The 144,179-nt window shown below is 42.8% G+C and overlaps 1 protein-coding gene across 4 annotated transcripts; it reads right to left on the bottom strand.

Moving 5' to 3' along the window:
* Window positions 1-11,301: 11,301 nt before the first annotated feature.
* On the bottom strand, window positions 11,302-96,610 carry LRIG3 (leucine rich repeats and immunoglobulin like domains 3). 4 transcript variants are annotated; one of them, XM_053258600.1, is made up of 19 exons: window positions 96,103-96,610; window positions 82,611-82,682; window positions 82,084-82,158; window positions 46,344-46,478; window positions 43,465-43,608; window positions 37,814-37,957; window positions 37,433-37,576; window positions 36,862-37,005; window positions 33,138-33,218; window positions 31,605-31,676; window positions 31,257-31,328; window positions 30,489-30,652; window positions 22,115-22,435; window positions 20,673-20,954; window positions 20,079-20,531; window positions 19,711-19,827; window positions 14,551-14,691; window positions 14,153-14,431; window positions 11,302-12,760 (listed from the first exon to the last, which is right to left on the bottom strand). In XM_053258600.1, exons 1-19 carry the CDS (start codon window positions 96,540-96,542, stop codon window positions 12,513-12,515), a joined length of 3,528 nt encoding a protein of 1,175 aa, XP_053114575.1. In that variant the 5' UTR covers window positions 96,543-96,610; the 3' UTR covers window positions 11,302-12,512. The 4 variants fall into 4 exon arrangements, with proteins under 4 accessions (XP_053114575.1, XP_053114574.1, XP_053114576.1 ...); XM_053258599.1 differs by having other exon boundaries at window positions 11,304-12,760; window positions 19,711-19,875; window positions 96,103-96,606; XM_053258601.1 differs by lacking the exon at window positions 96,103-96,610 and adding an exon at window positions 95,131-95,311 and having other exon boundaries at window positions 11,304-12,760; window positions 19,711-19,875.
* Window positions 96,611-144,179: the final 47,569 nt, after the last annotated feature.

Genomic DNA, 144,179 nt, shown 5'->3' on the forward strand with positions numbered 1-144,179 from the left:
CATTGTTCACTTAACTCAACATGTTACAATTTAGTACAGCAGGTGTGCCATTTGCAGAAGGAAATGTTTTGTGAGTAAAATGTTTGCCAGTCACTATTCATTATGGATGTTTTATATATCTCCGAGTGACAGGCTTGATTTATATGAGTTTTCAAGCAAAGTAACATAATTATTCCACCAAGCCTTACTAAATAAATGCTTACATAATAACAAAAAGTAAATTAGATTTGACAACAGCCCATTCTCTTTGTGTTCCTATATCAAAAAAGATATAAAATTTACATTGCACCTTTTGGGCAAGTTTATAAACAGTTTATCCTAGGACAAAACAAAAGTTTTACTTTATCATATGCCTAAGTTTATAAAGAAATAGAGCATCTCTGAAACAGCACCGTCTTGCTTTGCTTCTGCATTTAGATCCATCAGTCATAAATACCCATACCGCAAGGAATTATGGGCTTATTGACCCAGTGGATACAGTCAGATTTTCCATTCCATCTCCGCCACAGGATGGGTTCACATGATTGCCGCCAAATCCATAAGAGCTCTCAGTGGGCATGTTCTCCACTCTCTTGGATCCAAGGTTTGAAGCTGGATGGAGAAAGTTGGTACAATCTTGGGCAGACAGATCAAGAACCACTAGTTGATGGGTTTATATGGCACATCCACCAAAAGTGCATGTTCACCGACAGCCTTTGGTACCAGTTTCTGGACTTGGCAGCAATCATGTGAAGCCACCTATAGACTTATTGTGGTGCTCTCAGTAGTTCATTGCTTTTCAGTCTCAGTTCTTTATATGTAAAATGGTAATAATATAATAGACCTACTTTACAGGAATCTTGTGACAGTAAACACAATAAAAAATCCTTCAAATCCCTAATGCTATATGAATGACAAGTGACAGAATATTGCATAATATTTTGTGAACATGATTGTTGCAATACATTAATTGTGTATTGAATATTATATGATTTGGTATGGTATTGCATTTTATAAAAATGCTCTGGTAGGGCTTTTATCGCCTCAGACCTAATTATCAGTTCAATGTGATGTGCAACCCTACTGTCTTATTTGCTGCTGCACGCTTTCAGCTGGCTCTGTTTGTTTTTCTCTTATTTTTATTATTGACTTTGAATATTTATAGGAACATAGGAAGCTGCCATATACTGAGTCAGGCTATTGGTCCATCTAGCTCAGTATTGTCTACACAGACTGGCAGCAGCTTCTCCAAGGTTGGAGGCAGCCCTATCTTGGAGATGCCAGGGAGGGAACTTTGAACCATCTGCATGCAAGCACGCAGGTGCTCTTTCCAGAGTGGCCCCATCCCCTGAAGGAAATATCTTAAAGTGTTCATGCATGTAGTCTGCCATTAATAAGCAACCAGGACAGGCCCTGCTTAGCAAAGGGTACATCATGCTTGCTACCATAAGACCAGCTCTCCTCCCAATAGTAAGTTGCCTCAAAAAAGCTGATGAGGCAGGATATAAACATAAAATGAGGAAACATGAGCATAATGTTGATGGGGTGGTGGGGTAGATGGGGAGAAATGATGAGTTTGGATATTTTGAAAGTCCATGGGACTGATATGGACCATACAGTCCTGTCCATGGAATTAGAAAGGGAAAGCACCAAGAGTGCACCCATTGTGATGTCCTCTGCAGATATCCTGAAGCCACTCTGGCATGTCCATTCATCACATGGGAGGGACAACTGACCCTCTACTGTTGTGTTGGGGTTCAGGGATGTGAAGCAATAAGTGAGAATACATGTGGCCCTACCTGTGGGAGATGTGGATGCTCCCTTGTGCGTTGGCCACTATGGGCATGGCCCCCTGGGCAGTGCAGTCAGCAGCCATGGGGCCAAACAGGGATGGAGGTGAGAAGCAGAGAACAGAAGGGAAGCTGTGACTGCCATGGGAGGAGGTGCTTTCATGGGCCAGGAGCTCCTCCCCTCACCATGTCAGGCTCTTTTTACGGTATGCCAGACCCCATTTAGGAAGGGAAAGGCTGATTAACAAGACATTGGAAGCAGAGGGCTGGGATTCACTCTGGAACCACAGCCCTGACAAGTGCAGAGACAAGGCTGCAAGAGACCGATGTAAGTGACCAAAACTCTAAACTCTGAGGCCCAACATGGAGGGGTTGGCAATTGGCTCCAAATACAGTCATCTCTCACCAACTGCTAGGGTTCTGTTCTGGCAGAACCTTGCCAAAAAAACAAAAAAAACCCTAAAAAATCACAAAAAAAATCTTGCAATATCACCAAGAGTCACCAAGAAGAATGAATGAGCAATTGAACCTCTGGAAATGTTTTGAACCCTCCAAAATCACTCAAGGGCATTTTAAATTGGCATGGGACAGCAAGGTCTTCAAGGTCACCAAGAAGAATGAGTAGATCGAACCTCTGAACCCCCCCCCCCCATTGTTGAATACCCCACCCCATCACTAAAAAAAATGGCCAACCGTGGATGCAGTTGGGTTGGGTTGCAGTTGGCAAGACCTGTCACAGTTTCCTATTCGCATATTCTCAAAACCGTGGTTGGCAAGGGATGCCTGTACATATTTAAACAAAGATTTGGAGCATGTGTGGAATGGTTACTTGGATAAACAACCCTCTCCACATGATAAAGGGATGTACCAAGAGAACACTGTGATATCTGTGCAGGACGTCATGGCAGGCATGCTCTTGGTGCATCCATTTGCTAATCACATAAGAGGGGGAATATTGTTGCAACAGGCCCAAGCAAAATTTGTTTCCAAGTATTCTTAAGAAAGCCAAGTTATTATGAGCCTAGAGGGAGGAAGTGAAGCTGAGGCACTTTATTGTTTTTATTGGCCAACAAACTGCACAGTGTCTAAAAGGCATTTCCCAATGTGTCATCCACATGGAGCACCTCCTGGCTGCACTAACAGTGGCAACGTACTGGTGATTCCCACACAAGCAGTGGGCCTGAATCCTGCCTAGGTGTGAAACTCACTGCACAGTATCTAATGCTCCCGTTTTCTTATTTATCAACTGCTTCCACCTAAAACACTTCCTTTCAATATCAATCTGCCCTTCCTGCAATCTGCCCTTCCGGGTTATTTCTCATGTGTGTAGTGTTTCCACAGGGTATATCTGAAACCCCTTGGTATATAGGTCCCAGGATGAAAATACAAATATGATAATGTTAACTACTTTATCAGGATTTCTAAAAAAATGGTTGAATAAAGCCATGGAACTAGCCCTGCAGCAAGAGTTCTATACACACATATTTTATTTATGACTTCTTTTCCACCTACGCTGACATGCTGGGAATTTACAACTGTACCAAAAGCATTACAAGTAGTAACCTCAGAAATTCCACATTTTACCAGGTTGCATTATTATGGAGTATTTGTCATGCAGCCAATGCTGTGTCAGTTTTGTAACTGATTTACTGCAGCTTCTGTAAAAATCATGGGGGAAGGGATATGAACATATCCCTGCTTTGGATCCTACTGTTTGAGAGGATTATACTGCTACATATCATTTATGCACAGTCAGAACAAGAAAAAGCAGCACCACACTTACACATTCATAGAAGCTACAAAAAAGCATAACATTTCTAAAAAGAGGAGCTCCTCTTTCAGATATATTTTCCTTTAGTAGCATAAAAGAATTGTTTCTTGGTTGAGGGGTGGGTTGGTAGGTGGTTGAGAGGCAGAAAGCCTACTGAGAGAAATCTCCAAAGCATTCGGTGTGCAGCAGTGATATAGGAAGGTGCTAAAAGGCATCATCTCATACTGTGCAGGAGAAGGCAATGGTAAACCACTCCTGTATTCTACCAAGAAAAGAACATGGCTCTGTGGTCGCCAGGAATTGACAGGGACTCGATGGCACAACCTTTCCTTTCCAAAAACGAACAAGTCCCTCTTTATAATGTGTCATTGGTGATGTTGAGAGAGCACTCTGTTGGTCATTTTGGAACTCTTGGTGGCTTTTGATATTATCAACCATAGTATCCTTCTGGAACATCTGAGGGGGTTGGGAGTGGGAGGCACTGCTTTGTGGTGGTTCCTCTCCTACCTCTCAGGCAGGTTCTGAATGGTGTCTCTTAGAGACTGCTTTTCTTCAAAATCTGAACTTTTCTATGGTGTCCCTCAGGGCTACATATTGTCTCAGATGTTGTTTAACGTCTACATGAAACCGCAGGGAGAGATCATCAGGAGATTTGGTGCAGGGTGTTATCAGCATGCTGATGACACCCAAATCTATTTTTCCATGTCAACATAACCTCCCTAAATGCTTGGAAGCAGTGGTGGGATGAATGAGGGACAACAAACTGAAACGTTTTGGAAGTGCACCTAGGGAGCCAATTACTAAAGGAATTATTTTGGTCTTCTTCTGCCACAGCCTTTAAATTTCAATTTGTAGATCTTTATATTTTGTTATTTTTTTCTATTTCTTTTTCTTCTATTCTGATATCCCCTGGTATTGCTATGTCGATTATTTTAACTTGTTTTTCTTTCTTCTCAACTACAGTTATATCTGGTGTGTTGTATAACTACAGTTATATCTGGCAGATGTTTGTCTGCGAAAGTCTCATAATATTTTTGAATCTTCATTTTCTACAACTTTTTCAATTTTATGGTCCTACCAATCTTTGGCTACAGGTAGCTTGTATTTTTTGCAGATGTTCCAATATATCATCCCAGCTACCTTGTCATGCCTTTGTAGTCAGTCTGTGTGATCTTTTTACAACAGCTGATTAGATGGTCCACTGTTTCATCTGCTTCTTTACAAAGGCGACACTTGCTGTTAGTTACTGATTTTTCAACTTTTGCTCTTATTGCATTTGTTCTTAGTGCCTGTTCTTGTGTAGCCAATATTAAACCCTCTGTTTCTTTCTTCAAGTTGCCATTCATAAGCTATTGCCAGGTCTTGGTGATGTCTGATTTTCCAGTTATATTGTGCAAATATTGACCATGCAGTGGCTTATTTTTCCATTTTTCTGCTCGGTTCTTGACTTGTTCTTTCTTGTAAGCCTGCTTTCTTTCATTGGTGTTTAATAGTTTCTTGTTATTGACCATTTTAAATGCATCTTCTTTACTGTCCTTGATATATTCTTCAAGGCCTCTTTTCTCTTCTTTTACTGTTTGATGGACTTGCAGCATTCCTCTTCCACCTGAGCTGCAAGGGAGGTATAGCCGATCTACATCACTGTGGGAGTGCAGAGCATGATTGATGGTCATGATTTTCCTGGTCTTACGATCTAGCATCTCTAGCTCTGCCTGGGTCCAGTCTATTATTCCTGCAGTTTATACCTGATAATAGGTATAGCCCAGGTGTTTATGGCTTGTATGGTGTTCCCGCCATTGAGTTTGGACCTGAGGATTTTTCTAACTCTCCTGATGTATTCACTTCCAAATTTTCTTTTAACTTCAGTGTGTGTGATGTTATCAGCCTGGAGAATGCCCAAGTATTTGTAATGTTCTTTCTCTTCCAGGTTCTTGATGTTGCTTCCATTGGGAAGCAACTTTATTTCCATTATCATCATCATCATTAAAAAGATAACCGCCTTGGGGTTATCTTTTTAACGAAAGGCGGTATATAAATGCAAAAATAAAATAAAATAAATAAAATAAATCATCATCTTCATCATCATCATTCCATTATCATTATCATTATTATTGACAGCTTTAAAATAAACCCATTTATTCCCCTCAGAAAGCTTGGGAGGCCAAACCTTTTGCTTCTGCTGACTTTAGACACCAATTCAAACTAATAAGCAGTTTGTGAAGATAATGTTCTGGTAAACAGGTAGTTGTTCAGAGCAGCATTATAATTGAGTATTGTACAATCTGTACTGCTTTCATTGGTCTCTAATAATTAATTGGCAGATAATCTTCAACTTATTAAGAGAATTCATCTGCAAATAATATTGAATGAGTTCAAGATTACAAGCACTTTTGAAAATAAGATAGCACAATGCATCTTGTGTAACTGAATTATGTTTGTCTCCTGTGTAGCCAGGAGGCATTCTAGATACAATAGTTGCAGACTAATTTCCTACCTTGCTACACTGTGTGAGCATCAAGTTACAAGCATTCTAATTTCTGCATCATAAGGAAAAACACTGAGACTGAATCCAGATAAGACGGAGGTACTTATCGTGTGGGGTTGAAATTTGGAAGATGTGTTTGATCTGCCTGTTCTGGATGGGGTCAAACTTCCCCAGAAAAAACAGATACACAGTCTGGGGGTGCTTCTGGATCCAAGTCTCTCCCTGGTGAGGCCTTGGCCAGAAGTGTCTTCCCTTCTATCAACTTCAGCCGATACGTCAGCTGCATCCATTTCTTGAGATAAACGACCTCAGACAGTGGTACATATGCTGGTAACCTCCAGAATGGATTACTGCAATGTGCTCTATGTGGGGCTGCCCTTGTATGTAGTCCAGAAACTACAGTTGGTCCAGAATGTGGCAGCCAGGTTGGTCTCTGGGTCATATCGGAGAAACCATGTTACTCCCGTATTGAAGGTGCTACACCAGCTGCCGAAAGGTTTCCGTTCAAAATACAAGGTGCTAGTTGTAAAGTCCTAAACGGCTTGGGCCCTGGGTATATAAGAGAATGTCTTCTTCATCATGAACACCACCACCCATTGAGATCATCAGGAAAGGGCCGGCTGCAGTTGTCACTGGCTCGTCTGGTGGCTACTCGGGAAGGGGCCTTCTCTGCTGCTGCCCAGAAGATTTGCAATGTGCTCCCTGCTGAAACAAGAGCCTCCTCATCTTTGACAACTTTTCAAAAATCTTTAAAGACGCATCTGTTCACCCAGGATTTTAATTAAATACTAGCCGACCCCACACAGAGCATCTGTGCATCAATACACTCCCTCACAACCTCCATCCCCAGTCTCTCCTGCCCGTCCCTCCAATGTCCTGCCCCAGTCTCTCCTGGCCTCCACTGCCGCACCTCCTGCCATCCCCCTGCCACGCCTTCTCTTCAGCCTGCAGGTGGCCTCCTACCGCCTCCCTCCCCACCATTTCGGGTGGCTACCGCCGCCCCTCCTCAGCCCGCCGCCTGGCTTCCTCCCTCCTAGCCATTTTTGGGCAGCCGCCGCAGCTCCTCCTCAGCTTCCTTTTTCCCCACCATTTCCCAGCAGCCGCCGCAGTTCCTCAGCTCTTCGGCTTTGGGGCCAGTGGTTCTCCCTTCCCCAGCACCTTCTCGGCCACCCGGCCACTGCCTCCTCCTCCTCCTCCTCACTGTGGCCGGGCCCATTGCCACCACCGCCTCCATTGCCCCGCAGCCAGGCCCAGCCTCCCCTCCAAAGTCTTCCCACCCAATGCCAGAATTCTCGCAGCATGTCGTGGAAGTTCCACCGCCAAATTCATAAGGACATGCTGGCTAAGAGAAATAAGTATATAGATTGTTTTAATAGTTTTAACATAGTTTTAAAATATTGTTTTAAATTTTTTTAATGGTTTAATGTTTTAACTTTTTCTGTTATTTATATTGTTTTAACTTTTCTGTTGTCATTTATTTTGCTTTGTTGTGAACCACCCAGAGACGTACGTTTTGGGCTGTATTAAAAATATGTTAGATAGATAGATAGATAGATAGATAGATAGATAGATAGATAGATAGAGTTCATGGTTCTCAAACTTTGCATTGCCACTTCAAGAAAAAAAGAAGCCTGGACCCCACCCAAGTGTGAGAAACAAATGCTGTGATGATGTTATCAGGCTCATTGCCATCATTGAATGCATGGTGGTTGGGGCATATCATCAGGAATGGGACAGGCAATGTACACATCCCTTTCCCCATGTCCAGTGAACAGGAGTAACATATAAAAGGGGCTCAATTAACCTTGAGAAGCAGAATTTCAGCTTCTCAGATGCTAAACCAACCACCCAGAAACTTAAGTTTTGTGCAGTATAAAAATGTCAAATAAATAAATAAATAAACCAACAAACCCACACTCTAACAGCACCTCATTATGTAAAGTTAAACATACCTTTTTTCCATATAGTGCACTTAAATCTAAGATATGTTTTTCAGAATGTAATTTTCATTTACACATCAATGAAATTTTATTCAGAATGTAATTTTAATCAAAATTATTTTTTGAGAAAAATTGTAGTATGCTATTTTAGAAATTTTAGGCCACAACTTTCAATAAAGTAGGGGGACAGCAGGGATTAGTAGCTAAACCCTTCAGTGATTCATGTTAAATACTGTTTCTCATGTATTGCCGACTGCAACACCTTCAAACAATTTCCTATGTTCATTTTCAAGTGACTTTGAACACTGATCCTGCAACATTTTAGTTTGCTTTTCTTCCTTGTATTTGCAAAGCCATATTTGATATAGATACCTAGGTTAGAACACTACAGACAATTCAGAGGCCACAATGATTTAGTGAGCAAATCCAATTTAGGATTCCTTGCATTATTGACTAAGAGCTTTATGTCTAACCCAGGAAAAATTAATTTATTTCAAAACACTGTTAATTATCCCCAAATGCCGATATCAATGTCTGTCACCACATAACCACATCTGGCAACAATGAAGACAAATTAACAATAAGACTCGGAAAACCTAGCAATTTGATAAACAAAAGCATGAAAAATCCATTCTGTACGGTGAGACCACCAGTGACTGAAGATGGATTAACTTCCTGTCTCCAATACTAGTGCCGAAATTAAAGAGGGAAATTACAGTGCAATCTGGATACCAGATTCCTGTCGGGGGGTGGGGTAGGGAAAGAGACCCAGGTTTGACTTCAGTAGACAGGGAAAACCTTTTGCTCCAGACTTATCCTCTGATAGATGCTGCCTGTAAAGTTTTTCCCCAACAGCTGCTTTCAATTTAGCTTAAAAGTCTGACAACTATATAAATTTGCCCCTTCAAAGTGTATGAATGTTGAAAAAAAAAGAGTCCTGTAATATTAACCCTCAGGGAGTCACATGGGTTACAGCACATTGCTGACATGAGGATTCACAGCTTTCAAGAACCCTGGACAACTGTACCATTGAAAGCAGATGGGACTGTTTTAATTTCACTTTAATTGCCCTGCAGTACAAAGCTTTGATTTCATTAACCAAATAAAGAAAACCCTAACTTTGATTTGAAATGATTATGTTTGAGGGTTCTCAGATTACACCTGTTGTAGAGCACTTGCAATGAATTGTTCTACTTGACTAAGGAAAATACATCTGTAAGAGCTGAGTCACACATTTAGCAAAGATATGTGGCACTGTTCTCCCGGGACTGTCCATTTCAGAATGAACATAGGGGATTGCTTGCCTGAATGTGCTTCTACACATATCTTGTGTGCCGCTGGAAAGGCTTCTAGCATAGTTTTCTTCCTAACATATTTAGTTTGCTTGTGCAGAAAAGGTCGGGAATGCTTTCAATTAAGTCATCTGCCTTGTGCTGTGCATATGCAGAAGAGGCACAGCAAGTTTCACATGACTTGCCGAATATCTGAATCAACCTTAGTAATTCAGCTACAAGTGGCATATCCAAGATAAAATTGGCCCTGGGCCTAGAATTCAGTCTTGGAAATCTCAGGTTCTTATCGTTTTGTTTTGTTTAAAATTTCTCACCCTTAACACTGGGAAGATTGACTACAGAACTTCCAAGACTCTCTCAGATGTTGGCAGAAGGTATGCATGCAATATTTCCTTTAAAGCTATTTGCCCTCCACCCCCGCTAGATCAAATATATCCAATCTACTTGGTTTGCATAATTTATGCAGGACACAGAACTCCATTTTTCTTGACGTGGAATTTTGATTTATGTAAAAGTTATTGCACTGGGTTGTAAGGAAATGGCAAATTCATTACCAATCAACCAGCTTTAGCGTTAGCTCTAATAATCAATGCTTCTGACATGTAAGGTCTAGACCAGATTAATCTTAAACACTACTGTGTGTCAGCTAGTTAGATCTCCACTGCTTTACTATGCTGAAAGCTAATATGCAACCTTTGGATGGGAGAAAGGCCATTGGTGCTATTCCATTACCATCTGAAAGACTGTATTATGCAACAGAAAGTCTAAGAAACAGCACCGAAGTAGATTAAAACAGGAAATGCATGGAGTACCATTGTAGAAGTTATAACAAACTGCATTTAGAAAGGGAATAGTACAGTGGACCTATGGCTTCTTTCATTCTAGTTGAGGGGGAGGAGAAACATATAGTAACATTAAAGTCACACTCTTCCCACCTTATCGTTTGACCGCTGTATTATAAACAAGAACAAAGGACCAATTGCATACTGATGATCTGCCACATCCAATGATATAGGGCTGGTTCACACTGCCAATTTCTATTGACTGAATGAATTTGAATTGTCACATGCAGTTGTTCTTGGACACATGTGTACATAAAGCAATGCAAGGATGAACAGGCAGTATATGGCCACATAGTAACAATTTCAGCAAGCGCAGCAGCAGTCCTTCCAGCGTCATAATCGCAGGACTAGCTTTTGGATGTACAGCACTGTATTTGTTCACAGCCAGATCACATGCTTTTTAAAAGCATGAGTGTGTATCCAGAACGGTGGAAAAAAATGACACCAAGAACCAGCCCTTAGTACCTTTATGTGCCAGAAGAAACATAACCATGATTTTTCTAACTAAACAACTTGAGAATGGCATACTAAGAGACTCTTTCTTTGCTTATTATGGTGTTTAAGAAATAGCCAAAGGGACAGTATTGCCCTATCAGGTGAGAAAGATCGTATCAAGAAGCATTCTCTGCAATTTCTTTGCAGTCATAAAACCTTCTCCCTTTGGAGCTCTGCTCACACCCTAGCCTGGCGATGAGTGTTGTGAAATATCCTTATTGGTATAAACTTCTTAAGGCACTGTAGATTAGTTCCAGATTTACTGAGATTTTAACTCCTGTTTATCATTTGTGCAAATTTCAAATCTTTGAGAGACTGCTATATTGCTATTTGCTATACCATGGCAAACCATTGGTCTATCTATCCCAGTATGGTTTAGTCCCACTTGTAGCAACTTTTGAGGGACTCAGGTAGGGGCCTTATCCAGCCCTATCCAAGACCCTTTAATTGGATGCTAGGGATTAACAAGGACTTTCTACACACAAAGCATGTTCTCTGCCACTGAGCTACAGCCCCTTCTCAAAATGAGCCTTTGTGAATGGCTGGGACCGGAATTCAAAAATTAAACGAACACCTAGCTCAGTGGTTTTTAACATGTCCACCAGACGTTGCTGAACTACAACTCCCAGCATCCCCAGCCTCGATGTAATGTATTGTGGCTGGGGATGCTGGCAGTTTTAGTTCAGCAACATCTGGCAAATGCCCAAGTGAAGAACCACTGAGCTAGAGGAATGTCTAAGAAAATGTTATGCCTATGTACATTTGTTCAGCTGTGCAGCCAATTATTCAAATGAGGCATGATCTCAAGACTCATACATACAGATAAACGCTACATATGACTGTAGTATTCTTATATTTAATAAGTCCTTGTATATACAAAGCTCTGCTTTCAATTTGGACTTGCTGGATTGCAGCCACTACAAGTATGTGCTGGCAGGATTGCAAAGTGTTGTGACTAAGAAATCCTGGCTAACGTCCTCTGCAAAAAAACCTCAACTGGTGAGAGAGGCTCCAATGCTGCTGCACAGCAAAGCATGTTAGTGCTTGGGCAGTGGTGGGCACAACTGGAAATAATGAGAATAGCATCACTGCTGCAATTGCACAGTGCTTAGTAGGCATGGGGCAGCCAGCCCCTGCAATAGTGCTGATGAGCCTTGGAGAGTCATGAAGCCGCATGGGCATCCCTTGTGCCTTTTGGAGTTTCTCTGTGGATAATGTGAGGCCCTGTCTCTAACTTGGCCCTGGAGAACCATAATCAACACTGGTAAGATTGTGTAATAAAAAGTAATAGATAATGATATCAACAATGAGGAGTTGACCTGTACGTGTTCTTGAGCACATATTTGATAATCTGCTGCAAACAAATGGGTAGAATAGGAAAAAAAAACCCTACACAATCAGTTTTTTTCCATTTCTCTGAACATGAACCCAGCTGCATTCTTGATTTATTACAGTGCTTTAAAAGCACAAGGCAGCCCAATTTATTGAAAAGTGTGATGTGCAAAGACAATCATGTTGCCTGCTTGTAACATGGAATGTCCATTTCAAAAACACACTAGAAACAATAATGTACATGTGTGGATATTAGAACACAAACACCCATGTCAATAAAATGAAGTCTATCTTAATAATGCATAGTTATTCACACCATTGCTTTACAAAAAGGTATCATTTGGTTAAAAAAACAACCCTAAAAATAATTAGACATTAAAACTATAAGGAATGTATAATCTGCATAAAATTGTATAATGTTTTGGCAATAAAACTGTGTCCATATAAAATGTATTTCTTTTATTGAGTCATATCTCCATTTAAAAAAAAAAAACCACCAGTATTTTTTTCCTTTTATTTTTTAAATAAAATGTCCACGTTGAGGTAGTATATTCTTTGGTTCATAAATCAGCTGAACTAAAAGCAGCTATGTATCCAAGTCAGAAAAGTGAAAAGTAGGAGTCCTAAAACTTTCAATGGCCTGTCTGTAAATACAGGTGCTATTGTCCCCTTCAGGAAATGTCCTGCACGTTCTATTATCCGCCTCAGACTCTGAATCAAAGTCAAATGATTCACAAGGATAACTTTGGGAAGCTTTTGGCTGCCAGACTGATGGCTGTCTGCCGCTTGTGAAGGAATCAAGCTGGTGTCTCCATATAGGTTTTCCAAATGTTCCTGGGGGAAGAGGAGGAGGAAGAGAGAGAGAGAGAGAGCGAGAGAGAGAAACATATATTTAATTAACTGTTCTATATATTAAGAAGTTGTTTTGGTAAGAACTAATGTACCTACTTTCCTTTCACTATAATCTGAACTGATAATTACCATCCTCATGAGTTAGCTTACTTAAGCCTTAAACGTTCACACATCCGTCATCTTGAACTGGGTAGATGACATCACCACAAACTACGCTCTTGAGTCATGTGTCACCCACTACAACCATACAAAATTTGGTTCAAATCAGTTAGCCAGTCCACAGGTTAGCCCACTTGTGCCTCAACTGTTCACGTGAGGTGGATGACATTGAACTGAGGTGGATCACATCATTACAAACTATGCCACTGAGGTGTCCCTCTGTATGCCAAATTGGTTCATATTGGTCCGGGCATTGTGAAGTTAAGGGGAAGGGGGAACACATATATTGACACATGAACGTGTGTGTGTGTGTGTGTGTGTGTGTGTCTGCGCGCACACACACACTGCTGGGTGATCTCATAAGCTTTCCTTAAGTAAAAGTAAAATTATGAGTGATCTCATAAGCTTTCCTTAAGTAAAATAGGCTAAAAATTGGGAGAAAAAAAGATACATCTATAAAAAACAAAACCAACAACATATTCTCCAGTGTTATTTGCCTTTGTAGCTTCAACTTTTGATATCATTACTGCTGAAGTGTGATAATCTTGACATTAAAAGCATGTTTAAAATAGTAAACTGCCTCAGTCCAACTAGGGACTATACACATATGGAAACATGAATCTGTATACATCTCTAGGTGAATGGAGAACTTTATATGTAAATAGGTGTTTCCCAACCCTGATATTGCAATCAAGGCTGTGCATAAGTAGCCAAATAAAAAAAACCTGCTGTTCAGGAAAGGATTGCTGGATTCAGTCTGTTTTCCTGAAAAATGGTTGATAAGTGGGATTCCAGCTTCTCTTGAGCTCTGTTTACATATACATGCACACAGATATTTGTACACATGTGCATGTTTTGTGTGAATGACTGTACATTCATTAATTTTAAAAGAGGCCCCTTAATATGCAGGGTAAAACAGGATATGTACTGCTATTATGAGTATATGCTCACATGAGTATAGCTGCTCATTTTTCTTTACCTCCTTTCCTCCATAGCTTAAATCTAAGTTTTAGTTAGATTAGCAGATAATTTCTGCTATACCATGAATGAACAAGTCAGAACTTTTGATAACAGTTCTGTTTACTTCAGCCAAAGGATGAAAGGAATGCTATGTCTGCACAACACAGTTTATACCTATGTTTCAATAGAACCAAATCAACAATGTATTCATTCACAGGCATCATCTGCAGAATTTAGTCAATAGTTAAAACCTACCCATAAAAGTGCTACTTGTATTAACAGAGCACAGTTCCTGATTCCTTTTATAATCACACGGGTCCAAGTCTAGATGCAAGCTTTTTCTTCTTCCTCTTTCTTCACTTTGAGTGCAATTGGAGGGAAGCAATTTACTACTTGGCATGTGCATTGCAGAAATGCTGATATATTGGTCAAAAGGATCCTCAGATGGGTGGGGATGTGGGTAACATTCCTTTTTCTTTACGCAGTTGGAATCGTAAAGGTCCACGCAAGCTGTTCTTTGTTCTGAGCTGCAGCCTTAAACAAACAAAACAAAACAAAACTTGATTGGATTACTACAATTACTCTCAAAAGTTTGTTTTTTTTTTTTTAAATTGAATAGGTAGTTTTGAATCTATATATAAAATATTGATTACCTGGGTATACTTCAAACATATCTGGGTTACATATATTCCCTTTCAAATATATACTTCCTGAAGTTCCCAGATAATGGCATAAAAATGGATCCGTTACAGCTTCCAGGTCATTTTCACTACAAGTATCTATATGACAAATTCCTTTAAAACAGAGATGGCACACATCAACGAATGGTCTTGTTTTATTCTTGGCTTGTTTCTTATATATGAAGATTTATAAAAAATCTCTATGTGTAGATGAGTCTTTTGAGAAATTCAAAGGAGCAGCTATTTTGATTAAATCAGTATTAGATACTATACTATTAGTATGGATTCTGCTCTTTTTTTATTTTGCTGTTTTTGTTATTAAAACATTACCCATACAATGTATGAATTAGACATAAAACCAAAATCATTCCTCATCCCTGACCCCCATAACCCTAAAACATACTCCTGGTCTCACTTTCTAACAGCATTTCGGGCTTTGTTTTGGGTTATTTGCTTTTTGGTTTTTTATCACCAATTTTATTACTCACACATGCCAACCACAATGGGGAAACTATGAGTCAAAAACAGAACAAAGGAAGAAAGGAGGAGGAGAGGAGAGCAGACTATATGCAACTGCCAGATTTCTTCAGACCACAGGACATACATTTTGTCATTGTCTAAACATCTCAAGGAACTCCCCCTCACTCCCATATTCCCTAATATTATTTATTATTTATTTATTTATTGCATTTTTATACCGCCCCTCCCAATTTGGCCTAGGGCGGTTTACAAACAAAACAAAAACAGTCAAAATCAGTCAACAACAAAAACAAAAATCCTAAAATACCATAAAACAATCGGTTTTTAAAAAAAATTAAGACCCAGTACATTAAAAACCCCTTACAACAATTTAAAAACCCTGGAAGGCCAGGCCAAACAGTCTTAAGGGCTCTCTTGAAGGTCAATAAAGAGTTCAAATTTGCAGGGAGTGCATTCCACAGCCCAGGATCAGCTACAGAGAAGGCCCGCCTCTGAGTCGCCAACAGACGTACCAGTGGTAACTGGAGACGGACCTCCTCAGATGACCTTAATGTGCAGTGGGGATCATGCAGAAGGCGGCACTCTCTGAGGTAACCTGGATCTAAGCTATTTAGGGCTTTAAATAGTGATGAGTCCGAGCCATTCTAAAGGCCTCCGAACTGTCCGCACTGGACCGGACCTGGCCGGTTCGGGTGGAGGGGGTAGCTTTAAGGGCGGGGAGGGTTTACTTACCCCTCCTGCCGCTTTGCCCCCTCCAGCGCCCATATTGCTTGTAAGAATTGGGGCAGCAGGAGACCTCCCCGCCGCCCCTTCCTCCTCCTCCTCAATGCCGCCCGCCTCCAGGACGGGGTGGGCGTGCGCTCGGCTTCCCTTTGAAAATATCCAGAAGATGCTGAGGGACTCACGGTTTAATAATGCTGCCAATGTATTAAGCTGGAACAGAAGCCGGCACAGCACCGAGCCGGCCTCCGCTCCGGCGGCTCCCCCATCCTGAGCAGCAGCCACTGAAAAAAGCTCCGTCAGTGAGGACATGCCGACGCGCCGCGGCAACCCTCACTTCCGGCTTCCATGCGACTCCCCGCCCCCGCATACAGAGTGGCTTGCCACGGAGCTTTTTTCAGTGGCTGCTGCTCAGGATGGGGGAGCCGCCGGAGCGGAGGCCGGCTCGGTGCTGTGCCGGCTTCTGTTCCAGCTTAATACATTGGCAGCATTATTAAACCGTGAGTCCCTCAGCATCTTCTGGATCTTTTCAAAGGGAAGCCGAGCGCGCACCCACCCCATCCTGGAGGCGGGTGGCATTGAGGAGGAGGAGGAAGGGGCGGCGGGGAGGTCTCCTGCTGCCCCAATTCTTACAAGCAATACGGGCGCTGGAGGGGGCAAAGCAGCGGGAGGGGTAAGTAAACCCTCCCCGCCCTTAAAGGGAGACCCCCCTTCGGTGCCGGTCCGGACTGCTCCGGACCATGCACATCCCTAGCTTTAAAGGTAATAACCAGCACTGTGTATTTTGCCCGGAAACATATCAGCAGCCAGTGTAACTGTTTCAAGACAGGCATAATATGGTCTCTCCGAGTTGCCCTAGAGACCAATCTGGCTCCTGCATTTTGAACTAACTGAAGTTTCCAAACAACGTACAAAGGCAGCCCCATGTAGAACGCATTGCAGTAGTCGAGCCGGGAGGTTACCAGCTGGTGCACCACTGTTTTGAGGTTGTCCTCTTCAAGGAATGGACGCAGCTGTCGAATCAGCTGAAGCTGATAGAAGGCACTCCTGGCCATGGCCTCCACCTGAGATACCAGAGTGAGGCCTGGTTCCAGTAGTACTCCCAAGCTGCATACCTGCTCCTTTTGGGGGAGTGTAACCCCATCCAGCACAGGGAGAACTAACTCATCCCTCAGATTCTGAGCCCCTACAATGAGCACCTCCGTCTTGCTTGGATTCAGCTTCAATTTGTTATCCCTCATTGAGTCCATTACTGCCTGTAGACAAGCATTTAGGGAATGAACACCATTGCCTGATGATGCAGATGAAAAAGAAGTAGATTTGGGTGTCATCAGCATACTGAGGACACCCAGCACCAAAACTCCTGATGACCTCACCCAGCAGTTTCATGTAGGTATTAAAAAACATTGGTGACAGAATGGAGCCCTGGGGGACTCCATATAACATCTCCCATTTTGAGGATCAACTGTCACCAAGCTCCACCATCTGGAATCTACCCAAGAGATAGGAGCGGAACCACTGCAAAGCAGTGCTTCCTAACCCAGAAGGATACCATGGTCGATGGTATCGAACGCCGCCAAGAGATCCAAGAGAATCAACAGAGTCACACTCCCTCTGTTGATTCCCCGGTAAAGGTCATCCATAAGGCCAACCAAGGCCGACTCAACCCCATAGCCTGTTCTAAAGCCAGTTTGAAATGGGTCTAGATAACCAGTTTCCTCCAAAACCGCCTGGAGTTGGTCAGCCACCACCCTCTCAATCACCTTGCCCAACCAAGGGAGATTGGAGAGTGGCCTATAACTATCCATCGCTGAGGGATCCAAGGAAGGCTTCTTAAGAAGAGGTCTAACTACTGTCTCCTTCAAACATGGAGGTACCCTACCCTCCCTCAGTGATGCATTTATGATATTAACTAGGCCCCCTCTAACAACAATCTCCCTGCTAGATCGAAGCAGCCAAGTCGGGCAAGGGTCCAGAGAACAAGTGGTTGGCCGCACTGCCCCAAGCAGTGCTCAGGGTATCCCGATTTGTGATATGTGATTTTTAATTCAGCTGCCTCATCAATCAGGCCGAGTGTCCACTGCTCATGTTTGGAGGACTCAGATTTTCAACACAGCACCAACAAATGCTTTGCTGTCAATGATGCCTGAAGGAATCAAAGTTGTTTCCAACAGGTATTTCCCACTCCAGTGCAATGCATGCAAGAACAGCAGTATGGGACTAAAAGAGTAGGAAGTACTGAGAACCAAAATGATGTTTGTCAATACATTCCTTTAGAAGAGAAGTATTATAGTGCACTCCACAGAAGGTCCTCTGCTGACTCTGTACACCTCTAGCATCTACCATCATCAGTAATTCCTCTCAATGGTCTTAAAAATATATATATATTATTAGCTGGAAGTGCAGTGCAGGGAAGAGATCTCAACTGAAAGTGCAGCTTTCCACTGGAAACATAAGACCACATTCTCCAGAACAGCAAGTGTGTCCTTTCGCATTTAGTATGTATGTCCTCTAACAACTGGCCTAAAGATTTTTTTCAGTTTCAGTGGCTCCCATCCTTTTAGTTGTTGACACTGCCCATCCTGCTTCAGACACTGGCTATAGTTCAAAAAGCCTCTTTAGGTGCAACTCAATTGTGTAGAACTCTGAATGCAGTGGGACATCTCAGCATTCTGTAAAAACTCAAGTTTCAAACACCCCAAGTTTCAGTAGCAGCTTGTCAAAGCTATGTGGGAAATTGCTAAGAGCCTTTTCCCCCCCTCCTTGCACCCCACTCTTTAAATGGGGTTTGTTCCATGACTATCTAGACCATGATCTGTGAGTGAGAACCAAATATTCTTTTCTTTTGGCAGCAAATGTTTGGGCCCAATATTGCCTGGAACCAGTCATGTTTGTGGAGAGGAAACCATAATGTTTCCTCTCCACATGAGCACATTTATTTTGTACGCACACAAGATCTCCACTCACTGGTGAGACCTAGAGCATGGGCAGGCCAAAAGGATTCTGCTAGCTTTTTCTAAGAGATTCAGATGATTAAAAAAAAAATCTGTGGGAAAGGATATTTATCCTACAAAATGAATTATAGAGAACAGTGAAGACAGACTTAGCTTAAAAAAAAAAAAAAAGGAGACTTAAGAGGACACCAACCCATAACAGAAATCTCTCTTAGTTGTTGAGGAAAAGAGGGAACAGAACTTCTCTGTTAGCAGCAGGGGCCTCAGCTGGCTTTCTTGCCCAAGGCACTTGTAAGTTATCTGCAGACTATTACTGTCACTGACCTGTGGCTGAAAAACTGAATCTAGCTAGAAAATGTACATAAAAGAAAATGCATCTCTAAGGCATTTCCTGGAAGCGCTACTCATCTGAACACAAAATATGGAAGTGCATCTGTTTGAGGAATATCTGAGAATAGGTTGTTCTAAAATGAAAAACATTCAGACATCCCAATACTCCCCAGGACTGCAGTTAAGGACATTAGGGATATGCATATGTGGCTCGGGCAGCTGCCGGTGGGGCGTGGAGTTATTCCGTTAAAAAACAGGTAAGGAGCTTCTGACCTGCTAGTTTGCACTCTTGTCTCTTTTCCACTGGCAGCAGCCACTCTCCAAAAGGCCGTGTCTAGCTGTGGCGCTGTTCCCTGCAGCCTCTGTGCAGTGAAGGCTGCAGGGAACAGTGCCACAGCCGTATGTGCAGCTTTTTGGAGGGTAGCTGCTCCAGTGGAAAAGCAGCAGGGCAGGGACGAGCAGGCAAGGAGCAATTTTAAGGAACCGCTCCCCACCCCATGGAACCATTTCAAATGCTAGTGCCCCAGCTAGTTTGGTGCTTCCCAGAGGCACCGCCAAACTGGCTTGTGCACATCCCTAGTGGTTGCATACCAGGCATTCATTCATTCATTCATTTAATACAATCCACTTTGAATGTTTAAAGGCTTACCATTGCTATCTCTTTGTTGCAAGAAATATCCTCCCACAGATGATGACGACGACACAAAATGATGTTGGCTTCCATTCTCTGATGACCCATATCCATCTTGTCTTTCAGCTAGAGTCCCTTGGGATGACAGATAACTTGGAATGTCAGCAGGCAGGTTTGTCTCATCTGTGATTAAGCAAAAGCACGCATAAGGCTATCACTGTGCAGTATCTTTAAGCTAGCAAGTGACACAGCGCTGATTCTGAAATGTTATGCACTCTTCTGAATTTGAGTCAAGAGACACACATATTTCTGGAAGAAAACTGCTGTAGGGTAACCACAAACATACTGGAGTGGGCTCTGCCAGTGCCAAGTTTCAGTTTACACACCTGTGTTTGTGATGCTGCAATCTTCATTTCTTCTTCTTGTGTGGTATATGATGACCACCCACACAAGGGAAGTGCCCACCACACAGCATACCACAGCTATGATCACAACGCCCACTGTGGCCCATCCATCCTCATCCAAAGATGGAGCAGCATTCGGAGGAGAATCACAAGTAGGTGTGGGAATTACATTAAGGCGAATGTTGCCTCTCTCCGTTCCAAGAGTATTGGACATTTCACATGTGTACTTTCCAGCATCCTCAAAGTCTGTGTCCACAATGATAAGCAACTGATTTGCAGCAGCAAAGAAATGCCTCTCTGTCACCGCTAAAGTGCTGTCATCTTTGGTCCAGTTAAGTCGAGGTGGAGGGCTACCACCAGCGATACACTGCAAGACTGCAGTTTCACCTTTTGTCACAGTTCGGTCCAACAAAGGCCTCAAAAACGAGGGTGTTTCTGAAGAGCAAGCAAAATATTATTAGCTCTACAAAGGCAGAAAGCGTCCACAGATTTAATAATCTGAATCTGTTAAAAAATTAATTTAATCATCTGACCCACCAACACCCATATTCATTACATAGTTACATTTAAGCTCACCTAATACTGTTAGCGTTGCATTAGCTGAAATACTCCCAGCAGTATTTTGAGCTGTGCAGCTGTAAACGCCAGTGTCTTCAATTTCGACATCCACAATAAAGAACACATCATCCTCAGGCATCACATGCATGCGTCTCTTGCGTGCTGCAGGGAAATCAGTGCCACCATCTTTCTGCCATGCAATCTGGGGCACAGGGTGACCTACAGCAGCACATTCTAGTCGAGCTGTTGCTCCTGCACGAATGGTAAGGTCCATGGGCATTTTGGTAAATGAAGGAAGCACTGCATAAAATACAAGAAATATCAAAAATCAAAATCAAAATCCCTGGTGGCTAGGGAGAGTTAGGTGGAAGGCAGGAACCTTCCACCACCACCACCACCACCACCCTTCCCCCTCCCCCACATGAGCAGACTGTTGCTAGAGCTCCACCACAGCGTGCACCCACACAACCAGTGCGGCAGAGCTGAATACATAGGAGATCTGGAGGAAGAAGTCCTCCAGTACCCCACAATGCATTGCACAGGAAACCAAGAGGCTTCCGGTCACAATGCTGCAGCTCCTGGCTTCCTGGATGCTCTTTAAGTGGCATTCTGTGATTCTTAGGGAGCTGGGCTGCAGAACACAGGCCTGATCACACACACGAATGGAGCTTGTATAGTTAGATGGGGTTTTGGCCCTTTAATCTTAGTTAATGAGTAGACTAGCTCTTGAGCAGTGGTGTGAAAGCAGGTTCCGAGGCTCTACAAGAGCATCACACACAGGTTTTCCTGCTCCTGCCCTGCTGCAGCTGGTCATGAGAACGACCTTTGTAGATGCTGCCACTTTAATGTGTTTTTGCTAAGAGCCAATGTATGGCATTGTATTTTGTTTTATTGCTTTTTTACCCCCATTTTTATATAAATAGTTCTTGAATAGCAATTGAGCAACTATAACATAAATTTATGGAAATAACTGAACTAAATAATGTATAAAAATTTCTGATGTACTAACATTGGGGAAACACTTTTAATGGGTTCATTTGGGAAAAGACTGTATATGTTCAGTCTTTGCTCTGTGGTTGATACTTAGCTTTACTCTATGTTTCTAAAAACTTTCTTAAATGAAAGCTTTGTTTATTTCACACTTGTTCATTTCACACAGAACACAATTTTTCATAAGTGTGATCCCTATTTTTCTATTTCAATCCACAGTCTTCTGTATTTTAAAGCTCTTCAACCTTTAAGGCTATAGCTTACATCTAAAATTATACCTGTGTAAATCTAACTCACTTCTATGCATATGACTTTTGCACTTGTGAAATAAAAAAGTGTTCCCCAGTTTAGCCATATGGTCAAAAATTAGCCAATAGTACCTAAACACCTATTATCCAATATCCTAGTGAAGCTTTTGGATGAAATTTTGTATCACATATTTTTGTTTAGCAAAATACCAGGGCACTTACTGTTCACTGTAAGTTTAGCTTTGACAGAGTAGGAAGAGCCAAAGTGATTTGAAATAACACACTGGTATTTCCCTTCATTGCTGAATTCAACATTGCGTAGCCTAAGAATCGTGGTGTATTCCATCACTTCACCGCCTTGTGCCCTGAGATGTGCATAATTCTCCATTTCGGCATCAGGCAACAATTCATTGTCCTTCTTCCACGCAAAAGTCATTGGGGAATCACTGCTGCTAGCAGCTGAACATATAAAACTCAAATTAGAGCCTTTGATTGCTGATTGGGTTTCAGGTTGGACTGTTATCTGTGGCTTTGGAAAATCATCTGTAAATGTGTGGGAGAGCAAAACATGAATTGCAAAAATAAGGTCACGTTATTTCTTTTTAAAGAAGAAAGATGATAGCGAGAGATCAGACTTGTAAGCCTTTTATTATATCTTTGACAGACTAACAATCATATGGGTAAAAATATATTTGCAAGTAGCGTACTTTGGGGGACTCTTTAAACAAACAGTGTCTGTTGTGGTAAAACCATGCATAGACTGCACTTTTTAGATGGTAGGTAGACAATTCAAGGACATGCTTATCCTAGAGAAACAAAACCAAAAAACAAAACACCACAACCCAGCACATAGTAAAACTAGCACAACAGGGAGAAGGGTTATGTATTTGTTTCCTGCCGCCTTTCCATTTTAAAACCTTCAAGATGGCTTACAATTAACAAAGCTATTAACAATAGAATCTAAGTAACTTTCTTTTTAAAAAAAATCAACTATCATATCGAATTTAAAAAGAAACAGCAGCAGCAAAGAGAAGCCAAACATCATTTACATAATACTGGAGAAAATAAAACAGTCTGGAGCCTAAAAGAGTCAGTGCCAAAAAATGGACGGACCACCATCTGGTTAAGGTTGGACTTGCAACCGCTTTCCACTTTCGCAGGGGCGAGGGGCCTATTAGAATGGTCCGCCTGAAGAGGTTACTGGATCCGGTAGGATTCCAAGAAGCCTTGCAGGGATTTAATGTTGGCTCTGCTGGTGATCCTGTTGATGCCCTGGTTGAGAACTGGAACAACTTGCTCACCAGAGCAGTAGACACAATTGCTCCTAAGCGTCCCCTCCGACCTGCTTCAAAATTGGCCCCTTGGTATACGGAAGCTCTACGGGGACTGAAGTGGCAAGGGAGCGACTGGAGCGCAAGTGGAGAAAAACTCGACTCGAATCCAACAGATTACGACATGGAGCACATTTAAAGATCTATGCTCAGGCAATATGTGTGGCAACGAGGCGGTTCTTTTCTGCCCGTATTGCCTCTGCGAGTTCACATCCAGTGGAGTTGTTCAGGGTTGTGAGGGGACTAGTATCTGCTCCCTTTCCCTTGAACCAGAATTTGGAGGCATCAGTTACCCACTGTGGTGTGTTTAATGAATTTTTCGCAGACAAAATCTCTCGGATTCGGGCCGACCTAGATGGAGACTCCACAATTAATTTGATGTCTGAACTGGAGGTGTCCGACAACTCCTCTTATACGATTCGACTGGATCAATTTCAGTTTGTGACTCCTGATGATGTGGACAAGCTGCTTGGAGCGGTGAGGCCTACCACTTGTCCTCTTGACCCTTGTCCAACATGGCTTGTTCTATCTAGCAGGGAGGCTGTTGTAGGCGGCCTGGTAGAAATCATAAATGCTTTTCTGAGGGAGGGCAGGATGCCTCCTTGTCTTAAGGAGGCAATTATTAGACCTCTTCTAAAGAAGCCTGCGTTAGATCCCACAAAGTTGAGCAATTATAGGCCAGTTTCCAATCTCCCATGGCTGGGCAAGGTAATTGAGAGGGTGGTGGCCTCTCAGCTCCAGGCGGTCTTGGAGGAAACTGATTATCTAGACCCATTTCAAACTGGTTTTCGGGCGGGCTATGGGGTGGAGACTGCCTTGGTCGGCCTGATGGATGATCTCCAATTGGCAATTGACAGAGGAAGTGTGACTCTGTTGGTCCTCTTGGATCTCTCGGCGGCTTTCGATACTATCAACCATAGTATCCTTCTGGAACTTCTGAGGGGGTTGGGAGGCACTGTTTTACAGTGGTTCCGTTCCTACCTCTCGGACAGATTCCAGATGGTGTTGATTGGAGATTGTTGCTCTTCAAAATCTGACCTTAAGTATGGTGTCCCTCAAGGCTTCATACTCTCTCCAATGCTTTTTAACATCTACATGAAACCGCTGGGAGAGATCATCAGGGGATTTGGAACTGGGTGTTACCAATATGCTGATGACACCCAGATCTACTTCTCCATGTCAACTTCTTCAGGAGCTGGCATATCCTCCCTAAATGCCTGCCTGGAAGCAGTAATGGGCTGGATGAGGGAGAATAAACTGAAGCTGAATCCAGATAAGACAGAGGTACTTATTGTGCGGGGTCGGAACTCTAGAGACGATTTTGATCTGCCTGTTCTAGACGGGGTCACACTTCCCCAAAAGGAACAGGTTCGCAGTCTGGGAGTACTTCTGGATCAACATCTCTCCTTGGTTTCTCAGGTTGAGGCGGTGGCCAGGGGTGCCTTCTATCAGCTCTGGCTGATACGCCAGCTGCGCCCGTTACTCGAGATCAATGACCTCAAAACAGTGGTACATTTGTTGGTAACCTCCAGACTGGACTTCTGTAATGCGTTCTATGTGGGGCTGCCTTTGTATGTAGTCCAGAAATTTCAGTTGGTACAGAATGCGGCAGCCAGGTTGGTCTCTGGGTCATCTCGGAGAGACCACATTACTCCTTTGTTGATGGAGTTACACTGGCTGCCAATAGGTTTCCGGGCAAAATACAAAGTGCTAGTTAGAACTTATAAAGCCCTAAACGGCTTAGGCCCTGGGTATTTAAGAGAGTGTCTTCTTCGCTATGAGCCCCACCGGCCATTGAGGTCACTTGAGGAGGTCCGTCTCCAGTTGCCACCAATTCGTTGGTGGCTACACAGAGACGGGCCTTCTCAGCTGCTGCCCCAAGATTGTGGAATGCGCTCCCTGCTGAGATACGATCCTCCCCATCTCTGGCAATTTTCAGAAAACACCTGAAAACACATCTTTTCAACCAGGTTTTCTCAGCTTTTTAAAACTTGTTTTAAATTGTTCTGATTATTTAATTGTTGTTTTATGATGTTTTTAATTGTTAATCATTGTTTTATGCTTTATAATTTTTGTTTTAATTATTAACTGATTTTAATGGTGTTTTAATGTAAACCGCCCTGAGCCTTTTGGAGGGGCGGTATAAAAGTTTAAATAAATAAATAAATAAATAAATGTATGTTTCTGTGGATGATGTTTGACAGATCGGCTGCAGAAAAGACCCCAGCCCCTGAATAACTTCTGAAGGGAGGGGGCATCTGGAGAAGGAATGTGTAAAATATTTTGAGCTAGAAACATTTCGACTCGAAACAGGCAATTTTGAGTGTTTCAAGCTTGAAACAGAACACCCTTAAAATAAAGAGCCTGTTTTGAGCTCAAAACAGAACAATCTCATTTTGATCTAAATGTTTTGAGTGTTATGAGCACCATTTTGGAGGCCTGTTTTTCCCTTGCTGATTGGCTTTCTGACACTGGCTTCCGATTGGCTTATGATCTCCTTGCTTCTTGATTGGCTTCTCATACAAATCAAGTGTTGTCAAGGGCAACTGTGCCCCCACTGGCTGGGGGGAGGGAAAAGGGGAGACAAAAAGGAGTGAATTTCAAAATGTATTCAAAGGGACTGGCAGTGGATTCTGGGTCAGTGATTCTTTTTTGTCCATTTTTTGACTGTGATTGGAAAAAAATGTGTTCTGTGTTGGGAGCAGCAGATTCCTTTAACTGTAGAGTTTTACAAGGCAGACTTGCAAAATGCATTACAAATTGCAATGCAAAACTTGTCATGTACACTCTGTGAGTGCAGCGTGTTCTGGCCATAAGGAACAATGGGGAAACTTGAAACACCCCATTGTTCCCCTTGAAACACCCCATTGTTCCCCATGGGCAGGGGTGGATTACACTAATTATTATTATTATATCTTGTTTACACAGTCAGACAGGTGTTATTGACTGGTTTGTTTTATCCAGACATTGAGTCCTTCCCAAGGACCTAGGATGGCTGAATTTTATTGTCAATGTTGTTGTTGTTGTTATAGATATTGTCGCAGAATACAGGCTGTTCCCAGTAAAGCTGCTTTTTATAATTGGCTGATGGTGATTTCTGTGGCCCCTATGGTATTTAGGTGCTCTTCAAGGTCTTTTGGAACTACACCCAGGGTGCCAATTACCACTGGGATGATGATGATGATGATTAATTTGATTTCTATACCACCCTTCTAAAAATGGCTCAGAGCAGTTTACATATCGAGAAATAATAAATAAATAAGATGGATTCCTGTCCCCAAAGGGCTCACAGTCTAAAAATAAACATAAGATAGACACCAGCAACAGTCACTGGAGGTACTGTGCTGGGGGTGGATAGGGCCAGTTACTCTCCCTCTGTTAAATAAAGAGAATCACTACATTTAAAAGGTGCCTCTTTGCCAACTTAGCAGGGGTGCCTCTTTGCCAAGTTTGCTACCCACAGGCAACTGAAGATTTGCCGCCCCTTGGCAGCTCTTAAATGATTAGTCTTCCTTCTAATTGATATCTCTCACCTTCTTTTCCCTGCTATTTTGCCCCTCCAACATCCCCTCCACTTGGCAATTTTGAAGGCCACTGTGCATGCCCAATGGGCCTCTGCATGCATGAGTGGTGGCCTCCAAAATGGCCACCGCCATGGGGTGAGGCCCTGAATTGGCCGAAGACTGCCAGAACTAGGCAATTTGAAATATAATGGAGGCTGGTGGTGGGTGGGGGAACAACTGAAGACCCTCCCCCCCATGGCCTCAGAGAAGCCCCCGGAGCAGCAGCGGTGAGTTCTATTTCTGTTTTAAAACAAACAAACAAACTCACGAACCCCCAAAACCTGAACGGCGGTGTGTGTGGCGTTTGAGGTACACAAAAGCAAACATGCCCAGTCCGGTTTGAATCCAGTCCGGACTCAAACCAAACCAGGCAACTCAGTTTTGTGCATACCCCTAAAGGATACAGTAGAGGATTACGTGACAGATGGCTTCAACAGCTCCAGAACCACAAGGACAATTGCACTTCATAAAAGGAATATTCTTGTCCAAAAGTGCTGAGGGAAGGGCATTAAAGTGGGTTCTGGAAAAGGCCCTCCAGTATTTAGGCACACTATGGGCTGTCCGCAGAGCACAATACCCCAAGACTACTAGCCTTCCCAAGAACCCATTTGCACAAGGATCCCAAAGGAATAAAAAAACAAAACAAAATACTGTTTTGACTCTGCACAGGACAGCCTACTCAAGATTCATAACTCAAGCAACTTGAAAAGCACAGAAAGGGGAAGGCTGGATGGGACCATATGATGGGGCTGTAGCTTAGCAGTAGAGTATCTGATTTGCATGCAGAAGATCTCAGGTTCAATCTCTAGCATCTCTAGGAAGGGTCAGGAATGACTCCTGTCTGAAACCTTGGGGAGCCTCTGTCAGTCAGTGTAGACTATACTGAGCTGGATTGAACAAAGGTCTGATTCAGTATAATGCAGATTCCTATGAAGCAGGAACAGACCTCCCAGTCTCCATAATGTCTTGGTATGCTGCTTTTGCATGCAGTGGAGTGTGAAAAATGAAAAGAAACAGGACTCTACTGAGTACCATGGACAATCTCTCCATGCACAGATGCTGTGCTACAACCACTGTTATGTCCATTCTGATTTTTTCATCTTTGATTTGTAAAAAGGCAGGGATGGAGGCTTTGGTTCACAGGCCAAAGGCTGACCTCTACATTATATCATGTAACAATCATACACAGAGATTATATAGAAGTTAACTTGTAGAACATTGAGATTATTTTGCATTTTGATATGGCACTCGGATTGTAAATTTTTTTTGAGTAATTGCTTTTGGGACTGAAATTAATCATCTTTTGATTGCTTTAAGAGGTACAAATTACATCAACTTTGAATTATAAAGACAAGGAAACCTGTAAGCACACACTTTTATCTTTGTTAAAATACCAATTTCTATTTTCTCAGCTTCTTTTCTTCCCAGAACTCTAACCTGGCATGTTGAATCGACTTCTAAAACCACACATACACAGAGTTTTCATTAAATTTAGAAAGTTGTGTGGTATTTTTCTTCTGCTGAGCAATCATTATAATGAACGCAAGCATGGGCATTTGAATTATGGTCATTCAGATGCCAGTTCTGAGAATTAAAAAGCACACTGTTTCTACACAGCAAATATATCTTTAAGTGACACTTCTCACTGAAACATTAAAATGATAACTAGGATATGAAGGAACAAAACATGTTTATTCAATTCAGTAAATTTTTTCGGCTCACTAAAGAGAACTGAATTTTGTCCTCCTGTAGATGCTGTGCAATAAATTTTAATAGCAAGTCTTTCAATTAGACACTAGGAATTTATTTTTAAAACTACGAAGAAGCAAGATTGTGTAGATGTTATAGTTCCATATTATGGAAGCTGTGATGTACTGCAATTGGGTTCTCAACAGCTGAGTACAACAGCTTCTAACTTTGGTTTAACTGTAAGAATGACTCTTTTTGGTGGCTTAGTTTCTCATTTCGAAAAAAATGGGGTCAATTATGCTTCTTGACCTACTGTTTTCATTGCCTTTATTTTACAGCTTTACAGAGCAAGTCACAGTTCTTACAAAGGATGCACTTTTTCTCCCTGTTATCCATACATAAATCAATTTGTTTTAATGTTTGAATGTGATTGCAACAGTATACAAAACTGCAGCCTAGATTTTGCTCAGGGACTAACTATACTCATTAACTGTGACTGTGAAATTGCAGTTTTTATAGTAAGTCAGCAATGAAGATGTTTACAAACAGAGACAAAATTATAATCAAAATCTCAGAACTGAACCTCCCAATATCTAATATTATTATGCTCAATAAGTGAACACAGGAACATAGGAAGCTGCCATATACTAAGTCAGACTATAGGTCCATCTCGCTCAGTATTGTCTACACAGACTGGCAGCGGCTTCTCCAAGGTTGCAGGCAGGAATCTCTCTCAGCCCTATCTTGGAGATGCCAGGGAAGGAACTTGGAGCCTAGATGCTCTTCCCAGAATGGCTCCATCCCCTAAGGGGAATATCTTACAGCGCCCACACTTCTAGTCTCCCTTTCGTATGCAACCAGGGCGGACCCTGCTTAGCTAAGGGGACAAGTCATACTTGCTACCAAAAGACCAGCTCTTTTCCCATGGGCAAAGGAAATTTCCCATGGGCAAAGGAAATTTACTTGCATAGGATATCCTAGCAGAAGATTTCCTAGCTTTGAGGAACATCTGTTGGAGAAGCTCAGAAACCTCCCATAAGGATGATCCTTCAAGCTCCATAGGTGCAGCTTGTGAACACTGAAGTGAAGGATCCTGCCCTGGTGTTGTGTCAGGACAGCTAGTGTGTCAACGATGGGGCAGAGGGAAGCTTCTTGCCAATTGCAGAACTCTGAGAAATAGGTGTGGTGTTATCTGACTTTTGGAAATTTCTATGCATCAGTGCACAGGGAGGAAGTGCATATATGAGACATCTTTTCCACTGATATGAAACTATCTCTGGGGAAATTCAGACACACCTGCTATGGAAAAATCTATGGTACTTCTAGATTTTGCAACCCAGTCTATTTTACAATGGCCTCAGTAGCTGAAGATGCAGGAGAGGTGGCCCATGAATGGTCCTTTGGCTATTGCTATTTCATCTGACCCGTTCAGGCATTGCCATCAAATTCTGATGCAGAGTTACATGAAAAATATAGTGATGGAGACATCAAACCCACAAGCTCATTGCTAGGCAAAATATATCTTTGGGAGCTGCTTGCAGTCTCCTGGTCAGGGGTCTACTCGTGTGTCGCTGCATGCCGCGGCGGCACACGAGCAAAACAATGAGGTTAATGGAGTGCTTGCTCTGTCAACCTCATTTAAGGGGAGGGGGAATTAGGTGGGCTAGCCGCCTTGGGAACACTGGGCTCACCCGCGAGCCCAGTGGTTCCCACGATCCCTGGAAAGTGAGCTAAGCTCCCTTAGCCCGGTTTCCAGTGATCGTAGGAATAGCCTCATTGTGTAAATATGCAGTACATGAAATGAAGTGATAAAATGTCACTCCTCATCTGAAATGAAACAATGAATCCAATATCAGCAGATCAAACCCATAAAAAGTAGAAAGAAAATGAGTATTTTAACAAAAGATTTAAGTCCCACAGTATGGGTAGGAAAGAAAAGGCTTGTTAAATCTTTTCTAAAACAACCTTCAACTTTAAAAGCCTAAAGGTGATAAAAAGGTCTTTCAAACTTACCACACACAAAACCTTCTAGGCTGACAGCAAAAATATTTCTTCCTTTTAGTATCTGAGGGTGGGCACAAGTGGCATTTACAAAAGTCTGAAAGTTATTGTCTACCAGCCATTCTGGCAGCCATTTTAGCTGGCAATCACACAAAAGGCTTGATGTGTTTAGGTACCTAGAAAAAGCAAAACAAATAGGAATGAAATTGTTTCATAATAAATGAAATGAAGTCAGCAGTATTAAATTAAAAAAAATTAAACAACAAAACTGACACACCAGCCTAAGAAAGTGTGCAAATCTGGTGTTTTCACAGGAAAGTGAAGTTACTTGGTCAAGCTACTGTACCCTTTTCCTATCCTGCTTGCTCCTTCAAGATCTGCTCATTTCAGTTTACATAAATCGATAATGATATAAACAAAAGCTTACCAAGATATTATACAGTTACAGATAATTTCTTGCAAAAACATCAACAAGAGCAATAGGTAACCAAGGTAGCCCACCACAAGAAAACTGCATATGCCACTTTATATGACTCTCTAGGATATAATATGCAATAAATTTTTCCCTGGAATGAGGGATACCTGTGATTCTCAGAATCAGTCAACAGCATCTAACTGTTCCTATGTTACTATACTACTACACAGGTAAGCTACTCTAGGCAGAGATTTGCTGTACAGTTTCAAAATAAATGTGGAGTTATTAACATTGTTGCCTAACATTACGGTCATTTCGAAAGCAAATATACAAATGCCATATAAAAGCAATAGAGACATACTTACAGTTCTTTAAGTTTCTTCATTTGTGAAAATGTGTTTCCTTGTACTGACATTATTGCATTGTTACTTAGATCTCTGGGGGCAAAAAAGAAATTAGTTTCATTAATGCAAACAAAGGTAGTTCAAATTCTAATCCTAGCTTTCCTCCGTCCCCTTAAAATATCAGCTTGTATATAACAAGAACCAGCTCACATTCACATAAAATGTAGTAATTTGAACTTATTCCTTAGACAGAAATTATGGTGGGGGGATTCCTTCCATAGACTAAGTTATGCAACCCTATACTGAGTTGCAGATGAGTGTTGTTCATCTTAGCAATTGTTTGGTTAAAGATCATTTTCAACTACTTACAGGTGTTCAAGTGCATCCAAGCCAGAAAATGCTTTCTTGGTAATTGACCTAATTCTGTTTCCTTGGAGAAGCCTGGAAACATAAACACATTTTAAAAAGATTCAATAGATTCAAACAGAATCAATAAAATAGGTGCATATTTGAAACCTGCAAGACATTCCCTTGTCAACTGTTTTTCGGCACATTTTACTGCACTAAGACTTCACTTTTTAGGCCAATCATTACAAGTTATTTCATTCCTAAATAGATACATTAATTCTACTTCAATTCTTAGATAGATGAAGGCATATTTGAAGTTGTTGAATGTATACAACTTGGTAAAGAAATTATTTTAGGAATAAATGGAGGCCATCTCTTATTTCCACATTTGGGCATTTTGAAGGGTATTTTTGCATTCTAACCAAGCCATTTCAACTAGATGCTGGATTGCCTTATCAAACACTGCCGGTGGGCACCCTTATTATGCAGCCTTTCAATAACACAGTCCCCTTTAATTTCTATCATGAGTAAGTTTGGTCCTATATGAAAGGTTTTGAAGGACTGATTATATGACACTATGCATAATTTACAAGCATCTCAAAATATTTCTTGCATCAGTCATGGTTAGTGCACTTTTTTGTCTTTAAGGAAAAAAAGATTAATTGAAGGGCAGCACATCAAGGAAGAGTGTGTAAAATTAAGGCAGCTCTAATAGCAATCATTAAAACATCCTGGAAATTTCTGCTTCAAGGTTTCATAGCATGCAGTTATTTCTGCTTGTTTTGCCTCCACCCTAGCTAAATTCACTTACTCAATACTCTGTTCATCTACTATAAGCTAAATAAAGCAAATGAGCTTGATTAACTTACTTTCAACCGACCTTGAACTCTTAAAGTTTCAGACTCAGGGGAGTAACAGCAGGAGAGAGGGCATGCCCTCAACTCCTGCCTGTGGGCTTCTCAGAGGCATCTGGTGGGCTACAGTGTGAAACAGAATGCTGGACTAGATGGGCCTTGGGCCTGATCCAGCAGGGCTGTTCTTATGACTACAGGAGACTGTTTGGTAAAAGTTAGCACAGAACAGTTGGTGGCCTGCAGATGGCTGACAACCAGCCCATCAACAACCAATCTTACATCCACCTTAAAGATGGCTGACAACTGGCCCATCAACAACGAATGACCTCAGGCTTCCTGCCCTTCAATGCTTGGCTTTTAACTCTCCTAATCTATGAGGCTGTTCTTACATAAAGCCTAAACCAAGCTAGGGATGCCCAGTGTGGGTTAGGCTGCATGTAAGAACTGCCAATACTGGGCCCAATTCCGGAGGGCCAGTGCCGCAGTGTAGTCATCTGTGGCAAAATTAACTTTAAGCAGCTTTTGCCCACCCAGGAGTGCTCTCACTCAATCATAAGAATAGGCTCTATATATTTTTGTGGGTAACATAACTGAAAGGACAAACTTCCTTGTCACTTTGCTCATGGCCATGCTTAGCTTAAGTCTCTTAACAAACATTCCAGAATCTCAATTTGGAGACACAACAGCAATTTGTACTTACAGCCATCTAAGTTTGTCAAGTCCAGAGAAAGCACCATTCATATCTTCAATTGTCCATGAAATTTCATTGTTTTTAAGATCCCTATTTGTGAGAAGAGGAAGAGGTTGAACATTGTATACATGGAAATAATATACATGTATATATGATTTTTTAAAATCACAATAGCAATCTGAATTTTTTAGAAAAACCCAGCAAGAACCCAGCAGTACATTAAAACGTAGTCTAAACGTAGTCTGAGGATGTGGACAAGATCCTGGGCAGTGTGCGGGCGACTTCGTGCGCTCTTGACCCTTGCCCTTCATGGCTAATAAAAGCTGCCAGGGAGGGGACAGGTAGATGGCTAGAGGTGATCGTTAATGCTTCATTAAGGGAGGGCAGGATGCCATCATGCCTCAAGGAGGCGGTGGTAAGACCTCTATTAAAAAAGCCCTCCCTTGATCCCTCCAACCTGGACAACTATAGACCTGTCTCTAACCTTCCCTTCTTGGGCAAGCTGATGGAGCGTGTGGTGGCGTCCCAGCTGTAGAGGGTCTTGGATGATACGGATTATCTGGACCCTTTTCAATCTGGCTTCCGCCCCGGGTATGGGACTGAGACTGCCTTGGTCGCTCTAGTGGATGACCTATGCCGGGAACTAGACAGGGGGAGTGCGTCCCTGTTGGTTCTGCTGGACCTCTCGGCGGCGTTCGATGCCATCGACCATAGTATCCTTCTGGGCCGCCTCTCGGGTATGGGAATCAGAGCCACTGCGTTGCAGTGGTTCCGGTCCTTTCTTGAGGGGAGGGTCCAGAAGGTGGTGCTGGGGGACTACTGGCCTGTGGGGTCCCGCAGGGTTCGGTCTTGTCCCCCATGCTGTTTAACATCTACATGAAGCCACTGGGAGAGGTCATCCGGGGATTTGGACTGAGTTGTCAGCAATATGCGGATGACACTCAGCTCTATCTCTCCTTGTCATCTGATCCTAGAGAGGCGGTGGATGTCCTGAATCGGGGGCTGGAGGCCGTGATGGGTTGGATGTGGGCTAACAAACTGAAATTGAATCCGGATAAGACGGAGGTACTGTTGGTCAGTAGGAGAGCCAATTGGGATGAGGAGATTTTACCGGTTCTGGATGGGGTTGCACTCCCCTTGAAGGAGCAAGTACGCAGCTTGGGGGTACTACTGGACCCGGCTCTGCTTTTGGAAGCTCAGGTGGAGGCGGTAGCCAGGGGTGCCTTTGCACGGCTTCGGCTGGTGCGCCAGCTGCATCCCTTTCTCGCGAAGGCAGATCTGGCCACGGTTACCCACGCCTTAGTCACATCGCGGCTGGATTACTGTAACACGCTCTACGTGGGGCTGCCCTTGAAGAATATCCGGAAACTGCAGCTAGTGCAAAATGCGGCAGCGAGGGTTTTATCCGGAGCTGCCTGTTGGGAACATATCACCCCCATTTTGAAAGAGCTGCACTGGCTGCCGGTTTGTTTCCGGGTCCAATTCAAGGTGCTGGTTTTGACCTTTAAAGCCCTAAACAGTTTGGGGCCGGGGTATTTGAGGGACCGCCTGCTCCCAAGGGTTGCTGCCTGCTTGACGAGGACATCTGAGGGGGCCCTGCTCTGGGTGCCGACAATGAGGGAGGCCCGGCTGTCGTGCACTCGGGACAGGGCGTTCTCTGTTGCTGCTCCTAGACTCTGGAATGCTCTCCCAGTGGCCATTTGTTCCTCGGACTCCATCACAGCTTTTAGAAAGCTTTTAAAGACTTGGCTTTTTACCCAGGCTTTTACATAATTGTTTTTTACTGCTGCTTTTGTGTGTTTTTATCTGTTGTCTTGTTTTTATGCTTGTTTTTAGCTTGATGTTTTTACTGCTTTTTATTGTATGTTTTAATTTTTGTAAACCGCCTTGGGGTTTTCTTTTAACGAAAGGCAGTATAGAAATGTAAAAATAAATAAATAAATAAATAAATGTTTCAGCCAGGAGATCAGGTACTCTTTCAAAATATGGCTTTCAAAAGGGGCATCTGCATGTCATAAAGAAAAATGAGGGCTGTGAAACTGGTTTAACGGTTGTGTCAATGCATTACAGTGGTAGCAAATGTAAAGCTCTTATTATACACCAGCTACTTCCTGATAGAAGTGGGATCATATCATATGCTGGAAAGCAAAAAGGGAAAAAAAGAAAAAGAAAAAAAAGATTCTAACTACAGAAGCAGCAGAGCAAAAGCAAAAAGGGTTTAATACATCAGGATACTTAGTTGAGTTTTACATCATACAATATCAGCCCAATATGGAGGCTCCCCAAGTGATTTTTGTGACATAAAAAATGTGGGGCAACAATAGTGAGTGAATGGCTGAACACAAACTTGAAGAAAAAAACTCATCAGAAAAGTTGCTAATGTAACTAGTAACCCAGGCATTTGAGTGCATCTTTCCCGTGATTACTATTACTATTAGGAATATTTATTTGTATACCACCTTTAAGCTGAGGCCCTTAAGACACTTTACATACAATGAAAAAAAAACCATAATGGGTTTCTGGCTGTGGCTGCTGCTGGTTCTTACTTATACTGGTGGTCAATATAAATAATTCCCCAGGGCATCTTTCACACAGCTTTACCACAAGTTTACTGTGCTGCTTTACTGCAAGTCTGAAGTTGACCCAAAAAACTGATGCAAAAAGTGGATTTTTAAACTTTGGATATAAATCAGGCTACACTCTAACGCGCAATGAAAAACCCGAATCTTGTGTGAAGTGCTCCCTGATAGCTCGCAGGGATTTCAGTGTAAATCTGGCTGATATATGAATGTATCCATTCCACACCTCCATGTGAGCTAAATGCCCTGTGTGAAAAATGCCCAGGAAATGGCCTTCAGGAAGAACCTGGCACCAGAAGACAGCTGCAGGGGTAAGGCTTCTCTTCTTTCGCACTGCAACTGCAAGGGCCGTTTCTCTTTCTCGACGCCAGCAGTAAGTGGCAGCAATGAGCTTGGAGGATGATATACCAATAGTTCTCAAACCCATCCCAGATGTTTCGGCTACTATGGGAGGCCAATGTAAAAAATGTATTTTACACTGTATAATATTTTTTTCATACTGCTTTTCAACAGAAAAGTCCCAATGGCATTAAGATGGCTTTATGTCCCAAAGGGATTCTGAGTCTATTAAGAAACACAAGACACCACTAGCCATAGCCACTGTGTGTGTGTGTGTGTGTGTGTGTGTGTGTGTGTGTGTGTGTGAGAGAGAGAGAGAGAGAGAGAGAGAGAGAGAGAGAGAGAGAGCAAGAGAGAGAGCGCTGCCTTGGATGGGGCAATTGCTATCTCCTTAGTAAATGTAAGAGCACACTTTTAAAAAGTACCTCTTTGCCCCAAGTTAGCAGAGGGAAATTGTGATTGTGGCCTAGTTTGAGCATTCTTATTGATCTGACAGCGTTCGCTAAGAAAAGATTATTCATTTAGTATTCTGTAAATGTAATAATCTGAAATGTGATGTAATAAAATAAAAATTTAGTTCCTTAGCCATCAAAAGTAAAAGCAAAATCTATTTCTATATCAACCTTATCAGGAGTTGATTGCAAAAATTTACCTGCAAAAAGATAAAAAACTTGGGATAAACAACCTGAAAATAATTCATATTAAGCAGGATGCATTATCATCTAGATTTCCTATGTGTTCTTCTAAATAAGATGCATAAACAGGAAACCAGTACTTTTTTTTTTTGCCTTTAAAGAAATCCCTGTGCAACTTACAAGGTTTGTAAACTGGATAGTCCCCGGAAAGCACAATCAGCAATGTAGCTCACTTTGTTGTTACCAATGTTGAGCCGCACCAGTAGGCTTAAACCAACAAAACTTGAATCCTCTAATCTTGCCAAATGATTGTAAGTTAAGTCACTGAAAGTTTGAAAAGGGGGGGAAATAAGTTTGTTTTCATCATTATTAATAGGGTATTCAAAGTATATACAGACTCAGCTTTTAAATATTTTCAGTATAATTATTTTTAATATATTGTGCATCATTTCCCATTACTCATAATACGTTGCAGAATGGGTTTCATTCATTTTAAAAGTATAGTAACAAGACTAATATAACTGCTACAAAATGTAACACAGTTGACTCTAATTTTTCAGAACAAATTATTAGTATATTCAACACACACAAACACACACACACACACAATCTGATGCAATGTTGGAAACTCGTTATGAAATAGTCACAGATCACTGTTAAGTAGCCCAGGCTTTGGCTTGTACCTTGCTCTAATAACTGGACTAGAATAAAAATAATATTAATATACATATTTTAAATAACTTCTACTCACAGCTCACGGAGTTTTTGGCAAAACTCCCAGGCATCAGGGCTGATCCTACTGATAGCATTTTGGCTAAGATGGAGCTCCTGCAACATCAGCAAGCCATAAAGCCAACCTTTGGTAATCTCTGCTAAATTGTTATGATCCAGGTGCCTGTACACACATAAATAAAACTCAGGTTTCATATGCAAGCATTATCAATTTTTGAGCTATCCTTTGCATAGTAAAGATATCAAGAGATTCTCTCTACTGAAAGGGGATGCCAAAACAGTTTTACAAGCCAGTGATTTATGAATTTATATATTGGGACCACCGCTTGATTTTCAGTTTTCAAACAAGCAATACAATTCAAAATGGTTCTTACTGAAGACTATGAAAGCACACACTTACAGTATTTCCATGTTACTTAATCCCCAGAAAGCTCCATCCATGAGCCTAGATAACCCATTTCTCTGTATTCCTAAAGATTTCAAAGAAGGGAGTCCTTGAAACGTAAGCCCATCTATTTTTCTAATTTTGTTACGGTTCATCTCTCTGCAAACAAAAACAAAAACAAAAAATGTAAGTGTGTCTGTTTCTATAACATATTGGGCTTAACTTTGACCACTTCTTATCAAACATGCAAGTTGCCACCCAGTCTTGCTACATCCAACTTTTGTAAGGTCATCTATCTTTGTGTACCTGCTGCTAAAATCTGTGTTAATCCTTGTTCTAAAAATCTGCAAACTTGTGCCTGGTTTTTTATGCCTGCTATCCTGATCACCACTCTTTAATTGCCTCTATAATTACTTTATTATTAAATCTTATCACTTGCTCTCATCTGCTACCATACTCCAAAACCAATATAAAGTGACGCCCTTTACTTTTCTGTTCTTCATATTTCCCTCCATTCTGTTGCTTCCTCTGGTTTGCACAAGCACCTTTATCATCCACTCAATGAGGTCATTCACACAATCAAAAACTGTGTTCTACCCAAGTTTGGGAGCTGTGGGTGCTCCCAGTTTTTGGTTGTGTGGAAGGAAGGTAGGAGGAAAACCTGGGTAGAAGAGATAGTGTGGAAGGAAGGTACAAGGAAAAACTGGGTAGCCTTTCCTCCCACCTTGCTTCCACACAACCAAAAACTGGGGGCACCCACAGCTCCCAACCCTGGGTACAACATATACACATATACATAAACTTTATTATGGTTTATGACCAGTGCAGAAACATAAAAAAGAAAAAAGTAACAGTATAGTTTTACAAATGTATATACAGTATACAATGTATGTATACAAATGTATATACAGTATACAGTAACATAGTAAGTTATTTCACTATGTTAATCTTTAAATGTTTCCACACATTCATCGCTGTTAGACAGAACCTAGCCACGTTACAGGTAACCTTGGTTTGATGGTTTGACAAAAGGAATGAAATGTATACTTCATCTTCTCTGCCTGGTATGTCCTTAATCAGTGGTAAAATTAACGACTCAGCGAGTCCCTATAAAAACTGCAATATAATAAAACACGACCCACATCTATGGCCTGTACATCACATGTAGCGTTTCAGGTAGAGAACCTTACCATACCTACCATATAAAACTGCTGAGGGCAATACATCAAAACGGGCTAGAGCTCTACAGTACTTAGGCATAATTAGGGCTTCGCAGTAAACAGCTGGCTTAACACTAAGGCAAATCTCCCTATTTTAAGTCATTTTAGAGCCCTACTCATCTCCTGTTGCCATTACATATCTAAAATTATTTGCTTTACAGCCTTTTTTGCTTGTTCATAGCCCACAGATCACAGCACTTAGAAAATGAGCTTTCCTTTAACAGCTGCCTTCCACCATGACTGGAAGCTGCCCTCAAGTATCAGTGGAGCCAGCCCCATCGGAGCGAATATTACCTTCAGCCCATAGATGAAGATGGTAATCTACATACGAGTCTCCATACTTCTGACTCCCATTTCCAATCTTAACGCTGTATTAGACACACATCTAGGGACTTGCATAATTGATCTTAAAAATTTAGATTGTACTGTCTCCACCAGGGCAAGGTTAAAAGAGGGTCCAACCGTGCACTGTGCCACTACTTTTGCCTCAAATAATTTCAGTGCTGCGGGGACATATTGCCCTCCCTTAGTACGATAAAAAGATACAACAGCCGAAGCACACCTCTGTGTTACATGTGAGGCATAATCCAAATGTGCATCTTTCCAACTAGATAAATGGAAAGTTATTCCTAGATAGTTAAAACAATGTACCTGGTCTATTTTATTGCCACCAATAAACCAACTATTCTCCTTGACTCTTTTGGCAAAGTCATTTTTTTTCATCTTTTTATAATTTATCAGCAACTTTTCATCCTCACAGAATTACATAAAAGATCTTAAGGCACTTTTTAACCCTACAAGAGACTGTGAAAGGATGACCATACCATCAGTGCACAGAAGCAGTGAAATATGCCTATCAGCTAATTTGGGCAGATGGAAGTCATTTTTATCAAGATGTTGAACAACTGAATTTATATAATAATTAAATAGTAGCTGGCCAAGCACACACACTGTTTAATACTGTTTAACTCCTAGTATTGTTGGAACTGAATCAGTTAGTTGATCTCATATCCCATATCTGACTCTCAATTTAGTGTTACTATAAAGTCTATATATCAGCAATAGAAGTCTTCTGTCAATATTAGTCACCAAAAGTTTCTTCTATAGCCTCTTTCTCGGGACAGAATCAAAAGCAGACTTTAGATCTACAAAGGCTGCATTGAGTGAGATCTTAAAACCGTATACATACGGTACTTCTCCACTAAATGTTGTAGAATAATTGCTTGGTCTATAGTAGATCTTCCTGGCCTGAATCCTGCTTGTTCTTCAGCTAGAATATTATCTTCTGACCAATCAAAAAATTTCCTAAACAGATGTTTTGTGTTGAGCTTACTGACTATATTCAGAAGGCTGATTGGGTGATAGTTAGCAGGATCTTTCTTTTGTCCTTTCTTATAGATTGGGACAGCAATTGCCATACCCCAGTCTTCCGGTATATGGACAGCTTTATCAATGTATGTAAAGAGTGCTGCTAGTACTGGTGTCCACCAGTCAACATTAGATAGGAACACCTCAACTTGGATAAAATCACAACCGGGGGCTTTATTCCTTTTCAGTTGTCCAATTAATTGCTTCATCTCCCCTGTAGACATAGTTGGCCAGTTTCGTAGTGTCTGTATAGATTGCTCATCTCTAGGGACATATAGTCCATTGCATCACTTTGTTGTGCATACATTGAACGAAAGTGAGCTTCCCAGCCAGCTGAAGATATATGGCATCCTAAGTTACTGTCTGATCTTTGTGTCATGCCATGCCAAAATGTATGGGAATCTCCCTCTATCAGTTGTCTCCAACCTTCTTTGGTTGTATTTCTTAAAATATCTATCTATCTATCTATCTATCTATCTAAGAGTAATAGCTTTTATTGGCAGTTCTTTTTAGCAACAAGACTTGTGCACTAGTGGCATCTACATTTTCCCTGTAATGCTTGTAACATCTTTTTTGGCCTGTATGCACTCCTGATCAAACCATGCTTTTGATTTTTAAGATAGCGTCAAGCTTAAAGTTAATGGGAAGTGGTCACTGTCAAGATGACCCATTATTATTGGGAACAAGGTTAATAAGTTAATCACATTATGTGAGATGATCATGTAATCAATTGTGCTCATCCCAGCCTCCCAGTAGGTATATTTTGTGGGGATATCACCATTTGTTTCCCCAATGAGTATATTCAGGTTTAGGCAGCAGGCCAACTGGGCCAGACAAAATCCAGCAAAATTTGAGGTATTACCCTTAAATTGACGTTTTGCTAGGAAACAACGGTGGCAATGTTATATAGAGCCATATCAGACCCCATTTTGGCATTAAAGTCTCCCCCAATTAGCACACATCCTGTGGGAAATTCTGCTAGTGTGCTGTCAATATATGTTTTAAAAAGTTATGCCAGGTACTCTTACATTGAGCTTTATGCCAGCTATTCTTACATTGAGCAGTTGGGTGGGGGCAAATAGACATTAATAATCAGTAAACTACTGGTATCAAAATGAACAAGAATAGCCATAGCCAATTGGTCACATGTTGGTTGTATTATAGCATGTAGAGAATTAGTACACTTTTGAGTTCTCCAAATTTGGTGCATTCTTGCACCCTGGTATTAACGAATGAATTGGACCCAGGTGTTCTATTAAACTACCATGATATCATTCAGGCTTTTCAAGCCATTTTAACTATGGTAAAAAAAACCACGAAGAAGACCAATTTACGCATGTAGAGATGAGATACCATTATTCCAAGCCCCCCACTAGCTCCACTTCACCTTTGATTTGGTGTAGCATCTACTGTATCAAACCCATGGCAGTCAATCTCCTCTATCGTCCAGGTTTCTTGCAACAATACTATACCATACTTAGTTACGATATTAATGAAGCCATAATCACAAATCTTATTAGTCGCAATATTCCACGAGATGAGCAGTAGGGGTCGCCGAGATGTAGAATGTCAATCCAGTAGAAGGAGCAAATTTTCACAGTTCTGCTGCACAGGCAAGGTATCTACATCCTTATCAGGAGAGCAAGTAGGCATCACTGTCCCCTTGCTATCTAAGTTGCTATAAATAATCTGTGAAGTGATGCCCCTTGAAGCTGGGATCCCTCCAAGATCTGTAAGGAGTGTGAAGAAATCAAGCCCCCCTGGGCTTGAAGTAGACATTGTCTGTATATGTTGAAGATTTAATGGGCTTTGGAGGGCCTCAGAGACTAGGGAAGAGACACAGGGAGGATCCAACACAGCACTCGCTTCGTGAATTTTTGATCTAAAGACTTAGTGTCTTTCAGGTCTTATGACATGTGAATCCATTTCACAATCCCATAAAGGAGCAAGTGGAGAGTTATCAAGATTCTCAGGAATGGAGCCATTCATATTTGTCTCTGAGGCTTCCCCTGTCTGGGGGGTTATGATTTCCAAAAAATATGGGGAAATACATAGAACACAGTTTTTTATTGTGTGAATGGCCTCAATATCATCCACTACTCTTAACCCTATTCAGACATTACAGAGTATATGTGTACAGGTGTTTCTACAAAGTATATCTTTCTGTGTGAATGACTGTACATACGTTCATTTTAAATGTGAAACTGGGTACATACCCCTTCAAATGCAATGTATGGATAGGAAGTCTACTACTGTACATATGTTGAGTATAATGTGTGAATAGCTGTATGTGTGTACACTGTACAAAGATTGTACGTGCACTGAAAATAATACGTGAATAGGGTTTCTGTCCCTATTGAAGTCCTCTAGAGTACTGTCCTCCCTCTATCAAGCTTTCTTTCTTTCATTCTTCAGACTCACTTATGCTGGGTCAATACAGCTGGTTTCATAGCTTCCAAGAGCCATAACATTGCCTTCTTAGCAAAATCTTCCCCAAATCTCTTGAACCTCAGTTTGCCTGTTGTTCCACTACAGACTCTCTTCTACTTAGGGAGAGAAGACAAAACAAATCCAAATCTGCTGGTAGATCTTTGGGAGATTTGCAGCAAATCAGCAAGGCTTTTGGACTCCCAGGTGCTTTTGGATCCCAAAAGCAACAAAAAAAGAGTCTTTCTCCACACACTAAGTTAGGTTGACAGAATGAAGAAAACTTCAGGGAGTTGAGGGACTAGGGATGGATTTTTCCATGAGCCAGAAAATGCCACATCTTTCTGATACCACATCTTTCGTGGCCATTTTTCAATGGCCATCTTTCAAATGCCACATCTTTCATGGCTCACAGTGCACTGTGAGCCATGGGAGCATACTGGCATTGTAGGAGTGCTATCACCAGAGCACCAAGTAAAACATATTGACATAAAACGTTTTGGAACAAGGGCAAACCACAAGGATTATGCCCATGTTCAGCATAAAGCTTTCCTGCCTTTATGTGGTTACCAGTGGGGTGGATATTCAAGTACTGCCAGAGGCCTATAAAACTAATCTAAAACAAATTAAGCAGTTGTGAATTGCACTTACAGATTATGGAGATGGGATAGTTTAAACATCTTTTGTGGGATGGCTGAAATTCGGTTCCTGTTTAGCTTCAATACTTGAAGTGTGCTAGACAAGTTGTCAAAAGTGCCTGGTTCTAGGGAGGTTATGCGATTATTGTTAATGTGCCTGTGGAAACAATGACATAGTGTTAATATCTCTGGAAATGTTAACAGACGTTCAATACAGAAACCACGTTAGCTACTAGTCCCAATTTAACCATCACTTTAACAGCCCCACTTCAGAGATTAAGTGGCAATTTGAAGACAGTTTGGTTCCATTCTGTCAAACTCTATGGCTCTCAGAAGAGCAGAAACCAACAGGGTTGTCCCAATACAAATAAGACAAATCTTCAAATAGTATTTCACAGGTTGAAGGACACTAACAAATCAAGTGTTAACTTCAAAACGTTACACTGAAAAATATTTTCTTAATAGATGCCAGAAATTATCATTTTATAGTTTAAATTTTTGGCTGTTATTTCCAGCAATTTTAAAACATACTGCAACATTGACCTATCTGAACACCCAAAACGTGAAACTGGGAAGATGCAATATTTGTGTTTTACAAAATATTTTGAAGGCAGATTTACCATTTTATCAACCAGAAACAAATACTTTGAATTAGGACTAAGCGCATTACTCAAATACTTGATGCAATTAACAAAATGCATTGGCTGACATTCCGCGCAGGGTGACAGGTGGTTCTGAGCCACCAGCATTGCTTCATGTCTAAAGCAACACCCATGGTATTGTCCAAGAGCACTTTTGCACGAATGCAGGGGGCCCTCGTTATTTGTCGGGGTTCCACTCTCGCCTATAGGTGAGAATATGAAACGACGAAAAATGAAACCTTGAATCAATGGAAAATGCAGGGTTAGGTTCCCAACAAATGTGGGGGGGGGGCGGCAAGGGGAACAGAAATCAGAGGGGGAAAGGACAGTACCTTATTTTCTAGGTCTCCAGCAATGCCCCACAAAACCGCCCAAATGGCTGAATATTCATCATTCATATATATAAAAGAATCACAAAATGACCCTCTCTGCTGGAAAATGGCAGCTGGAAATGACAGTAGAAGTAGTTTCCGAGTCATTTCTGGCCCCTCGAAACTGTAGGCAGGCTCACTTCGACTACTTTTCTACCTGTAGATAATGAAACTGGCTCTCTAAGATCTATCACAGATACGTGAAACCTCAGATATGGAGTCTGCTGATAACATAGGCTACCTGTACTTAAAATAGCACATTTTCACTTGCGTGATGATCTGCTTTGCATGAAGAAGATTCCAGATTCAATCTGGAATTTCCAGATAGGGCATTTCCAGATAGGGCTGGTAAAGACTCCTGCCTGAAACCTTTGAGAGCTGCTGCCATTCAGAGTAGACAATACCGAGCTAGGTGGACCACTGGTCTGACTCGGTAAGAGGCAGCTTCATATGTTCCTAAGTGTGATCGTGCCATTTTAAATATTAGCACAAGAATGCTTTTCTGCAACTCTGCAGGTATTTCTTTAGATGCCCCCAGCAGTGTGAGTGGTTTACAACCACATGCACTGTACTGTGAATAATGTCTGCCATTATGCTATTGAATTTTAAAGCTGAGTTCTATCAAGTCAACAAGGCCACCTTAAAAGGCCTTTTACATCTGCTGCTTATTTCCAAAGCTAGTTTTGAAAGAATTTCCCTCTCTGGAAAATAAGGGCAAGAAAATCGCTCTCTCCTAGGGATCCTCAGGGCCAAAGTGCCCCCATGGTTGATTTTCTTCCTCATCTTCCAGGGTACGGTCCATTAAAATGAGCCTTGGAGATAAGAAGCAGAAATTTTCCCAATTGTGCAGCTGTGAGATTTGTTTGAAAGGTGTGCACTCTGGAAAAACAGGGGGAGAGGGAATAAATTCAACACTTCATAGGGGATCCTCAGATTCAGAAGGTGGCCCATGGAAACTTTCCCTCCCACATTTTTCCAGAGTGCTGTCCTTCAAATATCCCCATGCAGCCATAATTTAATATAATGGAGCCAAAGAGCTCTAATATATTAAATAAGCAGCACAGCAATGCCCATTGGCTCACATTTTAAGCTGAGTCAGAGAAGAATCTGAGGGCTTGCGAAGTTTACCTCTCTTTGGGGGCAGGCTTTAACAAGCTCTGAAATTAGTTTCCGAGCTTGACTCAGGAGAATTGTCCTGGTATTCCTAATTATTATCTCCATATTGCAGATGAAGAAGCTGAAACCAAAAGGTCACCTAGTAAGTACATAACTGTAGTGAGATTTGAATCTGGGGGCTCCCTATTCACAGCTCTGTGTCTTAGCTACAAATTACAATGTCACACCAGCTGTCATCAAGTTTGCAAGGGGCAGATTTGCATGATGCCTGAACTATGCAATCTGCAGCCCACAAAACAGGCTTTTCAGATTCTGTGTGTGGTTCAGTTCTATGCCTAGTTCTGGCCTAGACATGCAAATTCCTCTGTAAATGTGGTGCCCAATCTGTGGGCAGGGACCCAACTGCCTAGTGTTGTTCTAAGCTTCCACTAGGCATGGGGGGGGGGGGGGGAGAGAAGGCTGCAGAGCAGTGTTTTTTAATCTCTGTGCAGAATGAGTTTTTTTCCCGGGTGGCAGTATCAAGGCAGTGTGTGCACACCTGCATTCAGAATGGGGCCTTCCTGATTCAACCTGAGCGGGATCTAAACTGAACTGAGCAGACATCCAAAAACTTGTGAGCACACGCACATGCACACGCCTTAGAGGGAACAGTGCTGCAAAGGGCACCCTTTTCTCACTGTTTTAAGCTGCCCCATGTATTGAGATGGTATATTACTTACTGCCAGTAAATTAATAAAGTGTTTTTATCTTAAAGTTTAACTTACAAGTATTTGATTGCAAGGGGAGGAAATGATTCCATCCTGAGCACAGAAATGTTGTTGTTGCTCAGATCCAAAGTTTCTAGGCACTGAAATGGCTGCAGGTGTTCAGGCACGATGTCAGCAATCTTGTTACTTGTCCTAGATTGGAAATACATAGTCAAATATGAAGCTCTCTATAGATAAGTGATATAAAAGGTGAAACTGATATATGAGACAGACGCATTACATGCAAAGCGAGATAGGTCAAGCCTTAATTTGTTATAATTGTGATGATCATGGCGTACAGCTCATGAAAACCCCAAATCCACAATCCCAGAAAATTAGAATATTACATGGAACCAAGGATTGAAGAATAGAACAATATCGGACCTCTGAAAAGTATACAGTGTACTGTGCTTGATTGGCCAGCAAACTCGCCTGACCTGACCCCATAGAGAATCTATGGGGCATTGCCAAGAGAAGGATGAGAGACATGAGACCAAACAATGCAGAATTGCTGAAGGCCGCTAATGAAGCATCCTGGTCTTCCATAATACCTCATCAGTGCCACAGGCTGATAGCATCCATGCCACGCCTCATTGAGGCAGTAATTGCTGCAAAAGGGGCCCAATACATATACATATGCATGCTTATACTTTTCAGAGGTCCAATATTGTTCTATTCTTCAATCCTTGTCTTCTTGGTTCCATGTAATATTCTAATTTTCTGGGATTGTGGATTTGGGGTTTTCATGAGCTGTACGCCATGATCATCACAATTATAACAAATTAAGGCTTGACCTATCTCGCTTTGCATGTAATGCGTCTGTCTCATATATCAGTTTCACCTTTTAATTTGCATTACTGAAATTAATGGACTTTTGCATGATATTCTAATTTTCCAAGTTTCACCTGTAGATGTTGCTATTAATATTTATTGAGTTTTATATGCAACAACAAAGCAAGACATACCACAGTGCCGTCCCCCACAAACCTCTTCCTTTACATCACTTTATATACACACGTGGAGGGAAACACAAAATGAAGCACACACATATGCACTTTACAAAACACCTCTATGGCTTGCTACCCTTCATCAGATTGCATTAGGGGCTTATTTCAAAGTCTGTATAGATCAAGAGATGCTCTCCACATTGTCTGAATATTTTCATAAAGCAGCAATATGCAAGAAGACAGGTTTTCTTAACTTCAGTATCAGCATCTTCATAATCATATTAATGAAGAACCTAAAATTACAGGTGTGAGTGTGTGTATCATTTCTGATATCACAGGCTCACAATTTAAAATGAATCTGTACTACAGGAAAAGGTAAAGGAAAAAACACAAACGTGGGAGAGAGAAGCAAACAAAAGAATATATGGATTATTTTTTAAAATTACAACTTAAGAACAATACATTATCAGAATTTGAGGCAGGAAGACAAGACAATCTACAGAATAGAGTATTTAAAAGATGAGATAGTGGTGAATCTGAGAGCCCAGTAAGAAGAATAGCACAATTAAGGTGGGAAATAGCAAAAACGGGGAACAAAATGAGGCTTCCATGTCTGTGGTATGTGGTAATTAGCACTGTTGTTTGGTCATAGTGTCATCAGCATCGTGATGTCATCAGCATCATGTACCAAATTAAATTTGTGTCTTTAGGAGACAATGAGGTCATTCATGCAATCAAAACTTTGTTCTACCCAGGTATGGGAGCTGTGTATGCTCCCCAATTTTTGGTTATGTGGAAGCAAGGTAGAGGAAAACCTGGGAAGCTCCTTCCACACAAGCACTTCAACCCTGGTTTTCCTCTGAACCTTGCTTCTATGCAACTGAAAACTGGGAGCACACACAGCTCCCATACCTGGGTAGAACAAAGTTTTTGATTGTGAGAATGACCTCACACAATACATAGTTTCTTGGCTATTCTAGCAAACTATAATAATCATTTTTAATTGTTGCCTTTTGGATCAGTTAATTCAGGGCAAAGCTTTGGGTACTGTTGGGCATTGGGGCAACTGCTGTCTCAAAGCCTGCACAAATTTAATTAGGTGCACACTTTAATAAACAAACAAGCATCCTCTCTTCCGCTGTCAACCCAATAATATGTCTGCCTGTCTTCTCAGAGTAAAATGACAGGGAACAGGGACTGTATTGGTGTTTTATGGTGGTAACGCCAGTCATAAACTGGCAGCATGCCAGCCTTAAAGGAAGAGAAATGCTTCTGAAGCATTTATCAAGGCTGCATCCTCTCTTACTTCATTACAAATTAATTTGTAATGATTTGTATTCAGGATCCAGTGATGGTTATCTGGACATTCCTGCATGAAGCTGGACAATTGGCAATCAGTCAAATTTCTGCTATGGATGAATGTTAAGGGTTGAAGGGATCATACTACACCTATGATATTATCTTCTGTGTAGAGAAGCAGATCTGCTCACTGCCAACTCTGCTGATATTATATCATTTATTATTATTATTAGTTATTCGATTTCTTTACCACCCTTCCAAAATGGCTCAGGGCGGTTTACACAGAGAAATAATAAATAAATAAATAAATAAGATGGATCCCTGTCCCCAAAGGGCTCACAATCTAAAAAGAAACATGAGATAGACACCAGTAACAGTCACTGGAGGTACTGTGCTTGGGCCAGTTACTGTCCCCCTGCTAAATAAAGAGAATCACCATGTTAAAAGGTGCCTCTTTGCCAAGTTAGCAGAGGGTATCCTGCATACATCTACTCTTTCTTCAAGTCTGTTCTATTTCTACCCAACAGGATGTCTGGCAACTTTGGTGCCCATTCAAGCAGTTATGGGATGTTGGAAACCTGAGATTAATTACCACTCATTAAAACCAAAAATTTGGCTAAAAATAGAAGCCAGAAGTTGTGGATTAACTGGCTTTCACACCAGATGTGTAAAAAAGAAACGATATTTTGTTACACCTCAGACATTGTTCTCATTCAGGATCAGATTTCAGTCCTCTGCCTGTCTGGTGCAGGTCCTTTAAATTTAACTCTTAGCTGGAAGGTCTTATTTCAGCCAAAGTTATATTTAAGTAACTACAATGGATAAGCCATGTGTCAGATTTACTGGCAACCAAGTCAAACAGGTAACAGGTTATCTAACAGGTTAAAGAGCCTTTAGTTTAGACATTAGTTTGCTCATAAGTTAATTACTAACAAGGTACTAAAACTGCTAATTACTTGAGTGACAAATAAAATTTTCCTTGCAGTAAAACTGTGCTTCAGCATAAGCCAGCAATTTCCTGAATTGCACGCCTCCTAAATTGCAGTGTGAAAGTGTCCAGTTAGAGAGAGCTTACACACTGCAGTCTTTGTGTTACCATTGCTTCATAAAACAGAAATTCCTTACAGCCAGGATAATAGTCCCTGTATCATGAATTTTAGTTATGCCTAATGGACCCAAATAATACCACACTCAGATTAGACTTCAACTAACTGGCAAATTACTTGACGTAGCCTGTTTTAAAGATAACATTTGTTGGAGTTTTTTAGCCTACTTTCCAGTAGGCTTATGAGATCACCCGGCATTCTTTGTGTGTGTCTGTCCGTGTGTTCCACTGATAAACTTCGCAGCACCTGGACCAATATGAACCAAGTTGGATACAGTTGTAGGGACACATAGGAACACCTCAACAGCCTAGTTTGTGATTATGTCATTCACCCCAAACCAAGATGGTGGCCACTTGAATGTCTGAGGTGCAAGCCAGCTAATTTGTGGACTGTCTAACTCACAGGGACCAAATTAGGTAAAGTTACAGTGAGTGGCACACAGGGACACCTCAAGGGCATAGTTTGTGATGATATCATCCACACTGATTCAAGATGGCGGACCCATAAACATTTGAGATACAAGTGGGATAACTTATAAACCACTTAACTGATTTGAACCCAATCTGGTGCAGCTGTAGGGACACATAGGGACACCTCAATGATGTAGTCTGTGATGATGTCATTCACCCCAATCCAAGATGGTGGTCGTGTGAACGTCTGAGGTGCAAGCTGGCTAATTTGTGGATTCTCTAACCCATTCAAACCAAATTGGGTACAGTTGCAGTGAATGACATACAGGGACATCTCAGTGGCAAAGTATGTGATGATGTCATCTACCCCAATCCAAGATGGTGGATGTGTGAACGTTTGAGGCGCAAGTGGGCTAACTTGTGGACAGTCTAACCAATTTGTACCAAATCTGTTACTGCTGTATGGACACATAGGGATGCCCCAATGATGTAGTTTGTGATAATGTCATCCACCCCAATCCAAGATGGTGAACATGTGAACTTTTGAGGCACAAGTGCACTAACTTGAGGACTGTCTAACTGATTTGAACCAAATTTGGTACAGCTGTAGAAAGTGACACACAAGGACACCTCAATGGTGTAGTTTGTAATGATATCATACACCCCAATCCAAGATGGTGGACTCAAGAACACTTGAGGTGCAAAAGATCTAATGTGGACCTCGATTTGAACCAAATATAGTCCAGTTGTGGAGACAGTGAAAGGAAACTAGGCTAAGTTCTTACTAGAACAACTTGTTTGATTACAGGATTGTGGGAAAAGAAAGTACATTTATTTCTTAACTTGCAGCAGACTACACATTAGTGGCTTAATTGTATCTCGATATAGTACAGACACAGTAAGTAATTAGACCACACTACATATAGTTATTGGTTATCTGAAAGATCACTTGAAGATATTTAAATTCTCTTATCATGAAGTATTACAGTGTCTCAAAAAAAAATATCAAACCTTAAGAAGTTATCTGTGATTCATTCCTATATTAAATCTAGTACAAAAGCAGGAAATAGTTTAAAATCTTTTTGGACTATACAAAAATTCATAACTCATTAAGTTTTCTTCACCTGTGACTGAGATTAGATAATTATAGTGACTTCCTCCAGTGAGTTTCAAACAAATACCAGCCCATCTAATCTGTTAGCATTCTTTCCCTCAATGTAATAAAGTGCTAAAAAAGTATAACTTTGTCATGTCTGCACAAAATTTCCAGCAGTATGCGTCTCAGTGTTGTCATATCATGCTCACAAAAGGTTCTAAACACACTTTCTCCAAACTTTCAAGGGAGGAGTGCAGTATGCCTGTGTTTCTGTAATAAATGAATCAAAATTCAAGCTCTCACAAAAGGAAACCTGAATGAAAATAGTGTCCAATGACTCTTATTAATAAGAAACCCCTCCATCACATACATTTCAGTTCCCTTAGACCTTTCACTTCTAATATATCCAGACAGCACAGGATTTGCAGTGAAACAAGAGGTGTGAATTGAAATGACTTAGCTGTACTGGGAGAAGCCTGGTCGAGACTCTTTTAATTTCACATACCCCACCCATAAATAGTTGCTGTTTTATTTGTATACTTTGTGTTGCAAATAAGAACACAAAGAACCTTGAACACAAGAATCTGGCAATCGTGATTCAAAATGATTCACATCAAAGTTCAGAATGTTTATACACAATTGTGAACATTTGCAGCATGCTGACCTATCGTTTTCTTGGCTTGGAGGGTTTAAAAATAGCTTTGCTTCAAAGTAATTTGTTTATATATCCAAGGATTTTAAGCATTCAAATTGTTGCAAATCAAGAATATGTATCAATAGGTACATTATCATTATCAACTGGTGCATTTTTAGATAGATAGATAGATAGATAGATAGATAGATAGATAGATAGATATGATCTCAACATAAAAAATATTCAGTATTAGTTGTGTAACACTTCAGAAAAATGAAAAAAGTTTTTCTCTGCTGCAAGGCTGGATTAATTTAAATCACAATTTAAATGAACAAGCTAAAAAACTGATTTAAATAATGGATTTCACTTGAGTTTCTAACTTTTCAGTTCCTATATTTCCTGAGGAAGTATACATATTAATTGGTTGCTATGGTAATTATAACTAGAGTTTTTATACTATCCAGAAGATTAATCCAAACCTTGTTTTACAACCCACACATTTATTGCACTGAAGAATTTATATTTGCTTGGTAAACAATAGTAAAATTAAATATTTCTGTTTGATTCTCTCTATATACATTCAAGGGCACCAGACAGGCTCACTTACTTGAACACATTAATGCCCAGAACCTTCCAGAAGCAAACGTACAGTTAGTACTGGGCAGAATTCCATGCAGTTTGGTGACAAGAGTCTAAATATTTGTAATTTACACAGACATAACCCACTGAATCATACTTATAATGACTGACCTCAATAGTAACATATTTTTGTTCCAGCCTGTTCTTTTACAAAGAAAAGAAAACTTTAACTGAATGTATTTGATAGAAGGTAATGGATTCAATTTTATAAGATTATGGCTGGACTTGAATATGCTTAATAACCAGGGAACAGAGAAGAAAAGAGCTCTCCTTCTGCTAGAAGGGAGGATGGAAAGAAAGAACTTTCCCTGTGGTGGTGGTGGTGGTGCGGAGGGAGAAGAGGGCAGGAAGAGCTCCCGCACCAGCAAGGGGAAGAGGGGAAATAATGAAGAAAAAGCTCCTCATCCTTACCAAGGGAGGGGAGGGTAACAGAACTACTGCTGCATTGGCACCTCAGGCATGCTTGGGGCTAGGACTGGTTCTTATCCCATATCTGTTAAATCTGTTCAGAAGCCTTTGCAAAGACTTTGAGAGTCAGTATCTACTGAATTATACTTACTTATATCTGCTTGTTGACATTCTCAAAGAACTCTGAAAAGTTAGTGAGGTAGGGCTTTCCTTTGCAGAAGTAATGCAGATCTTTCTTCAGCAAGATTTGTCTTTCTGTACATTTAATAAATTTTTCCTGGAAAATGTTTTCTAGAATTTAACTCCAAAATTACATGTTGAATGTTACAATCTGTGTTCCTCAGGCTGTCATAATGCAGAACTCTGAGAAACAGCATCTCTCTGTATTTTCCCCTATCATCTGTTTAAGTCCGAAAGAGCTTACCTCCCAGCAGACGATCATTTCGCCGTTCTGGGGAGGGTGGATTGCTTGCCCAGATGAGCACCGGCTATTGCCGGCAGCTACGAGGGCCAGGGTGCTGGGACACGGCGCCCTGTAGCACCCCACCCCTGGAACTCCAATAATACACAACATGAGTACGCAGTGAATTATGAAGATTCCTCCTTACCTCCCCTATTCTGGCAGACCGCTCTCCTAACCCTGTTTTGAGGGGAGGCTTCGTAGGTAGATCCGGCAGTTCACACATGCATGCAAAACCGGACTGGACTCCCTTAGCCCGGTTTTGCATGTGCGTGTGAATAGCCTCAGTATTTCCCTATCCTTTCCAGACTTCCAACAGCTCTATTTACAAACCACACAGATAAGAGTCTGGAAAGATGGAAGCAGAAAGTGCACTGTGTTTCTCTTCCCAACCTTCCCACTATCTCTCACTTGGAAGTAGAAACAAGACTTCACATGTTATTCTAAATAGGGGTTAGCGATAAGGTTTTCCTGGCTTGCAAGTTCCTAGGATGGTAAAGAACCCTGTTCACACTCTATGGTCATCTCTGAGACAGAGCAACTCATTTCCCATTCCAAGATGTGTAAGACTTTGGAACTAACATGGTCCTGCTTGGTATATGCTCAACCCATATATTTGTAAATAGAAAAATACTACAAAGATCTTGTAAGTCTCCTGGCTAGAAGCAACCCCTGTAAAATTCTCCTGGTACTTATAGGACTATTCAATGGCACTGGAATTATTTGGTGCCTGAAATGGTGTCAATGTTGGGGGTGTAATGATAAGTAATAAGATGTAAAGCATTTAACTTGCTATTAAATTTGTATCCAGTAAACTTCAGATTTAATATCCCATCAATCTAAATGTTAAACCAAACTGATATTCATAACAAAATTGCCCTCATTTTCTCTGTATACAATAAGGATCCACACTAGAGATGGGAATGAATCGGATTTTAGGATTTATTTCAAGCTCAAAACGAATAGCAAAATCCTCAAATCTAAACAGCGGCCAAGCCAGCTGTTTCACCCAATCAACCTTAAATTGATTCAAGTGATTTGGCCATTGGGAACAATGGGGAACTTGAAACACCCTTTGTTCCCCATAAGTAGGTCCTAGGGACACCAAAGTGGGTTGGGTGGTAGGGTATGATAGGTACTACCTACAACCCAAGCCACAAAAGAAATGAGCAAGCAGGCAAATTTTTTTACCTTTCCCAAAAAACCCCATAGGATCATATGGGGGTTTGGGGGAAAGGTTAAAATAATAATAATCACCCACTTGCCCATTTCTCTTATGACTTGGGTGATAAGGAGCATTTATCACACCATACCACCCAAACCACTTTGGTGTCTCTAGGAGCTACCCATGGAAAATAATGGGGTATTCTAAGTTCCCCATTGTTCCCTATGGCCAAAACATATGGAATCACAGAGTACACACAAGTTTTACATTACAATTTGCAATGCATTTTGCAAGCCTGCCTTGCAAAACTCTGCAGATATGTGTTCTGTGTTCTCTCAGAACTGTCACTATCCATTTTTACCACAGCACTATCTCACAAACAAACCAAACCACAACTCAAGGAAGGAAGGACCCAAGTTCTGCTGTTATCAATCTGAGATCTAGCAAAACCAGACAGTTATAGCAGCAATAGAACAGCATATTATACTGAGTGCTGAAAAAAGAAAACCACAAAACCAAACCTTCCTTGATTCCTTCTTCCTCTCCTCTGGATGTATCCTCTTCAAAAGAAACACACTATAAGGGCTCTCTTGCCTCCCAGGCCCTTTGAATACATTTTGAAATTCCATTCTTTTGTGTTTCCCTGTCCATCTCCCTAGCCAATGGGGGCATAGTTGCCCATGACAACACTTGATTCTTATGATAACAAGCCAAGCAAGGAGATTGCAAGCCATTCAGAAGCCAGTGCCAGAAGACCAATCAGCCTCCGAAATTTTTCCCCCTCGCAGGTACGACTGCTGGGCTTGACAAATCCTAGACACCAGGAAGCCCTGGTGCCTACAAATTTAACTATGGTACCTAGACTAAGATATTAAGAGGTGGAGTTATTTAATAACATCTTTATTTGTCCCAGGCAGCTGTTTCTAGGGATGTGCAAAACATTTCGATGTTTGAATGTTTCGACTTGGAACAGGCTGTTTCAAGTGTTTTGAGCTTGAAACAAAATTCTCTCTAAATAAAGGGCCTGTTTCGAGCTTGGAACAAAACAACCCTGTTTTGAATGAATGAATGAATGAATGAATACATTTTATATCCCGGTCTTCCGCCAAGGAACCCAGAGTGGTGTACTACATACTTAGGTTTCTCCTCACAACAACCCTGTGAAGTAGGTTAGGCTGAAAGAGAAGTGACTGGCCCAGAGTCACCCAGCTAGTATCATGGCTGAATGGGGATTTGAACTCGGGTCTCCCTGGTCCTAGTCCAGCACTCCAGCCACTACACCACGCTTTCTCCATTTCGAGCACCATTTTGGAAATTTTCCCTATTGTTGTGGCAGTGCATGTGAGGATTCGCAAGTTTGTGAATCATACTGTTCAGTTTTGATGTAATAATTTGGCTACAGTTCACGTGATTAATTCTAGGACATCTCGTAATCCTCAGGTCATGTGGCTGGTGTGGCATTTTACTTTGCAGTGTTTGCAGCATAATATTTTGTTTATTACTCGCCATGTTCCAGGTCTGGATGATAATATTGCAGATGCCTTGTCTTGGTTGCAGAAGCAGTGTTTTCAAACCCTTGTGCCAATGGCCAAGGAAACTTCCGAAAACTTTCCAGTCAAGTTATGGAACCTTGGGAAGTAGAAATTGAACAAGCTGATGCCTCTCTTTGGCTCCTAGCACCAGAAAATGTTATGCTGCGGCTGTACGTGAGTTCTGCGAGTTTAGGAATTCAGCCAGGCTGAACTATGGCCCATTGCAGTGGAACATGTGTTACGCTATTGCATTCATTTGCGCAGCCGGGGTCTGGCACCTAGGTCAATTGGTGGCCCTTCCCTTCCAGGCTAAGAAGAACGGGTTCATGGATTCCACATCTGATTCCCCAGTGTGTTGCGCTCTTGAGGGTTCGGCACAGGCAATTCCCATTCACCATGACTCCCGGGTGCAGTGTTCCCTCTAAGACATGCACACATGCCTGCGCTCACAATTTTTTTTATGTCTGCTCAGTTAATTTTAGATCCTGCTCAGGCTGAATCATGAAGGCCCACTCTGAATACACGTGTGCATATGCTGCCTTGATACTACTGCCCAGAACAAAACTCATTCTGCACACAGATGGAAAAAATTAGATAGAATTTCCCAATCTCCCCTCCTATACTGGATAAGATTTTGATGTATGTTAACTCCATAAGTTTTTCAAATTTCAAGGCATTGTTATTTTGGGCAGCTATTCTTGTGGCCTTTTTTGGCACTCGGGTATGTGAACTAGTTGCAGCTTCTAAGCAGGATACTTCCGCCCAGGCCATGCAGCATCAAGCATACCCCTGCTAACTGGGCAAAGAGGTACTTTTTACCGTGGTGATTCTCTTTATTTAGCAGGGGGAGAGTAACTGGCCCTATCCACCCCCAGCACAGGACTTCCAGTGACTGTTGCTGGTGTGTGTCTTATGTTTCTTTTTAGAATGTGAGCCCTTTGGGGACAGGGAGCCATCTTATTTGTTTTATTTCTCTTTGTAAACCGCCCTGAGCCATTTTTGGAAGGGCGGTATAGAAATTGAATTAATAATAATAATAATAATAATAATAATAATAATAATAATAATAAAACGCATAAGGGTGTTGAGTTGGTGATTCGTCAGGCCAAGACTGACCAGCAAGGAAGGAAGGCTGTTGTCAGTCTTTTTCATAGTGACACTGACTCCTTGTGTCCTGTGTTGACACTTATAGCCTACCTGTGGGTTCATGGATGCAATCAGGGTCCTCTTTTTCATCATGCAGATTCTTCTGTGCTTACCCGTTACCAATTAGGGGCAGTAGTTCATAGTGCATTGCATAATGCTGGTTTGGCTCCAGCAGAGTTTGGTATCCACTCTTTTTGTATAGGTGCTGCATCATCTGCAGTGGTGATTAGTATGCCCGAGGGTCTGATTCATGCTCTCTGGCGTTGATGCTCATCTTCATTCCTTCAGTATATTCGGCCTTTACGCTATTAATATGTAATTTTGCTGCAATGAGCTATTAACCTGTTCTGTTTTTCAGTGGTGCAGCTGCCATCTCCAGTTCAGATTATTATCCTTGGCAACAGTTTCATGTTTTAGGCCAGTCGGGTGCGTCAGACTAACAATGGCACCCAATTACAGTGGTCCCTCTACTTACGAAATTAATCCGTTCTGAATGCACATTTGTAAGTCGAAAAGTTCGTAAGTCGAAAAGCGGTTTCCCATAGGAATGCATTGGGAACGGATTAATGCGTTCCGGAGCCTAGAAAAAAGACCCAGACCCCCAGTAAGGCTTGCAAACTGCACAGGAACATTTCTTTTCAAGAATAAACAGGCAGTAAACAGGCAGGCAAGTCAAGGAAACCGCATGTAAAATTCGTAAGTCGAGGAAACCCCATCTAAAAATTTGTAAGTCGAAAAAACCGCATCTAAAACCGGATCTAAAACTGCCATTTGTAACTCGAAAAATACTTATGTCGAGTAGTTCGTAAGTCGAGGGACCACTGTATGTCTCACTGGCGTGGCTGAAGTGGATTGGTTTGGAAGTCGTGAGATGACCTGGAGCCTCTTTATGCCCATCCTGTATGAGTATGTTGCCAAGCACGGCATCATCCACCTATTGGTGATGCATTTGGGTGGGAATGATATTGGGCTACTTTGCGGTAATTTTGCAATCGGCCAATTTTGCAGGTGATTGCTGATTTTCAAAGTTTGGTGGCCCGTTTTCTGGATATTGTGCTGGCTTGGTCCTGTATGATTCCCTGGTTGCGTTGGTGTGGCCAGGTTGGGATTCAATGTTTTAACCGTGCCTGACAGAAGATTATTCAGGAAGTTGGCCAGGCTGTACTGGCCATGGGCGTGCATATTATTTCGCATCCCAACATAAGATGATACCTTGTTCAATTTGTCTAATCATGGGAATGATTTCTTTCTTCAGGCCCTGCAGCAAGGCATTTGCAGACTTTTGGATGAGTGGGGTAAGCGGGATAAACTGTGGTTTGCTCTGCTCTTATAGCCGGTGAGTGCAGGTTGGTATAGGTTATTGTGATCGTGTCTGACTCGCGGACCATTTAAGGCAAGTAGGCAAGCCGAGGAACATCCCTTGCAGGTTTTGTGGCCCTTGGGCTGGGATCTGCCCCTACTCGGAGGCTGGCTGGCACCCACCACTCAAAGTTCCTGTGTGGGTGGGGCTGGTCAGCCTCCCCTCAGCAGGGTTAACACTTCGCGGTTGTTATGATGTCCGGAGTTTGTCCAGGTTGAACTAACACCCAGTCTTTTGCCCTGTTCTGGGTGGTCCTGCTTCTGAGAGGGGGTGTGGGGCATAACACACTTTAACTGTTATGCCTCATTGCAGGTTATGTAGTATTAATTAATGGGTCTGGGTGTGCAATGTGTAACCCACTTCTCTGTGGCTTTTCTCTCTGTTGAACTTCCACTTCCTTTGCAATCCTTTATTCTTGTGTGATCTCATTTGCTTGGCCTACTTCAGCTATCATATACATACTAGTAATCCCAGGTAAATCTTTGTTTTCTATTCAGATTTTTCCTTTCAATAGCTCTGAGCAGACCAAATGTTAAAACAACACATGAGTTCTTTAGCTTTACCTTAAATCAAGTTTAAGGGCTTGCAGAACCTGCTTCTGACTCCCTTCCTGTCTGTTGCAGCCTTTGTTCAGTGCTTCTCCCCAAGTGACATTTTACCACAGTTTTCATTCTTGGGCCTTCTTCCAAGGGATTCCAAGAATGAAACTTTGGCTGTCATTCAATGTCATGCCCCCACCTTCATCTCAAGTTCTCAATTCAACAAGTATTTTCCAGAATGTTCACATGCCAAAGTATGCCACAAAAAGTTGCTAGTAGATACCAATTTAAACATTTGGCAAAAGTGTTTCTGCTGCTTTCAGAGACAAAGCTTTTCATCTTCTACTTTGGATGAGACAACACTTATTTTTGAATTAGAGTAGAAAAGGTTTACATTTGTATACAGAGAACACATGCGTATGGATGCAAACCTTTCCCACTCTAATTCAAAAATAAGTGTTGTCTCATCTGCTCTGCAGAGAAGGTGCAATAGAAGATGCACCTGCATGATTCAAATAACAATTTCAATAACCTAAATGACTGAAGCGAGTGAACCAAGCTCCATGTTACAGTGGAAAGACAAAATATAGTTTTAGAAGTTCACAAGGATCTGTAACCAGTTTTTCATGGGAGAACATTCATATTCAGCTGCAAATGTGAGCAGTTAATTCTAGAATATAAAATACATCAACAAAGTGTCTTCAATAGCACTTTTTTTTTTTTGCTCTGAAGCAAACAACAAGGCCAAACTACCTCAAACAACACCCTTTCTCTAGTTGTGGCAAATCCTCAATACCCCACAGGAAAAGAGTGGGAAAACAACATGTTGGAATGCTTCCAAAATTCTTCTAGCCCCAACTGAACTACTCAGAGAGTATCACTCCTCAATCAGCTGAAGCACAATTCAGTACCCTAGAGTCACTGGCATTCTCCCCACCCCCCCACAAGTGATTTTTGAAGGCCTTTTATAAATTCTTAAAGGACAAAATAGGCCAGCTCAAACATTAGTCGAAACAGAGGCTACCCTAGGCAAGTCATCAGCTCACTCTCATCATGTATCCCCATGATCAAGAGCAAAGTTTGAGTGGAATCACATGACTATTCAATGCACTGCGGCTACTTAAAACTTCATGTACGAGCTTGAATAAACTTCTATAACTGAGCAAGCCGACATACTTACTACTGATCAGAAATCTAGCAAGTGGCTATGAGGGGACATGGCAGTGCTCAGTGTACCACATCCACATGACTGGAGCATGAATGATTCTCTTTGCAGTCAGAACCACCATGCAGTAAGTTTAGTTGGAGAATACTTAGTCCTTTGCTTAGATTAACTCTATGGTTACAAAGTAACTACCACCAACACAATTACATAAACATTATTGTTTAATATAAATTTTCCAGATACTAACAAAACATAAAGGCCCTTTCATTCACGACTATTAACAATCAGTAAGCTCCACAGAAACTATGTAGCCTAACTTGATATGTAATACTGTGACCATTAGGAGCAAAGAGACTGCCAGGTATGTATGAGGTGTTTTGCAAAATACTTAAACCCCACGACAGATGGTCTCACAGGTGTTTCTCTTTCAGTCATCACCCCTCATATTGCAGAACTTACTTTGTTCCTAAGCTTTGTTCTCATTAAGTGCTTGGTACATTTTGTAAGATGCTGACAAACAGTATCATATTACTGTATAGATTTCCACCTGGCTTACACAAGCAGGGCATAAAAACAGAAATCAATTTAAACCAAAAAATTGAACTGCAGCAGTGTCACGTAAGGATATGCGCAGACATAGCTTCATGTATCCAGCTTTCCTGCAGACAGACTTGCATTCTAAGAGAATTAGTCAAGAAACAATGTAATCAACGGGGCAAGTTAGTTATGACTAACTTAAGTCCTATTAATTTCAGAGGCTGGCATACAGTGCAGCCTTACAAGAGAGGAGCAAGAGCTCTGTTCTTGCAAGGAGCCAATAACTATTTCTGACACCACTATGAGCTTTCCAAGAAAAAGCTGTTTATAAAGTTAATTAATTAAGTAGTTAATTGTATCTCAAAGAACACAGTGACCATCATCCAAACTAATGCTGTACTTGAACAATAAATAAAGCTGAGCCACCTAATGGTGCAGCGGGGAAATGCTACCCTAACAAGCAGAAGGTTGCCAGTTTAAATCCCCGCTGGTATGTTTCTCAGACCATGGGAAACACCTATATTGGGCAACGGTGATATAGGAAGATGCTGAAAGGTATCATCTCATACTGCATGGGAGATGAAAATGGTAAACCCCTCCTGTATTCTACCAAAGAAAACCACAGGGCTCTGTGGGCTCCTGGAGTCAAAATCGACTTGACAGCACACTTTACCTTTAGTTCAAGAGTGCCACATAACTGTACAAAATCACAGAGATCGAAGTTGTGTGCATTTACAAAAGCATATGAGAAAGAGGTTTCACAGCAGGAAGCATGCCATCTTGTGTAAGCACAATCATATTTGCACTAGTGAAACACGCATCTGACAAGCATAAATTCCTTGCGCTAACATGTGATTGTGCAAGCACAGCATTATTTATTTATTTATTATTAATAATTTCTGGTATACTGCCTCCTCCAAAGACTCTAGGCAGTGAACAACAATAACAATTCTAAATAAATAAATAAATAAATAAATAAATAAATAGATAGGGCAAAAGCCTGGCAAAAAGCATAGGTCTTGAGAAGGGCCTTAAAAGCCACCAAGGAGGGTGCTGAACGAATCTGGTGGGGAGGGTGTTTCAAAGAAGAGGGGCAGCCACAGAGAAGGCCCTCCTACAGGCCCAGGCACCACACACTACACCTGGGCCCGGGACACTGAGAAGACCTCACAGGATGGGATACAACTGGCCAAGAGAGGTGATCCTGGAAATACACAAGTGCTAAGCCCATAAGGGTTTTGTAGGTGAGAACCAGTACTTTAAATTGGACCTGGAAGTGAACAGACAACCAGTGCGACCATAAAAGAGGAGTAACACTATCAAATTCTACGGCCACCCATGAGGAGGTGGGCTTCTGCATTCTGGACTAGCTGAAGCTTCCAAATCATTTTCAAAGGCAACCCTAAGTAGAGTGTGTTACAGTAATCCAACCGAAAGGTAACAAAGGCATGAGTTACTGTTGCCAGGGCTTGAATGTTTGCCAGAAATCATTTGAATAAATACGGAGCATTGTCAATCACACAGAGCAGACAGAAGACCATCATTTTCTACATGTACTCTTAGGTTATGCTTTTAAATACAGCACTGCTCTGAAGGAAAATCAATGCAGTCTGAAAGTCAAATTCTTTTGAAAAGCGACAGCCCAGTGGCTATTGGAAAACAGTTATATCACAAGGTTTTCCATCACTTTTGATATCTTGGTTGGCTGTGTCAAAGCTGAAGGATGAATGAACCTGCAACATACTTTCTTGTGCCCTCTAAATAAAGTTGGAGTAGCACTGAGAAGACGAGATGTTACAGGTGAACAACTGATGCTGCCAACACTGCACCCAAATTCTGCAGAGCCTATTTCGTTACTATCTCTACAATAGTCAATATGGAATCCAACATCATTCCATGTCATTTTTGTTTTTTAAATGTGAAAATCCTAGCACTAGGAAGGTCTTCAGGATTCTAACTAAATATTTGGAATACTAGGCTCCCATTCACACTCTATATGAGGTTCATCTGTTTACCTCATGTTGCATTTATCTGTAAGTTGCAAGTTTCAACCACTGGAAGAGGTGCCTAGAGCTGAAGAACCTCATGGTGAACGTAGTTTGTAATCATCATCATCAACTTAATTTGTTAGCCGGCCCATAACAAATTGTTCTCTGGGCCGCTCACAACACCTAGATTTTAACCTATATCGGGTGCGTGTGAAAACACTAGCTGACTTCCTAAGTCCGATTCCCAGTATAGATAGGAGAAGAGAAATACCACCTTCCTCCACGTGAATCTGCCTGTCCATTAGGATCTGCTTCAGAGAGCCTCCTCCAGGTACCTCTGCCATCATTTAGATTAGTGGTGACCCAAGAAAGACTCTTTCAGTGCTGGGGCCCCAGTTATAGAATATCCTCCAAGGCTCCTCATGCAGCACCTGGTCTGTTAAGTTTTAGGTGCCAGACTAAAGAGCTCTCCTCGCAAGCAAGTGAGAAGGGCTCCAGCTCTGTCTGTGGGGAGAACAGGTTTGCCTGACACTCCTCACAGATGAGCAACCGACCCCACTCACTTCATCCCTGGGCGGGCAGATCGCCTGCCTAGACGAGCGGAAGCTCAGCTGCAGCACTCCCTTGCTTCGCCCAACAGCTCTGGAGGTTGGGCACAGGGAAGCGCCGCCACAAGTGCATTCCTGGGATCCCGCCTCCTTGAGTGTGCCCGCCACAGCTGCTTGGCACATGATCCATAAACCGGGTTTTGGGGCACACTCGCACCCAAAACCTGGGTTAAGCGGCAAGCTCCATAAGCAGGTTTGTCGCTGAGCCGCTGCCGGGAGCCGCATAGCTCCTATTGCTGCCCGGTTTCTGCTGCTCGTGAGAATAGATTCTAAGACTCTTTTAATATATATATATATATTTGCCAAGGTCTTCAAGTGCTTTTAGTGCTGCTATCTCATGTTTTATGCAATGTCATAGTATTTTACTGTATATTTCTTTAAATTTCTATTTATATGTTTATTTTTTTAAATAATTTACTCTGGTTAGTGACTGAAATTTATTTATTTATTTATTTATTTATTTATTTTTACATTTCTATACCGCCTTTCGTTAAAAACACAACCCCAAGGCGGTTTACAAAAATTAAAACATACAACAAAAAAGCAATAAAAAACACCAAGCTAAAAACATATAAAAACAGGCATAAAAACACTACAACAGATAAAAACACACAGAAGCCGCAGTAAAAACGATTATGTAAAAGCCTGGGTAAAAAGCCAAGTCTTTACAAGCTTTCTAAAAGCCGTGATGGAGTCCGAGGAACGAATGGCCACTGGGAGAGCATTCCAGGGTCTAGGAGCAGCAACAGAGAAGGCCCTGTCCCGAGTGCACGACAGCCAGGCCTCCCTCATTGTCGGCACCCGGAGCAGGGCCCCCTAAATAAAGTTTGTTGCTGTTGTCTTGTTGTAGTTTTGTATTTTGGAAGCTGCTTTAGTTTTAAAGTTGAATATACTGAAGCTCTTCTCACGATTGGTGAGAAGAGCCTGGGTGGGGTTTGCGGGGAGCCCGCTCTCCCTTAGCCCGTTCTCCCCACACACAAGCAGGCAGCCTACTCCAGGTGGCTGAAGCAGCTGCCCAGATGACTGCCGGCTCTGTTACAGAGCCGGCAGGGGCTGGGAGGATTGGGGGCCGTGTGGCTCCCGGAAGCTCCAGCATGCCCTGTGCAAGCGTGCAGGGCATACTGGAGAGACCCCCAAGCTGGGAGGCTGCTTTTCAGTCTCCCAGTCAGGGGTCTACTCGTGAGTTGCTGCGCCGTGGAGCCGCGCTGCAGCAGCTTATGATCGGAAAGCCCAGGTTAGAGGAGCGCTCGCTCTACTAACCTGGGCTTAGGGGAGGGCTACTTAAGTGGGTGGCCCACTTAAGAACCACCGGGCTCGCAGATAGAGCTGAGAGAGATTCCTGCCTGCAACCTTGGAGAAGCCGCTGCCAGTCTGTGAAGACAATACTGAGCTAGATAGACCAATGGTCTGACTCAGTATATGGCAGCTTCCTATGTTCCTATGAGCCTGGTGGTGCTCATGATGGTAGAAAATCGGGTTAGCGGAGGTTAGCCCGATTTTCTACCATCATGTGAATAGCCTCACTATTTTTAAACAAGTAAACAAACAAAATAGACTGCAACAGCTACTTGACAAGGAAAATGACACTAGGCTTATTTACTGCTAGTCCCTCTCTCTCTCTCACACACACACACACATGGAAAGATCCAGAAATCTCATGATTTCTGCCAAGAGAGAAAAAAGAACTTATTTCTCTGCCCCATTTTCTTTCAGGTCAGATCTGAATGGCATTTTTAAAGCAGAAGCAGGAATGCATCCAATGCATCTCTAATCAACACATAACATATACAATGGTGAATTCTGTCTACATTCATTCCAGCCACATCTATTACAAGGCTGATGGAAGCCTGAAAAGCCAGGTTCCCATTTAGGACCCACAAAAAAGGTGCCTTTGCATCAGTTTCCAGGCTTCTGGTTAAGCACAAGAGCACAGAATGGAATTGGGAAGAGCTGCTGCACAGCTGAGCCATTGCAGAAAAGACTATAGTGCTGGAATAGAATTTAACAATTCTGCATTCATACCATATAAGTGTAGAACATGGTACTGTATACTGAATTCAGCATCCTGAAAATCTCAATTTCTTTTATCTGAAACGCAATTTTGTACACCTTACAGCTACAAAGAGAGGAATTCAAATTACCAAGGGAGCTTCAATGCCTTGCATAACTCCTTACCCTCCTCCTTACTGGAAAAAGCAAAATTATGTAACATGAGTATATGCTTAATTTCCATAATTATACAGGACACAGAATCCAACTTTTCTGGGGTAGGGAGTGCACTGTTTGGATTACCTTGATGCAGATTTTCCTTTCAGAAATTTAGGGTATGCACAGCTTTGTTAATATCTGCTTTTCAGAATTTCAGGCTGCACTACCCAAACTCCTGTCTTGCTCAAACACATATAGGGATTAGTAGCAGAGAAAGGAAGAGAGACTGCAAGAGATGAAGAGAAAAAGCAGCTAGTTTGCCTTCTAAAACAAGCCAAACATGCTATGGGGAAGGGAAAATCTGATGCAAAGATGGCAGACAGCCCAGTGCTACACCCATTTCAAGCTGCAGTTATAGAGCCAGTTTTACTTCCAGCCCATAGTTCTCTTCCTCCCAATTCAAAAGGCAGTGTTCTCTCTAAGGTGTGCGCATGTGTGTGAGCTCAAAGGTTTTTTGATATCTGCTCAGTTTATATTAGATCTGGGTTGAATCAGGAAAGCCCCAGGAAAGCCCCATGCATGTGTGAACACACTGCCTTGATACTGCTGCCCAGAACAAAACTCATTCTGCACACAGATGATAAAAATTAGACGGACCGCTGCTCTCTAGGCACAACTCAAAACCTGAAAGATACTAACCATGAGGTCTGGATGGAGGAAGTTTTGAAGCTGGTGCAAAGAGGAGGAAATATGCTTCTGTGGCACATGACGTGGCAACCAATAAGAAAGAATCACACATAGGCTTCTATCAGGACAGCAATCCTCTGACCTTGTCAAGATTTGAAAAAAGTGGCAACTGGCACAGAAAACTTTGGCTGAGGTTAGGAGCAGTGCTGCATTGTGGCACTGGGCAAACAACTTGTCCAAATGTAAAATCTGGAGCTCAAATCAGAAAACGTAAGACCATACTGCCAGTCTACAAGTGATCTGCAAGCGAAACATCCTCTTTGGAAACTTCTGTTTTAGAACTTATTTACTCTTGAACAAGAAATCCTAACATCTCCCTAAGGAAGGGGGAGGGGGGCTATAGCGGGAGCTAGGTCAGAGGCATATTGATAGTTCTTGCCTGATTAAGAACAACTAGCTGACGTGATGCAGAGCATCTGCGCCCCTAGTTCTCCCTGTCTCTCCCCCACTCCCTTCAGCCATTCTCCCCCATCCCTTCAGCCCCAGTTTGTTCTCTCCCCTTCCCTTCAGCCCCGGCCGCCACTTCCTCTTGGCAGCCAGCCAGCTGGGCTGCTGCTTCCTCTCAGTGGGCATCCGCTTTGGTCATCTGTGCTCTTACACGAATGGGCTTTGCGCCTGCGCATAGACCACATCGGAGCTTCCAAGCCAGAGTTCTAACTTTTGGCGGTAACCCCACCCCCTCAGTATATAGGTGGCTGCATGGGCTTCCCTCTCCAATCTTCTGAGTCCGCAATCTGAAAGAGACTAGCAGAAAAGACATGAGAAGAGGGGAGGATGGGTGGGCGTGTAAGAGCACAGATGACCACTAGAAGAACCAAAGTTACAGGTAAGCAACCTGTCGTTCTTCGACGTGGTCTCTGTGCTTTACACGAATGCGTGCATAGCAAGCTGCACCCGTGCCATGCTCACCTGGAGAAGGGATCAGGCGAAGATGGACTGTAGCACCGCCCTGCCAAACTATTGTTGGCGTGGGCATCCCAGCCTTCCATGGATGCGTCCGTGGTGAGTAGGAGGGCGGGACGCGGGGGCTGGAAGGCAGAGCTGACGCTGAGGTTGACAGGGTCTGTCCACCACCGCAGGGAGTATAGGACCTGAGGCGGGATCCTTAGGGTGTTGGCAAGGGAGTCCTCGTGTGGAGAGAACACTGAAAGGAACCAATGTTGAAGAGTCCTAGATCATAGATGGGTGTGATGGAGGATGTAGGTGGTGGAAGCCATGTGGCCTAATAGGCACTGAATTGTTCGTGCTGACTGACATGGGTGGTAGAGGAGGTGAGATGACAAGTCCAGTATAGCCTGAATTCTGCGCTGAGGCAAGAAAATTTTTGACTGAATGGAGTCGAAGAGGATTCCCAGGAATTCTATCGTTCTGGAAGGGTTGAGCTTCGACTTCTCGTAGTTCACCTGGAGGCCCAGGTTGGAAAGGAGGTTGATGACTGTGTGAAGGTCTCTGAGTAGAGACCACGGGTTGTCGGCTACCACAAGCCAATCATCAAGGTCCGGAAAAATTTGAATGTTCTGTTATTGCAGGCCGCCACCACCGAGGCCATGCATTTGGTGTACACCCGGGGTGCGGATGCCAGTCCGAAGGGGAGGGCGCAAAATTGGTAAGTGTTGTCCGCTATTTGGAAGCGGAGAAAACGACGGTGCTGAGGTCTGATGGTAATGTGATAATATGCATCCTTGAGGTCTATAGAGACAAACCACTGATTTTGGTGCAGAAGGTAGATGATAGTGGGAATAGTGACCATCTGGAACCTGCAGTACGTGATGTAGGAGTTCAGCTCCCGGAGATCCAGGATGGGCCAAAGGGAGCCGTCCGGCTTGGGGACCGTGAAGTAACGGGAATGGAAACCAGGGAACTGTGGATTGTGAACCAGTTCTATTGCAGATTTGGAGAGTAGAGAGTTGACTTCCACTAAGAGAGCCGGGTGGGCAACGGAGGGTTGTATGGAGGGTTGGATGCAAATTCTATAGCATAACCGACCCTCACGATGGTCAGAGCCCAGGATTCTGTGGTGATATTTTCCCAGGTGGGAATGAAAGGGGAGAGTCTGGTGCCCCAGCGTGGAGGAGGATGCGAGTCATTGTCTTTTGGCTGGGAGCTGAGATTCTTTGGATCGTTGCTGTAGTTTGGATCCAGTGAAGTGTGCACGCTTTCTGAAAGGCTGGTACCTGGCGGAACGAACGGACTTGTCTTGAGGTTGATAGCATTGATGTTTGGAGGAGTATGGTTGATGCTGCCATTTTTGTGGTTTATAATGACGGGATGTGGACTGTTGAAAACCCATGGAATGGGCCGTGTTACGAGGTTTCTGCACTTTTTGAAGAGTATCATCCGTTTTCTCTCCGAATAGGGAGGAGCCATCAAAAGGAAGATCTTCCACCCTAGATCTAGCGTCGGGCGTGAGGCCAGAAGATCGGAGCCAGGCGTGGCGACAAAGATCGCCATCACCTTAGCGGCCCCTTCCGTGGAGTGGCGAATTGCATGGAGCTCTTGTTTGGAGACCTGCATGGCCTCACAGAGGAAAACCTTGGCGGGGCCCTGGTGTTCTTCAGGGAGATGGTCCAGAAAAGGGGCAATATGGTCCCAAAGAAAAGACTGATACCTGGCGTAGTAGGCCTGGTAATTTGTAATTATTGTTAATAAAGAGGCAATAGAATATAAACGCCTTCCAAACATATCCAATTTCTTTCCTTCCTTGAAGGGCGGGGTGGAGGAGGAATACCCCTGGAATTTAGAGAGGGAAGATTCCACAACAGAATCAGTAGATGGGTGTTGTTTCAGGAAGGAGTCATCCTGATTTGTCGAGGCGTGAACCTTGTAGAAGGAGTCAAGCTGCTTAGATGTTTGGGGAAGGGAGGAAGGCTTGGTCCAAGAGGCCTTGGCCACCTTGAGAATGGACGGGTTCAATGGGAGCGATACCGATGGACGGGCACCATCTTCGATCAGCTGGAATAGGGGGTCGGGTTTGGATTTATCCCCGAGAGAGGTGGACTCCCAAGGAAGCCGCCATACGCAAGACAAAGTCTGTGTAAATTCGGAAATCTTCCGATGGAGAATTGGGCCTAGGATCCAATAGCAGAGAAGGAGGTGAGGAGCCCAATGATATTCTGTCAGATAAGGATGACTCTGGGCCCTCCTCATCCGAGGACGAATCTGACAAGACGGACAAAATCGGAGGTGGAAGCGGCCGAATTCAGAGCCGAGGAGCTGGTCTGGAGTCTGGGGCAATGGTGGCCGTAGCTGCCTGTACAGGCGAATTTCTAGGTGGAACCTGTGGTGGTAAAAGGGATGTAGTTCGGGGTTGAGGTGTTGGAGGAAGAGGTGTCGGTCCCGAAGGCGGATTCAGGATAGAAGCCGAAGTCGAGTAAGCCGGGCGAGGCGATGCAGGACGCTGAAGGGGCGGCTCCACGGCAGTCGAGGCCCGATGGCGTTGGCGAACCTCCTGATGAGCATAGAAATAATCCACTTCTTCCTCCACTTGCCTACGCCAGTCCTCACGATCCCATATAAGAGTCTGAGCATGACTCTGAACCCGAAGAACTCCCTCCGGAGCAACCATGCTGCTGGGCCAGTCAGGACCTCCGGAGGGAGTTCTTCGGGTTCAGAGTCATGCTCAGACTCGTATATGGGATCGTGAGGACTAGAACCGTAGGCCACCTCGGTATCTAAAAGAGTTTCCGTTTGTAAAGTACAGGGTTAACGTTCGGTATCGTGCGTCGACTTCTGTTTCTTTGTTGGTGGTTTGGAGGGAGCGCGATGGTCCTTCTTTCTCTTTTTCTTTTTGGCTGGCTGGACACAGCGTGGCTCAATCAATGCCGCCGTCGAAATCAACAGTGCCACTGAACTCCTCGGTAATGATGTCGAAGCCCGAGCTACGGGATCGACCAGTATATGCACCTCTGGGGTGGTTGCCGAGACTCCTGGAGAGGACGAAACGGGCTGTAAACCCCAGGCTGCAGGAGAGGCACTGGACGAAGCCTGCATAGTGGACAGTCTGTCCAAGCCCGTACCCTTGAACGCTTGTTCCCAAAGCCAAGAACAAAGCCAAGAGGCCCGATTTTTGCACGCCTGCTTGGTAAAGGCCGCACAATGCAGACAAGAGCCAACTTTATGGGCTTCACCCAGGCAGAAAAGGCAGAGTTTGTGGCCGTCAGTCGAAGGGATTTTCGATTTGCAGTGACCACACTGCTTAAATTTTGTAGTCTTTGCCACAGGCCAAAGAAGGCACCAAAGAAAAAACGGAGGCAAAGAGGCCGTAGCATGCTGGGCCCAAAGGCCAAGACGGAATGGAAAACAAACTTTGAGGGGGGGGGCGTTTACTGGGGAGAAATAAAAACGCTAACGAAGGGGAGTACTGAACAGAAATATAGGGGAAAGGTGATAAAGCAGTACTTCGCAAAGATTCTAGCAAGGAGTTGCTCAATGATGTGTCTTCGCTCGCGGACAAAGAAAGACTGGAGAGGGAAGCCCGTGCAGTAGCCTATATACCGAGGGAGCGGGGTTACCATCAAAAGTTAGAACTCTAGATTGGAAGCTCTGATGTGGTCTCTGCGCAGGCGCAAAGCCCATTCGTGTAAAGCACAGAGACCACATAAAAGAACCACAATAACTGAAACCTTGAGGCTCTACTGAGTATTGTGAAACCTAACTCCATCATTCCCATAGGTGCAAAGTTTCAATTATCACAGTTTCAGCATTTCACCCCCTACCATAATGGAAACTGGGTTCATATAACCTCACCATGAATAGCCGAAACTGCAAATGAGGAACCCATAGAGAAACAAGAGGTTCCTGTACTGTAAGCAGACACTACCCATGCAAAATGCCTGTGCAGCTGGGGTTTCCATGTTCCACATGGAAAGCCCCATATTTCTGGGCCAAAGTGAACTAAACATGTATTTTAAGATTTATACTGATCTGGGACAGATCCTCATTGGAGCAGGCATTATGGGCATTTCTTATCATTAAGATGGCCATGGGAAAGCCAAGGTTGCTAACACAGCTGTAGTCCTCCAGACCAGGGATTCTCAACACTGGGTCTCCAGATATTATTGGACTTCAACTCCCATAATCACCAACCAAAGGCCACCAGGGCTGAGGAGACTACCTGCTCTAAAGTACAATAGTAGTAGTTGAGCTGATTGCTAGAAGAAAATGGATATGTTGTTGTTGTTTTTAAAATGAAGGCTTTGAAAAACAGAGACAAAATATGCTTTTGGTACAAGTTTAAGTCTCTTTCGGTACAACCCCCTCAACTCCTGCTCCCATTGGCATTTGGTGGGCCACTGTATGAAACATGATGCTGGACTAGATGGGCCTCGGGCCTGATCCAGCAGGTCTGTTCTTATGTTCTTAAGTCGATTATTCCAAAACTCAGATTAATGAAGCCTCAAAAAACCCACTGCTTTTATTATACAACTAATATGTGCTTTGAGAGAACTCAGTGTTCACTATCTATGGCCCTTCAAATATTTAAGGAATGCAAATAAGCAAAATCTAAAATATCCAAGTTTTGGCATTGTTACTGGCAGCCAGCAAAAACATTTATAGTAATTTAAATCCATAATTCCCAGCATTAGAAAAACAGTAGTCCAGATCAGACAATACAACTGACTGGCACTGCACCATTCATGAGAGCAAATGCCTTGCTTCCTTTTCCAGCATGCCATTCTGCTTTCCATAATCGCACAGGGCGGAGGAGTGTCCAAACTACACTATCATGCAATCACGTGCCTGTGGGAATAAACGGACTCTAGGCAGCATCCCATGGGAGAAGTTCTGAGCAGAACTACAGGCAGAAATACTGGCAATTTAACATCGACATGAAACCACTGGGGGACATCATCCAAATGAATGGACTGTGATGTCGTCTATATGCAGATGACACCCAGCTCGTTCCTTTTGCTGGTCAATGACCGAATAAACTTATAACTAACTCAGCTCGTTCCTGTTATTTAAGTCAGCTGGTGCTAAGCAGCCAGTGGAAACTAGGATTGCAAGTTGGTAAAGTCGAGATAGGATGTTGGAATCCCAGCCCCCACCATGAGGAGGAAGAAGAACGCAGGGCAGTTGCCCCTGGTAGTACAATGGTGGTGGTGGCTCTAATTGCCAACGCAGCACTGGCATGGGTGGCTGAACAGACTCAAGGGAGCATCCCATGGGAAAGCTCTGAGCAGAACTACAGTATCCAATACCTACATGCTCCCAGCTGCCTTGCACACTTTTCCCGGCTGGCCTGCATCACTCCCCATCCATCCCCAGACACTTTTGAGAATCTCTTCAGCTGCCTAGCCACCCCTGTGCTGGGTCGGCAATTAAAGAGCTGCCGCCACTGCACTACCAGGGGCAATTGCCCCACATTCTGCTGGCTGCTTGTGGTAGGGACCAGGATTTCCAACGTCCTCCCCTGACTTGCACAACCCTAGTGGAAACCCTTAGCCACCTAATAGTGCAGTAGGGAAGTAACTTGCCTAGTGAGTAAGAGGTCGCCAATTCGAATGCCCGCTGGTATGTTTCCTAGACTATGTTTCCCAGACTATGGGAAACACCTATATTGGGCAGCAGCGATATAGGAAGATGCCGAAAGGCATAATCTCATACTGCATGGGAGATGGCAATGTTAAACCCCTCCTGTATTCTACCAAAGACAACCACAGGGCTTTGTGGTCACCAGGACACCAACTCGATGGCACAACTTAACTTAAGTGGAAACTCTTAGTGTGGAATCTGGAAGGGGTGCTGGTTTGGATGAGGGAAAACAAGCTGAAGCTTAATCCAATCAAGATTAAACATGCCAATCCAAGTGAAGATGCGTTTGGGTTGCACTACCCCAAAGGGCAAGTTTGTAGTTTGGGAAACGTCTGGACTGGGAGTTTACCAGGTGACATCAGTAGCCTGGAGTGAGTTTTATAGATTTGGCTGGTGCACAAACTGGGGTCTTACTTGAAAAAAGAAGACTTTAATTCAGTCACCCATGCATTGAACACATCCAAACTGGATTACTATGACTTGTTCTACATGGGACTGATCCAGAAACTTCAACAGGTGCAGAATGCAGCTACAAGGATACTTATAGGATCTTGGTACACAGGTGTGTCCCACAAATTCTGACCAATCAACACTGGTTACCAGTTTGCTTCTGAGCTAATGCTAACCTTTAAAGCCCTACACAGTATGGGAATAGGATATCTGAAGAAGTGTCTACACTTGTATGAACCATCTAGGCATTCGCTCAGCCTTGCAAGCCCTGATCTCTAGCCTAACATTGTCAAAGGTTTACTTGGCAGTGACCTGAGACAAGGCTTTTCCCACAGTAGTAATGCAGCTATGGAATGTCCTCCTAAGGAAATCCACCAGGTCCCTTCTTTGGGAACTTTCAAGCAGGTTGTGAAAATCCTCCTTTTCAATAAGACTTCCTAAAATGGACCATTTTTAACTTCAGCTGACTTTTAATTAACTTCTGCTTATCTTGATCTGTAAACTTTTTATTGGTGTTTTATTTTTATTGGCTGACAAACTGTATGATAAGAAGTCAGCCTGGTAACATATTTCCAGCAGGCTTATTCTTGTGTCATGCGATTTGCACAAATTTTGCATTTTGTGCAATTTACACAAATTGCGCAAATGCAATGTTACTAAGCTAACATACTCTTGCACAGTATGTCAGCCAGGATCTATTAGGCATGTTTTAAGTAGCTGTGTGTGGGGGTATGTTACTGTCACTTTGGAAACTATCTTATGAGGGGTTTGAGCCTAAAATGCAGGGTAGTAAATATTTTAAATAACGCAAATAGTTGATAAATAACATCATTGGCAGTGCCAGGGCGATATATCATCTGCACTGGTCCAGCATTCAGCAATACCAAAATGTAAACTATTTAAAACTAATTGAAATCCATTTTGTATTTTCAGAAAAGTGGTTTTCAGTTAGGAATGCAAAAAACAAAATCAAAAAACCCTTAAATGCTCAAGAATTAGTAGAAGGACATAAAAATGAATTTGGGTCTACTGAACTCATATTCACTAATGTTATCATGCGCAGCCTAACCCAGGTTAGGGAAGCCCAGCCTGGGTTAGGCTGCATGTGAGAACTGCCGGTGAGGCAGCACCACCTAGTCCTGCTTCTCAGCTCAGCTTTTAGCCGAGGTTACGGGAGCAAGCGCTCCCTTAATCAGAGTTTCCTGCTCGTGTGTGACTGCAGGCTACTTCCATCCTGGCCAGACACAGAGATGAGCACCTAGAGCACTCATCTCCTGGGGCAATCCCCCAATGCATCATAGCAATAGCAATAGCAATAGCACTTACATTTATATACCGCTCTATAGCTGTAAGCTCTCTAAGCGGTTTACAATGATTTAGCATATTGCCCCCAACATTCTGGGTACTCATTTTACCGACCTCGGAAGGATGGAAGGCTGAGTCAACCTTGAGCCCCTTGGTCAGGATCGAACTTGTAACCTTCTGGTTACAGGGCGGCAGTTTTACCACTGCGCCACCAGGGGCTCTTATCATGCATGTTGCATGGCACACTGTAGGATCTCCAGAGGCTGAAATGACGCGTGCAGCTCCGCGCTATAGTCTGGGAGCACAGTCTGCACCAACTTGCAATCAATTTGCACAAATTGTGTCCAGCTGTAGGGATACTTAAAGGAAAGTAGGCAGATTAGTTTTTACTAGAACAACATGTTAGTTTTATGTCATGATCTTCAGTTCTACAATGGAACAGTGAACAGATGCTGGAGCTCGTGGTAACTATTTTACTCTAAGGATTTGTTTTGGCCATTGGCCGTAAATAAAGTATCTATCTTACTCTAAGGATACTCTAATTATTTTACTCAGTACAACTAGTTTTGTTTCATATGGTTTCTCTCTCTCTCTCTCTCTCTCTCTCTCTCTCTCTCACACACACACACACACACACACACGGTAATAAAGTATTTTATATTACTTGTATGTTTTTTGGATTTATTTTTTTTTTAGGGGGGGCTGGCCAAGGGGCAAGGAACAGCTATATCCCCCTGACGCAAAAAAAATCCAACCAAATTTCACACTGCATTTACATCTGGAGGTCTAAAAAACAAAAAAGAAAGAAAAAAACTTCTGTAGAGCAGTTAATGTCTATAGAAGAGTACATCAGATTCTGATTCTGATTCTACATCAGTCAGTTCTGCAGTAAATCCCAGGCGAAAGTAGATTTGAAAACAGAAACTTAAATAAGAGTTACCCTTTATGGTTTCAAAGAGAGATAATGGAGTGTTTGATAATCTGAGGAGTAAAGGAAGGGCAACAGCAGTAGCTTCTGCTATTATGGAAAAAAGACTTTAGACAATACAGACAGTGTACAAATACGATCTTTCGGTTTTTAAAGTCATTAGGACACATAAAAACAGAACTAATTTCCACAGAGAAAAAACAATGACCACAGTTTGTTGTTTTTTTTAAAGAGGGGGAAAAAAGAGAGGACAAAGCTTTCATAGTGAGCTTTTCAGGAAAGCTTACTAGAGGTTTGCCCTCAAGTGAAGTCATTCTTTAAAAGAACTAAGCATTGCCATAATTCTGTCATATTGATTAATAATGGGTCTCTCTCAAAGACAAAGGCCTTAAAACCAGTTACAACTCACTGGACTTAAAATGGCACCAGTTTCAGAAAAATTAAAATTGCAGTGATTTACAAGGCCAGAAGATGCAACTCTTATTCTCTGCACTTTCACAAACTATGAACTCAAGGCGAAATTGCTCATTGTGGCAGCCAAAAAAGGTTGATTCTGTTGTTTTTGTGGTAGGGAATAGTAGTTAGTTTGAAGAACACAAAGCTAACAGCCCAGTTACTCAACTGCCACCTGACCACCTTATTTTGCTCATTCCAAAATTGGGCCTGTACTGGCTAACCTAAACTTGTCTTACATGTCAAAGTAGCCATAATAAATGGCAACAATTTCTAATTCCAGTTATTCTCCACAGAGGTCAAGGCATGTAGTAAACACTTATAACCTCTGTTGAATTCTGCTGAGCATAGCACTGCCATGCCCCCTGTAATTCTGGGTATAACCCAGATTTTAAGCATCTCACCCGGATTGCTTAGCCCACCTGGATTCACCCGGATTCCAGCTTTCTTTCTTTTCTTTTTTTAAAGCTAAGCTCTAGCCCTTGTAGAAGTGGAGTTAAGGAGCAAAACATGCAGTCACTATTCTGCTCAACTGCTGGACTTGGATTAAGAGAGGTAGAGCTCAGCATAGGAGGCTATCTTGGAGGATTTCACTCACAACTACAGTAATCCCCTGAGGAATGTTGCCTTGTTTGTTATCAGCAGGGGATCTTTATTGGGCAGTTGAGAGGAAAGCTTGCTCTGGATGTGAATCACTACCAAGCTGTGTATTGTAATGTTTAAGGACTTTCTTGGCTTTACATTCAATGCATGCCTACTTAGACATAAGCACCACTGGTTTCAATCAGATCTTCTATCAAATAAGTGTGTACAGAACTGAAGCCTTAATTAAAAAGCTGTGCATTTTTTTTGTTCAATTGCTGCTGTTAATGTGTCAAGGAAAATGGTCAGGCAGATATCTTCCCCAACTATTGATGGTAGATATCCAGAGCAAATACAAATCAAATGGAAAGTGCAGCTGCTAATTTGCATACGCTAATTATTTGCAGGACAATTTACATAATATGCAAGTTAGGCAGGTTTGGAGAGCCAGAATATGGCAACTCTAGTTGAGCATAATAAAGGATCCTTCTGAGGCCATTCAGATGCACTGCATGAGTCTCAAAGTACAATGGGTAACAAGACACCTTTTAGGCAGTCTAATTGCACTGCATAGCAATTCAGTCCTTTTCAGAAGATAGCGTAAAGATTTAAATTATAAATATGAATATTATACAGTGAGGGAAATAAGTATTTGATCCCCTGCTGATTTTGTTCGTTTGCCCTCTAACACAGAAATGACCAGGCTATAATTGGAATGGTAGGTTTATTGTAGCTGTGAAAGACGGAATAGCAACAAACAAACCCTCAAAAGCCCAGTGCCCAAAAGTCAGCGATGGATTTGCATTGTAGTGAGGGAAAGAAGTATTCAATCCCTTCACAAAAGATGTCTTAGTACTTGGTGGCAAAACCCTTGTTGGCAATCACAGAGGTCAGACGTTTCTTGTAGTTGGCCACCAGGTTTGCACACAACCCAGGAGGGATGTTGTCCCACTCATCTTTGCAGATCCTCTCCAAGTCAGAAAGGTTTCGAGGCTGATGTTTGGCAACCCGAACCTTCAGCTCCCTCCACAGATTTTCTATGGGATTAAGGTCTGGAGACTGGCTGGGCCACTCCAGGACCTTCATGTGCTTCTTCTTGAGCCACTCCTTTGTTGCCTTGGCTGTGTGTTTTGGGTCATTGTCATGCTGGAATACCCATCCACGACCCATTCTCAATGCCCTGGCTGAGGGAAGGAGGTGCTCACCCAAGATCTGACGGTACATGGTCCCGTCCATCGTCCCTTCGATGCGGTGAAGGTGTCCTGTCCCCTTAGCCGAAAAACACCCCCAAAGCATAATGTGTCCACCTCCATGTTTGACGGTGGGGATGATGTTCTTGGGCTCATAGGCAGCATTCCTCCTCCTCCACACACGGCGAGTTGAGTTGATGCCAAAGAGCTCGATTTTGGTCTCATCTGACCACAACACTTTCGCCCAGTTCTCCTCTGGATCATTCAGATGTGCATTGGCAAACTGCAGACGGGCCTGTACATGTGCTGCCTTGAGCAGGGGGACCTTGCAGGCACTGCAAGATTTCAGTCCTTCACGGCGTAGTGTGTTACCAATTGTTTTCTTGGTGATTATGGTTCCAGCTGCCCTGAGATCATTGACAAGTTCCCCCCGTGTAGTTCTGGGCTGCTTTGTCACCGTTCTCATGATCATTGCAACTCCGCGAGGTGAGATCTTGCATGGAGCCCCAGACCGAGGGAGATTGACAGTTATTTTGTGTTTCTTCCATTTGCGAGTTATCATGCCAACTGTAGTCACCTTCTCACCAAGCTGCTCGGTGATAGTCTTGTAGCCCAGTCCAGCCTTGTGCAGGTCTACAACCTTGTCCCTGACATCCTTCGACAGCTCTTTGGTCTTGGGCATGGTGGTGAGTTTGGAAGCTGAGTGATTGCTTGCTTCTATGGACAGGTGTCTTTTATACAGGTACTGTAACAAGCTGGGATTAGGAGCACTCCCTTACAGAGGGTGTTCCTCATCTCAGCTCGTTACCTGCATATAGTGAAAAGACACCTGGGAGCCTGAAATCTTGCTGGCTGATAGGGGATCGAATACTTATTTCCCTCACTACAATGCAAATCTATCGCTGACTTTTGGGCACTGGGCTTTTGAGGGTTTGTTTGTTGTTATTCTGTCTCTCACAGCTACAATTAACCTACCATTCCAATTATAGCCTGGTCATTTCTGTGTCAGAGGGCAAACGGACAAAATCAGCAGGGGATCAAATACTTATTTCCCTCACTGTATGTAACAAAGGTGTTACATTTGGTCAGCTGAATAAGCCAACACAAGAGCACAAGTTCATAGGACTTTAAGAAGTATCTTTATAGCCACAGAAAAATAGGTTTTTCTCTTTACTGGAGTTGCATGTCCTTGGGAAGAGAGAAGGTAGAATGCACTGTAGAAAGATGCAAAGTGAATTTCCTAAAGTCAGAGATGGAAAAGTCCTAATGCTTTATTATGTAAAGTTTCTGCTTCCCCAGTGACTCCTATCTGTTTATAGCATTTATGGTTTGGTTCATATGTGGTGGCACAGCAGGGAAGGAGTTTGCCTAGGGAGCAAGCGGCTGTTAGTTCAAATCCCCGCCGGTTTGCTTCCCAGACTGTGCTGAGTAAATACATATTTGTAGTCACCTATATCGGGTAGCAGTGATATAGGAATGTGCTGGAGGCAGATGCTCACTTCAGTGACAACGGCAAAGGCATCATCTCATACTGCGCGGGAGGAAGGCAATGGTAAACCACACCTATATTCTATCAAAAAACTCACATGGGTCTGTGGTCATCAGGAGTCAGCACTGACTCAATGGCACAATCTTTCCTTTTTCCTTTTCATTTGGGTTAATCTTTGGGCAACTGATTTTGGAGAATTCTGCTATGAGAAGTGGGAAGAGGCTCGCATGGTGATCTCCTGATTCCAGTTCCATGCTGTTGCATGTCTACACAATATCTTTAGTTACAGACATATACTACAAATGTACAGGGTCTTATAGATACTTATTTATAGACTTATACTGCAAATTTACAGGGTCTTCTTCACGTAGTCCCCATTAGAGTTCATTCTCTCCATGGGGTTCAATCAGATCTCTGAGTTTCAACTGCTCTGCACATGTTCCTGAAAGCCAGCAATGATGGCTTATGAACCACATGGAGATAAGTTTTACACGTTATGTGGATGGAATGGAAAATATTACACATTGATGTGAAAAATCTGTACTTGAAATTTAGTCTAATCTATTTAGTAATTTTAAAGGGGGGGGGTTGCCACATTATGTCTGATTTTCCTTCCAATTCTATTCCTCACCAACCTAATCTATAAGAAAGCCACATCACTATCAAATGTCACTTAGCTCTTATTCAAATAGAGCAGAGCAGACACAGCGGCTGCACCAGCTGACTTGGCTGACCTAGGCCCAGAGTATAAACAGCATGGTAATAAGTCACCAGATGTAAGCAATTGAATAGTGATCACTTTCATTAACTGAACAGCTTCCCAAAAATCACTGTAGTGTTTTAACTCTTTAGGCTCCTCAACTAACAGTTAGTAACAACACTATCAACTCATCTTCAGAACAGATTTTCACTGCTGGAAAAGATACTGATAAAATGACTGTTAATCCTTTAAACTGCATTATGAAGTCATGTACAGAACCATAATTTTATCTACTAAAGGGGTCAAATATTAAACTGAAATGTACATAAACCTTTCCATTTCACCCTACTAGATCAAAAGCTGTTACTTGATAAAAGTTACCAATTTCTCAGGAAATGAAGTTACTATCACTGTTCCATTCCGCTGAATAGATGTTGCAACCATTTTCAATGCACTTTGAGAACTTTTTTTAAAAAGAGTATAATTATTATATTATTTTTATGTTATTATTGTTATTGTTATTATTATTTTATTATTCTCCTCCTTGCTAAATATAGAAATCTTGAATTTTATCCACAAAAAGGATTTTTTAAAGTCAGAAATAAAGTGGTTAGCTGTAGTGAAAATATTAGATCGGATACAAAAGAAGGAGGCATTCACAAGTGACCCTTCAAACTGTTTCTACATTCCTCAGTTCTGTAACACAGATGCAGTACTTATATTGGCATTGGTCACCCTATATGTTTAATCAGAGTGCTCTCTTCCCTTTTCTGTTTCTCAAAAGCCGTTTTAGAGTGAAAACATCTTATGAAAACACTATACACCTCAAACCCTATGCACACATAAAGCAAGGTAAAGTGTGCCATCGAGTCGGTGTCGACTCTGGCGGCCACAGAGCCCTGTGGTTGTCTTTGGTAGGGGTTTACCACTGTCTCCCAATGCAGGATGGGTTTACCATTGCCTCCTCCTGCGCAGTATGAGATAATGACTTTCAGCATCTTCTTATATCACTGCTGCCCTATACAGGTGTTTCCCACAGTCTGGGAAACATACCAGTGGAGATTCGAACTACCAACCTCTAGCTTGGTAGTCAAGCCATTTCCCCACTGCACCAGCTACCTGGGTTAAATTCAACTGGGATTTAGTCCAAGTAAACATGCACAAGATCAGGCTGCAAGGCTATCAGCTATAAGAAATCATTATTTTTAATTGCAAATATGGAAATATTCTTACACAGAATCTGATGCTCATCTTTCAGACCAACATACATGATGCATACCCTTAATTTTCAATGTTTATTCTTGGGCAAACACTTCATTATCTGTACACAAATTAACCAGACCTAAAGTCTGTTAATAAGAATAGCGACATGATAATAGTACTGTACAGTATTTATACACAAGCCTCATCTGCATCTGGATCCAGAACGAGGCAATTCATGAACAGAAACACACTTCTGCATATGTATCCCAACTTAGTTTAGAAATCATGAAAGCAAGCGAATTCTCCTTATGTCCTCCCCCAGTCCAACAGCTGGGAAAGTGCGCTGAATATGAAGTGCCCTTTTAAAAAGAAAAAATACAAGAAAGAGCTCACATTCCATCAAGGGCAAACTGGATTCAGTCTCCACAGCAGATTGGTAGGATTTCAGTTTTTCTAAAAAATATATCGCAATGTGTGTAGCTCCATATACTTTGTTGGATTGGAACCTGCCAATATTTTTCCATATTATATTCTTGAAAGTATGCATGGAAGCAAGTAGCTAGAACACCACTACCACCAAATGCCATGCCCCACACTAGAAATCAGTGTTGCAGTACCATCACAGCTACACACATTTTCAAATATACTTCCAGATTTGAGTATTCTAAAAAAATTTAAAAGACACACAGAAAAGAGAACACACAGAGAGAGTGTGTAGGTTAGCATTCTAAACAAAAACCAAGCTGCCACACTCTGTGCTAGGTTCAAATTCTGCATAAAGGCCCTCGCACCAAGAATCATCAAAATTTCAGCAGGGGCTAGAAGGTTCTGGGTTGGAGCCATATTGATCACATTTTAATGCCATTACTTTAAACTGCAATTTTTACAGCAATTTTGAGAATTCCATATTGATATTTGCATAATCATAACATGTGCAGATACAGGTCTTTATACATGCAGAAATAAAAAAAATGTAAAAAATAAACTTACAAAGAAAGAAGAGTAAGGTTTGCTGAAATGGGTCCCAGATTTGGAATGGCTTCTAATTCATTACTGTTCAGTTTTCTGTCAACAACATAAAGGAAGTCAGCTGACACTCAAGCAAGTAGTGATTGGTTTACTCTGGTTTACCCAATCATCGTAGCTTTGCATCTTCAAGTGATCTACAAGCAGAACTAACTTGCATGCACTGGACTTAACAAAGAATCTTTTAAAAAATCAGAATGAATGATAACCACTGTTCCCTCTAACAGAGATTCCCAGATGTTGTTCACTACAGATCCCAGCATTCCCAGCTACAATCTCCTTTGGTTGGGGATTATGGGAGCTGTAGTCAACAACATCTGGGAATCCCTGTTAGAGGGAACATTGATGGTAACTTCATTTCACACTGTGGGATTATAATCACAAATAACTATGAATATCAGCATTTAAAATAAAAGAACTAAGGAAGACATCTAGCAATACTCATATTATGTCCAAAGAGAATAATTTACAGTGAAATACAAGTCACTTACATTTCTCGCAGGTTATGAAGGTGACTTAAAGAACCAGGGTTGATTGAAGACAATCTATTGTGGCTTAGATCTCTACAAGATTACAAAAAAAAAAAAAAAATTAAAAATGTGGTCAGTTTTGCCAGTATGAGGTATATTTAAACAAAAAAGAGCTCATAATACAGAACTGGGTCAAAATGCTGAAAGTAATATATCAAATAACTTTTGATTCTGTTGTTCCCACTCATGGGAACAGATCACATAATTTTCTATCATTCATCTAATGCAGAGTTGGTCTACTTCGGCCCTCCTGCAGATGTTGACATACAACTTCCATAATCCCTGGCTATTGGCCACTGTGGCTGGGGATTATGGGAGTTGTAGTCCAAAAACAGCTGGGGGACCTAAGTTGAGCGGGCCTGATCCAATGCCTGTAGTAGGGAAGCTAACATATGTAATCCAAGAGCTATTTTCACATCGATCAATATGTTGGCTTAATAAAAGACCTCTTTTTCTAAAACTGACTTAGGGGTATGCACGGATCAATTTTTGTGGTTTGGTTTGAATATGGACCGAATTTGAACCAAACTGCCGGTCCATAAACCAGTCTGGTTGAACCAACCATTCGGTCCGGTCCATTCAATCAAACCAGTTTGGTGGTTAGAGGGGCTATGCTTGTAAACAGGAATCTGGTGAGGATTCCCATTTACAAGCAATTTGGAATCCTGGCTTTAAAAGGTTTCTAAAGGGCGGCCGGGAGGGTGGCAACAAGAGGGCACCTTTAAAAGTAGAGGTATAGAAGCATAGCTCCTCAAACCATCAAACCAGTTTGAACCGGTCCGCCATGGACCAGATTGCCTCTCCTGGAGGCCGGCCCGGTTTGCAATTGAGCTGACAAACCGGCCCAGTTCATGGCAGACCAGTTCGCAATCAAACGGTTTGTGCACACCCCTACTGACATTGCAACAACTGTGTATATACAGTGTGTGTGTGTGTGTGTGTGTGTGTGTGTGTGTGTGTTCAAAAACAGTTATAAACAGGAAAAATAATATGCACCAAACCATTTTTCTCACCATGTTACTCTATAGGCCAGAAATTGTTGTTACAATCTAATGACATCTGGCAAGTCTGATGTAAAGCTGTTGAGCAGTTTATGGTTTTCACCTGGTAAACCTAAAATTTGAAAAGTCTAGGTATACAGAGGACTGGGTGGCATGGAAGCTTCTCTTCTCTTGCATTCACGTGTCTCTGCCCCATTAATTCTCACACATAAAATTTTTAACGTGAACCATATGTGAGTAACAGAACTGGCCTGAATAAACACTCTAGCCTCAAGGCATCAACATTTCAAATTCAAAGTTAAATGAAAAAGCCCCATCTGTAGCAGATGTGCATCAGCTGTATGTGCATAACCCTGCTTGCCTATGTGCATTCCCCATGGATTGTGATGCAGGTCTTTTCACTGCAGTCTTAACTCTAAACCTGATGAGATGTACTACAAGCAATTCAACAAGTCTGAGAATGTAAGCTAAATTAAGTTCACTTTAAAATCAAGCAAGGACTTTCCCAGCCCAACTCAGGATTTGGCTTTGGCCCACAGGAATTAGTTGATCTATGCAAATGTATAGACATAAAGCTATGAAGTCATCGTCTGGACAGACAATTCATCATGTGTTCACCATGCACTAGAGAACATTTTTGGATCAGCAATTATTTCAACAAAGAGCTTTCAAAATTCTACTGCAAAGTGAATTCTTTTCACTTTTCTTCATTTCACCTAAAATAAATTTAAAACAAAAAACCTCTACAAAGATTGATTTAAAACATGCTTGCTTTAGGACCTACCAGACAGTAACAGACGTGAGTGGATTTGTTCTGCTGGAGTTATAACATGTGAGGAAGAAGAAAAAAATCTGGCAGAGTCTTTAAACTATAAAAATTCTGCAATTACAACCACTGCTGTGCATGATCACCAAACTGGAGCCAGACACTTTCACTCAGAGCTCAAGCTCACCATCCATCTGGAATCCATCAAGGCAACCGTAAGCATAACAACTTGCATTATGTTTCAGACTAACTTCGTGTTTTCTGACACTACTGATATCCACAGATTTTCCATGCATCGTGCTGCCTTGGGGGTGGGAGGGGGGGAGGACATGCAAATATCGTTCAAATGCCTACAGTGATTTTCTTAAATTGAACTCAAAAAGCGACGACTCCCTTCCAGAGTATAACGTGCCTTTACTGCTCAGTAGACCAAATCAAACAATTACTAGTATTTAATAGGACTACCATTTACATCTAATTTTACACTTTCTGGAAGCCTAAGGAGGAAAAGATTGCCCTTTTGAAGAGACAGAATTTCTTGAATAAGTGGTGCTAGAAGGGGTTGAAAGCTAAAATACATCTACATAAAACCAGCTTTAATTTTTTTTTTAAAAAAAATGTACATATTTTTCCTTTTTTAAAAGGACAAAACAAACCTTTAAAATTTCTTATGCTAGTAGAAAATAATATGAACAAATCTCCTCTTATAATTTAGAAGCAAGAGCTGGCATCACTGAAGTGGTGGGAACACATTTTCCACTCTCAATCGCCTCCTCCCTCTTCCCCCTTCTCTTAAACCACAGTACATGGAAAGAGAAATCTCTGCAGTGGTTCAGGCTTGCTAGTTGTGCTTCTCAAGTCATCAGACACACAAGACTGACTGGAATCAGGAGTTTTGTCCATGCATTTCACTGTTAAAAAGCCTTGGTTTTGTGCCAACTCAAATGTGCAGCTTTGGACATGCCACACTCCTTTCATCGGATTATACTGCCTCAGAATACACATAGGTGATTGCTTGCTTGGGAATGTTCTTACAAATGGAAAGTCCAGAGACCTTTAGACAGAAGTTCTGGATGTGGTTGTGTTTTCAAAAATATGATTCCCCCATGTACATTTTTCTGTCTGCAATTTTCTTCCCCTTTTTCTTTATACAGCCTGTGTCTTGCATAACTGTTAACCCCAACTGTCCCCCACTATCAATGGTTTTCCTTGCTCTCTCCCTCACCATCTTCTCCCAGTTCTTTTTCTCAGCCTCTTCCCCTCAAACTTCCAGTGTTATTGGTTGTGCCCTGTTGATTGGCAGGAAGACAAGAATCTCTTTTGGAACCTTTGAGCAAGCATTCAGTGGGTGAAAGGAATATATTCTTCTTCAGGGTGCTTTTTTTGTTTCTGGGTTCAAGTTTCCCCTCCAAAACTAATATTTTTGGGTGTGCCTTGTTGCCCCTCCAAACACCCCCAATCCCATGTATAACCGAAGCTTGCAAAGGCTCTGTGCCTATCCACACACTACATGCAATATATTAATAGATTAAAAGGCACATATACAGAAAATAGCAACACTTCCTGACAGATGCCATAGTGTCTTGTCTCTCTTTGCAGTAAGCACCTACTTACCTTTAAAATACTCTAAGGTAGTCACTAATTCCTGAGAAAGACCAACTTAGATTGCCATGTCTTTAGGGGAGAGCACACATAAGAGTCTGTCTGAGCTAAGGCTGCAAATATAATACATTACAATAATCTAAAGCAGCTGTTTATGCTAGGGTCGTCATAGTTGGCACACCTGCTTTCATATGGAGAGTAGCATTAATTATACAGTTTGGTACCCCAAAACAGTTTGGTTCATCATCATCATAAGAAGAAGAAGTAGTTGACATCCAGACTTCTGCTGTATGCTGACCCATCAGAGCTTTCCACTGCATGGGCAACAAGCAGCGGGGGAGGATTTTCAGTGACCTCCCTTTCCCTCTGCAGCTGGCTGTACCTCCAAAAACTATGGCCATCAGAGGTGGGTGGGGAGACTCCCATGTTGGCATAGGAAGCTGCAGAGAGAAGGGGAAATAACTGAATTGCGCCTAGGGTTGCCAGCATTTCATTGCCAGAATGAGGGACACAAGTTCCAGAATGAGGGTCACAAGTTTGTGGGGGCTGGCTGGGGAGGCTGGGAGGTGTATGCAGTTGTAATCAAGAGCCTGAGTATCATTGATGTATATGTAATTGAATTATATGCTATTGAATAAATGAGGGGCAAATGCTGTCCCTATAGAGAAAAACATTTCATCCCTGAAATGAGGGACATCCTGCGTAATGAGGGACAGTTGGCAACCTTAATTGCATCCCCCCACCCTGCATGATGGAAAATCCAGTCATATCAGAGGAAACTGGTATAGATGTCAGTCACTGACTTTTATTATCTGCCCTGCTACCATATTTACCCAAATCTCAGACAACTCTGAATTTAAGACAACTTCCCTAAAAATAGAAGGTTATACCTATATGGATCCAAAAGGAAGAAGACACTGAATTTAAGACAGCCCTCCCTCAAAAACGAAAACCTATACTGAAGACAAAAGGTTTTTCTATTATGTATAGTAACTGTAATCAATATACAATAAAGATATGTCTGCACATAAAGAAATAGCCCCTCCTCATGATTGCCAGTGCCTTCAGAAGCATCAGCACTTCTTTCACTCACTCATTCATTCATCAAAATTATATACCGCCCAAACTTTCTTATGCTGCATCTAACTTTTCCTGTGTAAACTGGGAGTGTATGTTCACTAATGCTGAAAAGGAGAGGAAAGGTTGCTTGTTGTTGCTAGCAACTGAGGCTTACTTTTGAGTAAACATCTGCAGAGCTTGGTGAAAGCGTGGAGCACTGTGAGAGCCTCAAGTGGGGTTTGCTTTTAAGTAAGCACAGCCTGCAGAGTTTGGTGTAAGCATGTTTTCTCCAAGCTCTGTAGCTGCATAAAGTAAAGTAAAGTAGTGCCGTCAAGTCGGTGTCAACTCCTGGCATCCACAGAACCATGTGGTTTTCTTTGGTAGAATGCAGGAGAAGTTTACCATTGCCATCTCCCACGCAATATGAGTTAGCAGCTTAGTTAGAAATAAATCCCATTTGGAACTTCTTTTCAATAAAGTGTGCCTGTGACTGTAACTTTAAAGATATGTTTAACTTTATCTCTGTGGAAATAAGTGGATTTGACTTGATCGCTTTTTAGTTTGATCTGACCCTTCAAATCCAAGTCCCTCCACACAGCAACATCATCATCTTTGTTTATACAGGAGTATGTCCCACTGAGTGCAACACTTACTACTAAGTAAGGGTGCCTATGAGCCTCTCCCAAATTCCTCCTCTACTGCAGCACACCAAAGAGGCATAGTCCTTTTCCCTCGAGGCAGTTAGCAACACCTGAGAAGAACAAGAACGTGTGACCAGGCAGGAGGAAGAGGCTTTCAGGCATGTGTGCACACTCTCCAGGACTCAGGAGTGTGGCAAGGAGCAGCACTGGTTTTGAGGGGCTGCAGTTCCTGCCTCTCAGAGCAACTCCTGTGGCTCCTGTTCTCTTGATCACAGATGGCTGTACCAGCAGGGATTCTTGGCATGTGCCTTTAAGACGACCCTCCACTTTCTAAACTCAAAGAACTTGGGGAAAAACTTCATCCTGGATTCAGGTAAATACAATATATGATGAACTCCCAGAAGTCACTATCTCATCTTCCATCTGTATCCGTTCCTCCATTCCACTGAAATAGCAATTACATAACTACTCACCCAGCTTCATGCCCTATCACACCTGAAACCTCCATTCCTTCATCCTCTCCCCGCTCATACTTCTGCCTGCACCCCTCCAGCCTGAACACAACCCCCCCCCACCTTTATTCTCCATCCCCACCTCAGCACAAATATGGTACCTGTGCTGGCCTCTAAAGTGGAGATAAAATGGATAGGTGCAGAGCTATTACTCCTTTATGCTTGTGGAGAGAGGGACGGAAGCCTAGAACCAGAGCAACTTGAGAGGATGACCTTTGGAAAGGTCTAAGTTGCGGGGAGAAGAAATGATGCATTTGACCAGGGCCCCGGGAGGTCCGGCCTGGACTATTACAAGCAAGCTCATTACCTTAAGAGAAAAACTGAAGCTAAATAGTGGTAGATTGCAGATTGTACAATGCAAATATGATCGAATCTTACAAGATCTGGATATCTTATCAATAGGAAGCTATGTGGTGGAGATGTTAAGAAAGTTAACTTGCCTTTCCCCACTAGATGTTTTTCTATTGATAAGGTGTCCAGACTTTGAAAGATTTTGCAAGTCATTTGAAACAGCATTGTAAGATTTGCAATCTACCACACTTTCACTTCAATTTTTCCCTTATGGGCTTGCTTGCAGTAGTTCAGGCCAGACCTCCCTGGGCCCTATCAAATGCATCAATTTATCTTCAGAAGCAGCATCTTTAAAGCAGAGCAAGCAACATTAACCTGAACATGGAGTTGCTGATCTAGGCCATCCCTTCCATCCCTAGCTGGAACCTGATATTATAGTCTCACTAGGAATGTCCTCAAAGATCAAGCTGACTAGTGAGAGGTACCAGAACTCCCTGATTTCATTATGTCAGTTATTATATTTTATTTTCCAGAGCCTATGTCAATGTATACATTTAGGTGCAACTGTGTACTCCCTTGAAAAATTCTGCAACTTAAATCTAACATGAAATTTTACAATGAAAATCCCAAAACAGCTTCTAATCAATTCCCACTGGGGCCTTTAGTCCCGCTAATTCAGCAGAAAGAAAAAGCTAAAAAACAAAGAAGCAGGCTGTAGTTGTTTTAAAACATAGATCCAAAGTGACTCATAAATCAGCGTGCTATGTTCAAATTTTAGTCTGGAAAATACTGAAGAACAGCTGTAAAAACTATCAGAACTGCCCCCACCCCCGCCCAGCAATTCTGGTGAAGACTAGAGGGTTTCTAAAATGTAAATACTAAGATGTAATACAAACATTAGCAGAAACCATCCTTTAGGTTTTCCCCTCTGTCTCAGTGACAGCTTCAACATTTCTAGACAAAACCTGGTAAAATAATCTAGAATTACAAACAGAACTGAAAAGCAGTAAAGATATCTGGCAACTGTTCAGATTTTCTTTTCCTCTCCCGTTCTGGCTTCTAAAATTTAAACTGAACAAAATTTATTTAAAACTTATCCAAGCTCCTATCCTAGAAGTAATATCAGACTGTAAAGATCACTGTTGACAAATCATTATAAATATTCACCAGTTCTCTGAACACTTTTTTTTGTTTATTTTTTGGCTAAAGTATGTGAATGCCTCTTTACTGAAAGCCTCTAGCAAAACAGTGTTAAAGCTGGCAATTTTCCATCACCCAGAGGTTTCTTCTGTGTCAAATGCAATTACAAGAATAACCACAACTTTGACAACACATAAAGATAAATATGATTTCAAGTTTTCCAAAAGCCAGTCAAAAATAATGTTAGTATTTAGCATTTGCTCCAATCCAGCACCAAGAATTCCAGTTATTGGATCAAGAACCTTATGAAAAGAAGAAAGGGCTCTTCCATCAATGTATCCCAGCCATATGACTACCAATGGAAATGCTGGGTTTCTTGTCTATGTGGGAAGACCAAGTTTGGCAGGACAAACCCTTGCTCAAGTTGAAAATTAATCAGTGTACCTACAGAGATGTTCTTATGTAACACTCTACATTCATTTACTGGGAATCAAGATGCATTGCTTAAGAACATAAGAACAGCCCTGCTGGATCAGGCCCAAGGCCTATCATGTACAGCATCCTGTTTCACACAGTGGCCCACCAGAAGCCTCTGAGAAGCCCACAGGCAAGAGGTGAGGGCTCCCTTGCAACTGGTATTTAGAGGCATCTTGCCTCTGAGACTGTTGACATCTTGCCAACAGACTAGTAGCCATTGATAGGCCTTTCCTCCATGAATTTGTCTAAGCCCCTTTTAAAGTCATCCAGGCTACTGGCTATCACCACATCCCATGGCAGAGAATTCCATAGATTGATTATGCGGTATGAAAACGTACTTCCTTTTGTTGGAAGGAATTACCCCAGTTTCATGAGATGACCTAGAGATGTACATATCAGGCGGTATAAAAATGTGATAAATAAATAATTAATAAATAAATGACCCTTGGTTCTAGTGTTGAGAGAGAGGAAGGAAAATTTCTCGCTGTCCACTCTCTCTACTCCATGCACAATTTTATACAGCTCTACCACGTCTATGCAGAGTTGCCTCTTTTCCAAACTAAAAAACCCCAGATGCTGCAGACTTGCCTCATAAGGAAGGCACACTTTTTCACAGCTGCCATGCACCAAACCCACAATTTCAATGAGCTGTCCACAACGACCGCAAGATCTCTCTCCTGGACAGTCAATGACAGATCAGACCCCATCAAGTGTATATGTGAAGTCGGTTGTACTTTCCCCCGCCCATTTATTTCAGTGGGGCTTATTCCTAAGGGTGTAAAACATGGCAAGAATTTCAGGAACTAGAAAGTAATTCCCACTGAAATCAGCAGTACCTAATCCCCAGGAAATATATTTTGGATTGGGGTGGGTTGGGGGGAAGGCACAAAATTTTAAAATCAGAGAACAGCTTTTGCTATGTATCACATGGGCTTCCAATACTTGCTGGAAAATGTATGTTCATGGCCTGTCATTATTCACAGACAAACTATGTGGGGCAACAGTTAACTGCAAAGTGCTTTTAACTACAAACTGTTTTGTTTAGTTATTGCCTCTTAGCGTGTAAAGTTCCTAGTATAAGAACAACAGGAGGTAACAGAAAAACACCACATTTCCCTCCATGCTTTTTTAAGGGGATGAAAAGCAAGTAAGGAACAGGAACTTCTAAAGGAATTTGACACAAACAAAAGAAACATTTGCACAAAAGCGACCAGACCACATGGTCTGGTGACACCTACAAAGATGTAACCCTGTGAGTTTAAGAGCAAGTGACACAGCTGCCCAATGAGTGATCACAGCAGGATTCCTTACAAAAGGCCAAGTGCTTATTTATACAAGTGGAGCCCATTTTTCACACATCTTTTAAAGGAATGTGAATGTACATATGGACAATTTATATCTTGAGGGGAAATCCAATTAGAAAGCTTCCACTGTGCTAGTAACAATCTTTAGTAGACACAAAATTAATTATAACTGAAATCTCTTTTTACTATTTTTGCTGACCCAACATCCATCTAATCTAAAGGATAACTCTTAAAAACTGATATCACTTTTATTTGGGATATTTATCAACTGATTTTCAACAACAAAAAGTTCTCAAAGCAGCTTACATTGAAAAAGAGAAAATGGTTCCCTGTCCCAAGAAACGCACAATCTTAAAACACAAACTCAAAAGCAAAACCACAAGGGAACACCAGTCACAGACATGGGAAGGGTTAGTTAACATTTCTACAACTTACTACTAGCTTAAAGATTTCACGTTTCCATTGCTTTGCTGTACAAATAAATAATTGTACAATTTTGTTCTACAGTTAACTACTTTAACCCCCTTAATTTGATGGCTGGGGACATCAAATTAACCTAGCACATTTAATAAAATTTTATTTAAATTTGATTGTAACTATATATTTTTTAAAAAATTAAGCAGCTTATTTTATTTACACAATATAAAGCAAACCCAACATATACTTGAAATGTGCCAATTGTTTCTCCTCAAATAAAAACTTAGCTGATTTCTATCTTCCTCAACTATTTACAGAATTATTCAATTTTCTGTATCATTCACAAGAGTCACTCATATGTTATGAATACATCCGCCACTTTTTCTCAGTAAGGAAGCATGACCTCCTGAGGAGGCAATTGAGCAGAATTAGCCACAACTAATTGAAAGCTTTCCTGTTTACTTTAAACTTATCTCTACTTGTTTCTGAAGTGCAACAGAAAATTCATATACTAATCTAGAAGTAATTTGAATGGCAAGAAATTAAGAACAAACATAAAATTCTAGAGTATATCAAGTACGAGCAGACTTCAGCAAACTTCAGATCCCTATGACTTTTCCTTAAGTAGTCACTGCAGACAGTACAAGTTAAATTGTCAGATTAACAACCATCTCTCATGTATGTGCAGATAAATTATTTTAATGCCTGGTGGAATTAGTAAATTAGTATAAGAGACTGAAAACCACATCACAAGGAATGGATGCCCGTCACATTACAGCAACTACTTTATTGTGTCAATAAATAACCATGTCCACAAAAATACAAGAGGCCTCAGATTTTCTAAAACTGCACACAGCAGGCAGAAGTGTTGCTCAGGAACCATGCTGGGCCCAACATCTGCATAAGCAACTATCAGTCAGCAACTTTTTTCAAAATGAAAGTTTTTTAAAGCCAACTTTTAAAAGAAAAGCAAGTGGCATTTGATTGCAAAATACAATCGCCAGCAATCCATGCTTTAAAACAACATACTCCATACTCATCTAATTGGTAGAGGGCCAGGGACCATATTTATTTACTCTTTTTCTTATTTGGGCAATGGCACTTCAGTATTAATATTTTTACTGCTGTTAACCACCTCTGGAAAAATGTACCATTTACAGAGCCTATTTTTGCATCACTTTTAAAATGACAATTCTTGCCAACTAATTACTGTGCATTCCTGTCAAGACGCAACACCCAAGCCCATTCATAACCACCTGGAAAATTTGGCCACTTCACACATTACAGAGTTTCTACATGGCAGGCACATGTTGCACACCTGTAGATCAGGTGCTGTGATGATCCTACATGTGAAAATTGCTCAATGTACATGTGCCTGGAAACTATAATTGGCCACAGCTTCTCAGTGCATATATAAACAGTGATTTACATGTAGACTTATTACACATCAACACATATGAATGAACATGTGAAGTCCTACATGCAAGTGCTTCCAAGTGGGGATTATGTAACATTTTAAGTTGCTCTTAAAAGGTGCTTTTTAAAAGGCTACAAAAGTGGAAGGGTAAAAGTGGACTGAGTCACTTTTCTATTCTAAAAAAAAAAAAAAGGCAAATACAGTGTGCATAGCAGGCCTTTGAACCTGCACACATTCTAGAGTGGTTGAACCCATTCTAGAGTTAAAAAAAGAAAAGAGGCATCTTGATCTAACAAACAGATATATCATATTTACACGTTTTCTGCTTCAGAATAACAATTTCATTGCTCAAGTTTCAGGTCCTTTCCACTAGTGATATTTAGGGAACCGCAGTGGGGAGGTTCAAAGGCGGCGGGGGTGCCGCTTTAAGGGTGGGAGAGGATGCACTTACCCCTCCCACTGCTTTCCCGCCGGCACTTGTTGCCATTAAAAGCCATCAGGGCAGCAGCGTACCTCCCTGCCCCTCCTGCCCCCTTATCGGCCGGAAGTAATGGGTGTGCTCGTGCGCCCATCTGCCATGCACACACTATGGGTGCACGCACACCCGTTACTTCCAGCTGAGGAGGGGGAAGCTATGGCGGAGGTAAGCTCCCCGAAAACATTTAATGGCAACAAGTGCCAGCGGGTGGAAAACGGCAGGAGTGGCAAGTGTACTCTCCCCCCTTAAAGTGGCACCCCCCGGCTTTGAACTCTGACCCCCCCCCAGTGTTCAAACCTGATCCGAGGCCGGTAAAAGGGCCTCCAAAAAGGTTCGTGCACAACCCTACTTTCCACCACGATCAGATCCAGTCAATTGGTAAGCCCTCAACACTTTGGTAGGTCCTACATGCAATGACTCCTGACCAGCTGCAGCTGAGTAGCAGCAGTCACTACTGCCAGCAGGAGGTTCAGAGGATGGTTTGGATGACCCCCTTCCCTTTGCCTAGTTGTGCCAAGACCGCCTCTGTTTTAGTCTCATACCCCTGCTGTCCAGAGTCACAGAAGGCATCAGGCACTACTCGCCATGCAAAGCAACAGACACAGAAGTGCCAGCTGCAACTTTCTGCTCATTCTCCTACCCTCTCTTCCTCTGGGTGGCAATGCTAATTGCAGAACCCGACCAGAGGGAGTAGGTCTGTGAGTGAAGATGACAGCTCCTTGCCACTAGAGATGTGCAAATGAATCAATTCTAGCTCAAAACAGGCCATTTCGAGTGTTTCAAGCTCAAAACAAAACACCCTTTCAATAAATGGCCTGTTTCGAGCTTGAAATGAAACAGCCCCGCTTCAACTCAAAATGTTTTGAGTGTTTAGAGCACCATTTTGAGGCCTGTTTTCCTGGGGAGAGCTGGTCTACTAATTGGGGTCAACAAACAGACCAGTCCTCCAAAGCAGGCTGACACACTAAGTCTGTGGCAGAGGACTGGTCTACCCATTGCTTGGGGAAGGTAGACCAGTCCTCCAAGGCAGGCCAACCCGCTAAGCAGAGGGCTAAGCAGAGGGCTAGTTTACCCACAAACCCCAATCAGCAGACCAGCTCTTCCTGGGAAAATGGGGCTGTTTTTCCAGGGAGAGCTGGTCTACCAATTGGGGTCACCAGCCCTCTGCTCCAGACTTGGCGCGTCGCCTGCCTTGTAGGACGAGAGGCAATGGGAGGCAGATCTTGGCTGCATCCACCACCTCTGTCCCCCCTCCCACACACACACACCTCCTTCCTTGCCTCTTGGGATGGTACAGCAGACTGGTGCTGACTGAAGAAAGAGAGAGAGAGAGAGAGAGAGAGAGAGAGAGAGAGAGAGAGAACACGCACACATACATGGAGCCTCCAGTTGCTCGCTCTTCTGTGCTTTCCATGTGGGTGGTGTAGCGGTCTGCCATGAGACCCTATGGAGGTGGTGGGAGGAAGGAGATGCCGCCTCCACTCTCACCCATAATTTCTCTGTCTCTTGGTAATGCAGTGGTGAAGATGGGGCACAATGTGTGAAATCCAAACTACCAGAAGAAAGGAGCACAGGAGCAATCGAGGTGGAGGCTACAAAGAGCAGCAGCTGCCGCACTCTGCTGATCTGGGTAGCACAGTGGCTGGGGGATTGGGCCCAGCCCTAGGGCCACCCAGAGAGTGCTCAAGCACTGTGCAAGCTGAGCAGCCGTCTGGGTGGTGGTGCAGCAGCACTGAGGCTGGGGCCTGCCTGCTGGGCCCAATCCCAGCACTGCACTGAAGAGAGCCAGCGGAAACTGCGGTGGCTGAGCAGAGGGGCTGTCTCTCCCCACATGCTCTGCAAAGTGTGTCTCCTCCTGGATGCTATGGTGGCAAAGTTGTGGAGGGAAGCAGAGAGCAGGCGCAGGGAGTGACTGGAGGCAGCGCCTGACAGACTCTTGCTGGCACCTCCGTTGCTCACTTGCTGCTCCTTGCAGCCCTGTTGCTGGACGGGCGAGCAGCCACAGCGCTGCAAGGAGCCTCTGCTTCCTCCGTTCTCTCACCTGGGTTCCCCCCCCCCCCTTCCTTCGAGTCCTCCTGGCTGGGATTGTGCCTGCAGGGCAGCGAGGGAAAGAGGATGAGGTTCCCCCCTCCAACCTGGGCCGCCTCGTCTTCGGACTCTCCAGCAAGGAAGAGGCAACCAAGGCGCAAGCGCCGTGCGTCCCAGCTTTCCAAGGCACTGGCCAGGCAGAGAGACACGGAGCACCCCCTACCGCTGGGGACCTGCAGCGGGTCCCGAGCTGGCCACCACCGGGCAGGAACGTGGTCCTCCTCGCCTCTCCCCCCACGCCAGGCGCCGCCGATACTCACAACTGCGCTATCCAGTCCGGGAGCGGTTCTGGCACTCGGCTCAGCTTGAGGCGGCTGCAGTCCAAGAGTTCCCCCATGCAGCGGCACGGAGTCGGGCACCCTCCGGCCCAACTCTCAGGCAGCAGCCCCAAGAAAAAGAGGCTGCAGTAAAGTAGTAGTAACGGCGGCGGCGGCGGCGGCAGCAACTGGTGCGCGGAGGAGCCCATGGCCGGAGCTCCCCAAGCGCTCAGCACACAAGTCCTGCGGGCGGAGTGGGAGGGTGGAAGGCGGCGTTCAGCCTCCCCCACGCTCACGGTGCTTGGCGACCCCCCTCCATCCCTAAATCCACGGGCAAGGCTCCCGGCTGCACAGCCAACTCCAGACGTTCCGCCAAACTTTCCAGCGCCTTCTGCCCGCCTCCCACCCGCAGCCTGGACCAGCGGAGCCCGCCCCCCTGCCATGTGATGATAACAAAACGGAGGGGAGGGAAGGAGAAGGAGAGCTTCAACAGGAGCCTGGGCGCCTGGCTCTGGAAGGCGGGCAAAGCGAATTCCAGAGGGGTAAAAGCCGTGTCAGGCTGTTGCTCACAGCAAAGCCGACAAAGAGCCGCGTGGCACCTTAAAGACTAGCAGATTTAAATGACTGCATGAACTGATAAGGAAAGAGAGTGAGGGGAAATCTAGTCAGAAGGGCCAACAGACCATGGGATGAAAGAAGTAAAGCCTATGCAAAACTCAAGTACTGTACAGTATATACAAAACTAGCTGACCCAGCACGGAGCATCTGTGCGACAATACACTCCCCCTATATTCAGGCCCAGTCTCTCCTGCCCTCCCCACCCTCACCTTCAGGCCCAGTCTCTCCTGCCTTCCCTCCTCCACCTTCTACCCCAGTCTCCAAAGGGCGGTGGGACTTTGCCAGCCGTCTGTTCCCTCCCACTCCCCACCTTCTGCCCACGTTTTTCCTGCCCTCCCCCAACCTACTCCCCCATTCTTTCCTGTCCTCCCCTATCCTTCTGCCCACGTCTCTCCTGTCCTCCCTCCACCACCTTCTGCCCCTGTCTCTCCTGCCCTCCCACAATCTTCTGCCCCAGTCTCTCCTGCCCTCCCCCACTTTCTGCCCCGTATCCTCCTCCATTCTGGCCCTCCAGAGGGCGGCAGGGCTTCGCTCGCGGCCCATCCTAGTTTGTCACTCATCCCCCCCCCACAACTCTCTTGCTTTCTCCCCACCACAACTCTCACTCGCTCTCCCTCCCACAACTCTCTTGCTCTCTCCCCCACACACATTTATCTCGCTCGCTCTCCCCACCCCACTTTTCTCTTCCTCGCTCTCCCCCACAACTCTCTTGCTCATTTTCTCCCCCCACAACTCTCTCGCTCGCTCTCTTGCCCCACATCTCTCTCACTCGCTCTCCCCCTGCAAATCTCACTCGCTCTCCCCCTGCAACTCTCTCGCTCGCTCTCCCCCCGTGACTCTCTCGCTCGCTCTTCCCCGCGACTCTCTCGCTCGCTCTCCCCCTGCAATTCTCTCGCTCGTTCTCCGCCCCACAACTCTCTCACTCGTTCTCTCACCCCAAAACTCTCTCACTCGTTCTCTCCCCAAAACTCTCTCGCTCGTTTCCCCCCCACAATTCTCTCGTTTGCTCTCTCCCCAAACTTTCTCGCTCTCTCTCCTCCCCAACTCTCTCGCTTGCTCTCTCCTGACTCTTCCCGTGACTCTTCCCCTCTTCAGCCCCATTTCATTATTTCCCCCTGCCTCAGTTCTTTCCCACCTCCATCTGCACCTGTAGTTTGGTCTTCCCCCCTTTTCTCGGCTGATCAGTAGACCAGCTCTTCCTGGGAAAGTGGGGATGTTTTTCCAGGGAGAGCTGGTCTACCAATTGGGGTCACCAGCCTTCTGCTCCGGACTTGGCACATGGCGCATCAGCCTTGGCACATCCTGCCTTGAAGGACTGGAGGCACTTGGCGCATCCTGCCTTGGAGGACTGGAGGCGATCCTGGCTGCATCCACCACCTCTGTTCCCCTCCCCCCACCTCCTTCTGTGCTGAGGAGAGAGAGAGGGAGGGGAGAGGGAGAGGGAGAGAGAGAGTGACATACATACACATACACAGAGCCTCTCCTTGCTCGCAGGAGAGACTAGCAGATTTAATGACTGCATAAACTAATAGGGACAGAGAGTGAGGGAAAATATAGTCAGAAGGGCCAACAGACTATGGGATGCAAGAAGTAAAGCCTATGCAAAACTCAAGTACTGTATATACAAAATTAGCACAGGAGCCATCCAGGATGTAGATCCCCCAAGCATTTGAGGAGCCCCCTCATTTTACTAAACTCCACCCAAAACAGATTTTGTCCCTCTCAAAAATAAAAAATGCCTTTTCCTACCCACCAAAAAAATTAAGTGAGGAATTGCTCCTTAAGCTTTTTCTCTGTCTGCACCCCTGGGATTCGGAATAATTGATAACATAATAATTGGTGATAATACATACTCTGTTCTTTTGACTTAATCATTGGAATTTTAATCATGCAAATGTAGACCCCACAACTGGTCTGCAAGCATAGAACTGTCCACCCAGGGCTCTTTCCACTTGATCACATGGCCCCACTTGTCCATGTAGCTCAGGGCCACAACCTTCATGCAGAAGGTCCCATTCAGTCCCAGACATTTCTAATTAGGACCAAGTGATAAAAATGACCTCTACCCGTCTGAGGCCCTGGGGAGTCTCTGCCAAGCTGGGTATACAGTCCTGGGTTTGATGGCCCCAAATAGTCTGCTCCATTCAAATCAAGCAGTCTCTAAGAGCCAACTGATGGGCAGCTGCATGTGAAAGCGCCTGTCAGGTTAAATCAAGGCATGTACCCAAGGTCATATCTACTGTAGATTGGTTAACCAACCAAAAACAACTTAAGTACCCTATCGTACACAAATGTTGATAGAAAGAGTTGGCTTTTCTCAGCCTTGGGGAATCTAATTCACTTTAATGTCTTGAGTCTACTCAAGTGTAGAAATCCAGGCTTCCACAATAATTACTTTAGAGTACAAGAGTGCGGAGAGATGAAGCAAATCTCTACGGTGCCTCTTTTTGCTGCTGCAGACACTTGGCTGCAGTGCTTGAATTATGGGAAGAATAAGTATGCTCTTCATGAAATCCACCACAAGCCCCTCCCCGTATTTATTTATTTATTCATTTATTTACATTTATATCCCACTATTCCTCCAAGGAGCCCAGAGCGGTGTACTACATACTTAAGTTTCTTAAATATGGGTCCCTGTTAGGGTATTGGACCATATTGAATGTGTATACTTAAGTTTGGGGACCAGGGATAGATTGGGACCTCTTGTGGTGTACCGATCACCCTGCTGCTTTACGGAATCCCTTACTGAGCTCACAGACTTGGTCGCGGAACTTGCATTGGAGTCTCCCAGACTTTTGGTGCTGGGAGACTTCAATGTTCGTTTTGGGGCCAATTTGTCCAGGGCAGCTCAGGAGTTCATAGCGGCCATGACAACTATGGGCCTATCCCAAGCAGTCTCTGGACCGATGCATACTGCAGATCACACGCTTGATTTGGTCTTCTACTCTGATATGGGTGATGTTCCGTGGGTGGGGACTCCTTTGATCTCCCCATTGTCATGGACGGACCACCATCTGGTTAAGGTTGGACTTACAACCACTTTCCACCTCTGCAGGGGCAAGGGACCTACAGTATTATAATGGTCCACCTGAAGAGCTTATTGGATCCAGTAAGATTCCAAGAAGCCTTGGAGGGATTCAATGTTGGTTTTGCTGGTGATCCTGTTGATGCCCTGGTTGAGAATTGGAACAACTTGCTCACGATTGCCGCCAAGCGTCCCCTCCGACCCGCTTCAAAATTGGCCCCTTGGTATACGGAAGATCTACGGGGGCTGAAGCGGCAAGGTAGGTGACTGGAGCGCAAGTGGAGAAAAGACTCAACTCGAATCCGACAGACTACAACATAGAGCACATTTAAAGATCTATGCTCAGGCAATACGTACTGCAAAGAAGTGTTTCTTTTCTGCCCATATTGCCTCTGTGAGTTCATGCCCAGCGGAGTTGTTCACGGTTGTGAGGGGACTAGTATCCCCCCCCCGAACCAGAATTTGGAGTCATCAGTTACCCGCTGTGATGTGTTTAAAGAGTTTTTAGCAAATAAAATATCTCAGATTCGGGCCGATCTAGATGGAGACTCCACAGTTAATTTGATGTCTGAACTGGAGGTGTCCAGCCTTGGGTATTTAAGAGAGCGTCTTCTTCACTATGAGCCACACCACTCATTGAGGTCATCAGAGGAGGTCCATCTCCAGCTACCACCAACTCATTTGGTGGCTACACAGAGAAAGGCCTTCTTGGTTGCTGCCTCGAGATTGTGGCATGCGCTCCCTGCTGAGATATGATCCTCCCCATCTCTGGCAATTTTTAAAAAACACCTGAAAACCCATCTTTTCACCCAAGCTTTCCCAGCTTTTTAAAACTGACTCTTTTTAATTTTATGGCTGTTTTTAAATAGTTGCATTGTTCTAACTTTTATATTTGTTTTAATTGTTTTTATATTAACTGCCTAGAGACAAAAGTTTGGGCGGTATAGAAGTTTAATAATAAATAAATAAATAAATAAATAAATAAATAAATAAATAAGTTTCTCCTCACAACAACCCTGTGAAGTAGGTTAGGCTGAGAGAGAAGTGACTAGCCCAGAGTCACCCAGCAAGTATCATGGCTGAATGGGGATTTGAACTCGGGTCTCCCCGGTCCTAGTCCAGCACTCTAACCACTACACCACGCTGGCTCCCCAGTATGCTGTCAGTTTAGTCTTCCAAGTTTGACCTTCTATAAAAGTAGCTAAGAAAGCCAGAACAATATATAAGGAGGTATATTCAAGTACAGAACATTGTCTAGAACATTCTTTACCCCACCCTGCCATTTTTTGTCTAGAACATTCTTTACCCCACCCTGCCATTTTTTCCAATTCAGGCAATATGTGAGACTACATGCAGAGTACGTGGGGATAAAAATGCATGGGCAAGGCAGAAACCGAATCATACCTCTTCTCCCTATGTCTACAGATTTGTCTCTGCAGGCTGAACAGAGCCTACAGTATGCATGCACAACTTGTACATTCACAGTTTTTCTGCACATGCCTACATATGTATAAATTACCCAGAGCCTTGCCTCTAAGCATGGAGATCATTGGGTCAGGGAGTGGAATCCTGCACCCCACCCATCTACATTGTCATATCCCCATATATATTATGTAAACAAAATACAATAGCCCCATTCAGATATTATTTAACAGAGCCTGTACTCACCGACAGCTTCTAAAACTGCAGCAGAAGTCCTGCCTGGCTGATTCCCCTCAGCACATCTTTCATGCTTACAGTGTTCATCTGAACAGATGAACACTCAAGGACTGGGTCTCACGATCCGTGAGACCCGGTTTTGGGAAGTCAGCAGGGAGGGAGCCCTGGGTGGCTAGATCGGCTGCCCACACGATGGCCGGCTCTGAGACAGAGCCAGCGGGGGCTGGGGAGCTCGGGGGCCGTGCAGCCCCCGGATGCCCCAGCATGTCCTATGTGAGTGCCAAGACCCCCAAGCTGGGAAGCTGCTTTTAAGGCTCTCAGCCGGGGTCTACTCATGAGTAAGCACGGCGCGAAGGCGCACTGCGGACACTCACAATAGCAAAAAGCAGGTTTGCAGAAGCGCTCGCTCAGCAAACCTGCTTTTTGCCAGGGGTTCTCGAGCAGGTTAGCCTCTCCAGAACCACTGGGCTCAGCTGCGAGCCCAGTGGTCCTGACGACCAACAAAAACCGGGCTAGCCTCTGATAGCCCGATTTTTGTTGGTTGTGAGAATAGCCCCTAAGGGTAGTGGCGGGTGCTTCCATGGTAAGGAGGCTCAGGCTGCCAAGCCTCTTGATCATGGAAGTGCCCGCCATTATGCGGGCACTGACATGCCAGGTTGCTGACTCAGTGGGAATTAAGGAGAGGAGAGCTGGTCTTGGAGAGGAGAGGTGGTCTTGTGGTAGCAAGCATGACTTGTCCCCATAGCTGAGCAGGGTCCACCTTGGTTGCATATGAATGGGAGACTTGATGTGTGAGCACTGCAAGATATTCCCCTTAGGGGATGAAGCCGCTCTGGGAAGAGCAGAAGGTTTCAAGTTCCCTCCCTGGCTTCTCCAAGATAGGGCTGAGAGAGATTCCTGCCTGCAACCTTGGAGAAGCCGCTGCCAGTCTGTGAAGACAATACTGAGCTAGATAGACCAATGGTCTGACTCTGTATATGGCAGTTTCCTATGTTCCTAAGTGAGTGACTTCCTATTAAATAACATTTGATGGGCTAATATATCCCCATTTATACTGACTTATGTTAACATAGTTATTTCGATTTAACAGGTCTATTGTTTAGGGTTAGGGTAAATTGTTTAGGGTTAGGCAAATTGATTCAGGTACAAAACTATTTGTGGACAAAACAAATTGCCCCTGTGCTAGCTGGCCAGGTTCGAGTCCAACACAAATCACCAAGATTTCGGACCTGGAAAATGTGTAGATTCAGACATCCATTTTGTGGTGATCTCTCTTTGCCTTGCCTTGCCTTGCCATGATATGCCATGCCTTGCCTGCTGCCTGGAGTAGATTCTCTGCTTTTTGTTCCTGCTTTCCTGACTGAGGAAAAGAGGTTTTTTTCACCCCCTTCCTGCTGCTGAGACAATCACTGCCTGCGCCTGCTGTCTGTGCAAATTGATTTGGGTACAAAATGATTTGTACCCGAATCTACCTGTTTTGGGAGATTTGTGGACAAAACAAATTGCCCCTGTGCTAGCTGGCCAGATTTGGACCCAAAACAAATTGGGGGTGATTTGATTCAGGTATAAATCAAATTTTTTTAAAAAAATGATTTGTGCACATCCCTACTTTTGCTACATTATCACAAGAGCAGCAGCATGGAATGCTGAAAAACAAAAATCCAGAGTTGTTTTGGATTTTGCTTCTTATTTGTTTTGTTTTTCTCTATTTTGCAAGATAGAACTTTTGTCTCTTTCCCACAAAAAAGAGGACAAAATGGAGAAAAGGTGGCAGAAGGCAAGAAGCAATAGTAGGATTGCTGCTTTTTTTAAAAAAAAAACAAAACCTCACTCTGCTCCTTCCTTTCTAGAAATCAGAGCAAAAAACCCCAAACAAACACAAAACCACCTCTGGAATATTCTCATATGACTTCACAGAACTTGATCTTCCAAAAAAGAAAGGAATATATGCCACAAGTGTGTGTGTGTGTGTGTGTGTGTGTGTTTTAGAGGGGGGGGAGAGAGGGAGAGAGCACATTTAAGAACTGGGCTACACCAAATACCTCTAGGAAGCATGCATACACAACATGAAGGCATGTCCTCTCTCTTGCTGTTGCTCCTCTGCTATTGGTATCCAGATACTCAATTGCTACCAAAGACAACCACAGGGCTCTGTGGTCTCCAGGAGTCGACATCGACTCGAAGGCACACTTTACCTTTACTAGTTCAGAAGAGTAGTAGCCGTTAATAGGGTGTGTGTGTGTGTGTGTGTGTGTGTGTGTGTGTGAGAGAGAGAGAGAGAGAGAGAGAGAGAGATGGGGGAAGGGTACATAAACGATGAATATGCCAAGAATACATGCTTGAATAAGGGGTCTAGCACAACACCTTCTATGACAGTGCCATAGCTATTCTTTTTAAAAACAATATGATTTAGATAAATCATAATGCTGGGTGGGGCAAGGGGGATGTTGCTGTCGTTTTCATTAAGACCCCACCCCTCCTCGTCCCACCCAAGCTACTTCCCCCTGTAACTGAAACACTGCTCAGAATAATTCCTAAAGGATCTAGTGCAAAAGTGCCTCACAAAGCCTGACTGAGGAGGGAGAACAAGTGTATGCATTGCTCTTTTAAAAGCTGCATGTTCAAGAACTGTTTTGTTCCTCCATTCTTAAAATGCCCTCTTTCACGGGGTGCTTCTGTGTACCATAGAAGAATTATCACTTCCTCTCCAGGAATTAACTTGCTGCAGAATTTTTTTCCTGCCTATAAACACAAAGCTTCACATGGAGCTTTTCCAAATGAAGAGTGGCAACAGAAGGTGCCGTTCATACAGCCAATGGCATTATTCAGCGTTGCTTCTGACAATTCACAGTTCCTGAGCATTATAGGCATTCTGAAAGTAACAGTTGGTGTAGTGCTCAAAATGGCTTAACTTTAGACACTTCCTGTTATAGTAAAGCCTCCTATCTGGGAAAACTCACCAAGAGGCTACAGTCTCAAGGGTGCTTGAGAAAGGTTTCAGGTTCCCAGTTCCAGTTGGCAGAACTGACTGTGACAAGAGTAGGAGAAATACAGAAGTCCAGTTCCACCTTCCAGATGTTGAGTCTAAGCATGTGAAAATATGAAAAGGGCTTGCCTCTCTGGCAAATCATAAATTGCAAAAGACATTTTACTTTCAATTCTGTATGCTGGATAGCATTATTTTAACTGAGAAGAAGCAGGAATACTGCTTTTTAAAATTAGTTATTCTTATTTTTATTCTTACTTGTAAATTCTTATTTACAAATAATGTAAATATATTCATGTAGTGGATTGCCAAGACTTTGTCTCAGGGCCAGCCCACACTAGGTGAGAAAAAATGCGGAATCATCCCCTCGATGCTTTCTTAACAAAGGCTTCTCCCCAAGCTTTCCTGTAGGCTGCCACCACCAGTCAATTATCAACAGAGTTTGCCCCCCACCCATGGGCTTGGGTGGACTCCCAGGGAAACCCCCTTTCTCTTCTGGAAAAGTATAGAAAAATCATCCATGTTCACATGGTGAGAAAAACTGGTAGAATTGCTGAATATAATGAGGCATGTTGCACCAGAGAAAGCCCTTTCCAGCCACCATTTCCTGAGTTAAAAATCCACTCAAAAAGGCGTGTTAAAATTGAAAAGAACAAAAAGAAAAAGAAAGGCTTTATTCAAATGCTACAGACTGCTTCAGTCTGAGGCTCTCTCAGCTTTTAGTTACAGGTAAAAGAAATACTCAGTAGGTTAAAAGAATACTTTAAAAAAACACCCCAGATGATATTGGGTGGCACACTTTAAAAATCATGGTTACTCTGTTGTTAAGATCATAGATGTACAGTGAGGGAAATAAGTATTTGATCCCCTGCTGATTTTGTCCGTTTGCCCTCTGACACAGAAATGACCAGGCTATAATTGGAATGGTAGGTTTATTGTAGCTGTGGGAGACAGAATAACAACAAACAAACCCTCAAAAGCCCAGTGCCCAAAAGTCAGCGATGGATTTGCACTGTAGTGAGGGAAATAAGTATTTGATCCCCTATCAACCAGCAAGATTTCAGGCTCCCAGGTGTCTTTTCACTATATGCAGGTAACGAGCTGAGATGAGGAACACCCTCTGTAAGGGAGTGCTCCTAATCCCAGCTTGTTACAGTACCTGTATAAAAGACACCTGTCCATAGAAGCAAGCAATCACTCAGTTTCCAAACTCACCACCATGCCCAAGACCAAAGAGCTGTCAAAGGATGTCAGGGACAAGGTTGTAGACCTGCACAAGGCTGGACTGGGCTACAAGACTATCACCAAGCAGCTTGGTGAGAAGGTGACTACAGTTGGCACGATAACTCACAAATGGAAGAAACACAAAACAACTGTCAATCTCCCTCGGTCTGGAGCTCCATGCAAGATCTCAGCTCGTGGAGTTGCAATGATCATGAGAGCGGTGACAAAGCAGCCCAGAACTACACAGGGGGAACTTGTCAATGATCTCAGGGCAGCTGGAACCATAGTCACCAAGAAAACAATTGGTAACACACTACGCCGTGAAGGACTGAAATCTTGCAGTGCCCGCAAGGTCCCCCTGCTCAAGGCAGCACATGTACAGGCCCGTCTGCAGTTTGCCAATGCACATCTGAATGATCCAGAGGAGAACTGGGTGAAAGTGTTGTGGTCAGATGAGACCAAAATCGAGCTCTTTGGCATCAACTCAACTCGCCGTGTGTGGAGGAGGAGGAATGCTGTCTATGAGCCCAAGAACACCATCCCCACCGTCAAACATGGAGGTGGACACATTATGCTTTGGGGGTGTTTTTCTGCTAAGGGGACAGGACACCTTCACCGCATCGAAGGGACGATGGACGGGACCATGTACCGTCAGATCTTGGGTGAGCACCTCCTTCCCTCAGCCAGGGCATTGAGAATGGGTCGTGGATGGGTATTCCAGCATGACAATGACCCAAAACACACAGCCAAGGCAACAAAGGAGTGGCTCAAGAAGAAGCACATGAAGGTCCTGGAGTGGCCCAGCCAGTCTCCAGACCTTAATCCCATAGAAAATCTGTGGAGGGAGCTGAAGGTTCGGGTTGCCAAACATCAGCCTCGAAACCTTTCTGACTTGGAGAGGATCTGCAAAGATGAGTGGGACAACATCCCTCCTGGGTTGTGTGCAAACCTGGTGGCCAACTACAAGAAACGTCTGACCTCTGTGATTGCCAACAAGGGTTTTGCCACCAAGTACTAAGACATCTTTTGTGAAGGGATTGAATACTTCTTTCCCTCACTACAATGCAAATCCATCGCTGACTTTTGGGCACTGGGCTTTTGAGGGTTTGTTTGTTGTTATTCTGTCTCTCACAGCTACAATAAACCTACCATTCCAATTATAGCCTGGTCATTTCTGCATCAGAGGGCAAACGGACAAAATCAGCAGGGGATCAAATACTTATTTCCCTCACTGTAAGAAAAGCATCTTTAAAAGCTTACAGATCTTCTACAATGCCCTAATTGGAAGCGCACAGGCTCAGCTTTCCTTAGCTTAGTTGCGTTACAGGTAAACAATAGAACAGGTTCAGGGATATACAGAGCACACTGAAGTAAATAAAAGTCTAACACAAAATCTGACTAAACAAACTTTCCCTAGATTAAACTTCCGGAAGCCCAAAGCCCTGGCATCTTTTGCCTTGTAAGGGGTTGTCTCACCAACCCCTGGGTGGAGAATTCAAGCCCCTTCAGTCCTATCTTCCAAGAACTGCTGTCTTCCTTATGCAGCCATTTCCCTGGATACATATCTTCCTGCACCTCCAGCCTAGCTTTCCCTCCTGAAAGGGTCCTTCTCTTGCTCCTCGTGGCTCTATAGGTCCCACCCATCTAGTGTGCTGATTGGCTGAGCTCTGGAGTTCACCAGCCTGTAGGTCAAGATAGGGTTCACTTCTGGTTTACTCTTTAGAGGAGAGGAGGGGCTGTTCATTACCTTTCATATACAGGATAACAGCTTTTGACTTCTTTGCTTTTTCTCCATTCATTCATCAATAGCTCAATTACTTCTTAATTTTTAATTTTTCAAGTCTCAAGGTTTTATTACACCATTCAGCAAGGAAGCAAGTGTATCCAGCATTTTTCAGTAGAACAAGTTTTTATTTCCAAGCACTGTGGCAAACTTCCAGGTTTTCCTGTTTTACTTAGATGTTTACCCTGATACTTGTATAGTTATATCACCTTACTCCACATGAAGAAGATTCTAATCTGAGCTGCACCTGAAAGGTGTGTGGATTTTTTACTATTATTTAAAAAACACCCTTGGGTTATCATTGTGAGATTGCAAGAAACAAAGGAAGGGAGGGAGGGAGGAAGGAAGGGAGGGAGGGAAAGAAATTCTAGGATAGTTCTGATCTGGTTGTTATCACCCCATCCTATGCATGCTTACTCAGAAGTAAGTCCAAATGAATTCAATGAGACTTAACCTAAACACGTTTACCTGGAGGTAAGTCCCATTGAACTCAGTGGGATTTAGTCATGGGTAGAATGCATTGCACTATTACCTCCTAGTAAATGAGGTTAGGATTGCAGGAACCCGCTTAGAAACAAGTCAGTTCTATATCTATCACATATCCATGTACCTGTTTCTGGATAGGAAATGTTTTTATGTATACTTATCATAGTAGAGGTGGGTACATGTAGCATTGCCTGTTTTGGACACTCCATCCACTCTGCTGGGATTGACTGCCATTTGGTTCCTTCACTTCCAGGATTCTGTCTAGTAGCAACCATTCCACTTGATTACAGAAGAGGAAGAAATGAGAAGATGAGACAGCATGGCCCACTCCATTGGCTTGGCTGGGGCCAATTGCCATTTGACTCTTCTTCTTCTACAACTGTCTTCTTAATGGCCATTCCATTAATCACCATTATTCAACTTAATGGTCATTATTCCATTTGAGATTTTTGGTACATAAAAGGTCTTTGGTACCCACAAAGGATGAAATTGGCCTTCATCCTTTGCCATCCCTTTTCAGCTTACTTTCCAGTAGGTTTATGAGATCACCTGGCATTTTGTGTATGTGTCCGTGTGTCCACCCCTTTAACTTTGCAATGCTTGGACCAATATGAACCAAATCGGGTACAGTTGTAGGGACACATATAGAAACCTCAACGGCATAGTTTGTGGTGATTTTCATCCACCCCGATCCAAGATAGCGGCTGTGTGTCACCGGGTGGTGGCTGCATGTTTGGCTGTGTGGCGGCTACGTGTGTTGAGGCGCAAGTGGGCTAACTTGTCCACCACAACTGATTTGAACCAAATTTGCTACAGCTGCAGGGACACATAGGGATGTCCAAATGGTGTGGTGTATGATGATGTCATCCACTCCAATTCAAGATGGTGACTGCGCGAACATCTGAGGCACAAGCAGGCTAATTGGTGGACTGTCTAACTGATTTAAACCAAATTAGGTACAGTTGCAGTAAGTGACACACAGGGATACTTCAACAGCATAGTTTATGATGATGTCATCCACCCCAATCCAAGATGGCGGACACTCAAACTTTTGAGGTGCAAGTGGGCTAACTGTCGTGAACTGATAGCCTGGCTAACCCTACAGGATTTACAACCCCATAAAAGTAAACAGAAAGCAGCAATGAAACTGGATGAAAGAAAATAAAAGGCTCGCAAAGAAAACAGTAAATGAATAAAGTCCCCTGAACTGAAACTAGGTACCCCCCTCTAACAATAACTGAGTAATAAGTGGAAGGAAAAGACAAAACAAGGAATGAAACAAGCGAAGGACACAGAACAAGGAATAAAGGGAACAATGCAGGGAAGTACAGACAAGACAAACTGGAACACGGAAAAGATATAATATGCAAGAGCACACTATAAGCTGCCAGTGAAGTTGCAAACAGCAACTCAGCCATGGGAGACTGTTGAATATATATGGTTCCACAGAACCAACAACCAATCAGGCTTCTCTGAGTCAGCAGTTTGGCTTTCTTTCTTGTGATCTCCTGCACCTGTGTGAGTCCCACTGAGCCTGTCTCTTGATACGTCGTCTCATGACAGGGGAAATCCCAGGCTCTTCCTCATCATAAACCAAGTCTGGCAGCTGTTTGAATCTTCAGCTCCAAAGTCTGGTTTCTCTGCCAATTCTTGTTGCTGTGGCTCACTAGCAGGCAAGTCCTCCTGCTCCGATTCTTCTGATTCTGAAGTCTGAGTCATGACACTAATGTGTGAACCACTTAACCAATTTGAACCAAATTTACTAGTTGCAGGGACACCTAGTGATGTCCAAATGGTGTGGTGTGTGGTGATGTCATCCATTCCAATCAAGATGGTGGCCGTGTGAACATCTGAGGTGCAAGTGGGCTAATTTGTGAACTGCCTAACCAATTAAAACCAAATTTGGTACAGTTGCAGTGAGTGACACACAGGGATACCTCAGTGGCGTAGTTTGTGATGATTTCATCCACACTGATTTAAGATGGTGGACACATACACTTTGGAGGCACAAGTGGCCTAACTTGTGAACCACTTAACTGATTTGAACAAAATTTGCTACAGCTATAGGGACACATAGGGACACCTCAGTGGCATAGATTGTGACAATGTCATCCAACCCAATTCAAGATGGCAGACACGCAAACTTTTGAGGCACAAGTGCACTAACTTGTGGACAGTCTAACGAATATGAACCAAATTTCCTACAGCTGTATAGACACACAGAGATGTCCCAATGATGATGTTTGTTATGATGTCATCCATCCCAATCCAATATGATGGACGTGTGAACTTTTGAGGCACAAGTGCACTAACTTGAGGACTGTCTAACTGATTTGAATCAAATTTGATACAATTGTAGTGAGTGACACACAGGGACATTTCAATAGTGTAGTTTGTAATAATCTCATCCACCCTGATCCAAGATGGTGGATGCATGAACATTTGAGGTGCAAGAGATCTAACTTGTGAATCTCGATTTGAACCAAATTTAGTCCAGTTGTAGAGACAATGAAAGGAAAGTAGGCTGATTAGTTCTTACTAGGACAACTTGTTTCTTTCTATTAGAATGAAAGCCAGAAGACAAGACCTATGCCATTCTTTAATCTATGAATGCATGTATAACAAGTATATGGCATTCTTCTTCCAAAGAGCTTAGGGTGTTGTAAAATGTTATTTTTATCTTCACAACAACCCTGTGAGATGAACTTCACCTATTGAACTTCATGGATGAATATGTAATTGAACCTTGGTCTCCTCAGTCCTAGTTCATCACTCTAACCACTACACCATGTATAGCATCTTCAAAAAATTACGAATTTCATAAATATTATCTAAAAGCATGACATATTTTCCCTTCTATTTACACTTTAATAGAAAAACTTTCATAAATTTAAAATGTGGATATTTTCTTATTTGAAGTGTTGGCAAGGGCAGTGACTCATAGGCCGCATTCACACATAATGTGGAACCATAGTTGAATGGGCTAGCAGCTCCGTGGACATTACATCCAAATGCAGACAAATGGGATTAGGTGTGGCAATTGGAACTCCAATCTGAACCCTTGGGTTTCATCACCACAACTCGGGGTTTCAAGCAGCCTGTGGTACATCCAGATTCCATTGGGCCTGCGGTTCTGTGTTACATGTGAATGCAGTCATAATAGAGGCATTAAGTTTTCACTTTTAAGTAAGAAAAAGAAAAAGAACAGTAGCAAAGCTGTCAGTATTTATCAAGGCAATTGAAATATTTTGCACAAATGTAAACAAAAGGGTGCACTGGAAATTTGCACAAAATAATAATTCTTTAGTTGCTTATCTTTTAATCTTATGGAACATTTCATAACAAAGATTTAATAAAACACTATATAAACTATAAATGAATTTAACAAGCCATTGAAATCTTTATAATAAATGCATGGCATGATTGTACAGTGCTAAGTGACTTCAAGAAGAATATTGTTCTTCAATATTGTTTTTAAAAAAATAAGTTGTTTTAAATTTCTTGGTTTTGTTTTTAACTAATGTTTTAATGTTTTATCTTGTTGTAAACCGCCCAGAGACGTAAGTTTTGGGCGGTATAAAAATATGTAAAATAAATAAATAATAAAATAAGCAAAACTAGTTATGAAGCTAGAAAGCCAGCAGGGGAGGGGGCACTTCCCAGTTTATTGCACAAAGTGCTGCATGTATGACTATTTGCTCGATGGTCAGAAGTCATGGGTGCATGTTCAGTGCAGGGAGTTCCTGGCTCTCAGGGAACAAGTTCATTCCCTTGAAACCAAGATGGAAAATCTGGAGAAGCTCAGAGAGTCAGAGAGGTATATGGACAAGACCTTCAAGGAAGTGATAGAAGCATCTCACTCCCAGGCTGATGGCTCCTCTGCTGTAAGGGAGAATGAAGGTCTCAGGGAAGGAGGACATAATTCTGAGAAAGAGGGAAATGCTCCCTTAGGACCCCTTCCATGAATGATGAGCCCATATTATCTCGCACAGGACATACTCCACCAGAGGATGGAGGCCTCCTAGTAATGGGTGATTCAAATCATTAGGAGTATAGAGAGATGGGTCTGTGACTCATGTGTAGACTGCATGGTGACTTGTCTGCCTGGTGCGAAGGTTGTGGATGTCACATGGCATCTAGGTAGGCTGTTAGGCAGTGCTGGGGAGGAGTCAGCTGTCATGGTGTACATTGGCACCAATGATGTTGGGAAATACAGTTGGGAGGTCCTGGAAGCCAAATTTAGGCTGCTAGGTAGCAGATTGAAGCCCAGGACCTCCAAGGTAGCATTGACAGAAATGCTACCTGTTCCATGCTCAGGGCCACTGAGGCAGGCAGAGCTGAGGGGTCTCAATGCGTGGATGAGATGGTGATGCCGGAACGGTTTAGATTTGTTAGGCAGTGGGATACATTTTTTGACAAGATGGAACCAAACTGCTAACACTTAAAATCAAAAAGGTCACAGAGCAACTTTTGAAATGATGCCTGGAGGATATCTGAAGGAGCTGGGAAGTATCTGGTTCAGCAAATGCTATTCCTTAAGGTGCGAGGGTGATTCATATAAAACCAAAGAGACATAGTAGAACCAGATAAAAAGCAGACAGAAGGATGTGCTAGCTGGTCAAAGAGATCAAATGGCCAAAAGAAAGATTCAGCATATAGGTGCTTATAGGCCAATGCCAGAAGCCGCCAAGCCAAGATTGGTAAGCTGGAGTGCTTGGTTGCTAATGAAAACATAGATATAGTGGGCATAATGGAAACATGTTGGAATAGTGAGAACCAGTGGGACATGGTTATTCCTGGATATAAATGCTATAGAAAGGACATGGAAGGGCTAATTGGGGGCAGAGTAGCACTGTATATTAAAGAAGGGATAGAATCTAACAAGCTAGAAAACCTAGGTGGACTAGAATCCTCCACAGAAACCTTGTAGGTGACAATACAAGGCCTGAAAGGGGACGTGCTACTGGGGACATGCTATCGCCCTCCAGATCAGAACGTTGACAGTGACTGGGAGTTGCAGGAGGAAAACAGGGAGGCACCAAGGAGAGTCAGGGCAGTAATAATGGGTGACTACAATTACCCACACATAGACTGGGTAAATTCACAGTCAGGCCATGACAAAGAGGCCAGATTTCTAGATACGCTAAATGACTGTGCCCTAGAACAGCTGGTCTTGGAACCAACCAAAGAGAAGGCGACCTTGGACTTAATTCTGAGTGGCACCAGGACCTGGTGCATGATGTCAGTGTCATCGACCCTTTAGGGAACAGTGACCATAGTGCAATCAAATTCAGCATACATGTGAGGAGAGAATCACCAAGGAAGTCTAACACAGACATTTTGAATTTCAGAAGAGGAAACTTCTCCCAAATGAGGAGTATGGTGAAAAGGAAGCTGAAAGGGAAAATCAGGAGATTCATTTCAGTCCAGAGTGCATGAAGTTTACTCAAAACCACAATACTAGGAGCCCAGTTAGATTGTATACCCAAAAGGAGGAAAGGTACCACTAAGTCCAGGAGGATGATAGCATGGCTTCCTGTCAAAATGAAGAGAACAGAAAGGAACACAAACTCTGGCAAAAGAAAAGGAAGGTGACTATAAGGGAGGGGGGGGAAGTGTTTGAGGAATTTCCACAGAAGCTCTGTGAGTGACAATACAAGGCCTAAAAGGAAATGTGCTACTAGATACATTCTATGATCCTCCTGATCAAGATTTTGACTGTGACTGGGAGTTGCAGAAGCAAATCAGGAGGCGTTAAAGAGAGACAGAACTATAATAATGGGTTTCAATTACCCACACATAGACTGAGTAAATCACAGTCAAGTAATGACAAAGAGGCCATATTTCTAGACACATTGAATGTCTGTGCCCTAGAACAGTTGGTCAAGGAAACAACAAGAGAAAATACGACTTTTGACTTAATCCTGAGTGGTGTACAGGACCTGGTACGAGATGTCAGTGTTGTGGAACCTTTAGGGAACAGTGACCATAGTGTGATCAAATTCAACATACACACAAGGAGAGAATCACTAAGGAAGTCTAACGCAGACACTTTGAATTTCAGAAGAGAAAACTTCTCTAAAATGCAGAGTTTGGTGAAAAGAAAACTGAAAGGGAAAATCAGGAGAGTTATTTTGCTCCAGGATGCATGGAGTTTATTTTAAACCACCATACCAGTTAGAATGTATACCAAAAAAAAGGAGAAAAGGTACCGCCAAGTCCAGGAGGATGCCAACATGGCTAACAAGTCAAGGAAGTTATAAAGGGGAAGAATACTTCCTTCAGAAATTGGAAGGCCTGCCAAAATGAAGAGATCAGAAAGGAACACAAACTCTGGCATTAGAAATGTAAGGAGATTATAAGAGAGGCAAAAAAAAAAAAGTGTTTGAGGAACATTTAGCCAAATGTGACAATAAGGGAGGCGAAAAGAGAGTTTGAGGAACATTTAGCCAAAAGCATCAAGGGGAATAACAAAAACTTCTTTAAATACATCAGAAGCAGGAAACCTACTAGGGAGGTTGGTGGACCATTAGATGATGAGGGAGTGGGAGGAATTATAAGAAGGATATGGAGATTGCAGAGAAGCTAAACAGCTTCTTTATCTGTCTTCACAACACAGGATACTGGACGTATACCTGTGCCTAAACTGAGATTCTCAGGAACAGAGGCTAAAGAACTGAGTCAGGTAGAGACGACAAGAGACAACATTCTAAACTGTCTGGAAAAATAAAAAATTAACATATTGCCAGGGCCAGATGGCATCCACCCAAGAGTCCTTAAAGAACTCAAATGTGAAATTGCTGGCCTCCTTGCAAAAATATATAACTTATCCCTACTTTCAGGCTCTCTACCAGAGGACTGGAAAGTAGCCAAAGTAACATCAGTTTTCAGAAAGGGATCCAGGGGGATCTGGGAAATTACAGGCCAGTTAGCTTAATGTCTGTTGCAGGCAAATTGATGGAAAGCATTCTCAAAGATAAAATTGTTAAGCATATAGAAGGACAGGCCCTGCTGAAGGAGAACCAACATGGCTTATGCAAAGGTAAATCTTGCCTCACTAAACATTTGGAGTTCTTTGAGAGTGTAAACAGGTGTGTGGATAAAGGTGATCCAGTTGACATGGTATACCTGGATGTTCAAAAAGCTTTTGACAAAGTTCCTCATCAAAGACTCTTGAGAAAACTTAGCAGTCATGTGATAAGGGTACAGGTTCATGTGTGGATTGGTAGTTGGTTGAAGGATAGGAAAAAGAGTAGGGATGAATGGACAGTTCTCTAAATGGAGGGAATTAAGAAGTGGGGTCCCCCAGGGATCGGTACTGGGACCAGTGCTCTTTAACTTGTTCATAAGTTATCTAGAAGTTGGGGTAAGCAGCAAGGTGGCCATATTTGTAGATGACACCAAACTATTTAGGGTAGTGAAACCCAAAAGAAAATGCCAGGAGCTCCAAAAGGATCTCTCCAAATTGGAGAAGTAGGCAACAAGATAGTAAATGTGGTTCATTGTTAACAAGTGTAGAGTGATGCATTGCATATTGGGGCAAAACCACCCAAATTCACATATACACTGATGGGGTCTGAGCTGTCAGTGACTGATCAGAAGGGGCATCTTGGGGTCATGGTAGACAGTGTTCTCTCAATGTGTGGCAGCTGCGGAAATGGCCAATTCCGTGCTTTAAATCATTAGGAAGGGGCTTGAAAATAAATATGCTAATATTATAATACCCTTATACAAAATTATGGTGTAGCCACATTGGAAATACTGTGTGCATCTCTGGCTGCCATATAGTAAGAAGAACATAGTAGAACTGGAAAAGGTTGAGAAGAGGGTAACCAAGATGATCAGGGGCCTAGAGAAGCTTCCTTACAAGGCAAGGCTACAACACCTTGGCTTTTTAGTTTAGAAAAAAGACAAATGATGATACTTATGATAGAGGTCCATAAAATCATGCATGCTGTGGAGAAAGTTGATAGAGAAATTTTTCTCCCTCTTGCATAACACTAGAAGCAGGGGTCAGCCTATGAAGCTGATTGCCAAGAAATTTAGGACCGACAAAAGGAAGTACTTTTTCACACAAAACATAATCAACCTATGGAATTCTCTGCCACAAGATGTGGTGACAGCCAACAGTCTGGATGGCTTTAAGAGGGGTTTAGATAAATTCATGGATGACAGGTCTATCAATGGCTACTAGTCTGAAGGCTATAGGCCACCTCCAGCCTCAAAGGCAAAATGCCTTTAAATACCATATGAACACATAGGAAGCTGCCATATACTAAGTCAGACCATTAGTCTATCTAGCTCAGTATTGTCTTCACAGACTGGCAGCAGCTTCTCCAAGGTTGCAGGCAGGAATCTCTCTGAGCCCTGTCTTGGAAAGCCAGCGAGGTAACTTGGAACCTTCTGTTCTTCCCAGAGCAGCTCTGTCCTCTAAGAGGAATATCTTATGTTGCTCACACTTCTAGTCTCCTTTTCATATGCAACCAGGATGGACTCTGCTTAACTAGGGGGGAAATCATGCTTGCTACTAGAAGACCAGCTCTCCTCTGCTACTCTCCTACCAGTTGCAGGAGAGTAGCAGTAGGAGAGAGGAATACCCTCAGCTCTCGCCTGTGGGCTTCCCAGAGGCATCTGGTGGTTACTGTGTGAAACAGGATGCTGTACTAGATAAGCCTTGGGCCTGATCCAGCAGGGCTGTCCTTATGTTCTTAAAATGGAATTTCTTTGAAATAATCTTTGTGGGGAATCCTAGTACTGTTTTACTCATGTATTCCATAGCAAGAGCAAGGGTTTTGCTCTTCCTTTGCTCTTCCAGTTATCCCTGTTGTTCCCTTCCTTCCCATTCCCAAAATATTTGAGAAATTAGAAGAGTGTTTTCCCCATTTCCTAAGGCACAAAAATATCAATTGATAATACCTTTAATTTTATAATAGCACTAAAACCTGATGACCATTTACCACAGTTCCTGTGATTACTCATTGCAATTTCACATGCCTTTGAGGAAAAACAATAAAACCTGTTTAAATAATTCCTTAGTAATTGCAGATCCTTTTCTAGTGTGTCATAAGTCCACGATGAATGCCCTGAAATGCATGTAGAACTCTCCTTTGTGGTAGTAATTATACTTGACTTATGTGATCCAAGACCCAACCGTGAAAACCAAATTATGCATAATTTGAGCTGGGCTGATTACAACTAGCAAAACCATATGAACTTCCTCTGAAAGTTTTGCCTAAGGCACTGAACGCTCAGCCATTTGTAGCATTCACCCAAATGTGGTGTGTTTGTCTCCATTACAAATAAACTTGAGCATCCTTCTGGCAATTCATATTTAGTAATGATTGCTAATATCTTCAAGGTATGTCCTGCATAATGGGAAGTTAAATCCAAGTTTGTGGGAGGGGAGGAGGGGAGGGGAAAGGATCAGACAATTAAACACTCATACTTATGTAACCTCAACGTCCTTTTTAAAAATGTGTTGCAATCCTAAATCCCAAACTCTTACAGCTAGAATACACTGAACTTTTATTCAGTGGATTTGGATTTGAGGACTGATCTTTCATAAATATTCTTCAGAAGTTGGTCCCATTGAAATTGAGGGTGGGGTGGGTGGGTCAGAGAGTTAAACTAGATGCAATGTTGCACACATAATTTGTACAGTTGTTTTTTTTAAAAAAAAACTATAATAGCAAGCTCTAGGGACTCTGATCAGGATCACATGGAGGGTGCATTTAACGCTTTCCCTTCGTGGAATAGTCCCAACAAAAAGTCCCCCCAATGTTTCTGCAAGCCCCAGGAAGAAAGCTGCTGCTGACTCCACCCTCACATGATTGTGAAATATGGGAACTGAATGCCAAGAGGGGGAATGAGATGTGTGTGTTCATACCCCTCATTCTGTGCTAGCTGAGGACAGTCAGATGTCTCATCCGAATTGGCCCCATTATAAATATATTTGTCCCACCTCTATTTTGGCAAGAAGTGTCCAGGTTCACGGCTTCTCCAAAGTCTCCAATTGCTGTCATTATTTGGAAATGAATAATGGTGGGTGGCAATCTTCTCCAGAAGGTATCGAGGATAAAGATGTTGTCTCTCACAACACATCAACACTTTGATGTGATGTAAAATGTGAAGCAAGCTGCTGTTTCTTGCCAGGAAGTTTTTCACACTGGGCTTTTAAAGCCCTCTAACGTGCATCTCCTCCAGAATAGAGGGGGTGCACTGCTTTCACATATCGGCCAGATTTACCCCAAAGTTCCTGCAAGTTATTGGGGAGCAGTTCACACACAATTCGGGTTTTTCACAGCACATTATAGTATAGCCCAATTAATATCCAGGGTAAAAAAATCTACTATTTGTATCATTTTGGTCAACTTCGAGTTCACAGTAAAGCTTCCCAGTAAATTCGTGGTAAAGTCTGTTGTGTGTCAAAGTCTCAGGCAAAACATCGAAGGAATGTTGAGGAAAGCCAAAAGATATTCACAGACTTGTGCATGACAGATACATCAACAGCAATCTGGTAGGGTATTAGCCTATCCACAAGTGATGTTCAACACGCGTACAATGAGTGTAGAGTGTACACAGGTACAGATCTGTACACAGGTTCAATTCTTCACACATTATGTTGAACAAAGATACAGTAGTACACTTCATAACTGTACCATGCATTTGAGGGGCCTGTACTCAGGTTCACTTTTAAAATGAATGCAAACACATTCTTACAAACACATGTATAAGTGTACAGACATTTGTGCTTTTGTACAATATAAAAGGCTCCAGTGTTCCTCTAAGGCATGCACATGTGCATGTACTTACAGGGTTTTTAATGTCAGCTCACTTAATTTTAGATACCAATCAAGTTGAATCAAGAAGGCCCCACTCCGAATGTACATGTACACACCCTTCTTTGATCCTGCCGCCCAGAACAAAACTCATTCTACACTTCCTGTCTACCAAATACATGTATAAGTGTACATACATCCGTACACTCATACACCATAATGTCTGAATCAGTCCAGTGTCTGAACAAAGCTATTCTGGACTGCATTCCAAATATGTTTGGCTGCACAAGTTAAAACTGGACTGAAGTTTCTTGTACCACATTCAGGTGTATGTATTAACCTTATTCAGACATTATGTTGAGTGTACAGACATACGTACGTGTTTTTGTATGAATTAGCGTACCTGCTTTCAGTTTAAAAGTTAACCTAGGTATAGCCCCCTCAAATGCATGGTACAGATAGTAAGAGTACTGCTTTATCTGTGTTCAACTTAAGGCCCATTCACATGTTATGTTCAACACTCATACACTGAATGTACAGTGTATACAGGTACAGATCTGTATATAGGTACAGTCATTCACACGTTTTGCTGAATGCAGGTAAAGAAGTACACTTCCTCTCTGTACCGTGCATTTATTTGAAGGGCCTGTATTCAGGTTCATTTTTAAAATCATCACAGGTAAAGACATTCACACAAACACATTTAAGAGTGTATAGAAATCTGTACACTCATCCAGCATAATGTCTGAATTGGACTATAATGCTTATATACTGCACAGCCACCTATTGATGAAAGCAGGTGGTGTGTACTGCCTCCATCTATCTTGAAACCATAGTGGTATGCCTAACAATGTCATGGAAGGCTCCATGCAAATGGTGTGCTACATCAGAGAAACCCCCAGCATTCCCAATGGGAGTTGGGTAGAGTTGCCTTGAGCACTGCACTGTTAGCTCAGAACCTCCCACTTCATCATGAGGCATGCCAACGTGGTTTAGAGATGCATGGAGCACACACCACCCACTTCTATCAGTGGGTGACTGAGTAGTATGTAAGCCACAAAAACTCTTCTTATTAAAAGAAAATGGTTTGGTGAAAGGAATAAAAGTTGGGTTGCCAAATGCCAACATTGGCTGAAGCTATTCCTGGAGATTCCTTTCCCCAGTCATTTTTTTCTACTATTTTTCACCAAATCAAGCCATTTAAGTCTCTAGGACTGCTTTCAATCATCATCTAGAGATGCCAATTCCTGCAGACTCCAGTACAATCAAGGTTTTGGCAACCTAGATTAAAGGAAAGCTACACAAGGCTGCATAGGAAACTTCCAAATTTCATAAACCACATTCTGTACCTTAAGCACAGCGAAAAGACCATTAGAAGATCTGAAAAAAAAAAACAGGGAGTAATGTGGAGTTTGGTGACTTGAAAGCACCTATTGTTTGTATCACTCCAAACTAAGAATATGTGGCTGTAAGATGACCATAAACTCCTGGTTGAAGGCTGACCAGTTCCCAGTCCACATAATCGATTTTCTAAAGTGTACTTTGCATAACGATCTAGTTTACAAAATTAGACCTTTCCCAAGCTTACCAGCAAGTCCCATTGGATTAAAAACCCATTTCTTGCCATGGATACTCACTAGGAGCTATTTCAGTGTGAAATACTGCATTACTGAACCTGACTAGAGCTACTGCTCTACTGGATCGGGAGTGTCAGGGCTTATATGGGGTAATACTACCCCATGGTTCCCAACCTGAGGTACTCCAGATGTCACTAAACTACAGCTCTCATCATCCCTAGCCACAAATTATAGGGGATGATGGGAGTTGTATTTCAGCAACATCTGGAGTCCTATTGGTTGGGAACTCCTGTTTTATCTGAATAAGAATCTGATTCTGGGGGGAAATATGGATCATAGAAAAAGTCTTGAAAATGTGTTTAAGATGGCTTTAAGTTTAAAACAGAGGTGTCTGACACTTTCTAGATTTTAATTTTAGGTATTTCATTTTTAAACTACTGTTTCCCAACCTGAGCCTTTGGGATACAGCAGGGTAGGACTTCAAGAAAATAATTTGATAAATAACATGTGGCCCTATAAAAACATTCAAATTACTCCTCTGAACCAAGCAGTTCCTTCCAACTCTTATTGCTAACTTGCTCACTCTCATTGCTAGGAGATACATGACATTTTGTTTGCACATTTTAAATCTGCAGGGGTACACAGCATTACCTCATGATGTAGTGTTGAAGGTCAAGAAGAAAGTGGACACTACCATCAAGTAGTGAATGAGGAGGGAGAGATTCCCTACACTCTGTGGTGCTTTTGGTTAACCCATTCCTTGATCCAGGCCCGCTTTTGAATAGTGCTTTAGCTACTTGTGTTCGATTCCAGGGGTAGAGGTGGGGCTAACAGCCAGCAGCAAGAGCACCAAAAAGCAGCCTGCACTTGCTCCTCTGTACATAATGTCTGTTCCTTAAACTATTAATATTCCTGATTCCACTCCACTGCCTTGTCCTTGCATGCCACAACTCTTTCCCTTGGATTTTACACACTCTCCCTAGCCAAAGGGGCAACTTGCTTCATGCTGAACTGAACTCATTTATTTACGGGCAATGACCAAATAAACACTACAGCAAAGAGCAATACAGTACAATACAATAACATAAGTAGAAATGTAAAAACCAGTTTGCAGACACCTTATTTTGCATGCCTCCGAACAAAAACAAGCAATCCTATGAGTAACGTCTTCATGCCTATCTCCTAAAAAATAAACAATAAAATGTTCCTTAGACCAATCCAAATGTTTCTTTTGATAGGGGGAGATCTGAATGGAACAGGCAATATCATAGAAACGGCAGTTAAACAAAGTATGTGTTAATGTTTCCACCTCAGCAGCTCCACATGGGCACAAACGTTCCTCCAAGGGGATCCCTCAGAACCTGCCCTCCAACACAGCTCAAGGGAGGACATTAAAACAAGCCTGAGAGGACCCTTCTCAGCCTGGGTGTAGGCAAATGTGTAAGGTACACAGCTGGCCTCGGGTAATTTGAAATGTTGCTTCATGCTGATCCCAGCCATACCCTTCCTACAGCATTGCCCCACATCTCCCCCATTCCCTGGGGACTCCCTTCTCCTATAGTCTTTGCACAATGGTAGCAGCTTCTTCTTAGCCCTTTCTAGCATCACATTACCTTACTGTCCCTGGCTGCACTTTCAAATGCTCTCGTCTTTCACTCAGTAGTCTTTAACTTGATTTCGATTAAGTTGGAGAGGTTCACACAAGCAAATTTCCCAGTTAAAAGCTGATTAATCAGCATAAGGTGCTAATTCCTTTAAAGCATCCCTTCACAATTAGTCCCTCAGACTTGTCTTCTGGCAATGTACAAGTCTGTTTACTCTTGCAGTTTGACACGTCGGAAAGAAGCTTTAGTGTGCTGGGGCATCTGTGCTTTTTTGGCCTCAGCATATTTTCATGAAAGTAGCAATAAAGGATGTGTTATGACTAGATAAATGAGAAATTGGTTAACGAGTTTCAAATTACTTATTGCCTAAGGAGAGTTTTAAATAAACCTCCCTTAGATGTTACTTCATTTTTAAGACTCCAAAATAAAGTTTAATGCAAACATTGAAATCGAATGAAGTACAGCTTAAACATATTTCCTTTGAAGCTTAAAGATGATATGAAAGCACATATTAAGAAAAATATTTTTTTCTTTGATTTGCACATTCTTTCGTTTTTAAGATGCAGAAAACAATCCTGTGAAGTAAGGAGAAATCAAGGGTACATAGCTAAATATTAAAGCCTGTGTTGACAAGCTGTCTCCATTCTTCCTTGTTCTTCAGTGTTTTGTTCATATAAATTTCACCCATTACTTTTCAGTGATTTAAAGTAGCATGTAATTTTTCCCATTTGCAAGCTTGTTAGTCCCATTAAAGTGTGGTGTTCTTTAAAGCAGCATTTTGGCTGACATACAGAGCAAGGATGCACCAGTGCAGCCAGAGAGCATCCTAACAGAACTTTCAAACTAACCACATTGGCAAAGCGGGAAGCATCAATTTTTGACATCCTCCTGTTTCCCAGGAAGCCCTGTGTGTCACCTAAAAACATGTCCCTGAGAGTTATGCAGTCCTCTCATTTCACGGTTGCATTCTTACTCTGTTGCATCCATTGTCTGTAGTAAAAATGTATGTATGTAGTCAAATGGGCAATGCTTCTCGCTGAGAAATAGGCATCTAGGTCAGAGGTAGGGATGTGCGAACAGGTTCAGAAACAGGTTCATGTTTGACATTGAACTGGTTCAGTTCAATGGCTCAATATCAGACTGAACCCCCTGGTTCAGTCCAATATCGAGCCACCCCCACCCCCCACCCCGGCCTGACCCAGCCATGCAGTGGACCACTGGGCATGTACAATAGCCTCCAAAATGGTCACCACTACGGGGTGAGGCCCGGAACGGGCTGAAGACCTACGGAACCAGATTATTTTAAATATAATGGAGGCTGGTGGGGGGAGCGGGAACTTCTGCACACACACACACACACACACACACACAGCCTTGGAGAAGCCCATGGAGCGGTTCTATCTCAGTTTTTTTAAAAAAATAAAATTACAATAAAAAATACAAAAAAATTAGATTTGCAACCCCACAAACCCAAACCAACTGGGAGGGATTCGAGGTGCACAAAACCAAACAGGCCTGGTCTGGTTCAAGTCTGGTTTGGACTCGAACTAAACTGGGCAACTCAGTTTTGTGTGCACCCCTAGTCAGAAGTGGGCAAACTTGGCCTTCCATCTATTGTTGAACTATAACTCCCATCATTCCCAGCCACACTTTATTGTGATTGGGAACGATGGCAGCTGTAGCTCAACAGCAGCTGGAAGGCCAAGTTTCCCCAGCCCTGATCAAGGTGCTTACTCTAGGATTTTGTGTGTGCTCAGGAAAAGCAGCTTCAGTAGGAGAGCTGGTCTTGTGGTAGCAAGCATGACTTGTCCCCTTAGCTAAGCAAGGTCTACCCTGGTTGCATTTGAATGGGAAACTGCATGTGGGCACTGCAAGATACCCCCCTCAGGGGATGGGGCCACTCTGGGAAGAGCAGAAGGTTCCAAGTTCCCTCCCTGGCATCTCCAAGATAGGGCTGAGAGAGATTCCTACCTGCAACCTTGGAGAAGCCACTGCCAGTCTGTGAAGACAGTACTGAGCTAGATGGACCAATGGTCTGACTCGGTATATGGCAGCTTCCTATGTTCCTAACTCTTTAACCGAGCTGGAACATGCAAGCTGCAAATTCTCATTGCATCCAACCTTCTCATGTACCCTGTGCTGAAGCAGAATAGTGGCCTTATTGGAGCACTGGTGCCTGTGCTAGTCTTAACCTCCTGTGCTTTACCTCCTGTGCCAGAACGTAACCTCCTTTGGCTGTTCACTGACACCACCAAATAAATGGAACTCACCCGTGTGTAATGAAGTGTAGTGATGCCCTCTTTCCTTTCCCTTTTACATTCTGGCTTGCCAGGCAGCAGCTATAGCAGTGATGAAGAGGCAGTGTCTTAGAGGCAAAGATCCAAGAAGTATACTTGTCATTGATCCGAATATCCCTACTGGTACATTAGGAACCATGGGAATAGCCACCATAGTGCCAATGGTGTAATGCTGGCTCCACACTGACACCTTCCCAGTGTAAAGTGTTCCAGCTGCTACCAGTGTCCAGTAGATTTTAAAGAAAAGGGAGCTTGTAGGAGAGGGGGCACGTCCAGTCCTTCCAGCCACATTCCCCTCCTCAAAGGCATAAATGGCTCAGAAATAAAATGATTTATTTTCCAAGTTTGAGAGAAACAGTTGTATCCAAATGCATTCTGAATTAAGCCAGGGTGCGGTGGGGAGGCTTACAATCACTACAATTTTTCTGGAACTCTTTCAAGTGGTAGATTTTATATACTCTCATTCCCGTCCTATGCATATTTACTCTGATCTTGCACCATGGTTAGCAGATTGCACTGTAAATTAATAAAGCACCCCTCCAACCTATAAATGGGTGAACTGAGTAATGATAATTTATTAGATTCATTCATATATATATATATATATATATGACCTCCGTGGTCATTTCTGGCCACCTCCAACCCACAGATACATGAGGTCAATATTTCCCCTCCTCTTATGCCAATATCGGGTGTATTTTACCCAATTGCAGATACACAAATCCACAGATACCAAATCTGTGGATAATGAGGTTCTCCTATATACATACATACATGTATTACACGTATTTAGTTTCAATTTTTAAAAGAATACATTTCATTTCAAGAAATGAAATGCAATATCAATTTTGTGCCCATGACTACTTACTCTGAAATATGTCCCAGTGATTTCACAGGGCTTTAATTCAGGTAGAAGTGTGCATGGGATTGCATCCCTGATGTGAAAGTGAAAAATCTATGACTTAACTAATGGACAAATGAGTCAAATAATTGTTATACCAATGTCATATCAGCCATCAATTCCATATAAGCCATCTATTCCAAAGAGGAATTTGTCTTTGTCAATGAAATTCCTTCCCTGGGAGCATGAAGCTATTTCCTCTCTTACAGAATACCAGATGCAGTCCACAGCCTTAAAAACCTGTAGGAGGGGGGATCGCCATTGAGCTGGCTGTGGACTGAAGACACACTTCTTGCCTTTCTGAGGCTGCTGTGCTACTTTGACAGTCTTTCTACAAAGGTCCCAGATGTTCTTTAAGAATCAGTTTTATGCTCTGTTATTGTTGGCAAGCAGAGACATAATTATGCTCCATGATCCAGACTCCTGTGTGTGCTGCACTGTGTGTACACAACTCCTGATCATGCAGGCTTGTCTGCCTTCTTCCAGTTATTTCCAGCAGGTGCAGGGTGAAGAGGTGGATTCTGCTTATGCATCTCTTTGTCCTTTGGATTAGCAGCTCTGTGTGTTTCGCACCTGCAAGATATGGCGTTTCATACCCTTCTTTGCTATTCTTCCACTTGAGTTAAAATCACTTACCAGTGTGTAAATCTCTCTCTCCTTCTCTATGGAAAAAACACATTTTTACACTTTGGTTATATTCACACACACTATGAGAATAATTTGAACTTGTCTCTTAATAAAGCAAAAATTTCTATAGCAGAGACAGAATCTGTGAAATGATTTAAGGATTGAAGCTGATATTTTTAAAGGTCTGCTAAAGATTTTGCTTTTCATTGTTCTACAGTCATCCTCTTTTCTTGAAAGTGCTTTTCTTTTGTGATTTCACATGTTTTGCTCTTCTCAGCATGGAAGAAAACTACATGTCAGAATAACCTGCACTTTGTAAATTCCATTTTTGAAGCCCAGCTTTTGGCAGTGTACAATATTTTTGCAGAACTAAAATTGGCCATGAATCAGTTAAACATGCAGCTACTTGAAGGAAACTTCCTATCCAGGGCTGGTTCTGAGATGTTGGCAACAAAGGAGGAGATGTATTAAAATGCTAGTTCCTCCAAACTGCCAGGTCCCCTTGGGCAGATATTTGCGGCAGCAGGGATTATAGCTGAACCATCCAGAAGCAATATTCAGTGCATTCATTTTCAGTGACTGGGAAATGGAAATGAATTGTTCCATAACAAACATAACGGGTTTAAAGGGGTTCACTTTTGGAACCCCATCCATTATTCATTCAGTATTCAGGGAGAGTCATGCTTACCTTGTATCTGAGCAACAGAAGTCCCCAGTGAAGCTGCCATTTTACTTCCTTACAATGGAGGGCAGTGGAGGTTCTGGAAGCTCCACAATATTGCCACAATGCTCAGGATCCTGTGTCAGTCCGGGACAGTACTATTTAAAAAAACCCAGCAACCTACAACCGCAAGTGGGACTACCATGTTTTTGTCACAACCACCATGTTATTTTCTCCCAAAGTACAGCATTGATCTGGAGCATTGTGGGAAAATAAAATAACTGGCAAAAAAACCCATGACAGTCCCTACTGGTGGCTGCCATTTTCCCTTCACAGTGCCCAGGACTGATGCTACATCTCAGCTATGGAGGAAAATAAGATGGTAGCCACCTGGAGGCAGAAACACAGAGAATCACTCTTGCTTGCAGTGGCCACATGCAGTGGCAATCACTGTAAACTGCTTTGGACCTTTTGTTGAAAAGCAGTATGTAAGTATTATTATTATTATTATTATTAGTAGTAGTAGTAGTAGTAGTAGTAGTAGAAGAAAGGCATGAAAACTAATGTAACAAAACAAGAAAACCTGCATTAATAACCAAAATGAATCAAATCTTTAATAACTAAAAGTATAGAGGAATGAGATTTGTTTGTTTTGTTGCACACCCCATCACCAATTGTACTGTTGAGAGGTATTTAAGGTATTTAAAGTGTGCTGTAGAGTCAGTGTTGACTCCTAGTGACCATAGAGCCCTGTGGTTTTCTTTGGTAGAATACAGGAGGAGTTTACCATTGTCCCATCCCGCACAATATGAGATGATACCTTTCAGCATCTTCCTGTTTCACTGCGGCCCAATATAGGTGTTTCCCATAGTCTGGGAAACATACCAACAGGGATTCAAACTGGCAACCTCTGGCTTGCTAATCAAGTCATTTCCCCACTGCACCAATAGGTGGCAATGAAAACATGTGCAAGGGCTACAGGATAGTGGCAGTGACCCTCTGGGAATGGAGTGCACTCAATCTGTTTTGGCTGAGTATTGCCCTCAGGGACAGCCCAAGATCTTTTGACACCCCAGGCAAAGCCTGGTTGGTGCCTCCCTCACCTGGCTGCCACCGTACCCAGTGCCCTATCCCTATCTCCACCATCTCCGCCCGCCATGTTTCTTGCTGTTGTGATCACCACCCTATTCCTGTCACACCTGCTGTCCCAACCCCATTGCACTCACCATCCCATCCCCATCACTCTCGCCACCCCATTCCCATCACTGCTGCACTTGCCACCCCATCCCTGTGCTTGCCACTGCACCAGCGGTGGCACATTGTAATGACATCACCACAGCAATTGTGTTGCAGCATTTCAAGGCTTCTTCCAAGCAGAAGAGGAGATGGCTGCCAGCATGGTGGTGAGCGCAGGTGCACGGTTCAGGAGCAAAGGGATGGGTGTGGCAGGCGCAGTGGTGACTGGGATGATGCTGGAGCAGCATGTGCAGAAGCAATGGGGATGAGGTGGTGGGCACAGCAGCAACCGAGCTGGATTGGTGCATCGCAGAGCGGCAGGGAGAGTGACACCCAGTGGGTGAAATGGAACCCCTCACAGGTGGCTGCCCTAAAGGGTGGGTGAACCCTGATTGCCGTATGCAACCAAATAAACTTCCCTAGCACAATTCTTGGATCTGAAATAGTGGACTAGAGCTTAAATGTATTTTGCAAAGATAATAAGGAAATCATATATGATTTCATATATGATCCTATATGAATATATTGTATTAACTGTAGGGATGGGCCTACAGAATATGCTCCAGAAAACCTTTGAAGAGATTGAATTAATCCATTCCCCTCTGCTAAAACGTTGGATTGTTGGAGGCATCTGAAATAGATTCTACCACTTACTCTGGTTGGGTACAAAGAGCTGCAGAGAAACTAGGCCCCTCTGCACATAAGACAAGGCTTAGATCATGCCAAGGGATTTCTGAGATCTCTATCCCATCATTATGTTGGAAGTCTACAGGCATGGATGGTGAACATAGCACAACTCACCTCTTATATACTTCTAGAATGGGACAGCGCCTGCTAGAAAGTAGAGAATCATGGATCTGCTGCTTTGGAAATACTTCTGCCTCACCTGGAAACTGTGGTTCACCCACATTCTGGTTGGGGCAGAACTCCACCCCATTTCTAGTTAATTGTTTTGCTAATACTTCTGTCATTGCCTAGCAGCACTGTCATAATTTCCCAGATGCTAGAAATGAACAACATGACAATATGTACACCAGGGTCAAATACAATTCTGTATACTTGAATCACGAAGTATTCAGCAGCTCCAGAACATGACACTTGCAGAACAGATGGTATAAAGCACATTTTGCATTCTCAACATGGGCAAAGAGCAGCCAACAAATGCTGCCCTTGAGCACAAGTTTGCTGTGTAGGCACTCTGTAGGCATTGTAAATTGCACTATAATTAAAGGTGGCGACATTCTCGGTGAAATTAAACTTTGGTGAATACGTCAACCAAGAGAGATGAAGACCCTGGCAAGGATATATGGAAAATTTGAAAGGGCTGTTTGAGGCTGGGTTCAGATACAAAGAATAACATGGGAATCTGCTGAATTCCTAATATAACACAGGTTTGCGAAAGACTGGGTGAGAGGGTTGTTTTATAACTGCTTTCCTCTAAATGCAAAAGAATTTTATGTGGATTGAACTAAGAATTTGTTCCATTACAGAAGCAACTCCATTTTTCTCCTTCTCCTTTCCCTCCCTTTTCTTTCTGTCTCCACGCCCCGCCCCCCGGCTCTCTACAGGATCCCCACGGGGACAAACCTCCAGAGAACAAAACAGGTTTGCAACTTAGTTACTTGGCAACAATCATATGCTAGATTTAGAAAAGAATTTTCTTCATTTTCAATTTACTAAATTATTGTTCACCTAGAGGAGGTGACAATGTTTTGGAGAATTATTCTCCAAAGCTCCAAATTCTCACCTTGAGAATTTGTTTTACACAGAAATACTTTGAATTCAAATATCTATCCATAGATGGCCCCTTAAGAGCATTTTGACAAATAATCCAGAGCTCCAGAATACACAAGAACTTACTTTGGGTGGTGGTGAGGAGTGGGGGGGGGACAATCAACAGAGACTTCTGTTTTTAGCCAAGTTTCCTTAAGGAAAGCAAGCTTATGAGATCACCCAACAGTCTCTCTCTGTGTGTCCCTCCTTATCAACTTCACAGTGCCTGGACCAATATAAACCAAACTGGGTACAGTTGTAGAGATACATAGGAGAACCTCAATGGTGTAGTTTGTGATGCTGCCACCCACCCCAATTCAAGTTGGCAGATGTGTAAACATTTGAGGTGCATGTTGGCGAAATTGTGGGCCATCTAACTGATTTTAACCACATTTGGTACAGTTGTAGTGAGTGACACATAGTGGTGTCACTCAGTGGTGTAGTTTGTAATGATGTCATCCACCCCTATTCAAGATGGTGGTTGCATGAATGTTTGATGTGCAAGTGGGCTAACTTGTGGACCGTCTAACTGATTTGATCCAAATTTGGTGCAGCTGTAGAGAGTGACACATAGGGACACCTCAACAGCATTGTTCGTGATGATGTTATCCACTTGAATTCAAGATGGCAGATATGTGATCATTTGAAGTGCAAGTGTGAACCAATTTCCCCCAAATTTGGTACAGTTGTAGGGACACATAGGAACACCTCAAAGGCATAGTCTGTGATGATGTCATCCACCCCAATTCAAGATGCTGGACACGTGGATATTTGAGGCATGAGTTGGCTAACTCGTAACTGCCTAACTGACTTGGACCAAATTTATTCTTTCTGTAGGGATAATGAAAGAAAAGTAGGCAGATTAATTTTTACCAGAACTACTTGTTTTACAGCTGCGTAAGTGGCTGACAGATTCTATTTAATGAACAAAACAACATTTTGAGAAGAGCTGACAAGAAAAGTCTGATCTTTCTCTGTCCAGAGGTCTAGACTCAGGACTTGGTTAATTTGCAATTCCAAGCACCTATAATGACTCTTTTAGCAAAACAAAAGGAGTCCTTAGGAGTTTCTGTTCTGTCTTCTAAAGGAGGATATGCTGGTGGTGGAGAGGGGACATATATGGAAATTATAGCATGATAATTATTCAATGAATATTCAAAGAATAATGTAAAGCTCAGGGGGGAAAAAACAACCTCATAATTTCCTGCTTCATAATCTCCCCTGAAAATATTCACAGAATTGTTTGGGTGGCATATTTGTCTCAAGTCTGGTGTGGACCCATCCACAGGCAATATACATTAAACTTAACCTTGTACATTAGCGAGCAAGTTTCTGACCTATTACTGTTTAGGGGAGGCTTAGAATAATCCTGCCTCCTCACACTGCCCACCGATGGCTATTGCTGATGTTACATGACAATGCCAAATTATCCTTATTCACAATCAGTTTTTTGTTTTATTTTTTAAAAGGCGTCATGAAAATAAGGCATTATTAGCATGAGGGTAGCACCTTTCTTAACATAAGAACCATGAAATGAGTTTGCTTCAGAGAGATGAGAGAAAACACACAACGATGGAGAGATACTGTCATTTCTGTATGTTATTCTCTTACGAGAGGAATAAACCAGAATTTTCAGAGCATACTTGATAAACCACAGATCACTACATGATCATGAAAGCATCTAATTCACAATTTTATTAGTGTTAATGTCTTGGGGGGGGGAGTATCCAATTGCTGGCATATCTACTGAAAGTCTTGGAACTCCTAATATAAATTCTCATTACCTTTGCCAAATGAAAATTGCTGTACAACAGAACTCTAATCATCACCTTTCAAACCACTGCATCTTTGCAAGAAGAACAGAGTTCTTGAGAAAAGGTTTCATTTGAGTTTTAAAGCACATTTAATAAATTTCTAAAGAACAGTAGTGTTGGTTTATTAGTTGTCTTTCACAGGGTCATAAAACATCTCCTCACCATGTCTGGAAAATGTTTTTAGCAGCTAAAGCAATGTCAATTATTTCTGAAATGGGGTTGATATTTGAAAAGTTATTGGAAGATTTATATTCAGGTTTTCATTTGCCTGGATTACCATTTTTTAAAAAAATTAAGATTAAGCATGGTGTCTGTGGGAATGGAAGTGTGCTGGTCCTACCATCTGGCCACCTCATGAGGTCATTTGGACTTCCCCGCTGTTAATGAAACTACCTCGGGGTGATTGGTGAACATCCCTAAATTTGTGTTCGGGCTTGCATGGGGAAATTAGTTTGGAAAGGACAGTTCCATGTCAGATTGAATTTACATAAAATTGTGGACCCAGGAAATGACTGGACTGAGGCAAGATTTAAATTTCAAAACCAAAAGAAAACTTTTAGTGGAGGGAGGGGTACAACAGAAAGAAATCTGTGGTTAAAGCAATATTACAATTAAAGATATGTTTTACAAGTATCTTTAACAAGATTTTTAGCAACAAGGCATTTTAGCTTAAATTCCTAATTGTATAAATTTCCAGGCAGGCAAGAGAAAGAAGCTATTCGAGAAGGAGGCAGCTGGATTTAAGAAAAGGGAATAGGGATAGAGTTGGGCCCAGCAAGGGGCAAACATTCATATCACCTGATCTGGACAAAGAAACCTCAGGGCTCCTGGAACAACCCTGAGGATCTCATTCCTTGGGGACAGCTCTACCCTGGTTTGCAAACTGACCCCTCAGCAGTGTCCCCTCTAACAGGGATTCCCAGCTGTTGTTGACTACAACTCCCAGCTTACCATGCAGTAGCTTTTGCTTGGGGGTTATGGGAGTTGTAGTCAACAACATCTGGGAATCCCTGTTAGAGGGAACACTGCCCCTCAGAGGAGGGGGGGAAGGTCAGAGGAGTTGCTTGTTAGAGGTGAACCCACGAAGGTGCTTCCTCCATGGAACCAGTTCCATGTGTTAGAGAGGAAGACTGGGCAGATCAGGCTAGGCAAGAAAGCTGATTTGGAGAGTGGTACAAAGAACTGAATACAGCCTGGCGTGGTGGCCTGTGAGCCACTCCAAATCACCCAAGCAGCTGATGACTCCAAAGTAGATGGTACACAAAGAGCACACTTTGGTGTGCAAAGATCATGAAATTGGGGCTTAATATACCCAAAAACATATCCTGGGGCCACATTCCTGTTGCCCTTCTATGCTGAATAGGTATGTTGGGTGAAACCTGCAAGGATTCAATTGTTGCTGAGTGCTCTTCCTGAGTGTAACAATGTGGGAATTGTCGAGGCATGCCAAGGCTGATTATCATGACAATAGAGTGCATAGATGTGAGAAGAGGAAATCTGCATGGAGGGTCCAATAATCCAATCAGTAATTTTAATGGGTGAATCTCAAGGTTCTTATCACTGACTCAAGCTCTTTTGTGAAGGAGAGAGTTACCTCTGTGAGCCTTATCTGTGATCTTCCTGCTGAGTTAATTGGTACTTAGCTTGCTGTTATCCTTTACGAAAGGAGGGGAGAGGTCAAGGCAGTTCACCCTGAGTGCAGAGTGGCCTTGGCTGAAAGTTAACCTGTTTTAGTTAACTTCTGGGATCTACATAGGGTATCCCAACATAGGGAGAGCGTGCATCTGCTCCCCTTTCCAATTTGCTTGTTAGTAGCCAAATCTAGGGGCAGCTGGCCAACTTTCAACTAAGTGACCTGTCCCTATGTACCACAAATGGAGAGCTCACAATGCTGTGAGGCTCCTGAGCATACTTGGAGACTCAAACAAGTGGGGGCGCATCTGGGAGCCGGCAGAAAAGCACTGCTAGCAATCAAGGTCTTGGAAGATACCTGGAACAGAGATATAACCAATCAATAATTAAATCTGTCTGGGTGAATGATATTCAGCCTGTTCTGGATGGGGTTGCACTCCCCCTAAAGGACCAGGTTCACAGTCTGGGGTGCTCATTCATCTAGCACTAGAGGCTGAAGTGGCTTCTGTGACTTGAAATGCCTTTTATCAGTTTTGACTGATATGCCAGCTGAAACTCTACCTGGATGGAAATAGCTTGGCCACAGTTACTTATGCTCTGGCAACCTCCCACTTAGATTACTGCAATGTGTTGTGCATGGTGCTGCTTTTGAAATGGTTCAGAAAGCGCAGTTGATCTGAAATAGGACTGCAAGATTATTATGTGGGGCTGAGCATTTTGATCATATCATGCCAGTGCTTCGTCAGCTGCACTTGCTCCCAGTCCATTTCCAGGACCAATTCAAAGTGCTGGTTTTAACCTTTAAAGCCCTAAGTGGCTTGGTACCAGGATACAATTGTAGCTGACCCCTCTTCCTGAATGTAACAATGTGGGAATTGCCGAGGCCATGCCAAGGCTGATTGTCAAGACTATAGAGTGCATAGACGTGAGAAGAAGTAGTCTGCATGGATGGAGGCTCCAATAATCCAGTCAGTAATTTTAATGGGTGCATCTCAAGGTCCTTATCACTGACTCAACTTCCTTTGTGAGGGGGGAGAGTTACCTCTGCAAGCCTTACCTGAAAGGCCACCTTGACCCATATTTGTCGATTCAGATCTTAAGTCGTTCAGAGGCTCAGTTCTGAGTGTCCCTGCCAAACAGGGTGAGGTGGGTGGCTGTTAGAGAGAGGTCCTTTTCAGTGGTGGCACCCCTTCTATGGAATAGCATCCCCAGTGAGGCTCACCTGGCTTCGTCACTTTGTTCTATGAGACACCAGGTGAAGACCTTTCTGTTTACTCAGGCTTTTAAAATTTTATTTTAAAAGTTTTTTAAATGGGTTGTATTGTGTTTTTATTTATTTATTTATTTATTTTGTGTTGTGATTTGTCTTTTTTGTGTATTTTTATTGAATTGTTTTAATGTTGTGTTGTTGTGAGTTACCCAGAGAACAATTTGTTATGGGGCAGCCAACAAATAAAGTTGTTGTTGATTTATGTATGTATGTATGTATGTATGTATTTATTATATCACATTAGATGAATTACATTTCATTCCAAAGCTCTTACTGTGGCCCAATGGGAATACAGATTAGTCAACAATAAAACCCAATTGACATCTGATGTAATAGGGACCAGAACAAATGCAAAAATCATCTAATTATACTCACTTAGGGAGCAAGAGTGTCCTGTCCCTGATCAGAGACACAGAACACAGCCCTTTGAGACATGGTACTGGTGATGGGGAGGTCTCAAACCACGGCTCTCAGCAGTTAGGTTCTCAGTTATGAGCAACTTCTCTTTACTGTCAGAATTCTGCTCAGCTCCTGCCTTGGGTCTTGCTGGCATACTTGTTTTTGGCTCTCTTGATACTCCTGTTCTGCCTTGGATTTTGGCCACTGCCAGATTCTGAGTGCACACCTGCTGGTGACCATCTTTGTCTGTTGATCTAGAACCCAGTCCCTGCTTATTTGGACCACATACCTGCTTCTGATCCACTTGGAGGGATAGCCAGCTCCCAGCTTTTCTCTTTAGAGATGAGAATGATGTTCTCCTTGGAGAGCTGTTACCAGTCAGAGTTGACAACATTGGTAAGATGGCAACTGTGAGTAAGACCATATAATATGTTATGTTGTTTAAATGAAAATGGCTATGAATGCTCAGAACCAACAAAAAATATCTGTTCATTTACAGTAGCTAAGGATCTTCCTCTCTCTGCCCTAAATATTGCACAAGGAGTGTGCATGGACTGTTTGGCGCGGTTCAGTCTGAATTCGAACTGAATTTGGACTGAACTGTAGGTATGCAAACTGGTTCAGTCGAACTGATTGTCTTGGCTGGTTGGTTCGGTAAATAATCTCGGACCAGTTCAAAGCAGTTTGCACTCGAACTGCTCGACCTGGCCCAGCTTGTGGTGGTCCAGTTCGCGATCGAACCCTATATTTCACACAAGATTTGGGCTCACCTTACAGTATAGTGTGAAGCTGGTGTATTCATGATAGTTCCCTGCTCCCTGAAGCTTTTTAAAAATGTATTGTAATCTTTCCTATTTTCAATATAGACAGCAATGTAGTGAACTGAGCTTTAAATGCAAGCTTTCTGCAGTGGCCATTAATTCCCCTTTTTATGCAGCAGAAATTATGTTCACTATTAAAATAAATAATAACATGCCTTTAAGAATTCTTTAGCTTTTAATGGTTGTTAATTTGCTCTATCCTTTACTCTGACACATTTCAATGTCTCTATCATTGTTATTGATAGCGTCATTGTTCTGAGACATTCAGCAAGCAATCTATGTTGTGAACAAAGACAAAAATTTAATGATGAAACATTCTTCACACTAAGCACGAGCCTTTCACACCTGAACACAAATTGGAAACAAATGAAGCTCACAGGTTAATTTAATGCCTGTGTGTGCAAGGGTAATAACTAGATAGTAATCATAAATGGGATCTGGTATTCACAATGAGCTTCAACTAACCTGCAAAAAGGAAAAAAAGTTTTGGCAACACATCTGAGAAAATACTGTTCCCCATCTAGACATCTCATGAGAAATGTAGCTTAACTGATCTTGAGATAAAAGAATTTTTCTAAACATATTCAGCATTGATTGCCACCTCTCTCTTAGAACAGAACTAGGCACTGATCCTTGACCTGCAATACTGAGAGCATAAGGCTGTCTAATGTGCAGGCAGTGCCGTTCAATGTTTTTGCTGAAGGAACCCACAAATGTTCTCTTCGAGCTACATGTCAATCCTAAATCCTACAAATTGGCCTACAAATCACTGCTTCAATGCAGCACAATCCACAGCCCAGTTAAATGGGAATATTTGGATTTATACTAATGTAGCCCTTGCTGTTACATGTTGTGTGTGCTTTCTATTTCTCCTCGTGAGCGTAATAAAAGAATCAACATCACTAATGTAGCTCCTTCATCATCTGTAAGACCAACAGTCCACTTCTAGGATTTGCGATGTGTTAGTGTCATTTAATCATGTATTACTATCATTTATTAGTTTGACAAAGTCTTGTCTGCTCATATACCTCCCACTTGAACACTAAGGAACAGCTCAAGGCCTTTATTTATTTATTCAAAATATTTCTATACCACCCCAAACTTGCATCTCTGGGTGGTTCCAAATGATGCCTTCCAAAATGGGAGACATTTGAGAAATAGGAACACATTCATGAGGCATGGTTCTTCCATAAGGCAGTTGTCTCAGGCAGCAAATGATTGGGTTTCCACCAGAGCAGCAAAATGCCCACCACCACCACCACCACCACCACCAGAGCAGCTCTTTGGAAGCTCCTCTTCACACTTGCAAGAAGCACAAGGAAAAAAGAGGATTCTGCTGGCAGCCTTCCTGCCTCCTTGTACCATTTTCAAAACTTGTGAAGGTTGGCTTTGAAAGGAGGCTCTCCCCCACCAGGAACTTGGGAGATGGTAGCATTTGGTTCTCACCTCAGGTGCCACAATATCTTACATAGGAACATAGGAAGTTCACTTCTACTGAGTCAGACCATTGGTTCATCTAGTTCAGTATTGTCTACACAGACTGGCAGTGACTTCTCCATGGTTGCAGGCAGGAGTCTCTCTCAGCTCTATCTTGGAGATGCCAGGGAGGGAACTTGGAACCTTCTGCTCTTCCCAGAGTGGCCCCATTCCCAGAGTGGCCCCACCGTATCTTACAGTGCTCGCACATGTAGTCTCCCATTCAAATGCAATCCAGGACCCTGCTTATCAAAGGGGACAATTCATGCTTGCCACCACACGACCAGCTCTTGGGTCCAGATCTTGGGTAGCCCGGCTCTTACCATATTTCAGTTTGCAACTGCTGCATCCATTTGGGACTCATTTTTAAAATTGTCATTTCATCTGCAGGTGCCAATCAGGGTAGTGACATTTGTCTGCTGATCAAGTACACAGAGACATGGACATACCTGAGTTTTTAAAATATGCTTTGATTAATGTTTTTCCAGCACCCAAGAAGTAGCCACACTCTATTCCATCTTCTTTAACTGATCTTAAGGGGAAGCAACAGCAGCACGGCCCCGAGCAAAGGTTGAAGGGCAGCCGTTTTACTCATGTATGCCTGAGCCAAGACACAGGCAAAGGACTCTTTCACCTCCAGACTCCCACAGTGTGAACAGCAATGGAGGCTTTGTCAGAGTTCTTCTGTCCTTATGTAGCTCAGCTGTTCAGGACTAGTTGTATGTCTTTTGGTTTGAGCACAGTGACAGGAGTGGCGGCTGAAATTCAGAGAGAACTGTGGCAGAATCTTTGTGCTTTTCAGGCTAGTTAACAATGGGTTAAATAGACCTTTGCTTGTGACCAGGTTGAAAAAACCCCAAACAGAGGTTGAGGTGCAAAACTGTGTGTGTCTGTAAGAGTATCTTTAGATTTGGGCTATGCTGTGGGCTAGAGGGAAAGCCTTTTGGGGCTGGATTTGGCCCCGAGCCTCAAGTTGCTAATCCCAAGTGTTCAGTCTTCCAACATAAGCCCCAATTCCAAGGAATTTATTGTATAATTCTATGGCATGGGTCTATGGTTTTAACAGAGGTGAGTTGTTCTGTATTGTTATCAACAGGCACAAAGAAGCAATGTAATTATTATGCTACTAGAGTAAGTCCTTGAGCAATCAAGATGAGGTTAGTGAGACCATCTTCACTGTTGTAACGCGTCCATTTCAAGAATGTGATTTTAATTGTGGTGCCCTCTTGAGGATCAGTCCACACAACTTGTTTGTGGATAGTCAAATGAGTGGAAAGTTATAAATCTGCAGTGAAGAACTCATTTTATTTATTTATTTGATTGATTGATTGATTGATTGATATACCATACTTCCAAAAATGACTTACCTGATTGCATCACTAGGCACCCAGTTCACTGTTCTTCACCATGGCATCACAAACTAGGGCTGATGAGCACTACACTGGTGCATCAGTGTCTGACATCTGGACTAAGGATGTGCCATCATGAAAGGGGGCAGGGGTAATTTTTGCCAATCTCTGCTTTCTCCTGAAGTCCACTATGCCTCCAAAACTATGTCCCTGAGGGCTGTGGAGCCCTCGGGACATATTTTCAGGAAGCACAGAGAGCTTCAGAGAGAAAGGAAGACTGTCAAAAACCACCCCTCTTCCCTGGTTCAGTGGCACAGCCTTAGTCTGAAAATCAGGCACTGCTGTACCAGCACAACGCTCGACTGAACTGCCCCATTAGTCTTGTTTGTTATCATCAAGCCGTAGTTTTTTGAGTGGTCAACCTTTGAGTTGCAGAAAGAAGTGGAGCTGGGCCATGTAAGTTGAGAAAAGAAAGAGAGAGGAGGAAGATGCTACAGCATCAAAAGTCAAAAGGCAAGCGAGGTTCAGTGGGGCGTCCCAAGATTTCTACATAGGTGTCAATGAATGGTTTATTCAATATTGCCTGATGTGTTTTGAGCATCAAATGCTCTTCTTCAGAGGCAATTGCAGAGGTGGAGCTAGAATAGGCCATATGGGTCAAAATAACCTGTTCCACCTGCTGCCATAGGCTCCTTGCCCTGCCACAGGGGCTACCTCACTTGCCTCGCCTTCCCTGCACTCCAGCTCGCCAGCTCCCACCATGCTGCCCATTCCCAGCAGTGTGCAGCACTCCTTCAGCTGGCTGCTATTTCCCAGCTATTTGGGCTGACAGTCCAAAGGCGGTTGGGAATGAGGGTGTGTTGCCAACAGGCGCATGGGCAGTAGGATCATGCCTCTGCCATTGCTGGGGGAAGGGAGGCTACCTTCACCACCATGCCTCCGCCATCATTGACAATGGGGTAGAGAACCCTCTGCTGCCATGGAAAGGCTGACCATGAGAACACGAGCTGCTCATGCCCTCCCAACAACAACAACAACAACAAATATTTATATACCGCTTTTCAACAAAAGGTTCCAATGTGGTTTCCATATAGAAATAATAAATAAATAAAATGGATCCCTATCCCTGAAGGGCTCCCAATCTACAAAGAAATATAAGATAGACACCAGCAACAGTCACTGGAGGGACTGTGCTGGGGCTGGATAAGTGAGCAAAGAGGCCCCCTTTTAACGTGGTGATTCTTTCTATTTAGCAGGGGGAGAGTAACTGGCCCTATCCAGACCCAAGCACAGTACAACCACTTGGCAATTGTGTTTCTAATATCTTTCTGGGGTCCTGGAGATTGTATCCCACACCAGCAAAAATATCTGGTGTGGGATACAATCCCCAGACAGATATGAGAAATACAATTGCCTCTGAAAAAGAGCATTCAATGCTCAGAATGTGTCAGACAATGAAACTCTCTCTGCAGATGATCAAAAGGCAGCCCTGGGTGGTCAGATTGGCTGCCCACACAACTGCCAGCTCCATCACGGAGCTGGCAGGGGCTGTGAGGATTGGGGGCTGTGCTGCCCCTGGAAGCTCCAGAATGCCCCACACAAGCATATGGGGCATCCTGGAGAGACCCCCAAGCCCAGGAGGCTGCTTGCAGCTTCCTGGCCAGGGGTCTACTCATGTGTTGCTGCACAATGCAGTGACACACGAGAGAAAAAAATGAGGTTAACGGAGTGCTCGATCCGTTGACCTCATTTAAGGGGAGTGGGAATTAGGGGGGCTAGCCGCCCAGGTGGTTGCCATGATCCCTGGAAAGTGGGCTAAGCTCCCTTGGCCCACTTTCCAGGTATCATGGGAATAGCCTCAATATTGAATAAACCATTCATTAATGTCCATATCGCACCCTTGGGAATCCCATTCCTTCCCACTTAAATTGACCCAACTTGAAAAATGCCAGCCAATATAAAATCACATTCAGTGGTATGGCAGCTGTTTCACCATGGTGCAGCCCCATGCTGCTGGATCATGAATATAAGTTTCTGTTTTAATTTACTATGGAATTGCAGGAAAGCAGTTTAACTACTTGCTGTTTACCTATTGCCCCTCACGACATTTAAACACCCCATTTCTAAGCAACTTTGCTTGGCAATAAGTTCATTAGAGTTCAGTGTTGGACTTCCTTCCACATGTATGTGCTTAGGATTGCAGACTTTCATTGAAGCAAATGACTCTTTCTTACATGCTGCTGATATGTTCTCTCCCATCTACCCTGCTTTTCTCCATCTGATTTTAATAAAATAAGGCTTCTGTATCCTCCCATGACTAGCAAACATCTCTCTTCCCCAAAGTCTGTCAAACAACTGTTAGTGAAGTCAACATTTTTTATGCAAGACTTGAATTGTATATAATCCACAAACACACATATATATACACACACTTTTTTAAAAAAGCATTGGAAGATCTTACTTCAATCAAGACACAGCTGAGACAAAGGCTGCAAGCTGTGTTAATGGATAACTGCCAACTTTTGTTTGAATTTTCCAGAAAAGTTGGAAAAATGCTTGGGAAAATGAAGTGGTTATTGCCTCATTGTTCCCTGCAAATAAGGCATGCAGAATGAATATGCTGGTATCCTTAACAGGATCAAAGTACACTAGAGTGAATAGAACTCATGCATTTTATTTTATTGTATTAATATTTGCAACAGCCTGTAACTCTCTGGAGGCATTTGCTCCGATGGTTGCCCTTTAGAAGGGACAGTCCCAATTTTCTGATACTTTATGGTAAATTGTATCTGTTGAAACTGCTTTTAAATGTTAATGTGCTCATTCAAACACTAGAGTTACCATTCTTCGGCTTCCATCCCTTCTTTGGAGTTTTAAATCTCTAAGAGTGTGACAGATGTATCTTGTTCCTAGTGTACTTGCATGTAAGTACCTGTGCATAAACGTTAAGGAACCATGGACAGCCTGCTGTTTTTTTATTCTTTGTAATGTATTTTTAGATTTTATATCCCACTCTTCCTCCAAGGAGCCCAGAGGAACTACATTAAGTACTACATACTTAAGTTTCTCCTCGCAACAACCCTGTGAAGTAGGTCAGGCTGAGTGAGAAGTGACTGGCCCAGAGTCACTCAGCACATCTCGTGGCTGAATGGGGATTTAAACTAGGGTCTCCCCAGTCTTAGTCTAGCACTCTAACCACTACACTTCCATGCTGTTGGTGAGGTTCATTTTGAACTGCCAATATTCTTGGACAATTACTTATTTTTCAATACAGCATGTTATTTGTTCCTTGTTTCCCAAAGTAGTGAGAAGTTCATGGGTGGAGCTATAATTGGGCGGATGGGCTCAAAGAAACTATTGTGCCCTACATCTTGGAGCCACTGAGCATTCGGGAGAAGTTGCCAAGCTGCCACCCTCCCATGGCCAAGGCTGCTGCTGCTGCCGCCCCTGGCCACCTGCTGCCCCCTGCTGCCACTGCCAGCCACCTTTTTCAACTGCCCACCCAACTCCCAGACCCACCCTCCTTCCATCAGTCAGGCTTCTGATGGGCCTGGGAGCTGGGCAGCAGGAAGTGGAGGTGGCTGGTGGCAGCATGATGGCGCTACCGGGTGCTAACCAGGTGTGGGCGCCAGCCAGGTGGGCGGGTGGCCAGCCAGCTGGAGAGGGGAGGCGAACAGCGCGGAGTGAGGGTGCATGCATATGTGAGTGCACTCACCACCATGGGGATGCCACTGCAAGTGTGGAGCCTGCCTGCCCATATTCACAATGTGGACCATAGCCTGCCTGGTCTCTCCTCGCTATACCCCCGGAGAAGTTACAGGAGAAGTTTTCCATATCCTAATTTCCTTTGGACAAGAGAGCGGTGGTGACTTACAGTTTCTTTGTAATATTTACTTTATATGCATGTGTATAGAAGCAGAGCAGAGTGGAAGCAAATAGATGCGAATGCAGCAGGCAGCAAATTCGCTAACAGATACAGAGAAAGCTCTCGAATCCCCCAAACTGATTCACCTTCAGCCTCTGACTTCAGCCAACTTCTCTGACTTTTTCTAGTCCTGTTCTCACTTCTGCTTCACACAGGGAAGATGGCATGGGATTGTGCTAAGTCGCCCTTCCCCTGACCTTCATGCACTGAGCTGAGGATGAGAATGGGATCTTTGTACATGTATTGGGGCTCTGATTCCACTTTAAGCCCAGCACACAGAGATCAGAGATAGGGCCAGCCAGCTTTCCATTCCAGATGTTCATTCTATGTGTGGAGCAAAGTTGAGAATATGGTTTCCATCTCCCCATTCAAAACTGCCAAACTGGCTCCAAATGGTTTCTTTGTACCTTCGTCTAGCTCTGTGAGGTGTCACCTTCTGAAGGCTGTATTGTGGACCCCCACAAAAATACCATCAGTCATTAAAAATCAATAAATTGTTTGGTTAAAATCCCTGGCCACTCATTCACAGTTATCATGAAGGCAAACATCAGCAAGGAACAACATCTCCAAGAGCCCCTGGTGGCGCAGAGGTAAAACTGCCGCCCTGTAACCAGGAGGTTACAAGTTCAATCCTGACCAGGGGCTCAAGGTTGACTCAGCCTTCCATCCTTCCAAGGTCAGTAAAATGAGTACCCAGAATGTTGGGGGCAATATGCTAAAATCATTGTAAACCGCTTAGAGAGCTCCGGCTATAGAGCGGTATATAAATGTAAGTGCTATTGCTATTGCTATTGCTATCTCGACTAACTCTTATTGAAATGAATGGAACTTTAGTTAGCCACAACTAACTTGTCTCATTGATTTCAGTTGTGTTTGGGCATGACTAACTAGCTGAATGAACTGTGTTTAATTAAAAGAACAAACACATTCTGTGCTTTTAGATTAATGTTATGCTTTTAGATCTAGGCCAGTGGTTCCCAAACTGGGAGCCTCCAGATGTTGCTGAACTACAACTCCCATCAGCCCCAGCTATAACCAACAAGGTTGTTCTCACAACTGGCTCTACCCAGGCTAGGGCAGCCCTAACTGGGTAGAACTGGTTGTGAGAAGCACCAGGATTGGTCCCAATCCTGGGGCTCCACAATCAGGTAGCCCAGGTTTTTAACCTGGGTTTACAGTGGAGTTGAAGGACATGAGTGCGCCCTTCTTCCACCTCATTTCCCAGTCTGCAGCCAGAGTGTTCACAAAGCCAGGTGGCAAGAGTGCCCAGCAGTGGGGAAATCCCGAATGCATTGTGGGATGCTGGAGGACCTTTTCCTCCAGCTCCTGGCTCTCCTACTCACTGAGGTGCTGCTTGTGTGCTGGGAGCATCAGCGCCTGCTGGGGAGGGTAGATCGTGTGTGGGGAGGCAGGTATGAGCCTGCCTCCCCGCCAACTCTCCCCAGCATATTAATGAGAATGATCTTATTGCTTTCAGCAGAAAACAAAATATAGCAATCAGTTGTGAGTGTATATGTGAGTGTAGGGTTGATTTTAATTCTGGGATCAGAGATATGGACTCAGCAGAGAGAGAAAATCTATGTATTGGGGGCTGTGTGTATAAAGTTTGGGAACTACCGCCACACACTGCACAATCATTTCTTCCTGTTGTCTCCATTGTTTCTTTTTAAGTCTGGATTGTTGAATAGTGGATGAGGAGGAGAACGTGCCAGTGTTTCCTGCTGTCTTACTGAATTTTTGTATGGAAATCTCACTAGGAGCTGTATTAGCTCCCACTGTTTTCTGTGTCATGTCTACCACTGAGCACCAGGAAATACCATCTCAAAGTAGTAGTTCAATTTATTCTGAGCTGCACAAGTCATTTCAAATAAATTGTAATGTAACCTAGAAGCCAATCAACATTTGTCACTGCAGGAAGCACACCTCTGCAATCATGTAGTCCCTCTCCAGTGGAATGGTGTTCTGCTCATTTAGCAGCAAATCCAACAACTGCTCTTCTGAGTTGGAGAACTCTTCGTTAGAATCACGTCTTTCATTTGTGGGAACTAAGTCTGTTATTACACCATTTAGCCAAGAAACTGAAAATAGGTGAAGCAAGCTGTAGCTCGTTTGAACATGAAATGTTGAAATCGTCTAGCCAGGAAGATTGAAAGCATTTT

This window comes from Hemicordylus capensis, chromosome 5 (assembly GCF_027244095.1).
Source record: "Hemicordylus capensis ecotype Gifberg chromosome 5, rHemCap1.1.pri, whole genome shotgun sequence".
NCBI classification, from domain to species: Eukaryota; Metazoa; Chordata; class Lepidosauria; order Squamata; family Cordylidae; genus Hemicordylus; species Hemicordylus capensis.

Excerpts from the sequence above, each read along its gene's own strand:
- LRIG3 (XM_053258599.1), bottom strand. The coding sequence starts at position 96,542 with ATGGCAGGGGGGCGGGCTCCGCTGGTCCAGGCTGCGGGTGGGAGGCGG. Across the intron at positions 43,609-46,343 it reads CCCCTTGCAATCAAATACTT|GCACATTAACAATAATCGCA; the intron begins GTAAGTTAAACT and ends TTGTTTCCACAG. Across the intron at positions 31,677-33,137 it reads CTTGACAAACTTAGATGGCT|GCTTCTCCAAGGAAACAGAA; the intron begins GTAAGTACAAAT and ends TTATGTTTCCAG.